This window comes from Tursiops truncatus, chromosome 19 (genome assembly GCF_011762595.2).
Source record: "Tursiops truncatus isolate mTurTru1 chromosome 19, mTurTru1.mat.Y, whole genome shotgun sequence".
In the NCBI taxonomy this organism is placed as follows: Eukaryota; Metazoa; Chordata; class Mammalia; order Artiodactyla; family Delphinidae; genus Tursiops; species Tursiops truncatus.
This window is the reverse complement of record NC_047052.1, coordinates 55401103-55537590: the sequence shown is the minus strand read 5'-3', so window position 1 is coordinate 55537590 and position 136488 is coordinate 55401103. Positions and strand designations below refer to the sequence as shown.

Sequence of the window (136488 nt, the reverse complement as noted above, 5' to 3'; positions counted from 1 at the left end):
AGCCCCCTCCCTGCCCAAGAGTCTGAGCCCTCCTACTCCCGGCCTCTCCCAGACTCTGGCGACTGGGCACCCACACTCCATTTCCGGGGCCTCCCGATTTTGAATCCCACCCCCTCCACTCTGGCACCAAGGGCTGTTTCCCAGCCCCTCCCCATACGTTCCAGTGGGGCCCCTGGAGGAAAAGCAGTTCACTGACTTTGTCTGCCTCTGTCTCTTCTACTGTCTCTGTCTTGTTCTCCCTCCCTCCACCCTGCCATGGTTCCTCTGATCTCTGTGTTTGCACCATCTCTGCCTAAATCTCTTTGTTTTCTCTTCATCTCTGTCTCTGCTGGGTGTCCCCATCTCTCTCTCCTGCTTTCTGCCTCTCACCATCCTTTCTGTTTCTCCTGGTCTCTACCTCTCATCTCGGCCTTTTTCGTCTGTCTCGCCTTCCCTTGCCCGGCTAAATATCTGACCCTCTCTGTGTCTCCTTGTCTGTCTCCTTGTCTCTCTCTGCACCCCCCTGCCTCCCCAAATCTCCACCTCTTCCCTATCTCTTTACAGGCATGGATCCGCAGCCTCCTCCACCAGCCCAGGGCAGCCCACCTCACCGTGGCCGGGGCCGGGGTCGTGGCCGAGGCCGTGGTAGAGGCCGAGGCCGTGGCAGGGGGGGCGCTGGAGCTCCTCGGGCGCCCCTGCCCTGCCCCACCTGTGGCCGCCTCTTCCGCTTCCCCTACTACCTCTCCCGGCACCGGCTGAGCCACTCGGGCCTGCGGCCCCATGCCTGCCCCCTATGCCCCAAGGCCTTCCGCCGGCCTGCCCACCTCTCGCGCCACCTGCGTGGCCACGGGCCGCAGCCCCCGCTGCGCTGCGCCGCCTGCCCCCGCACCTTCCCTGAGCCTGCCCAGCTCAGGCGCCACCTGGCCCAGGAGCACGCGGGCGGCGGGGTCGAGCTGGCCATCGAGAGGGCAGCCAAGGAGGCGGCCGGGTCCGGCTGGAGCCCGCAGGACAAGGGCGCCGAGCAGCCCACCTCTGTAGCAGCGGGCGCCGCGGAGGAGGAGGCGGAGGCGGCGGCGCGGCCCGAGACGTGGTCCGCGGGGGAGCCGGCCACGCTGGCGGCCGCCACGAGCGCGGAGGCCCGCGAGTCGGAGGAGGAGGAGGCCGAGGCCGGGGCGGCGGAGCTGAGGGCCGAGCTGGCGCTGGCGGCCGGACGGCAGGAGGAGAAGCAGGTCCTGCTCCAGGCCGACTGGACGCTGCTGTGCCTCCGCTGCCGTGAAGCTTTCGCCACCAAGGGCGAGCTCAAAGCGCACCCATGCCTGCGCCCCGAGGGCGAACAGGAGGGCGAAGGGGGGCCCCCGCCCCGTCCCAAGCGCCACCAGTGCTCCATCTGCCTCAAGGCCTTCGCCAGGCCCTGGTCGCTGTCCCGCCACCGGCTGGTCCACTCCACCGACCGCCCCTTCGTGTGCACGGACTGTGGTCTGGCCTTCCGCCTCGCCTCCTACCTCCGCCAGCACCGTCGCGTCCACGGCGCGCTCAGCCTCCTGGCCCCGCTGCCCGCGGCGGGCAAGAAGGACGACAAGGTGTCGGGCGGACGGACCTCAGGGAAGGGGCCCGAGGGGGGCGAAGGGGCAGAGTGTGGGGGCGCCTCGGAGGGTGGAGAAGGCGGGCAGAACGGAGGGGATGCTGCCCCGGCCCGGCCCCCCGCCGGGGAGCCCCGATTCTGGTGCCCCGAGTGCGGCAAAGGTTTCCGGCGCCGTGCGCACTTGCGGCAGCACGGGGTAACCCACTCTGGGGCGCGGCCCTTCCAGTGCGTGCGCTGCCAGCGGGAGTTCAAGCGGCTGGCCGACCTGGCCCGCCACGCGCAGGTCCACGCGGGCGGTCCGGCCCCGCACCCGTGCCCGCACTGCTCGCGGCGCTTCTCGCGCGCCTATAGCCTCCTGCGCCACCAACGCTGCCACCGCGCTGAGCTGGAGAGGGCCGCCGCCGCGCAGCAGGCGCTCCAGGCCCAGGCCCCGCCGTCGCCCCCGCCGCCCCCGCCGCCCCCCCGCTGGCCAGGAGGAGGAAGGGCTTCCGCTGCCCATCGCACACATCAAGGAGGAGCCGCCCTCCCCGGGAACCCCACCTCGGCCGCCGCCGGCACCCCCCGTCTTCCTCAGCGCCTCCTGTTTTGACAGCCAAGACCACTCAGCCTTCGAGATGGAGGAAGAAGAGATTGACAGCAAGGCCCACCTGCGCGGATTGGGGGGCCTGGCCTCCTGACCCGCACACCCATCCTCAGCCCCTCCGTTTGGCCTCCCGGTTTGCAATATGAAGGAGGGAAGTTGAAGGAGAGGAACCTCCTCTGTGTACCCACCCCTCCCCTTCTAGCCCTCGACACTAAGGAGGGAGGAGGCTGGGCCGCCCCTCCCTCCCCATCGCCCACCCCCAGACCCCCCTGATGCTGGTTAGAAACTGCTCACCCCACTTCTGAAGGCAGGACGCTGATTCAGGAGGTGGGGGACACTGGCCAGAGGGATGGACACTGAGGCGGGGGCCCCCGGCCTGGCTGTCCCCCGTTACACACACTGGACACCATCACCTCTTTGGAACTGCCAGACCCTATGGGGGGTCCCCAGTGAGCAAAGGTCTGTCCCTGTCCCTTTGTCTGTCTGTGAATAAATGTGAGTTCGTGGAACTGGAGAGAGTGGGGCTGTCTGTGGGAGTGAGGGCTGGCTGAGGGCATCTGGGTGAGCAGGGATGTGTCCACCAGGCTCGGAGCTTGGGTTCAGAGCGGGAAGGATGCAGGATAAGCACGTCAGGGACCATGGGGCTCTCAGCCAAGCAGGCAACGCACAAGAAGCGGGAGTGGAAGAAGGCAAGCTGCCACCTGCCCTGGGCATCTTCAAGGATCCCTACGTGGAATCCATCATTTACCAGACGCAGCGCTAGGCCCCACAGAAACCCGCACTGGGAGGGGCTGGAATTGTAGCTCTGCACAGCCTGATGCGGTTTAGCTGCTGGCCCCTGGCGGCTGCTCCCAGTGGAGAATAATATCAATACATTTACAATAAAATAATTAAAATGAAATAAGATTAAAAGTTCAGTTCTTCGGTCACACTGTTTCAAGTGCCCAGTATCCCCCTGTGGCTGGTGGCTACGCTGTTGGACAGCACAGATCTAGAACATTCCACATCGCAAAAAGTTCCACTGGACCTTGCTGCCCTAGGTAATAAACCAATCTGCAACATAACGTCAGGTATTGGTAAGGGCTTCCAAGAAAACTACAGGGCACTGTGAAAAGGGAGCCCGTGGGGAGGGCGGGGCCTCTGGGGAGATGACATCTGACCTTTGACCTTCAAAGAACCAGGTGGAGGGGCGGGAAGAGCAGGGGCAAAGGCCGTGTGTGAGGTGGTTGGGTGCTACATGTTTGAGAAACCGCAAGGAATTGGTGGTGGGTTGGGGAGCGTCGTTTTCTACATATCCTCCAGGTGTGTGTGTGTGTGTGTGTGTGTGTGTGTGTTTAACCCATTTGTTTAGGTCCTAGTAGTGGGGTGGGGGGGGGGGAAGGATGTCTCCAAGCCAATCCTCCTTAAACTTCTCTTTCCTCCCGTTGACATCCTGCCTTCCCCAGCTCTCCCTTGCTCTATGCAGATAATGACACTACCTACTTAGGTATCCTGACACCTGTAAGGCCAGGCCAGAGAGGGGTGACATCATGCTTGTTTCCCAGGGCAACAAACCAAGTTGTCTTGGAGGCTCAGGAGGGAAGTTTGCTTCCCTGGTGTGATGAAACACAGGCAGAGGGGGGAGGGCCGGCGGGAAGCTGGAAAGAGGGCCGCTGAGAGTCAGGGAGGGGAGATGATGACCACCCAGAGCTTTGCAGAATTCCCTCTGTCCAAGAGGTAATGAGACACATCTTAGCCGAGCCCTTGGAACGGTGCCTGGCACGTAGGAAGCACTCAACACGTGCTAGCCTGTTTGATCAGCCCTGTGTTCACTACCACCCAGTGCTGGATGCTGGGGGCAAAGACCAGCTGAGCACCTGCCCTCACGGAGCTTACAGACCAGTGGGGAAGACGGATAAGAATCAAATATTGGCACAAATAAATTAGGGTTTCCAAATGAGCCTATGCACTAGATCCTACAGGAATCTGTAACTTAACCTTGGGTGTTGGGGAGAAGGGGGGCTGGGCTATGCTTTCTTCACAGGCCAGCCACCTCCCCCCCGCCCAGGAACCTTCAGTGGCTCCCTATTACCACATCCCAATGTGGGCCAGAAAACTTTTCAGCACAATCTCATGGACAGAACTCATTGAGGGAGACGTTTATATAGCCCCATTTATAGAAGGGGCAAACTGAGGATTAAAGCTAAGAAGGCACTTGTCCTACTTCTGTGATCACTAATATGAATTGCGTCCTTCGTATTAAAGGGTTACTTTGGGGAATTCCCTGGCGATCCAGTGGTTAGGACTCCGCACTCTCACTGCCGAGGTCCCAGGTTTGATCTCTGATCTCTGGTCGGGGAACTAAGATCCCACAAGCCGGGCAGCGCGGCCAAAAAAAAAAAAGGTTACTTTGTGGAAAGAGCTGAAGACAATGGTTGGCACCTGGGAGGAAGTCTTTGCTGTTGTTGCTTTGTTATTATTATTCTCCCAGGTTGCTATAAATATGATCTCAGGGAATCCTAGTTCTTGATGGGAAACATCCTCACCATTTTCCAGAGGTGGAAACAGCGCTCAGAGCGGAAGTCTCTTGTCCAAAATCCCATAGCTAGGAACTGGTGGACACAGGATTTGAACCTAGGCTGGACCAGCTCCATGCCCTGAACCCAACATCAGGCCCATGTGACCTTCACAATCAGCTCCCAGCCACACAACCCACCTTTCCAGCTCCCCCCGCACACACACACACATCCTGGTCTCCAAGCCCCAAGGCAACCCCTGCCACTACAGATTTGCCCACCACCTTCCCCCACCCCATACGCTCCCTCAACCTTGACATGCCACATCCGAAGAGAAACACTCCTAGAACAAAATACAGAACTTATGGCAAGAAAAGGGCCTTAGAGATGGAGCCCAGTTCTCCCATTTTGCAGATAAGAAAACTGAGGCCCACGTCTGTGGGACAGGCACAGGAAATGGTAAAATAACCAAGTAGTTTGTATTATTATGAAGCAATAGTAGTGGTGTTCATGAATCTAACCCTATTGCTTGTCTTTCCCTGTGGTGAGCATCTTACACGGACGATCTCAACGCACTTGTTAATAATAATACAAAATACATTTCTTGAGTATTTACCCTACATCTCTTTCTGAGGGGATTTACGTGGATTAGCTCACTTAATCTTCGCCTCATCAGATAGATACTATTATGAGCTCTGTTTTTTTCTTCTTAAGCAGCTTTGTTGAGGTATCATTTACATGCCACAGAACTCACTCATTCTAAGTGTACCATTCAATGATTTTTAGTAAATTCACAGGATTGTGCAGCTATCATCACAATCCAATTTTAGAACATTTCCATCACCCCAGGAAGATCTCTTGTGCTCATTAATCGTCACGTCCCGTTTCCACCTGCAGTTCCAGGCAGCCGCTAAAGTACTTTCTGGAGATTTGCCTTTCTGGACATTTCATAGACATGGATCATACAATATGTGGCCTTTTGTATCTGGCCTCTTTCACTTAATGTCTTCAAGGTCCATCCATGTTGTAAATTGTAACAGCACGTCATTACTTTTACGGCTGAATAATATTCCATTATATGGACAGACCGCATTTTTTTTTTTTATCAGTTCATCGTTGATGGGGGTTTGGGCTGTATCTACTCTTTGGCTGTTATATATAGTGCTGCTATGAACATGTGTGTACAAGTCTTCCCGTAGATGTATGCTTCTGTTTCTCTTGGGCAGATTCCCAGGAGCGGAATTGCCATAGTGTGTGGGAAGTTTACAATGAACTTTTTAAGAAACTGCCAGACTATTTTCCACTTACCATCCCACCAGCATGAGGGCTTCCCAAGGGGGCTCCATTTTCCTGAGAAGGAAACTCAAGTACAGAGATGTGAAATGACTTGCCCAAGGTCACACAGCTAGTAAGTAGCAGATCTGGATAAGACCCCAGGCATTGTGGTCCCAAAGCCTGTGCTCTTCTTTTTTTTTTTTTTATTTTCCAGTTCTTTTTTTATTGAGGTAAAACATAACATAAAATTTACCTTTTTTAACCATTTATGTGTACAGTTCAGTGGCATTAAGGACACTCCTATTGTCCTGTAACCATTACCATCCTCCATCTCCAGAACATTTTCATTGTCCCCAACTGAAACTCTGTCCCCATTAAACAATAATAACTCTCTGTTCCCCCTCCATCTGGCCCCCGGCAACCACCCTTCTACTTTCTGGCCCTATGAATATGACTACTCCAGGTATGCAAAGAAAAACTCTTCTGTTTTTCTTCTCTACTCTCCTGCAACACTACTCATGGAATACTTCACCTCTGACACTTCCGGTCACCAAATGTGTGTGTGACATTTGGTCACACATCAAGCAATTCTGCAGCAAAGCTGGGTGTCTACAGTTCGGTTCAGTTCTGACACTGTCTACCTGCAGATGATGTCAGATCCCACAGATGAAGGGGTCAGTCCTGCAAGACGGCATCTTCCCTCCCCAATTTCAGACACAATCAAAGTCTGGGTTGTTACCCATGCCAAAGCCTGTGCTCTTAACCCCTTATACAAGGATTCACCCTAACCTTGTTCACTCATCATTCATTCATTCATTCATTCATTGAGCAACATGTGCTTACAGGTAGGAGACACATCAGTGGACAAGCAAACAAGGTTACATTCTGGTAGGGGATGCAGCTAAACAAATATACTTAGGACATCAATTCAACAAATACTTACCGAACTCCCACTCTGGGCTGGGCACCGTCCTAGGTGTTGATCGTCCACCGGCTAATGAAACAGACACAAATCCCTCCCCACGTGGGGCATCCATCCTGGTGGGCAGAGACAGACATGAAAACACAGTGAGCAAGTAAGTGATGAAGCATCTTGGGAGGGGATGATGCTGTGGAGCAGGGTGATGCAGGACAAGGTGGGGGTCGGGTGGGAACTGCAGGCCTGTCCAAACAGGAGCCAAAGGGGGGAGCCTCGCAGGTAACTGGGGATGTGTCCCAAAGGAGGTGCACAGTGCATGCACAGGTCCTGAGGTGGGAATGTGACCAGCATGTTCAGGGGGCAGAGAGGCCAGCCTGAGTGGAGGGGGGGATGGGGGTCCAGATCCAGTAGCAACTCGAAAAGACTCTGGTTTCTTCTTAAATGAAATGCAGACAGAGGGACTTCCCTGGTGGTCCAGTGGTTTAAAACTTTGCCTTCTAATGCAGGGGGTGCAAGTTCAATCCCTGGTTGGGGAGCTAAGATCCCACATGTCACACGGCCAAATAAAACAAAACATAAAACAGAAGCAATATTGTAACAGATTCAATAAAGACTTAAAAAATAAATTGTCCACACCAAAAAAATCTTAAAAAAAAAAACAAAACAAAGAAATGCAGACAGAGCCCCAAAGGGATTCATCAAGAGGCTGGCATAATTTGACTTGCCTTTTCCCTTTTTTTTTTTTAATATTTATTTATTTATTGGGTTGTGCCAGGTCTTAGTTGTGGCATGCAAACTCTTTTTTAAATTTAAAAAATTTTTATTTTTGGCTGTGTCGGGTCTCAGTTGCTGTGCATGGGCTTTCTCTAGTTGCGTCGAGTGGGGGATACTCTTCATTGCGGTGCGTGGGCTTCTCATTGCAGTGGCTTCTCTCGTTGCAGAGCACGGGCTCTAGGCGCGCGGGCTTCAGTAGTTGTGGCTCATGGGCTCTAAAGTGCAGGCTCAGTAGTTGTGGCGCACGGGCTTAGTTGCTCCACGGCGTGTGGGATCTTCCTGGACCACGGATCTAACCCGTGTCCCCTGCATTGGCAGGCAGATTCTTAACCACTCTGCCACAAGGGAAGTACTCCATCTTTTTAAAAATAAATAAATTTTACTATCTAGAGCCGTTTTAGGTTCACAGAAAAACTGAGTGGAAATACAGATGGTCCCCATCCATCTATCCTTTAAAAATTCACTTCAAAGCAATTTGCAAACATTAGACCACATCACCCCTAAATACTTCAGCATGAATAACATAACAAGATATCAAATATTTATTGAACCTTCTTGTCCTTGATAAAATTTAAATCTTGTGAAATGCATGCCTGAGACCTTACCATCTGATGAATTCTGAGAGATACAGAACACCTGAGTAGCACAAATTCCTCTCCTGATTTAACAGATTCCCTCTGGCTTCTTTTTGGAGGCCAGACTGGTGGAGAGTGGGAGCAGAGGTCCTCTTATGCCTGCCTGCCTTTCTCCTTCAACAACCTTTTTCTTTTAGAATCGTTTTTAGATTTACAGAGAAGTTGCTACGATGGTCAGAGCCGTCCTGTGTGCCCCTGACCCAGGTTCCCCCAATGTTATCATGTCCCTACCATCCCAAACCAAGAAACCAATACTGGCAGATGCAACCCTTTCCTCAGATTTTATTCACTGTCCCTAATAGCTTTCTGTCCCAGGATCCCACCCAGGACACCACCGTGGCCTTACTTCCTGCCTCCTGAATGTCCACTGGTCTGTGGTCACCCTTCAGGCTTGTCTTGGTCTTTCATGATCCCGACCATTTTGAGGAATCCCTGGAAGAAAGGCCACGCCCACGTGCGCAGCGCTCCCGGGCTGCGCCTTACCCACGTGACTATCACTGAAGATGTTAACCTGCCTCACCTGGTGGTTTCCACGCTGTGCGGTGGCCCCTTCCCCGTTCCAGACTCTTACTCTTTGTAAGCAAGTCGCTGAGCTGCAGCCCACATGGAGGGGAGGGGAAGTATCCAGATACACTTTTGGCGAATTCTGTCCCTTCTCCTTACCCTGTTTGTTTATCTATTCAGTCATTTGTTTGTTTTCTGTGTGTGTTTTGTTTCGTTTTGGCCACGCCACGCATCTTGCGGGACCTTAGTTCCCCAACCAGGGACGGAACCTGTCTCCCCTGCAGGGGAAGCTCGGAGCCCTAACCCCTGGACCGCCAGGGAATTCCCAATCATTTATTTGTATCCGTATGGATCACAGACGTTTCTTTTATACTTTGGGTGATAGTCAACTACAACATGATCTCATATAAATAGTTTATATTGTAGTCCCATGTCACAGTATGTATTTCCTTGAAGCCCACCTGTGTTTGGATGCCAGGTACCATCAAGAGCTAGTGAAGCAAGCACTGGGAGCTCAGTATCTTGTAATAACCTATAAGGGGAAAGAACCTGAGAAAGAATAGATGTGTGTGTGTGTGTGTGTGTGTGTGTGTGTGTGTGTGTGTGTGTGTGTAACTGAAGCACTTTGCTGTACACCTGAAACTAACACAGCATTGTAAATCAACTCTACGTCAGTAAAAAAATAAAATCAAAACTAAAAATAGAGAGAGAGAGAGAAGCAGAGCTGAGCAACAAGCGGGAGTTTCTGGCCGGCGTGTGACGGGAGATGTGACTTCAGCCGGGTGACCGAGGAGGGCTTTTGAGGAGGGTTTGAAGACTCGGTCCGGAGGAGCTAGGGACCTGAGCACATGAGGGGCTCTGAGGCTCCAAGGGGACGGCCACCTGCCCGTGGACATCCAGCCATGCAGAGCCACACCCACCTTTCCCAGGCACCAGCCCCACAGCGGTTTCTACCCCCTGTTCCCGGCCCCCTGGGCGGGCAGTTTGGAATTCAGCCTCCGAGGCCAAGTCCCCACCCTCCACAGCCCCTTATCTCGCCACGCCCGGCACTGTGCCTGGCACCGACCCTCGCTCCATAAATATTTGCTGCCACTCACCCGGCTGCGCAAGCCCCAGCTGCCCTCCTTTGCCCTCCTCCCGAACCAGCTCTTTCGTCTCAAGGAGGGAGCGGGGTGTTGGTGGACCCCGATGTGGAATCAGGGACGTGACCCACCCAAGGTCACCGGGAGAGGGAGGGCCAGAAAGAGAGCGAGCTGGGCGGCCTCCAGACTTCTAATAATGGGATAAGTTAGCTACTATTTATTGCCTCGCCCATTCGCTGGTGTCAGGCACTTCACACGCATTTTCTGGTTTCATCTCCCCAACGACTCTGCTGGTTCCTAGCGCAGATCAGCTACCTCACCTCGTGGCCTGGGACGGGCGAGCCTCTTTGCCTGGGATGACCCCCTCACCCCTCCTCCAGGAGGCCCACCCTACATCCCATGTTTCTCTAGCGATCCCCTGTCATAGGCCCAGGTAAGATGGCCCCAAGATCCCTGCTCCCTGGGTGAATACACACCTCTTCCCAATTATTCAGTCAGACGCTGATTTAGGTGCTGCTATGAAGGGACAGTGCAGCTGGGATTGAGGTTCCAAATCTCAGATAGGAACTGGGTCTTCTGTGGGCCTGCCTCATCAGGTGACCCTCCAAAAGAGATGGGGCTCTTCCTGGAAAAAGAGACTCAGAGCATGAGGGGCGTTCTACAGGAGGGAGATTCTCCGTTGCTGGCTTGGAAGGTGGAGGGGATCCCACGACAAGGAATGCAGACAGCCTCTGAAAACAGAGCGGATTCTGCCCACAGCCAGCAAGGAGGCGGGAACCTCCTTGTCTACCCCAAGCAGAGAACCCAGTCAAGCCAGCCTAAGCTCCTGACTCACAACTGTGAGCTAATAGCAGGTGCTGTGTTTGCATTCAGTCTTCGTTGCTGCGTGCGGGCTTTCTCTAGTTGCGGCGAGCGGGGGCTACTCTTCGTTCCAGTGTGAGGGCTTCTCATTGTGGTGGCTTCTCTTGTTGTGGAGCTCGGGCTCTAGGCGCGTGGGCTTCAGTAGTTGCAGCACGCGGGCTCAGTAGTGGTGGCTCACGGGCTTAGTTGCTCCACAACACGTGGGATCTTCCCGGACCAGGGCTTGAACCCGCGTCCCCTGCATTGGCAGGTGGATTCTTAACCACTTCGCCACCAGGGAAGTCCTGCGGGTGCTGTTTTAAGCTGCTACATTTGTGCTAATTTGTTACCAGCACAGAAAACAAATGCAATCTCTCTGTTTTGTTTCCTTCAGGGCACTCACTGCCAAAGTAAGTTGGTTTCTTTGATTACTTAATTGCTTCAAGTCTATCCATCTGTATTTGGTTTGCTAGGGCTGCCATAACAAAGTACCATGAACCAGGTGGCTTACAACAACAGCAATGGACTGTCTCACAGCCCTGGAGGCTGCAAGTCCAAGATCCTGTGTGGGCGGGGCCGTGCTCCCTCGGAGGCCTGCAGGGGCCTCCTTGCCTCCTTCTGGCTCCTGGTGGTTGACCAACAATCCTTGACTTCCCTGGCTTGTAGATGCACCACTTGGATCGCCGCCTTCCTCGTCACACTGTGTTATTCCATGCGTTGCTGTCTTCACTTGGCCGTCTTACTGAAAGGGCACCAGCAGCAATGGATTAGGGCCCATCTTCTCCAGGACAACCTCCTCTTAACTAATTACATCTGCAATGACCCTGTTTCCAAATAAGGTCATGTTCTGAGGTGTTGGGGGTTAGGGCTTCAACCCATAAACCATCCCTACCTACATGTGTCATCTTCCAGGGTGCAAACTGTGGCTGAGTTTTCCCGCTGGGTTCCTAGAGCCTAGAGCACAGCCTAGCACACAGTAGGTGCTTAACTTTTTGTTGTTGTTGTTAAATCATCTGACGAATTCTTTCTCTGAGCCTCTTTCCATGTCTTTCAAGTGGGGATAGAGATATACAGCAAATAATTGTCCAACACATGAATGAAGGGAGGATTATAACATGCCTCACCCCCACCTGACAGAGGGAGAAACTGAGGCTCAGAAAGACGAAGTGAGTTGCTCAAGGTCAGTGCCGCTGTCACGCTGGCAGCCTGGCCAGGAGGGACCTGCGAGCCCTAACACATGTCCTGCACTCCTTCCACCTCTGGCCGACAGCCTGCTGACACCTTCCAGTGGCTGAACCCAAGAAGAAGTCAGATGCAGCCCAGGTAACGCAGTCAGCAGGAGTGACCCAGACAGAGAGGAGAGAGAGGGACAAACGGAAGGCTACCAGCACAGGGTGTTCACCAGAAGGGGAGTCCTCACACTTGGGAATGTCTTCCCTCTCGCTCCCCAGAAGGACACACCAGTCTACACACACCCCCAGCGCTGCCTAAGGGTCCCCATTTCCCCACTTCCTAATTTCTGCCTATCCACTTGGTGTCAAATGGAATCTCCCCTGAGTGCCATTCCGTGGTGGGGACTGTGGAAGGGTTCTGCCCTAGATGCAGGTAGTAAGGGAATATTGCACCCAGAAGATATAAAAGCAAGAATAAAACCCATTAAAGGTTTGGTCTGCTTTTCACTTTTACCACACACGGGCGATTGCAAACAAGGTCAGTGGTAAAACAAGGTCAGTGCTTCCCTGCAAAATATCTTTTGTTGGTCTAAGTTCTGAGCATTTGCTGCAAATGTTACCATGACGTTTTAAATACATATACTTAGGGCTTCCCTGGTGGCGCAGTGGTTGGGAATCCACCTGCCAATGCAGGGGACGCATTCCCTGGTTCGGGAAGATCCCACATGCTGCGGAGTAACGAAGCCCATGTGCCACAACTACTGAGCCTAAGCTCTAGACCCTGTGAGCCACAACTACTGAGCCCACGAGCCACAACTACTGAGCCCGCGTGCCACGAGCCCGTGCTCCGCAACGAGAAGCCACCGCAATCAGAAGCCCGCACACCTCAATGAAGAGCAGCCCCCACTTGCTGCAACTAGAGAAAGCCCGCGCACACCAACGAAGACCCAACGCAGCCAAAAACAAATTAATTAATTAATTAATTAAAAAACGAAAAAGAAATGAGCTATCAAGTCACGAAAAGACATGGAGGAATCTTGAATGCATACAACTAAGTGAAAAAGGCCAATCTTAAAAAGGCTACGTGCTGTATGATTCCAACTATATGACACTCTGGAAAACACAAAACTATGGAGACTGTAAAAAGATCAGGGGTTGCCAGGAGATGGCAGGGAGCACTGAGGATTTTTAGGGCAGCAAAAATACTCTGTATGATACTGTAGTGGTGGATACATGTCATGATACGTTTGTCCAAACCCACAGAATGTACAACACCAGGAGTGAGCCCTAATGTCAACTATGGGCTTTGGGTGATAATGAGGTGTCAATAGAGGTTCATCGATTGTAACAAATGTACCACTGGTGGGGATGTTGGTAACAGGGAGGCTATGATGGGTGGGGTGAGGGGGTGTATCTCTGTACCTTCCACTCAATTTTTATTTTAAGATTTATTTTTTATTTATTTTATTTATTTTTGGCTGCATTGGGTCTTCGTGGCAGCATGCGGGAACTTCGTTGACGCGCATGGGGTCTTCATGGCAATGCGCCAGCTTCTCTCTAGTTGTGGCGTGAGGGTTTTCTCTTCTCTAGTTGTGGCATGCAGGCTCCAGGGCATGTGGGCTCTGTAGTTGTGGTCCATGGGTTCCAGAGAAGGTGGGCTCTGTAGTTTGCAGCACACGGGCTCTCTAGTTGAGGCGCCCAAGCTCAGTAGTTGTGGCGTGCAGGCTTTGTTGCCCTGCGGCACGTGGGATCTTAGTTCCCTGACCAGGGATCGAACCCATGTCCCCTGCATTGGAAGGCAATTCTTTACCACTGGACCACCAGGGAAGGCCCGTTCCACTCAATTTTGTTGTCAGCCTAAAAGCTCCGAAAAATAAGTTTTATTAATTAAAAAGAGAAATAAAAAACACAAATCAAGAAGGATGCTGATGGTTCTTGCATGGTAATGACTGAAAATCTTTCTGTTCCATATAGGAGGGGGAGGGTGTTAAAATGATCTGGGTGTCCAGTACGTCAGGTCGCTGGGGCCTCTGATTAGAGTGTGTGCTCTGCCGGGACAGGGATTTTTTTAATAGCTTTACTGAGATATAATTCCCAACATGCCCATTTAAAATGTACAACTTGGGGGCTTTTGGTGCCGTCACAGAGGTGTGTGACCATCAGCACGATCACTTTCAGAACATTTCCATCACCCCGAAAAGAAGCACCACACCCTTTAGGCATCGCACTCCCCCTCCCCGCCCCCGCCAGTGACCCATCCCCTGGGCAACAACTCATCCCCTCCCCATCTCTGAGATTTGCCTCTGAGGGTGGGAGTTGTTCCCTTTGCTCTCTGATGTGTCCACAGAACCTGCAACCCTGTTGGATACACCCTAACGGGCAGGTACTCCATAGTTAAATTTAACTAATCTGTTTTTTCTTTTCTTTTCTTTTCCTTTTTCTTTTTTTCTAGCCATCCTGCCTGGCTTGTGGGATCTTAGTTCCCCGACCAGGATCAAACCCCGGGCCCACGGCAGTTGAAAGCACGAGTCTTAACCACTGGACCGCCAGGGAATTCCCTTGACTAATCTGTTTGAGTCCCAGTCACCACTGGCTTCTGCTCAGAAGCTTCTTTCTCCTCCACCCATTGTCCCATCAGGACCTTTCAGAGTTACCTCCGTTAGAGCAGGTAACACCCTGCCTCATAATTGCCTGCATCCCTGTACTCGACACCCTCCAGACTCCTCCCAGATTCCTCCCGGCAAGGACAGAATCTATCTGCTGCTCTTTGCCTCACCTCAGGCCCCAGGAAATGAGTGTTGCATTTGAATGGAAACGAGACCAGTCAGCATACTAGACACACACGTGTCCCCAGCTCCTGGCCGGCAGACACACAGCCCAGCAGAGAGGCCCAGAGTGTGAAGCGTGGAGCCCAACTGTCCCCGTGTGAGTCCCGACTCTGCCGTGACCCCCAGCAGGACACTGGGCAAGAGACTGAATCTCGGCAAGCCTCCCTTTCCCCAATTATAAAACGGAGCTAATAATAGGATCTACCTCTCCCCGCTGCAGCGAGGATTAGCACAGGGTCTGGTAATACACAGAATTCAGTAAGTACTAGCTATAATTATCGCTAAGCACGCGGGATTTATGAAGTCATGACACACGGCCTTCACTCGGCCATCCGTCAACCTCCTCACCCTATGCACATTTCCCAAGGAGAGGGAGAGAGAATCCAGGGTGCCCCCAGGAACTGTGAGGCCTTCCTTGTGACTGGGGTGTTAGGTGAGATGGGTGTAGCAGCAGATAAGATGGGGCCAGTGCCAGCTGCGGGAGAGCTCAGAGGCCAGGCTGGGGAGCTTGGATTCCTTCCCAAAGGCAACGAACAAGGAGCCAGGGGATGCTATTGAGAAGCTGAGGGACAGAGGATATCTCTGAGTGTTAGGAAGATGCCTTCGGAGGTGGGGTGATGGGGGCTCACTCTAGGGGGAGAGACTGGAGTCGGGCAGGAAGCGGGGGTGATGGTCCACATGGGAGAAGATGCAGCCAGGCCCTTGGCCTGCAGCCCAGTGGACATGGAGGATGCCCTGATTCTGAGCCCACTGTCTCTAGATTTCTAGAGAGATCTGGCAGGGACTGTAAACCTGGATGTTGTCTGCTAAATCCTGTTTCCATTTTTACAAAAGTGCAAGAGAAACAAGGTGAAAGTAACTAATATGTTTTAGTTCACTCAGTACAGTATATTCTTTTTACTGGCATCACTCAATATAGTTTATTCTTCTTATTCACGGTAGTGATGGTCTATAACGGCATAGTGAACACTGAATAATTGATCTTGAGCCACGCCCCGGGGGAAATACAGGGTGAGTTGCCTCCCAGACTATGGTCACACTTTCGTTGTTGTTGTTGTTCATTGATTTATACATAACCTTGTTTTATGTCTACTTCTGCTTAAAGGCACCTTGTCTAATATGCATATTGTGGACTCACTGACATTAAGCTCACAGCCAACAGTGGTGTAACTCATGCCCAAAGGAAGCTTATCTAAAATGCATTTTCTCCATAAGCCCCATCCCAGCCTTTAGGACACTAGACAGCACTTGGGCTTCGTGTCTGGGGAGGCGTTTGAAAGTCACCAAGAAATAGCGCAATACTGCAAAAAGGACACTCGTTTACAGGATGCGAGTTTGTTCAACCTCAGCTGGGAACATGTGTCAGAGACTCCCGTTGTTGGCCGCTCTGCGCACGCCCGCGAAAGCACTGTGCTCTAGGTTCAGGGGTCACAGGAGCATTTTTAGTGGGTAGGCAAATTTGCAAATACGGAATCCGCCAATGATGAGCTCGACTGGATATCCAAAACATCATCATGTCATCATGTAATTAATATAAATATCATCAACGGGTAGTTTACATTCTCTTTTTCGTGCTAAGTCTTTGAAATCCGGGGTCTGTTTTGTACTCACAGTACATCTCAGTTTGGACAAGCCACGTTTCAAGTGCGAAAGCGCTCCACACGGCTAGTGGCTTTCGTATCAGACAGTGCACATCTCTATAGCTTTCTTGAGACTCTCCAAGAGACCTGCGGACTCAAAAATGAAAATAAAAAGGCGATGTCAGATACAGCCACCTTGGAGAGCCATGTGGCAATATCTAAGAATTTAGCCGCGCGTTTTTCTTGCGACCCAGGAATTCCACTTTGGGGCCAGTGCCCCATGAAGTGTACCACTCAGCACAAGGCAACACGTATAAGAATATTTTCTGCAGCCCTGCTTGGAAGAGCATGATAGTGGAGAAAAATAAAATGTCCACGCTCGGAATAATGCATCCATAAAATACAACGTGTCCATACACTAGACTATTCAACATCTTTGCAAAAGAAAGAGCCTGAGCTCCGTGTAACCGCACGGATGAAACTCACAGGGGTGAGCTGGTGAGGACGAAAGCAAGCTGCGGAAGGTCAGAGAGGTGATGCTATTTATACAACATTTAACCTTCGTATAGCATCAACATTTAACCTTTGATGCTATTTATACAACAACACCTCCTTAAGGATGGTGATTACTTCTAGGAGGGAAGGGAAGGACTTGGAGAAGGGTAAGTACACAGAGGGTTCCAGTTATATTTGAAAAGTTCTATTTCTTCAGCTGGACGGTGGTGGACATGGAGGTGCTTATTATGGTTATTTGGGATATTTTGTGTGTGTGTGCCTGACATTCTTTTGCATGAGGAACCATAGCAAGGGTTTGTACTGCTGTGTTGACCAGGTCAGACAGACAGGCAGTGAGGGGTCATATGTGGCCTGCGTGTGCCTTGAAAAATATTAGAGCCACTCTGACAGGTAGCTGGTGAGGATTCCGTGAGATTCCTGCACGGGTGAATAAAGCCCCCAGCACAGTGTCTGTCCTGTTGTAACTGCCATCAGCGTATTTGTTGAGAGCAATCGTAACACTGAGCAATCGCTCTGTTCTAGGTGCTATGTCTAGTGTTTTCATCCATTATTTTGTTTAACAGTATTTATTCAGTGCCTGTAGGAACAGAGCCCCCTGCCCGGGTGCAATAGAGAGAAAACAGCATGATTCTTGTGAACATAGAGGGGAGGGCAGCCCAGTCTTCATGACGCACCCCGAAAACTGCTAATGGCCAAGATTTGCCCTACTAGTATGTGATCTTATTCTTTCCGGACAAGACACATCAATGTAACGTTACAGGTTTTTTTTTTTTTTCTTTTTCTTTTTATCTCTTTTTTTGGTCCAAGGATATGGGGGTGGGCAGGTGAATGATCAACTGCGCAACATTTTTTCTTTTTTGGGGGGGGGAGGGTCATGCCATGTGGCCTGCGGGGTCCTAGTTCCCCGACCAGGGATTGAATCCTGGGCCCTTGGCAGTGAAAGCACGGAGTCCTAACCACTGGACCACCAGGGAATTCCCCAACTGCACAACATTTGAAGTGCAGTTTTCTTTTTTTGTTTGTTTGTTTGTTTTTTGTTTCTTGCGGTATGGAACGCGGGCCTCTCACCGCTGTGGCCTACTCCCGTTGCAGAGCACAGGCCCCGGACGCATAGGCCCAGCGGCCAAGGCTCACAGGCCCAGCCGCTCCGTGGCATGTCGGATCCTTCCTGACCGGGGCACAAACCCGCGTGCCCCGCATTGGCAGGCGGACTCCCAACTACTGCGCCACCAGGGAAGCTCTGAAGTGCAGTTAATTCTTGATGTGATCTTTAAGTAAATATTTTATTTGGAAAAATATATAAAGTATATAAATAATATATAAGATATATACCAGACCTCATATATATGACAGTCCATAGTATATATAATTATATATAAGATCATGTATATTGCATTTGTGATTGTATCAGGTACAATCATTACGTATTGTCAGTGTATAATATGTTACAGACTTTAAATGTTTCTTTGACAATAATGCTCTGAGTACGACCAGCAATTGCTCCCATTTCATGAGGAGGAAACTGAGGCACGGAGGTAGCGGGACACTTGGCCAGGGGGACAGAGGCAGGAGACAGTCACAGGAGGAGTCCTTGGGAGCTGGAGAGCAGCAGACACGGGGGCGTGGGGAGGCAGGAGGCCCAGAGCCCAGCTTTAACAGGGGCGTGTGCACCCTGGGGCCTGGGCTGGGCCTCCCCCCGCACCATCACACCTGCCTCTCCCGGTCACTCTGGGTGACCCCACGCGGCAGTGTGGCTAAATGGGGAGGTGTAAAGCTCCCGGATCATCAGTGAGCCTCTGGGGGGGCTGGGGAGGGCCAGAGGCCTGCAGCGGCCCCTCTCACCCTCCCACTGGGGGACCCAGGTGGCCAGCTCTGCAGCCTGACCTTCCAGCTCCAGCCCAGCAGCTGCCCTGCAGGCCCTGCAGCCCCCCAGGGGAGGGACTCAGCTCTAGCCTGAGTGGGGTGGTGGCGTGGTAGAGGGCAGCCTGGGGTCCCCGGACCCTCGCGAATCCTGGCTCTGCCTCTCTCTGGCTGCTGACCAATGCCTCTGTTTCTCCAGGGCTCAATTTCCCCATCAGTAAATTGGAAGCCATCATCCTACTCGTCCAAGCCTTGTCGGGAGGACTCCACAAAGTCTTGAATGAATTTTAAAAAGTTAAAAAATAAAGAGCCAGGGCCTGACACCTTATAAGCATTGAATGAAGGGTCATCATCGCATTATTTAATTTTAGTTTTAGTTTTTGAATAGGTAACATGCTGTGGGGGAAATTCAAATAATACGAAAGGCAGAGTGATCAAAAGTTCCTTCAGGGGCTTCCCTGGTAGCACAGTGGTTAAGAATCCACCTGCCAATGCAGGGGACATGGGTTTGAGCCCTGGTCCGGGAAGATCCCACATGCCGCGGAGCAACTAAGCCCGTGCGCCACAGCTACTGAGCCGGCGCTCTAGAGCCTGCAGGCCACAACTACTGAGCCCGCGTGCCACAACTACTGAAGCCCGCGCACCTAGAGCCCGAGCTCCGCAACAAGAGAAGCCACTGCAATGAGCAACCCGCACACCGCAACGAAGAGTAGCCCCCACTTGCCGCAACTAGAGAAAGCCCGCGTGCAGCAACAAAGACCCAATGCAGCATAAATAAATAAATAAATATATATTTTTAAAAAAAGAATCACTATGCTGTATACCTGAAACTAACACAATATTGTAAGTCAACTATACTTCAAAATAAAAAAAAAAGTTCCTCCAAAGTCACATGTTGACACTGATTACTGACTCAACTGAAGCAGCAATAGAAAATTGGGAAAATTGGGGGACGAAGAATACAGACTGAGTATTAGCTTATGTTAAGGAATTACCGTTACTGCCGTTCGATGTGATTGATAAGAGTTTTGCAGTTGAGCTGGAAATTTTCCTTCCTTTGATGGAAACGTAAACCTGAGCATTGGGGCAGAATTTATCACGATGTCTGTAGTTTATTTAGTGACTTTTAGCTTTTTATGAGGGAAAATTTCTAGCAGAACCCAAAGTAAAGAGTAAAGGAACTTCCATGTGCTCAGCAACACATGTGCTGTTGACTCAAGATCCCCACCCTCACTTGGGCCACGTTTTCCTCCGCTGGAGTATTTGAAACCAAACACCAGGCAGTGTATCATTTTGCCCCAGATGATTTCCCTAGGCTGCAATTTACTTTAAAATACTCCATCCCCACAAAAGAAAAGAGAGAGAAAGAGAGTATGGCAAAAAGTAATGTTTGTGAAGTCTGGTCAATGGAGTGGAGGGTGTTCCCTGTGGCTTTCCTTTTCCACTGTTCTGTGCTTGCAACTTTCCACAAACCTCGAAAAGTCAAAGAACAAAGGAAGTTCTGCCTCTGCACCGCACCCCGCCAGCCCTGCCCAGGTTCCCAGGGCCAACACAGAAGCCAGTTTCCTGGGGATCCTTCCAGGGGCCCAGAGACCTTTCTAGCTGCGTCTTTATTAATAGCAGGTTGTAGTAGTAGTTGAAACCTGATGGGGCAGGCGTCCGGGCTGAGTCACACAGGCCTGTCCCGCGTCACCCCACACCTCCTCCTCTCTGACCCCACGTAAGCCGATTGCCACTCAGAACCTCAGTTTCCTTTTCTGTAAACTGGGGATAAATCACCACCCTTTTGGGTGGCTGGGAGGATGCAGCATGAAGGTCCCAGCGCAGAGCTGGGCTCAGAGCCTCGCTGAGTACATGAAAGAAGACTTTTCCCCAGAGTCTCTCTATTAAGAGCTCCCGGGTCTGATCGGGGAGGGCTGGGGGTGGGGACTCTTGGTATTAGGGGGCTTTGGGAGTGGTCTCCCTGGTCACCAGAGGCCCATGGAGGCAGGTGGATGCACAGAGCCCTGGGTCTCCCAACCCAGGTAAGGTGTATGAAGGGGCTGGGCTCCCCTTTCTCTGCTGCCCTCAGGCCCGGCCCCTGGGGGTTCATAATATGTTTTGTCCCCTCTGTCCTGGGACCAGAGCCCAGAGTCCAAGCTGGTCTAAGTTTGGAAGGGGGAGGGAGGGGTGGGGGGGGTGACAGGATGTCTCTGAGCTGTCACACACACCCCTGTCCCAGGCCCAGAAAAAGGGAGGGACAAAAGGCTTGGAGAGAGTCAGAAAGACGGGAGAGAGACGGAGAGACACTGGGGAGAGCAGGCCAGAGTGGGGGACAGAGTGCGGACATCCTGAAAGACAGACAGACAGACAGCGGCCACAGTGGGAAGAGCGCGGGGACAGGAGCGAGGGGCCGGGGACCAACAGACAGGCGGGGAGACCCACCCTGAGACCCGGGAGCTAGAAAAAGGGCAAGACAGAGACAGGGAGGTGTGGAGAGAGGGGTCCAGACAGGCAGGGAAGTCTCTGGACTCGGACGCAGAGGGGCACGGAGGCAGACCCTTCAGATGAGCTCCAGGCCTTGGCTCTGCTCAGGGGTGCAGTGGAGCTCAGTGGGCGTGCTGCTTTTGGGGAGCCCAGACCAGGGGTGCTTGCCCGAGGGCCAGCTGACATCAGGTCACCCTGAGATGGAGCTCAGGGACCCCGAGAACCAGGAGGATGGGGACCCGGAGGTGAGAGAAAGGAGACGAGGGAGGGAGAGACAGAGAGAGACAGAGAGGGATGCGGGAGATGGAGAGGGCCAGGGGCAGACACACACAGAGAGACACAGAGAGACACGGAAGAGACAGGGAAACAGAAACATCAAAGACCCAGAAGAACTAAACCCGAGGACACACAGCAAGGCCAAGACCCCTGGGGGAAATGTACTCAGAAACAAAGAACAGGAAACCCGGGAAGAGAGGAGGATGGAGAGAGAGAGGGGTAGAGCTGGGGTGGTGTGGGCTGAGGAGGCCCCCAGCGGGGCTGGGGCTTTGGTGGCTCCCACAGATGGCAGGGGGCAGGGGCGCTGAGACAATCACCCATAACCCCGCCAGGACACAAAAACAGGTGGCCTGAGGGCGGGTGAGTCATTGTGACTCATCCCCCTCCCTGGGGACCAACCCCCCACCTCAGCCCTGGGCTGGGCCTCCAGGCCCCCCTGCTGCTCTAGGTGGCCCCCAGACTCACCCCCTCCCCACCTCTGTCCCTCTCCTGCAGGAGGACACAGCCACGGCCCTCCAGAGGCTCGTGGAGCTGACGGCCACCAGGGTGACCCCAGTGAGGAGTCTGCGTGTCCAGTATCACCTCATCCGAAAGCTTGGCTCCGGCTCCTTCGGCCACGTGCTCCTTGCCCGGCCTCGCCAAGGGGGTGAGTTTGGCCACCAAAGGGCACAGTCCTTGATGTCCCCCAGGTTTCCCCCTCTGAAACCACTGAGACAGGGAGCAGCCTTGCGGGGAGCTGATGAGGACACATCTTGATGGGGCTCCAGAAAGTTAAGAGCTCTGTGGTCTTCCAAAAAATGGAACTCACCCAGAGAGGGTGAGACACTTGCCTGAGGTCACACAGCAAGGCGGGAGCACAACTTGGACTGAAATTCAAGTCTCCGCGTCCCCTACTTTATGCGAGAGGAAACTGAGGTCCAGAGAGGGTAAGGCAGTTGTGCAAGACCACAGAGCAACCTGAGGCAGAGCAGAAAGAGTCCTCAGGGAAGGTCTCCTCCAACCTCCACTTCACAGATGGAGAAACTCGAGGCGCAGAGAGGTCAGACACTATGCCCTGCCCCTCTTGTTTTATATGTAAGGCGTCTGAGGCTCAGAGAGGTTGAGTGGCTTGCCTAGGGCCCCACAGCAAGATCAGAGCGCCCTGAGTTCCCTTCTGCCCCCGCCTCCCCAGCAGGTCCGGCTGTGGCTCTGAAGCTCCTACCTCGGGACTCGGTCCTGAGAACCACCTTCCTGAGAGAGTTCTGTGTGGGCCGCTGTGTCTCATCACATCCAGGCCTGCTCCAGACCCTGGCAGGACCCCTGGAGACGCCCCGACACTTCGCCTTGGCCCAGGAGTATGCGCCCTGTGGGGATCTCAGCGGGATGCTGCAGGAACGGGTGAGGCAGGGAGGCAAGGGACAGAGGTTGGGACTGCTCATCCCAGGTCTGACTTTGTCCCTCCCCCAGTCCTGTCTCCAACCCTGACCCCCAAATCTTAACTCCACCCTAAGCCCCCAAACCACCTCCTTATTTCTAATTCTCAGTGCAGTTCCATGACTAACCCCAACCCTAATCCATCCAGGGCGAGGAGTTGGGATTGGGGCTGAGGATGGATCAGGTCGGATGAGGGGGTAGGGAAGGAGACAGAGATGGGCTTTTAATGGGCATTGGCATTGGGAACGGGTGTGGGTGGAGTTGGATGGGTTGAGTTTAGGGTTGATTATAGATTGGTCACGGGTGTGGAGAAGAGCATGGCTGGGGCTGCAGAGTGAAGCAGAGATGCTTGGGAATGTGTATGTAGGTTGAGTTGGAGAAGGGCTGTAATGAAGTTCTCTCTAGAAAGACCAGGTCAGGACTGAATCCATGATATTCTGGGGGTACTTGAGTTTGAAGTTAGGGTGGGGCCATCTTTAGGAATAGACTTTGGATTTGAAATAGGGTTGGGGATAAACAGAAGGAAAAAAGGAAGGAAGGGAGAGAAGGAGGGAAAGAGTAGGATGGACAGATGGATGGAAGGATGGGTGGATGGATGGATGGATGGATGTTTGGATGGATTGAAGGATGGAGGGATGAATGGATGGATGTTGGCTATTAAATAACTGGACAAATTATTGAATTGCTGACTAGCTGGCGGAATGGGTATTGAGTGGAAACCCTGCTGTATAGACCGTTGGATGGATAACTGGTTTGATGGATGGATTGCTGTCTTGCTGCGTGGCTAGCTGGATGGATCGATCTATCAGTTGATTGATGAAATAACCTGTGGGACTTTAGAACTGGGTCTGAGTTAGAGATGGGACCTCCATTAGTACGGGACTCAGATGAGGATTAAGTGTGGGATTTGGGTTTTCACTGGAGATCTTGGTGGTCAGTTTAGAGGAGATAAGAAATATAAGGAATGGGTTTGAGTGTTAGGACAAAGTCTGATGGAAGTTCAAGAAGTTCTCGTTAGATCTGGGGTTCCAGTGAGGAAAACATCTGGGATTTGGTCTACAGGAGTACAGATGTGGGGGCAGCTTGTGGTTGAGGATGACCTGGAGAAGCTGTTGGGGGTATGTTCTGGGGACACTAGAGGTAGCCCCTTGTCTGGGAATTTGGATTCTTGAACCCCAAGAAGCAACGTAAAGAAGGAACCAAGGCAGCCTGACCTTCGTCCTCTCTCTTTGACCCCAGGGCCTCCCAGAGCTGCAGGTGAAGCGGGTGGTGGCCCAGCTAGCTGGAGCCCTGGACTTCCTCCATGGCCGGGGGCTGGTGCATGCGGACGTCAAGCCAGACAACGTGCTGGTCTTCGACCCTGTCTGCAGCCGTGTGGCCCTGGGTGACCTGGGTCTGACCCGGCCTGAGGGCAGTCCAACCTCTGCCCCGCCAGGGCCACTGCCCTCCGCCCCACCCGAGCTCTGCCTCCTGCTGCCCCCTGACACCCTGCCCCTGCAACCAGCAGTGGACTCCTGGGGGCTGGGGGTGCTTCTCTTCTGTGCGGCCATGGCCTGTTTCCCTTGGGATGCGGCGCTAGCCCCTGACCCTGGGTTCGAGGCCTTTGCTGGCTGGATGACCACCAGGCCCCAGCCACTTCAACCACCGCCCCCTTGGGACCAGTTTGCGCCCCCAGCTCTGGCACTGCTCCAGGGGCTTCTGGACCTGAATCAAGAGACTAGGATCCCCCCACTGGCTGTCCTGGGCTTCCTGGGGGATGATTGGGGGTTAAAGGAGAACAAAGAGAGACCTGGGAGCTTGGGGAGTGTGTCCAGTGAAGACGGGGAGGAGGAAGAGGGGGGAGCAAGCCTGGAAGAGTGGTCAGAGGGGGAAGAGAATGACGACAATGATGGTGGGAGGTGCGGACAGATGGGGGACAGCCCTGACCAGCTGACTGGGACAAGCGCCCAGAGCTTGGGCCAAAGGCCTCTCCCCCAGCCCCCATGGCCACCTGGATGGAGAGACAGCTGCTCCCGGGAGGACAGAGATGGAACACATTGCGTCTCTCCCAACTGAAGCCTGGACTTGTATGCACAATTCCCCTCCTAACTGAGGACCCAGGGGTCCGGTAGCCCCGGCCCCTCCTCCCTCAGACCCAGGAGTCCAGGCCCCCAGCCCCTCCTCCCTCAGACCCAGGGGTCCAGGCCCCCAGCCCTCCTCCCTCAGACCCTGGGGTCAGACCCCCACCCCTCCTCCCTCAGACCCAGGGGTCAGACCCCCACCCCTCTTCCCTCAGACCCAGGGGTCAGACCCCCACCCCTCCTCCCTCACACCCAGGGGTCAGACCCCCAGCCCTCCTCCCTCAGACCCAGGGGTCCAGGCCCCCGGCCCCTCCCCCTCAGATCCAGGGGTCCTGACCCCTCCTCCCTCAAGGACCCTTCCTCTCTCTTCTGTCCTGAGCGTGTCTTCTTGAAGGAAGGTGCTGTTTCCCCTGTAGATGCATTTCTGCACGGTGGGGACACGTTGGGTGCTTATGGACTTGTGATGTGGTCAGTCCTCTCCTTTAAGACCTTAGGTGACTCCCGCTGGCCCTGGCACCAAATCTGGGCTTTCCATATCCAACACCATGGAAACCTCGCCTTCCATCTCTCCCACTTCCCTGGGCTCTGGGGGACATTAAGGGGAGGCACTCATCCTTTCTGGACCTAAATGGACACACAGATAGGCACACACACACCCTCTCTTGCTTGCAGACGTTTGGAAACCCTGTGTTCTCCCCCGAGAATGCCTTCTTCCCAACTCCAGGCCTCCAGAAAGTAGACCCCTCCCCGGGGGCCTCTCCGGCTCCTCCGAAACTTGTAGCCCAGCGACCTGCGCCTCCACCTTTTTCATCTCCCCTTGCAGGCTGCCCAGGATAGACTTGGTCTTGTCCCCCTGCACATCCTTTCGGGTTCTGCTCTCACACGGCGAGCCTCCTGCGCCAGCTCCCTGAGAGCACAAGCACCGTGGCGTGTGCTGGTCCCGTCCACGCTGAGGGCCACGGCTGGTTTGCAGGGATCTGTGTTCACCCGGGCCGGCCCGATGCCACCCCCATCCCAGCACACAGACCCCTGACTTGTGAAGCTTCCCGCCTGCAAGGCAGGGGCTGCGTGGATCCCATGCCGCGTGCCCCGCACCCAGCACGGCCACGGGGGCCTGCTTCTTTCTGGGGAATCTGTCCTACGTGCTTTCTAGATTTAAAAACGTGAGTTCACTCCATACGACGGGGTGTCCTGAATTGGACCCTGGGGCAGGTAAAGGCTGTTGATGGACATGGGAAGCATCTAGCGTTTGACTGACGGTTACTGTCTACATTTGGACAAATGCACCGATGGCTGGGTGAGGGACTCACCTGGCAGAGAGCTTGGTGAGGCGACATGGGAGCTCAAAGCAGCTGTCCTGCACATCTAAAAATGATTCTGAAATAAAAAGTAAATTTAAAAAGAATCAAGTGAGTTCACATTGATCATCTCACTCTAAACCTGAGGGGGTGGGTGCAACCCTCCGGGACCCCACCCCTGCCTCCTCCTTCAGCCCTGGGAGTCCCTGCCTGCCCCCCGCCCAACTTTGAAGTCTGCAGACTCATAACTGGGACTCCCCTCCCTTCTTCCCCTCCCTTCAGGGCCTTCACTTCCCAGTTGCTGCACCACCTGCCCCCCCTCTGCTCCGAGTCTGAGGTCATTTCTCACTGCATCATTCTGGAATCTTGTTGTCTCATCCTTTCCCCACACAGGACCCCATGTCTCCTCCCCCGGACGCCCCTTACCAAACACTTGTGTCAGACCTGTCAGTGGGGCACTAATGGGGCAGCTGGCTGGGGTCAAGGCAGGGGCAAGCTGGAGAAATGATTTCATCCTCTACAGGGGACCAGCACTCCTGGATCTGAGGGGGGAGAGGCTGGGGGCCTGGACCCCTGGATCTGAGGGGGGAGGGGCTGGGGCCCGGACCCATGGGTCTGAGGGGAGAGGGGCTGGGGGTCTGGACCCCAGTGTCTGAGGGAGGAGGGGCTGGGGATCTGGACCCCTGGGTCTGAGGGAGGAGGGGCTGGGGGCCTGGACTCCTGGGTCTGAGGGGGGAGGGGCTGGGGGCCCGGACCCCTGGGTCTGGGGGAGGAGGGGCTGGGGGTCTGGACCCCAGGGTCTGAGGGAGGAGGGGTTGGGGGCCTACACCCCAGGGTCTGAGGGAGGAGGGGCTGGGGGCCCGGACTCCTGGGTCTGAGGGGGGAGGGGCTGGGGGTCTGGACCCCTGGGTCTGAGGGAGGAGGGGCTGGGGGCCCGGACCCCTGGGTCTGAGGGAGGAGGGGCTGGGGGTCTGGACCCCAGGGTCTGAGGGAGGAGGGGCTGGGGGCCTGGACCCCTGGGTCTGAGGGAGGAGGGGCTGGGGTCTGGACCCCAGGGTCTGAGGGAGGAGGGGCTGGGGGTCTGGACCCCAGGGTCTGAGGGAGGAGGGGCTGGGGGCCCGGACTCCTGGGTCTGAGGGGGGAGGGGCTGGGGGTCTGGACCCCAGGGTCTGAGGGAGGAGGGGCTGGGGGCCTGGACCCCTGGGTCTGAGGGAGGAGGGGCTGGGGTCTGGACCCCAGGGTCTGAGGGAGGAGGGGCTGGGGGTCTGGACCCCAGGGTCTGAGGGAGGAGGGGCTGGGGGCCCGGACTCCTGGGTCTGAGGGGGGAGGGGCTGGAGTCTGGACCCCAGGGTCTGAGGGAGGAGGGGCTGGGGGTCTGGACCCCAGGGTCTGAGGGAGGAGGGGCTGGGGGCCCGGACTCCTGGGTCTGAGGGAGGAGGGGCTGCGGTCTGGTCTGATGAGGGAGGACTGACTTCCTGGCCTGGGATATCTGTCTGGCCAGAGCCAGTTCTGGGAGACAACGCACGATGTCGCTCTCCCCATGAGGTTCAAGGGGCGAGGCCTGGGGCGGGGCTACGACCCCCTAGGTGGGGGCGGGGTCTTGCTGCAGGGCAGGCCTCTGCTGGCCTGGGCTCTGAGTGCTGGGCACTGACCACAGCGGGCAGCCGAAGGGTCAGGCAAGCCTTGGAGAAGGTGAGGTCCGGAGGTTGGAGCCCGGGTCAGGAGGAGGCAAGGGTCAGACCGCCTGAGGTGGGCCTGAGGGTGAAGCTGTGCAGGTGGTCAGAGTCCTGGGTTCTTTGGGGGATCAGGGGCTAATTACAGACCTTGAGACTGTGGAGTGGTTGAGTGTCAGGGACACAGAGTCTTGGGGGGGGGGTCCCAAGATGTGTGAGTTACATAAGGTCGTGGCAGAGGGGTCGGCTGGGTGTCTGGACCCCTGGGTCTGAGGGAGGAGGACCTGGGGGCCTGGACCCCTGGGTCTGAGTGGGGAGGGGCTGGGGCTATTGAGTTGGAGCCCAGACCACGTAAGGGCTTGGTGATCATCCCCGAGTGCTTGCTCCCACCCAGGCCCCAGGCGTCCCCCAGGCCCTGGTGTGAGCCGCCGGCCCTGCACAGGCCCTGGGGGCAGAGAGCACCTGTTTACTCTTAGGAAGCTGAGGCTGCTCACCCACCCCCAGGGCCCAAGCCTGTTTGCTTTGGAAACAGGTGGGGGGTGTCTCGAGTTATCTGGTTCATCTTTCATCCTCAGGCCATCAGGTGGCGCAGGGATGTGGGGGTGGGGTGAGGGACATCTGTGGCCTCAGACTTGACCTCACCCCAACCCGAGACTTGTCTCCCCACTCCCAAGACGCCTCTAATAAGAAGGGAAAATGAGTCACGATGGCCTGAGACAATCAGCTTCCACCCTCCTCCTCAGATCCAGGAGTCCAGGTCCCCAGCCCCTCCTCCCCTGGCCCCTGGTCTGGCAGGACCTAAGTCCTGGTCACCCTCTCTTCTGCCCTTGCAGAGATGCCTGGGAAGCCATCAGAGGAGAAACAGGTGGAAATGGAGATGGGGGCTGTGGAGAACGGTGCTGGGGAGGACCTGGGGGGCCTCACGGCAGAGGAGCTGCGGCAGGGCCAGGAAGCGGCCCTGGCACTGGAAGACATGATGGCGCTGAGCGCCCAGACCCTGGTCCAGGCCGAGGTGGACGAGCTCTACCAGCACGTGCGTCCCCTGGGCCAGGGTCGCTTTGGCCGGGTCCTGCTGGTCACTCACCGTCAGAAAGGTACAAAGGCCTGGGGACAGAGGCGGGGGCCAGTGGTGTGGGCCCAGGCAGAAGCTAGCCAAGGCTGAGGAGTCTGTAAACCTCAATCAAGTCCTGCCTCTGCTCTTTCCAGGCTGTGTGATCTTAGTAACTCCCCTACCCTCTCCAAACCTCAGCCTCCTCCTTTGAAAACGTGGGTGATGATTCCTTCTCTGAAAGAACTGTGATTCTCTGAGGAAATGTTGGTAGCTCTAGTTGCTGGGGACAATGGGGAGGAAGACAGAGCCCCCTCTCATGGCCCTCACACGTGGCCGGCTTGGTGGTCATCGTGGGAGTGACGCAGAGCCATGCTGTCTGCCAGGCACTTAGCAAGGCCAGCACACGGTGGTTGTGCACCCCAACCCCAATCTGGTCGTCACCTTCCAAGGAGACTGGAGGGCTCAGCCCTGTCCAGGGGGCTACTGGGCCCCCAAGGAGGAATCTGAGCCAGCCCAGCCTTCAGGGAGCTCCCAGCACGAATGGGGAGAGGGTGTGTTAGTTTCCTATGATTGTCATAACGAAGTACCACAGACTGGGGGGGGCTCACAGTTCTGGAGGCGGGAGTCCGAGATCAAGGTGCCAGCACGGTTGGTTTCTCCTGAGGCCTCTCTCTTCGGCTTGCAGACGGCCACCTTCTCCTTGTGTCCTCACACCGTCTCCCCTGTGTGCATGTCTGTGTCCAAATTTCCTCTTCTTATAAGGACACCAGTCATACTGGACTAAGGACCACCCCAACGATCTCATTTTACCTCTTTCAAGACCCTCTCTCCAGGGAATTCCCTGGCGGTCCAGTGGTTAGGATTCTGCGCTTTCACTGCCACGGGCCTGGGTTCAATCCCTGGATGGGGTACTAAGATCCCGCAAGCCGTGTGACGCGGCCAAATACAGTCATATTGTGTGATACTGCAGGGTGAGAACTTTAACATATGAATTTCGCAGTGGGGAGTGGTGGGGGGAGGGACACAAGTCAGCCCATAACAGAGAAAGATGCAAAAAGATGCAGACCTGGGTCGTCACAGAACTTGGAGGCCATAATGGGGAACAGAGGGTTTGTAAGGGGGCCTCTTCCAGGTCCTCAAAATCGAAGGCAGCTTGTGCATGATGGTGGGAATTCAGAGCATTGTCGATAAACAGAAGAGGCACTGCTGCACCCAGTTGGGGAGGGGGAGGGGAATGGTTAGCATTTTAGGTAAGGACGTGACCCTCCCCCATCACACACAGCCTCTTGGGCAAGGTTGGGCCCTGGCAGCTGGTGACTCAAAAATTGAACAAACCATATGCTATTTGTCTTTCTCTGTCTGACTTACCTCACTCAGTATGACAATCTCTAGGTCCATCCATGTTGCTGCACATGGCACGATTTCATTCTTTTTTATGGCTTGAGGAATACTCCATCCTGTGTTCATCCATTCATTTGTCAATGGGCATTTAGGTGGCTTCCATGTCTTGGCTATTGTAAATAGTTCAGCTATGAACATTGGGGTGCATGTATCTGAATGGAGTCTTTACCAGATATATGCCCAGGAGTAGGATTGCAGGATCACATGATAACTCTATTTTCAGTTTTTTAAGGACCGTAATGGAAAAGAAAAAAACAAAAATTGGAGAAACCAGAGTTTCTGCCTCCTGGGAGCTTACATTCTAGGAAGTTGTTTCCATGTGTGGCAAAATTCACAATAATTCCTTAGTGGGGTCTAATACCCAGTTCAGGGTATCTTTTCCCCAGTTGCCTCAAACATGGCTTTTTGGCATGGGTTTGCTGGAACGAGGGGCCCAATAAAATTATTGGAAGTTCTGAGTTTGGTTTTCGTGGTACCATTCTACCTGCTCCAAGACAGCAGAGTAGGAACTCACTAAATACTATTATCATTGTTATTATTATTATCATTACCACTGGTGTTGTTTCAGTGGCCACGCTGTTCTAGGGCAGGCTTGGCAGGGGGCAGGCGGTGGAGGGGGTGAGGGCGGCATATGGGAGAGAGTCCAGGCTGAGGGACAGCAGGGCTGGCCCTAGGCTCTTGCACCTCTCACCTCTGTCCCTGCTCCGTCAGGCACAACCTTTGCCCTGAAGCAGCTCCCGAAGGCCTCCACCACCCTCCGAGGCTTCCTGTATGAGTTTTGTGTGGGCCTCTCCCTGGGCTCGCACTCGGCCATCGTGGCGGCCTACGGCATTGGCGTGGAGTCGGTCGACTCCTACAGCTTCCTGACCGAGCCTGTCCTGCATGGAGACCTCATCGCCTTCATCCAGCCCAAGGTGGGTCAGCCTCCCATGGCTCAGGGGGTGCCACATGGATGCCCCTACCCAACCTGGGCCCCAGGAATCACACTCACTGCATGGTGACTCAGGTAGCCCTGCAGAGGTCTCACTGGGCCCACAGGTCTTGTGGAATTGTGAGGTCTCTAAGGAGTTCATGGCCGCCACAGAACCAACACTGCACCCCACTGAGGTTCACCAGGGCCCACAGGACTCACACCAGGACCCACGGGGCTCACACCAGGCACCGTGGGGCTCACACCAGGCACCGTGGGGCTCACACCAGGGCCCACGGGGCTCACACCAGGGCCCACGTGGCTCACGCCAGGCCCCACGGGGCTCACGCCAGGACCCACGGGGCTCACGCCAGGCCCACGGGGCTCACGCCAGGACCCACGGGGCTCACACGAGGGCCCACGGGGCTCACACCAGGGCCCACGGGGCTCACACCAGGCCTCACGGGGCTCACACCAGGGCCATGGGGCTCACACCAGGCCCCACGGGGCTCACACCAGGGCCCACAGGGCTCACGCCAGGCCCCAGGGGGCTCACACCAGGCACCGTGGGGCTCACACCAGGGCCCACGGGGCTCACACCAGGCCTCACGGGGCTCACACAAGCCCCCACGGGGTTCACACCAGGCCCCACGGGGCTCACACCAGGGCCACGGGGCTCACACCAGGCCCCACGGGGCTCTGCCAGGGCCCACGGGGCTCACACCAGGCACCGTGGGGCTCACACCAGGCCTCACGGGGCTCACACCAGGCCTCACCAGAGCCACCCTCTTTGGGGCCCTCCATCCCCTGGGCCTGGTCCCCGGGGCCGAGGACAAGCGCTATGGCCCCGTTCCCTTCTGGCTGGGGGGCAGGGTGGTGGACCCTGACACCTGTCACCCACAGGTGGGCCTCCTGCAGCCAGCAGCCCAGCGCTGTGCGGCCCAGCTGGCCTCAGCCCTGGAGCACATCCACTCCCGCGGCCTGGTGTACCGGGACCTCAAGCCGGAGAACGTGCTGGTGTGCGACCCAGCCTGCCGGTGGGTCAAGCTTACCGACTTCGGCCACACGCGGCCCCGCGGAACCCTGCTGCGCCTGGTGGGGCCACCCATACCTTACACGGCCCCGGAGCTCTGTGGCCCCCCGCCCCTCCCCGAGGGCCTGCCCATCCAGCCCGCCCTGGACGCTTGGGCACTGGGCGTCCTGCTCTTCTGCCTTCTCACTGGCTACTTCCCCTGGGACCAGCCCCTGGTGGAGGCCGACCCCTTCTATGAGGACTACGTCATCTGGCAGGCCTCAGGCCAGCCCCAGGCCCGTCCTCAGCCCTGGCTTGGCCTGACGCCCGTGGCAGACGCTCTCCTGTGGGGGCTGCTGGACCCTCACCCCCGAAGGAGAAGCCCCGTGAGCTCCATCCGGGACTACCTGGGGCGGCCCTGGAGGCAGCGGGAGGGGGAGGCCGAGGAGGTGCCCCAGGGGGAGAAGGGGGACCCAGAGTGAGAAGCACGGGGGCAGCCCGGGCCCAGCCCGGCCTGGGGAGGCTCCGGAAGGCAACCCCAGCCCCCATCCTGAGGCCTCCTCCGCATTCATGGGTGGCGGCTGGCTGCTCTGCTGTCTGTTGGTCTCTGTCTCATGATTTTCCCCTTTCTGTCCTTAATTCCCACGTCAGGGCATCTGTCTGCTGCCTTGGTCCGGGGGAAGGGGGTCTCCGGGAGCACCCCGTGTCTGTCCACACCTGCCCCATCTTCCCCGGGCCTTGGCACCCGCTGCTCCCTTTGCCTGCGGTGCTCTGGGTGCTTTCCCGCACCTCCTGCCAAGCTGTCTCAGCCAGGCCGCCCCTCACCACCGCGGGACACTACAGCCTGCACTCCCAGCCCCCTACTCTTGCTCCGCTCCCCTTTCCTCTGTGACACTCACTCCCTTCCAGCTGGACAATTTATCTATTCGTAGTGGTTATTCTGTGTGCCCGGCTGGAATGTGGGCTCCCGGGGGCCCAGGATCTCAGCCTGTCCTGCTCTCTGACGGATGCCACGTAGAAGGGGTCATCCTGCCCCGTGTAGGTGGTCCACAGATGCTTATTCAGTAAACGGACCCCCCTGGTTTTGCACAGCCTCCCTCCGTGTATGCCTGTCTTCCTGCCCTTGTCTTTTCTGTTTTGCTGGGTTCCACTCCCTGCCTAACTCCCTCTTCCTCCCCACATGCTGGGCCCACGCCCTCTCAATAATGTGCTTTGTCTCTCTGTCACCCCAACCGCTCTCTGCAAATAAAGTCCATCTGGCACTTAGGTCCCCGTGACGCTGTCGGTCTGGCAGTGTGGGAAAGAGAAGGCCGGCGTGTGCGTGCCTGTGTGCCCTGGAGAGCATGTTGTGGAGGAGAGACAGAGACAGAGAGAAACGGAGAGACAGACAGAGGCAGAAAGAATGGCAGACAGTGGTCCCACCGGGCGCTCCTGCGAGGTGCTGGCTCCGCGTGTGCGTTTGTGGTGTCCCTGGGAGTGTGTCAGCACTGTTTGCACCTACCCTGCACACATATGTGTGAGAAGGAGAGGGATTAGCCACCAGAGCTGGGAAGTGTCCAGCTGTTCTCAGGTGGGTAGGAACTTGAGCGTGTATTTCTGGGTATTTGTGTGTCCATGAGTGTCTGAGCCCACGTGTGTGTGTGAACAATGGTGTGTGTTTGTGTGTGTGGGAGAGAGAGAGACATGAGGGTTTGAACGCAGATGACATGAGTGCGTGGGCTTTGTGTGTCTACAAGCGTCTGAGCCCCCGTGTGCTCATGTAATCGTGTGACTGCCTGGGTGAGGGGAGAAAATAGAGTCTGCGTGCATCTCACTGTGTGCAGTGAGATGCTTGCGTGTCTGTGAGGCCTTGGGCCTGCATGTGTGGGGGGTGTGTGTGTGTGTGTGTGTAGCAGGGGGAAGACAAGTCACAGGCACGGCTGCCAGTTACCAGCTGGGCCCTCCTCTCCTTCACACCCACCCGCCCCCGCCACCCGTCACCCTGGCCCCTTCTTGGCAGCCGCCCTGTTTGCAAACACTCTCTCTTCCTCTCTGTGCCCTCCTTGGCCGCCCGCCTAGAGAATGGCTACAACTCAGGGCTGGATCATATGTCATCCTCTCCCTGGCCCTGCACCCCCCAGGGCCCCTGCTGTGGCCACCAAGGTGTTGCCTGGAGGGGAGGGGTGTGGTGGAGGCAGCCTGTGTGGAGTGACCCCAAGGATCCTTTCAATCTAAGTTCAGTCCAGAGACCTGGGGACATGGGCCCCTGTCCCGGGCAATCCAGGTGAGCTTCCTGGAGTAGGGGGAGAATAAGATGGTGGGTGCAGTAGGGGGAGCACGAGCGGAACCTCCTGCCACCTCACCCGTGAATCTGAAATAACCCAAGCAATTAGGCCAAGAATGTGTCCCAAAAAAGCTGGAGGTGGCTGGGGGGTGGGGTGGGGCTGAGGGGCGGGGGAGTGGAGAGGAGCAGGGTCTGGGGGGCGCACAGAGGGTGCTAATTGGTGGCATCAGCTGGGGATACACCGCGAGGTGATAATGACCCAGCGATGGGCCCCCGCAGGAGGGCTGGAGGAAGAGACAGGAGTGGATGGGGTGGTGCTAATTTAGCGTTACTTAATGACAAGACACATAATACTAATCGTAATACTTTACTCGAATGAAGCCGCTTACCCCTCAAGCAGCTCCCAGCAGGTGGCACGTCCTGAACTCGCTGGAAGGGGTCCCTTAGATCCTCCCCACTTCAGGGGTGGACACAGGTGGTCCAGAGCAGCCGAGGTGCCTGCCTGAGGTCACACAGAACGTTGGGCAGAGGGAGGATTCAAATCCAGGCCAGCTCTTCAACTGTCCAAGGTCCATGCTCGATCTTCATTCCCCGACCAGAGGTCGAACCTGCGCCCCCTGCATTGGAAGTGCAGAGTCTTAACAGCTGGACCGCCAGGGGAGTCCCAAGCTCCATGCTCTTAAACTGGAGGAGTGTCCTGTGGCCGTCAGGACCTGGGGGAGGGGTCGTGAGGGGACTGGGGGCCTGAGCACACATGTGTGAGTGTGGATGTGAGTGTGACAGAGTAAGGATGAGTGTGAGTATGTGGGTGTGTGTTGCTGAGGTGGCTGCCCCTCCCTTGGAGGAGATGTGAGTTGGGACACCTACATGGAAAGAAGGTCGAAAAGCTTTTGGACCCAGGCAAGGGCCGTAGTGGAAAGACAGACAGTAACATGTGCTGGCAAGGAGGTGGAGAAGTTGGAGCCCTCCTATGGGGCTGGTAGAATGTAAAAGATGGGGCAGTTGCTTTGGAAGACCGCCTGGCAGTTCCTCAAAATGTTAATTAACCATGGAGCTACGATATGGCCCGGCAATTCTGCTCCTAGGTAAATGCCCATGAGAACTAAAAACATGCCTCCACACAAATGTTCACGGCAACATTGCTCACAATAGCGAGAGTGGGAACAACCCAAATGTCAAGCCACTAACAAAGGGATAAAAGAAATGTGGTCTAGGGAATTCCCTGGTGGTCCAGTGGTTAGGACTCCACGCTTTCACTGCTGAGGGCCCAGGTTCAATCCCTAGTTGGGGAACTAAGATTTCATAAGTCGCGTGGTGCAGAAAAAAAAAAAGAAATGTGGTCTATCCATCCAGTGGAGTATTACTCAGCCATAAAAAGGAAGGAAGCACTGACACATGCTGCATCACGGATGAACCTCAAAAACCCAGAGCCAGTCACAGAAGATGACCTACTGTAGGATTCTGTGTATCCACAGAGGAAGAAAGATTAGTGATTGCCAGGGGAAATGGGGAGTGACTGACTGCTCATGGGTACAGGCTTGCTTTTTAGGGGTGGCGATAGTGGTGGAAAAGCTCTAAAATTAGATTGTGCTAAATGTTGCACAATTCTCTGAGTGCATTGAAAGTCATTGAATTGTACATGTAAAAAGGGTGAACTTTGGATGGACCTAGAGATTATCATACTAAGCGAAGTCAGAGAAAAACAAATATCATATGATATCACATACATGGACTCTAAAAACATGATAAAATGAACTTATTTACGAAACAGAAATACACTCAGACTTAGAAAACAAACTTACGATTACCAAAGGGGAAAGGGGGAGGGAGGGATAAATTAGGAGTTTGGGGTTAAAATATACACACCACTATATATAAAATAGATAACCAACAAGGTCCTACTGTATAGCACAGTGAACTATACTCAGTATCTTGTAACAACCTATAATGGAAAAGAATCTAAAAAAGAATATATATATATATATATATATATATATACTCTAAGAAAGAATAGATGTATGTATAACTGAATCACTTTGCTGTACACCTGAAATTAACACACTGTAAATTAACCATATTTCAATAAAATTTTTAGAAGGGTGACATTGGCATATAAATTTCATCTCAATGAAGCTGCTTAAAAGAAAAAAACTAAAACAGGCATTTCCAAGGTTCTCATGCTGTGACCTTGATTAGTTTCCTTTCCTTCTCTGAGCCTCTGAGTTCACATTAAAAAGAAAATGAAAAAGGAAAAATCCTGCCCTTTTTCTAATAGTGCTGAATTCAGGACCCACTTTTCACACAGGACCCGTTCACGTCTCTCTCCGTTTTACAGACGAGACTGTCGAGGCCCCTACTTTCCAAAGACCCTAAAGTCAAAAGGTGGCTGAATCTGATTCCAAAGCCTTTGGTCTTGACTCCCCACTCACCCCCGACCCCACAAAGTGTACCTGGGCCCGTGATCACCAAGGAAGCTCTGGCTACACCCCAGCTGGGGAACCCCAAGTATACAAGCAGGACCAGTTACAAAATGTGTGGGTGTCCAGTACAAAATGAAAACGTGGGACTTCCCTGGTGGTCCAGTGGCTAAGACTCCGTGCTCCCAATGCAGGGGGCCCGGGTTGGATCCCTGGTCAGGGAACTAGATCCCGCATGCCACAACCAAGAGTCCACATGCTGCAATGAAGATCCCGCGTGCCGTGACTAAGACCCGGCGCAGCCAACTAGATAAATAACTAGATAAATATTTTAAAAGAGAAAACGTAGGGTTTCTTGTTTTTAAATAAAAGCTTTTGGGCTTCCCTGGTGGCGCAGTGGTTGAGAGTCCGCCTGCCGATGCAGGGGACGCGGGTTCGTGCCCCGGTCCGGGAAGATCCCACGTGCCGCGGAGCGGCTGGGCCCGTGAGCCATGGCCGCTGAGCCTGCGCGTCCGGAGCCTGTGCTCCGCAACGGGAGAGGCCACAACAGCGAGAGGCCCGCGTACGGCAAAAAAAAAAAACAAAAAAACGCTTTTTCCCTCCCCAGCCCCCCCCCTTTGCTACTGAATGTCATGTTCCCTGGGCACCAGGATAATCACTGGCAGACCCTCAAGGGGTAGGGGGTCGTGGAGCCTGCCTGAAGCTGGATAGCCACGGGTCTGGCCACCAGAACCTATAGGGGATGTGGGGCTTTGCATGACTCCCCGCTCCCAGCGCCCAGAGAATGCTTCCTTGTCTCATTGACCTCAAAACACAGAATCATCCATTGCAAACACAAAATCAAAAATCATGATGCACAGGACTTCCCTGGTGGTCCAGTGGTTCCAATGCAGGGGGCCCGGGTTTGATCCCTGGTTAGGGTACTAGGTCCCGCATGCCACAGTGTGGCCCAAAAAACCCAAAAAATCGAAAAAATCGCAATGTGCATCAGATCGACTCATGGCCGCAGAACGTTAAAGCTGTGGGGCTGCAACCAACCCACACCCTCCTTGCAGGAAAGCGTTTACCTGGGACCCAGAAGGGCGCCAGCCTTGTAGGGCCTCAGAGACACTGTTCTCTGCATTCGTTCAGCTCAAGTACAGACATGCAAACGACTTGGGCAGCACCCACGCATCACCACCACCCCACCCTGCACCCCTAACCCCTGACCTTGTTAAAACGCAGATTCTGATCCGGTGGGTCTGGGTGGCACCCGAAATTCTGCTTTTCTAACCAGCTCCCAGGGGTGGCCGACACTTCTGGTCCATGGGTCGCACTTTGAGGTGCAAGGAATTGTGAGAACAGGATTTTAGAGTATTGATCCCACGTCCCAGCTAAACGCTCATTAATGCTAAACACTTGTCCGCTCGATTCTTTGCGGTTTTCTATGTGGTCAGTCGTATCGCCTGTGGGAAATGACAGATCTGTGCCTCCCTTTCCACCCTTTGTCTGATTAAGGATGTTCCCTCTGCTCCTACTTTGCGAAGAGTGCGTGTGTGCGCCTGTTTGTAAACCATGAATGGGTGTTAATTTTGTCAAATGTTTTCTCTGCATCAAGATCGCTAGGCCTCTGAAGCTACTGTTTTGGGCTTGTTGCAAGCTGGCAGGCACAGGATCAGGTTCAGATGTCTTGTGGGAGGTGTCCAGGGTCAGGGCCAGCAGTAGGTGGGGGCTGGCCTCCTATCCTGGCCATGGGCCCCGAGGCCAGATGTTTGGGCTTAGCTGCCTGGCCAAGCAGGGATAGAGTGACCGGATAATTAAGCACCCGCTTCTTTAGGGCTGGCAGGAGGTGGCAGAGGGTGGAGGGACCTCGGGCCCGAGTGCCCAGTAGCTCCCCCAACCCTGGCTTGCAGAGGGCCGCCAGGAGCCTGAATCCCCAGTGGGGCCCTCTGGGGTGACCTGGAGTAGGGGTGCACCTGCTCCTACCTGGGAACGAAAAAGGGGACCTCTTGCTTCCAAGTTGGGGTGCCACACTTGGAGTCCCGACTAGCAGAGGCCCTCCCCAGGTTACTAGTCAGCAGTTATTTAAGTCTTAGGGCTTAATGAGACCCGGGGAACAGGACTCTCAGTGTGCTTCTTCATCTGTTGGCAGGGGCAGACAGTTCATCTATCAAGACCCTCGGACAATATCCTTCCCCGCCCCCAGCAAGTAACTGGACCCTGCTGGCCTTTGCAGGACTGCGGGGGCAGCAGCTCCATGACCTTCCAGGACCTCTGAGCCAGGCTCCAGTCTGGGGAGAGGTGGGGAGGAGGGAATGGTTCCCTGCCTGAGGCTGCAGCAGCCAGAATACAACTTGGGGGGGTCTTCCAAGACAGCCCCCAGTTTACAAGCTGAGGCTGAGAGAGGAGGAGGCCCACCTAAGGACATTCAGCGGGGGCCCATCGTGGAAGCCTAACCTGGAACCCCAGGCCAAGTCTGACGCCGAGGAATTTGCATTGTTATTCTGAGTCCCCGCAGCTCTTCTCTGTGGACTGAGGCAAGGGGCTTGCCCTCTCTGAGCCTCAATGCCCTTTCTGAAACAGGGGTCAAGTTCCTCCCCCCAAGGGCTATAGTGAGGGTGGGATGTAGTGTATTAAGAGTCCACATTGTGTCCGGCACAGAGAAGCACGGTTAGGAGCCGTCATGGTCACTCTTGTTAACTGAGCACGTGTGCTAAGCTGTGTCCTCACCTGCACTAGCTCATCTAATCCTCACAACCACCCCAGGAGGCAGGAACGACCACTATCCCCATTGTACAGGTGGAAAAACTGAGGCTGGAGAAAGGAAATTAACGGCTAGAGTCCCAGAGCCAAGAGGCAGCCTTGAATCGAGGATAATCTGATTTGGGCACGTAATATCTTCTGAGCAAGGGCCCTGGGTCAGACAGGCCTGGGTACCAATCATGACTCTACTACGCACTCCGAGTGACCTGGGGTACACAACCAAATGTCTCTGCGCCTCAGTGCCCTGATCTGTAAAATGGGGATAAATACAATAACACCTATCACATATTGAGCACTTATCAAGAGCCAGGCCCTGTGCTAAGCACTCTCACATAGGTATTAATCTATCAGTTCATCATCACAGCAGCCCCTGAGGTGCGTACTATTATTATTTTCCCTTTTAGAGATGGGGAAACTCAGACCAAGAAGTGAAGTAACTGGCTCAGGGTCATGCCCTCAAAGGCTCAAAACTCAGGCGTTTAGGCTCCAAAGTTCACCCTCCCCCTGCTGAGCTGTGGTAAAGTATCCTCCTCAGTGGGTGTTCATGAAGGTAAAATGACATCATGCACGCAAAGCCCTCAGAACAGAGCCTGACCCATAGGAGGTGCCCAGTGAACACTAGTTATTATTATCACGCACTCGTCATTCAAAAAATATTAATGGAGGGTGCAGTCGGTGTCAGGTTCTGTTCTAGGGGCTGGGCATACATCTGTGAACAAGACAAAAGATTTCTGCCCTCATGGGGCTTCATCATGGCCATTATCACTGCCATCATGATCATCACTGCCATCATCACCCTGATCATCTTCATCACCATCATCTCCATCATCACCATTATCATCACCACCATCATTACAATAGTCATTACCATGATCTTCATGACCATCATCATCACCATCATCTCCACCATCATCTCCATCATCACCATCACCACCATTATTACAATAGTCATTACCATGATCTTCATGACCATCATCATCACCATCATCTCCACCATCATCTCCATCATCACCATCACCATCACAATCATGATCATCACTTTCATCATTACTATCACATTACCATCAGGATAGGCATCACCATGATCTTCATTACCACCACCACCATCATGGTCACCTTCATCACCACCACCATTATCATCATAATCATCCTCACCACAACCATCACCATTCTCATCTTCACCATCATAACCCCCATCATACTCATCACCACTATCACCATCGTCCTCACCATCCTCACCACCTCACATGGTGCCTGTTGTATTCACAAACAGATCTTGTGATTCCACCTCCTCTAGTCCCCCAGAAACATCATTCACATTTTGTTTTTAATTAGATACTTTGGTTTTCCTATTTGGGTTTGGGAGTGTCTTAAGTCCCCCAGACCCCAGATGAGGTCACACATCTCCCCGCAGAGGCCTCTCTTCCTCCTCTGGGGTAGTAGTGGTTGGTGCAGGTGTGCTGGGGGGCCAGGCCACCTCTGCCAGTCTCTTTACAACCTCACCCAGCTGCCCCAGACCCTGGGCGGCCTCCACCAGCTGGGTCAACCCCAGTCCCAGGGCGTGGCGCTCCTGCTGGTCCCGCTCCAGAGCCTGTGTCAGCCTCTGTAGCTGGCTACCCACATCCCTCACAGCGGCCACCAGCTCTACCAGGGCAGGCGGATCACAAGCCATGACCCTTACAGGTGGCACTGGGGCTTCACATGGGCCAAGGGGGCCAGGGCTCTGACCAGGAGTTGGCCCTAGGGTGAGGCGGTCAGGGGCAGATTGATCCAAGGGGCGGGCCATAGGGGACAGGTGGAGGTCAGGGGTCACAGTGGGGTCAGAGGCTGAGTGTGGAGTCTGGGTAGGTGGAGAGGTTACTTTGGGGCTCGGGCTTGTGGGTGGTTTGAAGTTCTCAGTGGACGGTGTGTCTACGCTGGGGGCTGGAGAGGGCCTGCAGGGGCTGGACTCAGTTGCTGGACAGGGCTCTAGGCTCCACATCTGGGACGTGGAGGGGTGAGGGGCCCCCGTGAAGGTCAACGCGGGGTGTGGGCTGGGCTTGACTGTTGGTGCTGAAGAGGGAAAGGGAAGTTCTGTTCCCAAGGAAGTTAGAAGGGACTTGGCAGTGACCATAGGGGTTGAGGTGGGGTGAGGAGTCATGGTGGGGTAAGCAGTGGTGGTGAGGTGAGGGGTCGTGGCAGGGTAAGGGGTTGTGATAGGTTGACCACTGGTGATGGGAGGAGGGGTTGTGGTGGGTTGCGGGGTCGTGGTGGGGTGAGGGGTTGTGGTTGGGTAAGGGGTTGTGATAGGTTGAGCACTGGTGATGGGAGGAGGGGCTGTGGTGGGGTGAGGGGTTGAGGTAGAGTGAGGGGTGGGGGTGGCAGTGGTGTGAGAGGTCATGGTGGGATAAGGGGCTGTGGTGGGGTGAGAGGTCGTGGTGGGGTGAGAGGTCGTGGTGGGATAAGGGGTCGTGGTGGATTGAGGGGCCGTGGTGGGTTGAGGGGTTGTGGTTGAGTAAGGGGTTGTGATAGGTTGAGCAGTGGTGATGGGAGGAGGGGTCATGGTGGGGTGAGAGGTTGTGGTAGAGTGAGGGGTGGGGGTGGGGTAAGGGGTGGCAGTGGGGTGAGAGGTCATGGTGGGATAAGGGGTTGTGGTGGGGTGAGAGGTCGTGGTGGGGTGAGAGGTCTTGGAGTGAGGGGTCGTGGTGGGGTAAAGGGTGGTAGTGGGGTGAGAGGTCGTGGTAGGGTGAGAGGTCATGGTGGAGTGAGGGATGGTAGTGGGGTGAGGACTTGTGGAAGGGTCTGGGAAACTAGAAGGTTCTGGAGTTGTGCTGGGGTATGGAGATGTGTCCCAGACTGGGGTTGTGTCAGACTCTGGTGTCAGCTCTGAGGTAGGGGAAAGGCGGGTCACCACCGCCGGTGCAGAGGGGTCAGAGGTCAGTTCTTTGGGCATGGTGGGTGGTGGAGTGGGTGAAAGCCCAGGGGTCAGCGCTGGAAACACGGTGGCATCAGGCGTGGACAAGGTAAGGCCAGGGGTTGTCAAGGTGCGGTGAGAGTTCATCCAGGAGGCCGGGTCTGGGCTGGGCGGCAAAGTGGCGGGAGGGTCAGAGGTCACCTCCGGCGTTGAAGCTGCTGTGGGGATGGGCTGCGGCGCGGAGTCAGAGGTCAGGACAGGGCCCGGGGGCCCCGGCGAGGCGGAGGGAGCTGGGGAAGTGGTGGGGGGCGCAGTCCTGGCCGCTGTGGGCCGCAGCCGTCGCTCGTGCCACGGTTTCCTCAGTGAACCTGTTGGAGGAAAGACGGCCGGCGGAGGTCAGTCTGCTCCGCCCACCCCGCGGCATGGTCCGCCTCCTAGGGGTGGGCTGACCAATGGGAAGGCAGAAAGCTTTGTGACGTCATGGGTCGCCGGCAGACTTCATCCGCCCTAGTGCCCCACCTCCACGCTTCCTCCATGTCTCCAGGCGCCTCCTGGCGTCCTCCCCTCTGGGAGATGCGGAGATGGGCGGCAGGGGGGAGGTGGGATGTGGAGGGGTACCTGGGATGTAAGAGGGGGCCGAAAGGCAGAGATGGGATGAAGGGAGATAAAGAGGGAGAGGGGAGTGGGAGACGGTGCATAGCATGAGGGGGAATCTGAAGGGTAATCTCAGTAATCAAGACAAATCTCTTTACGCCATATTTTTAAACAATCAAAATTAATACAAAAGATCTACAATGAACAAAAAGTCAAAATTTTAATCCAAGACAGGATCCGACCTACCTCACTGGAATCCCCCCTAAAACTGGCTCTGTCAGATCCTGGTGAGGTAGGTCAGATCCTGACTTTAGTTAAAATTTTATTTAGTTCATCGTGGATTGTTTTTGCATTCATTTGTTTTTTAACCTATGGTATTAAGATCTTATTTATCTTCATTACTAAGTGTTTGGAATACCCCCAAATTTTAGGCCCGAGTAAAATGAGAAGGCTTACCCTCTTCCAGGCCCTGCTTCCAGGTAAATGTGAATTTTAAGCACTTTTTACAGATAAGAGAAATAAGGCCAAGAGGGTAAGTAACTTGCCTGAGGTCACACACAGTTTGAAAGTTCCAGGGACAAGATCTGAACCCAAGTCCTTTACATACAGAGCCTAGGCCATTAAGTATCACTTTCTCAGTCATGGAAATGTTCGGTGCTGTCCAATATGGTAGCCACTGGTCACCTGTGGCTTCTGAGCAGTCGAAATGTAGCTAGTTCAACTAAGGAATGAATGAATGTTTCCTTTTTCAATTTTCTTTTTTTTACCTTTGAATGGGTTTCTTTTTTTAAATTTTTTAAATTGAAGCATAGTTGATTTACAATGTTGTGTTAGTTTCAGGTATACAGCTGAGTGATTCAGATATATATACATACACACACACATATATACATATTCTGTTTCAGACTCTTTTCCCTTATAGATTATTACAAAATATTGAGTATATTCCATGTACTATACAGTAGGTCCTTCCTTTTTCAAATTTTTGATTCAGTTAAATTTAAATAGCCACCTGTGTCAGTAGCTACCATATTGAACAGCACAGCTCAACAGAATTCCACTTTTCTGCAGGGTCTTTGAGGTGCGTCGTGTCCCCCTGCAGGGTCAGAGGAGCAGTTAAGTAAAGGGCTTGGCCTCCAGCCAGGCTGCCTGGATTTAAACCCCAGCTCCATTACTTCCTAGCTGGGTAATCATGGGCAAGTCACTTACCTGCCTTGAATCTCAGTTTCTTCCCCATTTGTAAACCATAGATATCCACATACCTCCCTTGTAGAGTAATCATGAGGATTCAGAGCTCGTGTGTGTGCAGAGCACTTACACAATGCCTAGCACGTGACAAGCATTCTCATGATTATTTATACTGCCATAGTCATTGATGTCTGTGCCTCAATTTCTCTTATCACTGAAATGGGAACAATTATAGCACTTACATCATTCATGAAGGGCTCATGTGGCTGCTACGAGGATTAACACATATAAATATGTTAAAGCATAATACATATAAAGTGCATAAAATAGTGCCTGACACATGGTATATTGCTTGATAAATGTTAACTGTGCCTAGTTATTATTTCAAGAATCTCAGCTTAGTTCGATAGAACAGGGACTCAGTAACCTAGAGTGGTATTGATTTTTAATTTTTCAGACCCAAGGTGCAGAGAGCTAAGCTACTCATACCCCACTGTACGTTGTCATTAATAGTCCCTGCGATGTCTTCTCTTGTTTTATTTTACTTTTTCTCCTCTTTAACCCCAATCTCCATCCCCTCGTCCTCTCCCATAGGTACCTCCACTCTAGTGTGTTTCACATATGGCCTTAAACATATGTGTGATCTTAAACAATACGGAATGCATAGATGTGTTTATGTTAATATATAAGTGTATGTGTATTTCTGTGTTTGTGCTTTTAATTTCTGCAAATAATATGCTGCTGGAAATCTCATTCTGTTTGACCTTCCCCTCAGTATTATGTTTTTCATACCTAACCATGTTGCTGTGTATATAGCTCGTCATTGCTTTAGCTATTGCATAAAATTCCATCACATGTAACCACTGCATTTCTCTTCCTTGTTACCCTGCTGTTGGACACTTAACTTGTCTCCAATTCCCTAATACATCCTCACACATATTCCCTTATAAGCCTGTGCAAGAATTTCTCTGGAATATAGATCTAGGAGCAGGATTGCTGGGTAATAACATATAATCATATTTAATTTCACTAAACACCACTAGGTTGTGTTTATCGAATTGCTACAGCCAGTGGGGATGCCTGTCTCCCCACACCCTCACCTACACTTGGTATTATCTACCTTTCAAATTTTTTTCCATGCTCGTCATTGTTTTAATTTGAATTTTCTGATTCATGATGAATGTGAGCACTTCCAGATATACTCGTTGGGCATTTGGGCTTCCTCTTCTGCAAATCACCTGTTTGTATCTTTTGCCCATTCTCTTATAGGATTTCCTGTCATTTTCTTATTTGTCAGAGTGACTTACATGGTATAGGTTAGGGTTTCTCACCCTTGGCCCTGTTGACATCTGGGGCTGGATGATTCTTTGCTGTGGGTGATACCTTGTGCACCAGAGGATGTGTAACAACATCCCTGGCCTCTACCCACCAGGTACCAGTAGCCTCCCTGCTCCCAGTCATGACAACCCAAAATGTCTTCAGATGTTGCCAGTTGCCCCCAGTTGAAGACCACTGGTATAGATAATAACCCGTTGTCTCAGGATATATTTCTGCCTGGTCTTTCTAGGGTGAGAGTTGGGTCACCATGGGGAAATCTGGAGTCCACCTCTCCATCCCACCACAGAAACACCCTGGCCCCCTCGCCCCAGCCACATGCCTCACCTGTATCCCCACTGACCCTTGGAGCTAGAGAGGGATGGCCTGGGCTCCTGATGGTGCCAGCGGTGCCAGAGGGTCCAGGTATGCCTGCGGTGGGGGTCCCCTTCGCTGGGACCTCTCCTGAAGGTGTATCCCACGTCCAGGAAGGCTCATAACCATCCTCGCCACCTTGAGAGATACGGGGAGAACTGAGTAATAACAGTGTTGTGAAGATTTCTTTCCAAGATGCCGGGTTTTAGGAGGACTCCATCAAGAACACAAACTGAAGCTGTCTTCCTGTTAAAATGTCAGCCCACCAAGTGCAGGCGTACTCCCTGGGTCCGTGTGTACTCAAAATGTGCTCTAAGATATGGCCACATTCTCATTCGTGATCCATTAGTGTGTGATCGATGAGATTTTTTAATTAAAATATACATCGAAAAAAAGGAAGCAGCATTGCAGAGTTACAGCCCTTGCGAGGCCCAATCACATCCCTTCCCTTTGTCAGAGAAGCCTTTAGTTAATAGTTCCCAAGCATGCCTTTACACCTCAGCTATACAGGTGGGACTCCCTAATGCTATATTGTTTCCACATGTGTTAGCTTCCTACAACCAGAAAGACTGCACATATACATATATACAGCAAACACCTTCTCACAGCCTGCTTTTTGGCTGCGTTCCTTCCTAGCTGGCTGAGCAAGTCACTTCACTTCTCCTCGACTCTGTTTCCTCACCTGTACGAAGGGTATCGTAATGGCACCTACTCCATGGGGTCACAGGGCTGGCCAGTGATAAGCTGTCCTTTCAGTTAAATGCATATAACTCTAGTTCCTTCTTTTTCTTAACCTTGTGTAACATTCTATCGTAGGAACACACAACTGCCGATTTATTTATGCCCCTGTGGACGGGCGGTTCGGTTGTGGCCAATGTTTTGCTGCAGTGGATTCTTCATGAGTGGGAATTGCTCAACTCCTAATTGTGGGACTGCCGTGCGGAAGGCATCTCTCTAGATGTTGTCAAACTGCCCACCCTTATCCCTCATCCTTGCCGCTGAGAGACATTTTAAATTTTTGGCAATCTCATGGGGAGCTGGTGGGCAAAGAAGCTGCAGTTTCCCTACAGGTGACCAAACTGAAGCCCAGAGACGGCAAGGAATTTTCCTAAGGCCACACAGCTAAGGAGCAGCACTGGGTTTCAGACCCAGCAGGTCTATCTGCTTCTGAGCGGCAACATCTTCCCTCTGGGGGTAGATCTCCTGGGTCGCACCTCACTCCTTCCCTGTTGAGCTTTTATTTAGAATTTGATTCCAAGGTCACTCCCTGCTTCCCCTTGAGGAAGTTACACCCTGCTCTGTGCTTCCTGGGTTCTTCAGAGCTAATTCTATCACAGGCTTCTTCCCAGTCTCCGTGGCTGGAGTGGTTATGAGTGTGAATTCTGCAGTTTGAATCCAAGCTCTGCCCTACGCTGTCCTGACCTCTCTGGACCTCAATTTCCCTACCTATAAAATGGGGACAAGGATAGTACTCATATCATAATGTTCCACGTGGAGGAGGTGAGTTAAACCATGGTATGCACTTTGGGGACTTCCTTTGGTGGTCTAGTGGTTAGGACTCTGCACTTTCACTGCAGGGGGCCTGGGTCCCATCCCTGGTCAGGGAACTAAGATCCCACAGGCCACACGTTGCGGCCAAAAACAAACAAACACGGGATGCACTTAGATGGTGCCTGGCACACGGAGATTATTCAATGAATATTAGCTATTATTGATGCTCTTATTACCATGCAACCTCTAAATGTAATCTGGCATTTTAATTTTTTTTTTTTTTTCCTGTACGCGGGCCTCTCACTGTTGTGGCCTCTCCAGCTGCGGAGCACAGGCTCCGGATGCGCAGGCTCAGCACCCACGGCTCACGGGCCCAGCCACTCCGCGGCATGTGGGATCTTCCCAGACCGGGGCATGAACCCGTGTCCCCTGCATCGGCAGGCGAACTCTCAACCACTGCGCCACCAGGGAAGCCTGTAATCTGGCATTTAATCTTGGATGCCCTCCCCTCTGCGCAGCCATGACATACAGCGATATCCCGAGTCCATGAGTCATCCCACCTCCCCACTGGGTGTGGAAACTCCATTAGACATGGCTGTCCATCTGCATAGCCTCATCCATTCCCGCAGCTGCAAATTCCCTCCTCCCAGGCACTCCTTGGAGCTCCAGGATTGCATATCTCATATCTCCACTTGGGTGTGTCGAACGCATCACTAATGGAGCTCTTAAGATCCCCACTCTGGATCCTGTGCACCCACCCCGCAGCGTTCCCTGGTCCAGTAAAAGGCGGGTCCCCATCCCCTACCTCACTCGATGGTAGGCATCACTCGAACCTACCAGCTCAACCCCCGGAACGTAGCTTGAACACCTGCACTTCTCTCAGTCTCCACTGCCACCCCTGTTGAGGCCACCGTCATGTCTGCATGGACCTTCTGGTCTCCCTGCATGCACTCTTACACCTACATCCACCCCCCTGCGGCATCCTGAGCAAATGCTTTGAAAATACACATGTGGGGTACTTCCCTGGCGGTCCAGTGGTTAGGACTTTGCTCTTCCACTGCAGGGGGCATGGGTGTGATCCCTGGTCAGAGAACAAAGATCCCACATGCCACAAGGCGCGCCCCCCCGCCCCCCCAAAAAAGAAAGAAAATACACATGTGATCACATCCTCCATAACTTAAAGTGCTTAAAATGCCAAGGGTTTCTGCACATAGAATAAAACCCAGACACGGGCCTCATCCTCGATCACTCTCCCCCTGCCTGGCTCACTCCACTCCTGCCAGGCCAGCATTCTTGCCCGTCTCCCAAGGTCCCACCACAGGGCCTTTGCACATGCTGCTCCCTCTGTCTGGAAGGCTCCTTTAGCTCCCTCCAGGCTCCCCATCACAGCAGATGTCTTTACAATGGACCACAGACCTCACCTCCTGCCATCATCCCCATCAACCACTTCACTTCCGCCCCACTGACCTTACTGCTGTTTCCTGAACCAGCTAAGCACACGCCCATCTCAGGGCCTTTGCATGTGCTGTCCACTCTCTACAGAACACTCTCCAAACAGATATCTGCATGGCTTCCCCCCTCTCCTTCTTGAGGTTGTCACTTAAATGGCACTTTCTTAGTAAGTCATCTCTTGATCATCCTATTTTAAATTATAACACTTAGCCCTCCCTTCCCCCTCCCTTGCTGTGCTCATCACTGCTATGTTCCCAGGGGTTAGTACTCATGCCTGCCACACAGCAAACATTTCAGACATGAATTAATGTCTGCGTCTCCAAATTCCATCATCCAGGAAGCCTCAAGAAATTTTGCTTCAGTGAAATGGAAAGTGAGAATTCAACCTTCATAAGCTTCCAGCTTCATCTCCTGTACACTCTCTCCAGACTTACACAGCGGTCTCTCACTGGTTCATTCATTCATTCATTCATTCAACAAGTATGTAAAAAGTCTCTACTAAGTCTCTACAACATAGATCCCGTGGTAGACAGAATAACGCTCCCCAAAGATGTCCAAGCCCTAATCCCCAGAACCTGTGAATATGTTACCTTTCCTGGCAAAAGGGACTTTGCAGATATGATTATGGCTCCAGAACTTGAAATGAAGAGATTATCCTATGTTAATCCAAGTGGACCCAATCTAATCACACAAATCCTTAAAATGAGAGAATCTAACCCGGCTGTAGTGACAAAGATGTAAAGACAAAAGAAGGACCAGAGAGATAGATGCAGCATTGCTGGCTTTGAAAATGGAGGAAGGGGCCATGCGCTAAGGAATGGAGGGGCCTCTAGAAGCTAGAAAAGGCATGGGAACGATCCTCCCCTCAAGCCTCAGAAGGAACACAGCCCCGCCCTACTGACACTTTGATTCTAGCCAGTGATACCCATGTGGGACTTCTGATCTCCAGACCTGCAAAATAATAAGCGTGTGTTGTCTAAGCCCCTAATGTGTGGCCGTGTTATGGCAACAACAGAAACTGACATAGCCAAATACAAGACAGCTAAAAGTCTAGCAGAGACGACGTGCCCTAAACAGGCAATGCAATTCTCTCAACTCCAGCCTCTGCTCCTCTGAGAATCCCCTTCCTCCTGGTGTCTGCTGGTGAAAATGACGCCATCTCTTCTGCGAGGTCTTTCCCAATTGCTCTACTAGAAATAATCACTCCGTCCCTGGGATCCTGCAGCTGTTGCTCATTTACGGTAAATAACTTTTAACAACCAATGTTTTGCGGTTTTAAATGATTTCACACACATTTTGCTCATTGGATTGGGACCTGAGGTCACCCAGCTCGTTGTTCTAATCCCAGAGCAGCCACAGCTGGAACCCAGCGAGCTGTACTACAGAATTCACTCTTGCAATGACTTCAGTTATTCCAGAATCTTTTCCAGTCCAACAAGCAAACTGTGCGTGAAATCGTTTAAAATGGATCTCAATAATGGCTCCTAAGTTAAAGTTTAATTTCTCTGAGCCTCATGTTCCCCGCACCTGAAACACAGGGGCAACACCAGGACCTATGTCACCCAGTTGGAATCATGCGAGCCTGGCACAGTGAGCTCTCCTTGACTCTTTCCAGGGTCCTTGGAGCTCCGGTTTTCGTTTTTTTCCGGAGGAAGAAACTGAGGTTCAAAGAAGCAGTCATTTTTTTCAAGGCCACCTTGCTAACGAGGATAGGAATTCCTGTCTGTCGTTTCCCCTCTCCCCACGCCACCCCGCACCTCCCTCCAAGTCTTCCCATTACTAAGGTTGTACACGTTACCCCTGAGATTTCCATCGTGCAATTCCTAGTTCTGTATTTATTTGTGCCTCGCGCCCAGCATCGGACCTCTCCGCCACGAGGGGTCGCTACGGGATAAGGGAGGTGGCGCCGGGCTGCAGAGAACAAAGCTCAGAAATCCTGGCCACACTGCCAGGTGAGGAGCATCACCTCTGGAAACTGAGCCCTAACTCACAGCTCAGGTGCCCCCCACCCCAAATCTCCGTACCTCCAATGCCTGCTCCGCGCCCCCCTACCCTCCCCGCCGGAACGAGCCCAGACCGAGGCAGACGCCACTCTGTGAGGTCACCGCCCGCTTCACCCGCTTTTATTGCCGCGGCGTGGGCCAGCCGGCCAATCAGGAGGCGCACCGCGCCTGTGACGTCACAAGGCGCGGGGCGATTGAAGTCTGCCCTGCCCGCCCCTCCATCCGAGGCCCCGCCCCTCTCGCAGAGGCCCTCGGAGTGCGCATGCGTGCTGAGCGTGTGAAAAACGCGGGAAAAGGTGCGAGGGGCGGGGTCCTGCGGACATGGAGCAGAAGCGGCGACACCTGCGGGGAGAGAGCGGTCGTCGCGGGGGGGACGGGGTCGGCAGAGCCGGGGGAAGAAGCCGCCACGCGGGAAATGGTAGGATGGAGAGTCAGCGAGAAGGATGAGGAGACGGAGGAAAAGCTGAGGGGAGAACCGACCCTGGGTGGGGGGGAGGTTGAGTGGGAAACGCAGCGGAGGGCGCGATGGTGAGAGTGAAAGAAAAAGGAAGACTCAAGGGAAAGGAAGAGAAACTGGCCGTGAAAAACAGGGAGAAACAGCGGTGACGGGGAGTGGACTTGGAGAAAAAATGAGAAAGATGGTGAGAGAGGCTGACGAGGCATAGAGACGAGGAGGGGCAGAGAAAGAGAAAGAAAAAAGAGACTCGGAGCTGAAAAGATAAACCGACCGTGAAAAATAGTGAGAAACAGGGCTTCCCTGGTGGTGCAGTGGTTGAGAGTCCGCCTGCCGATGCAGGGGACACGGGTTCGTGCCCCGGTCCGGGAAGATCCCACATGCCGCGGAGCGGCTGGGCCCGTGAGCCATGGTCGCTGAGCCTGCGCGTCCGGAGCCCGTGCTCCGCAACGGGAGAGGCCACAGCAGTGAGAGGCCCGCGTACCGCAAAAAAAAAAAAAAAAAAAAAAGAATTAAAAAAAAAATAGTGAGAAACAGACAATGAGCGTGAGAAACTGAAAATGTAAATAAAAAGAGGAGGACACAGGAGAAGAGATGAAGAGAAACTGGCCATGAAGTACAGTGAGAAATAGATACGGGTTGGGGGTGGGGGAGTGAGAAATGGAAAATGAAAGAAAAAAGAGCCAGACGCAGAGGGGAAAAGATAAAGAGAAGTTGACTGTGGGGAAATAAAGAGAGAAATAGAAATGATGCGAGTATGAACTTGATAAGGAAAGAAAAAAAATTAGAAAGGTGATGAGAAAGAAATGGGCGGTGAAAAAAAAGTGTTTGAGATGACGAGGGTGAGAAATTGAAAGGGAAAAATAAATAAATAAAAATTTTTAAATAAAATTAAAAAGTAAAATAAATTCCTTTGGGACTTCCCTGGCGGGTCTGGTGGTTAAGACTCTGCGCTTCCACTGCAGGGGGCGCGGGTTCATCCCTAGTCAGGGAACTAAGATTGCCTGTGCCACACAGGCCAGGCCAAAAAGAGAGAGAGAGAGAGAGAGAATGTGAGAAACAGGACCAGAGGGTGATCAAGAGAGACCCTGCGCACGGATGGGACAGAGATCTCACACACACACACACACAATGAGGAAGGTAGAGAAATGGGCAACATCTGAGGGGGGTCAAGGCCCCTGGCAGCAGAGATGGAAGGAGGGAAGCAGGTGACAGCGAGACAGAGGCGGAGGGGCAGAGAGGGACAGAGCTGAGGGGCTGGAGGCTGCTCCCACTGGCCAGAGAAAGGGGGTCCGGCTGAGGACAGAGCCCTCGACCTGGATGTCCCCACCCCGCCTCTGAGCCATAGCCCGACCCTGACCAGAGCGTGAGCTGGGAGAAGAGGTTTGAGGGGCTGGGGTGGGGAGACAACGTGGTGACAGGGTGGGCCTCGGCTGTGAGGTCTGGGGGGATTTCCGTCGAGGCTCCGGATCGAGGGGCACGGGCTCCCAAGGCCCCGGCTGGTTTACAGGAGGACTGCGGGCCGGGGCTTTGCTGAGCCTGGTCGGATTCTCCGCAAATCACACCGCAGGGCGTGGGGATGGGTCTCCTTTAGGCTCTGGAGGACAGCGCTACTGCTGAGTCCAGGAAGGGAATGTTCTTAGAGTCTCTGGAGCCCAGGAAAACCTGTCTGGGGTCTCTGAGACCCAGGCCAGCTCATTTAGGAGGATCTTTCTGGAAGCCCGGCAGGGAGGTGCACAGAGGTTTATGGAGGGCCCCTCCCCACCCTGGCCATGCCCCTCACCTGTGCTTGGAAGGCGCCTCGTCGTTGGGGAGGGGGCCCCTGTGCTCCCAGCCGTGCCCCAGGGGAGAGCGTGTGCAGGCACCGCTGCCGCGGTGGTCCCCTTGGCCAGGTCCTCTCCTGAGGTGGGGTCCCAGGTCCAGGGAGGATAGTCTTCCTCATCTGCATAGCCTTGGGAGAAATTGGGGAAGGGGACAGCCCCGACCCGGCTCAGAGGTCCTTGCTGTTGCTCCGAAGTCCCCTTCCCGAATCTCCTGGAGTGACTCTGGGTCCCCACCCCCATGCAACCCTGACTCCTTGGCCACTGAGCCCCCGCCCCCCGCCGTACCAGTGCAGGTGAGCCCCACGTCCTCCTCGTGGTCACAGTTGTGCTGTCCCCACGCCCTAGCGGGGCAGTCGCTCAGCGAGGCCTCACTTCCCTTGCAGCCCACGTCATCCAGCCAGATGGGCCCGGTGCCAGGGCCGTAGTGGGTTTTGCCCACTCGGGGCCTAACCCTTCCGCAGCCCAGCTCCCAGCAGGCCACCATGCCATCCCGCAGGTCCCAGCTGTCATCACACACTGTCCCCCAGCGTCCAGCGTGCCACACCTCCAGCCGTCCGGCGCACCGGTTGGGCCCATCAGCCAGACGAACCCGGAACAGGCCTGCTGGTAGACAGCCCAGATCAGGAGGGGTCAGCAGGGGTTAGGAGGGGTCAGCCTCACCCTCCACGTTCCTTCCTCTCACCTGATGCCCCAGTGGGGGAGGGGGCTGGGTCTTTGGAGGACTCTGGAGTACCTACTCCTGGGATCTCGGCCAATGGCTCCATGGTGGCCTCAGAGGTCAGTTCTCGGGGGCCCTGGGTGGTTGGTGTTGCCAGGGTCTTAGAGGTCCGTTCCCGGGGGACCCGGGGAGTCCGCCTTTCGGTGGTGTGTGAGGTCAGCCTGTGAGGGTCCTCCGTGGTCAGCCTGGTGGTAAACGCGGAGGTCGGTCTTCGGGAGGCCTCAGTGGTCGGAGTGGTGGTGGTCAGTGAGGTCAGTTCTGGGGGACTCTGGGTGCCCGTGGCCCTGGAGTGCTTAGCGGTTGGTATCACGGCGGGCTGAGTGGTCGGTCTCTTTGCGTTTTTGGTCACCCACTTCTTTGTGCTTTTGGGTATCTTCCCTGGGGCCTTGGTGGTGGTTTTCTCAGGAACGCTGGGGGTCCGCCTCGCAGAGGGCTTGGTGGCCAGCTCCCCCGGGAGCCAGGCGTCTGGATCTCTACCCAGGCCAGGGATCCAGCTCCAACTGAAGGGGTCTGAGATGGAGTCCAGGCCGGGGGTCCCTGGCAGACAGGAGGGGAGGACAGGGGAGACAGCAGACACCGTGATTGTCCTCTCTCATCTCCCCCTACAGACAACCACCAAGTTCCCATGCATTCATTCACATCATAGACGTTTACAAAGCATCTCCTACGAGCCAGGCCCTGTGCCAGACCTGGGCATACGGTGGCCAGCCACAGCCGGCACCATCCCACCTCTGGGCACTTACAATCATGATGTGACTGCCCCCCTTCACCCCGTCACACTGACCCATCCTCTCCATCTGCCCAGCCACTGCCTGGCTTCCTGTACCCTCTGACTGGTCTTCCCCCACACCCCGTGTGTGGGGGGAAGCTCTCACCGCCCCACCAGGGTGGTACCAGGCCACTGCCCAGCTCAAAACCCTTCTGTGGCTCCCGTGGCCCTCAGGAGGGGAGGGAAAGGGGAAAGTGCCTTAGCTTCAGGCAGAATGGTTGACTCCATCCTCCCAGCTGCCACGGCTCACCTTACATCTTTCTGATCAGCACAGGGAAGGCGGCAGACACCATGGGCAATGCCAAGGGTTACTGATGCAGGATAAGGGTTAATCTTGTCCAAAGAAAGGTTTGGCCCTTTGCCCCTGGCTGCCGGGGGGAAGGGGGAAGCTCCAAGCCCTTTCAACATCCTGCCTGGTAAGAGTGTGTTGTTTCCCTGTGGGGCCAGGGCCACCTAAATCATCTCTGCTAACACTGTGACTTAACGGGCCACCAGTGGGCCACCAGCCACATCTCATGACTGCGCTCCTATAAACACTCTGACGCCAAGGCTGGGAGATCGTCCCTGGTTGGCAATACTTCACGTGAGTTGTCCTGCGTCGTCACTGGGAGAATTAAGTGAGGAAGCTCCACAAGGGTCTCTCCTGGACCCAGCCCCACATGCCTCTTCCCTCAACTGACTTTTTAAATTTTTGGCTGCGTTGGGTCTTCGTTGCTGCGCTCGGGCTTTCTCTAGTTGCAGCGAGCAGGCGCTACTCTTCGTTGCGGTGCGCGGGCTTCTCATTGCGGTGGCTTCTCTTCTGGCACAGCACGGGCTGTAGGCATGTGGGCTTCAGTAGTTGTGGCTCGCGGGCTCAGCAGTTGTGGAGCGCGGGCTTAGCTGCTCCACAGCATGTGGGATCTTCCCGGACCAGGGATTGAACCCGTGTCCCCTGCATTGGCAGGCAGATTCCTAATCACTGTGCCACCAGGGAAGTCCTGATATGGACCATTTTAAAAGTCTTTTTGCGGTACGCGGGCCTCTCACTGTTGTGGCCTCTCCCGTTGCAGAGAGCACAGGCTCCGGACGCGCAGGCTCAGCGGCCATGGCTCACGGGCCCAGCCGCTCCGCGGCACGTGGGATCTTCCCGGACCGGGGCACGAACCCGTGTCCCCTGCATCGGCAGGCGGACTCTCAACCACTGTGCCACCAGGGAAGCCCAAAAGTCTTTACTGAATTTGTTACAACATTGCTTCTGTCTTATGTTTTGGTTTTTTGCCTGCGAGGCATGTGGGATCTTAGCTCCACAACCAGGGATTGAACCTGCACCCTATGCATTGGAAGGCGAAGTCTTAACCACTGGACCGCGAGACAGCTTTTCTGATTGTGAATCCTTCTAGAAAACTATGGAACCCGAGGGTGGTCTTGGGGACCTCCCAAATGATAATGTGTCACACGGGTTTCCAGCGATTTGTCGGGGCGTCTCTTTCTCACAGTGAACTGTGAGCCTCTCAAAGGCCAGGGTTGCGTTCGTTGCATTCTGAGGACCCAATACCTAGCTCAGTGTCTGGCGCTGGATAAATAACGGCAAATGAATGAACACGGGCCAAGCCTGAGTCTACTTCAAGTGGCCCTCCTGTCACATGGGCTTCTTGCCGTCTCCCGGTGCCCCATGCCTGCTTCCTTTCCTCTTCCTTTTCAGCTTCCCTCTAGGTGGGAGACTTTCTTGATTCTTGGCGGGAAGAAGAGGAGGAAGAATCCCAGCTGTGCCGCTTAGCTGCTGTGTAATCTCTCTGTGCCTCAGCGTCTTCATCAGTAAAATGGGCATAACATCCACCAATTTGGACGCATCGTGAGGTGTGAATACGGCCACGGGCGGGGGCTTAGGAGGTGGGCGCTCAATCGATGTTAGTGCCAATGTTAGTTCCCGTTCCCTCCTCCAGGAAGCCCTCCCGGAGCCAGCGAATGGCCAGGGCCTCCTTACCAGTGCAGGTAACTCCAACGTCCTCGTTGTGAGCACAGTTGTGCTTCCCCCAGGGAGCGGCAGGGCAGTCAGCGAGGGAAGCCTCGGTCCCCACACACCTCACGTCGTCCAGCCAGATGGGGCCAGCGCCCCAGCCAAAGCGGCCAGCAGCAGGGTCTGGCTGCCGAGGTCCACCGCAGCCCAGCTCCCGGCAGACCACAGCCGAGTCCCGCAGGTCCCAGCTGTCGTCACACACGGTCCCCCAGCGCCCACCGTGCCACACCTCCAGCCGGCCTGAGCACCTGCTGGGCCCGGCCACCAGGCGCAGCTGGGGGGACCCTGGGGTGGGAGAGACCCAAAGAATTCGAGTCAGACCTTCCTCCACCTTCGCTCCATCTTCCTTCCATTCATCCACCCTTCCTTCCCAGCAGCAAGTGTTTATCCAGGCCTGTGCTGTGCCATCGTCTGCATCAGGCACAGGAATAAAGAGTCAGGGATAGGGAATTCCCTGGCGGTCCAGTGGTTAGGACTCCGTGCTTTCACTGCCGAGGCCCGGGTTCAATCCCTGGTTGGGGAACTAAGATCCCACCAGCCTCGCGGCACGCCAAAAAAAAAGAAAAAAAAAGTCAGGGGTAAAGGGTGGTTCCTTGGAAAGCTCAACTCAGAATTGCCATATGATCCAGAAATTCCACTCCTAGGGATATATACACCCAAGATAAGGTGAAATGGGCATTCAGTCAGATACCTGTACGCAAACATTCACAGCAGCATTATTCACAAGAGCAATAATGTGGAAACAACCCGAGCGTCCATCAATGGACGAATGGGATGCATAAGCAAAATGTTGTCCATCCATACGATGGAATACGATTCAGCCGTTACAAAGGAAGAAATTCTGACACACTCCACAATACGGATGAACTTGGAGAACATTATGCTCTGTGAAATAAGCCAGACACAAAAGGTCCAATACTATACGATTCCATTTACACGCAGTGCCTGGCTGGCAAATTCACAGAGACAGAAAATCCAATGCTGTGTGCCAGGGGCTGGGGAGATGGAGGGGAGGGCAGTGAGTGTTCAGTGGGTCTGGGCTATCTGTTCGGGATGACGAAGAAGCTCTGGAGATGGTGGTGGCGATGGCTGCACAACATGATGAGTGTATTTTTCACGACTAAACTATATGCTTTAAAATGGTTAAAATGGGACTTCCCTGGCAGTCCGATAGTTAGGACTCTGCGCTTCTGCTGCAGGGGGCGCAGATTTGATCCCGGTCGGGGAAGTAAGATCCGCGTGCCGTGTGGCACAGCCAGAAAAACAAAAAGTTGTTAAAATGGTCAATTTTACGTTGTGTATATTTTACCATGATTTTTAAAAAATAAAGAAAGTGGGCTGTGGAACAAATTGCCCTCATTGGAGTCCTGGCTTTCAGACTTTTTAGCTGCGTGGCCTCGTCTGTAACGTGGAAACCAGACGGTACCTACCCTGCCAGTGGCTGGTCGTTTTACCTGATGAAGGACCAGCACTGGTCATGTGAGCCAGTGACAGCTGAGTCTATGGCGGCTGTTATCATCATTATTATTATTATTCAGAAAAAGGGGAAGCAGGCCTCAGCTAACAGCGATCAAGTCCCCACTTCTTCAGCCTCCGGCAACCTTGAGGAGATGGCTGTATTAATCATGGCTTTTGATTTGCGGTACCTGATGCTTTGACATCTCGGGGCCTTGCTGACACTGGAGGGATTGCTGATTCCCAGAGACAGGAAACCACTGGAGTGTGCCCTTCATATGAAACCAACCCACCCAGAGCCCTCACCCACCACCTCCTGTCAGGCTCACACACTCCAGCCATCATCCACCTGCCCCATCACCCCAGGGCATGTACCCGACAACCAGGAGCAGCGGCTACGCTCCAGAACCCGCCGAAATGATGCAAACCAGCCCATCCGGAGTCATCTCACCCTGCCTTGTCCATTCCTCCCCATGAAGCCACACTCCAGGCTTTGCCCACCGTCGCCCCTCGCTCCCTCTGCCTCCTGCTGGACCCTGGTGCTTCCCGTGTGGCCCTGCGTCATGTGTGGGCTGTGCCCCCTCCTCTTGGGAACTGTGAGAAACCAACTATCTCTGCAGTGACAGTGGTCTCACCTGTTGGCCGCACCACACAGCATGTGAGACCATAGTTCCCCAACCAGGGATCAACCTGTGGCCCCTGAAGTGGAAGCGCAGAGTCTTAACCACTGGACCACCAGGGAAGTCCCTAAAGCCTGTATTTTAAAACAACATCACTGACTAGTTCTTTCGATACTTGCGAGAAGGAGGCGGCCCTGTGAGTTTCAAGACAGCTGGAGCAGAGCATTAGACTAAGCAGGGGCCTTCTGCGTGTGGGCTCCGTCTCCTCCCCTCCACCCTTCCCTCTCCCCGAGACCTCTGAGGCAGTGAAGGAGGCACCTGGGGGCTGTGGGGAGTGGCGGAGGGGCAGGAAACAGAAGCTAAACCCCTACTCGGCGACAAAAAAGAACAAAATAATGCTGTTTGCAGCAACATGGATGGACCTAGAGATTGTCATACTGAGTGAAATAAGTCAGACACAGAAAGACAAATATCAGATGATATCACTTATATGTGGAATCTAAAAAAGGGGGTATAAATGAACTTATTTACAAAACAGGAGTAGAGTCACGGATATAGAAAACAAACATGGCTACCAGGAGATAAGGGGAAGGAGGAATAAATCGGGAGCTTGGGATGGACATATACACGCTACTATACATAAAAGAGGTAATAAGGCCCTACTGTATAGCACAGGGAGCTCTGCTCAGTACTCTGCAATGGCCTACATGGGAAAAGAATCTTAAAAAAAAAGCAGCAGCAGCTAAGCCCCACATTTGGGGTGCGGGGAGCAGGAGGGACTCACCAGCTTCCGGCCCAGGCTCCTGAGGGGCCGCAGGGGAAGCGGGCGGAGGTGAAATGCCTGCTATCCGCGCAGCCTGGCTCACCGTGGGGGGCGGGGGCCTGGATGCAGTTTCCCTGGGCCTGGAGCTGTTGCTGCCCACTGCGGGGGCCGTGGGAGGGACATATCCCAGAGGCATACCTGGGGCGTGAGAGGGAAGAGGTGACCACCACCCACTGCTGTGCTACAGGCAGTGCCCCACACCTGCCACCCCAGGACCCCCGATGGAGACTGAGGTTTCACGATGAGCAAGACATGCGGCAGGTGGGCTGCTGGACGGAGGGAGTGCGGGGCCCTGGGGTACACCTCCGGAAAACACACGAGACGCCCCAGCTCTGGCCTCTCCCCCAGGGCCCCCTCACCGTCACACACGGCCCCAGCGTCCTCCCGGTGATGACAGTCATGCTGGCCCCAGGGCCGCGCAGGGCAGAAGCGCAAGGCCGTCTCGTTTCCCCGACAGCGAAGATCGTCCAGGAGGATGGGTCCAGCCCCCTCCCCGAAGAAGGCGCCTCCAGGGGCAGCCAGCGCGGCCCCGCAGCCCAGCTCGTGGCAGGCCACAGCGGCGTCCCGTAGGTCCCAGGCATCGTCACACACGGACCCCCAGCGCCCGCTGTGCCACACCTCCAGGCGGCCCGCGCACCCGTGGGGGCCGTCTGCCAGACGCAGCCTGGGGGCCGGGCCTGGACGTGGGGAGAGGGAGAACAGAGAGACGGGAAACTGTGACAGATGAGCAGCTTTAGGCCATGCACGCAGGAAACTGGGATGGACGAGCAGGTACCGAGCTATGCACGCAGGTGACTAGGATGGATGTGCAGGTACAGGCCACGTGCTCAGGTGATTAGGATGGATGAGTGGATATAAGCCTCATGCTCAGGTGACTAGGATGGGTGAGCAGGTACAGGCTATGTGTGGTGTCCCGCTTCACGCCCAAGATGGGGCTGGAAAGCAGCCATTCCATCTTCAGTTTGCAAGTGAGGGACAGACTCTGAGCTGGGAAGTCGCTCTCCAAGAGTTCAACTCTGGTCTATCCACTGCCCCCCATGTCCCTGCCTCCCCAGGGATGAGCCCTGGGGACGCTGGCCCTGATGCCCTCCACCCACCTCCCCAGGCAGGTCCCCACTCCCCAGCTGCCTTCCCCAGCCTGTAAAGCAGGGCTTCTCAGCCTTAGCGCCCCTGACACGGGGGTCAGGGCATTCTCTGCTGTGAGGGGCCATCCTGTGCACAGTAGGATGTCCACAGCATCCCTGGGCTCCACCCCCCAGATGCCGGCAGCACCCCCAGTGCCCCACACAGTCATGACAACCAGAAATGTCTCCGTATCACCTGGGGAGTGCGGTTGAGAACCACTAGTCTAGATGTTAACCTCTTGTTGGTTTGGGGGTACATTTCTGTTGGGTCTTTGTGGGGTGAGAGTTGGGTGACCTCTGGGGAGTGTGGAGTCCATCTCTCTAGCCTGCAGTCGGTGTCTAGAGAAAAGGACAGGCCAGAGAGGGAGAGATACTCCTGCCTGCATCACCCAGCTGTGAGTGACACGCTCCCTCATGGGGATGCCCTGAGGAGCAAAGATGTTGGTAAGATACCAAGCCCCCGGGCCCCTCAATGGGGTTCACTTCTTCTCCCCAACAGCTTCTTCTCCCGCTGAAGACTCAACTCACCTCCTGGGAACTGGGCTTCAGAGGCCCCATTTCTGCCCCCATGTGCTTCCCACGGAGGCACCACCATCACTGCCTCTGGTCCACCAATCTGTGCCCCGACCTGTGTCCCCTTGGTCTCCATCCCCACCACACCCTACACGCTAGATACCCAGATCCATCTGTGTAGTGGGACAGACACGGCAGTCAAGTTCTGGGCCATCTGCTTTACATCTCTGAGCTTCTGTCCTGCATCCGTGAAGGGTGGGGCGAGGACATCCACCCAGGAGGCCAGGCAGGTGGGGGTGAGGCCCAGAGCTGGCTCCCAGCTTCCTCTGTAGCTCCCTCTCCCCTTTCCCATCCACCGACTGAAACATTTCCTGCCCCCTGTGCGGGTAGGCGGGCAGGCTCCTCTAGTGGGTGCAGCCCTTGAACTTTCCTACCCCACACCTGTGGGCCACCCCTGCCTCCTAAAAGTCAGGAGAGTGAGAACTGGGTCTGTGCCCGGTGTGGATGGGGCTTAATGAGTGTGAAAAGAAGGAAGGAGGGAGAGAGAGAAGGAAAGGAGGAAGGGAGTAAGGAAGGGAGGGAGGGGGGGAGGGAGGGGGAAGGGAGGGAGGGGGGAGGGAGGGGGAAGGGAGGGAGGGGGGAGGGAGGGGGGAGGGAGGGAAGAAGAGAGGGAGGGGGGAAGGAAGGGGATTAGAGAGCTCCTTAAAGTTGAGACCTCGGTGAGCGGGGAGGGGGCGTGGCCCTGGGGGAGGGGTCTGGAGAGGCGGGCACATACCGGTGCAGACCAGTCCTGCGTCCTCGCTGTGGTCACAGTTGCTCCGGCCCCAGGGGCTTCGGGGACAGTCCCGCAGGGCCTGCTCCCCGCCTCCGCACCCTACGTCGTCCATCCACACGGGCCCTGCGCCCGGGCCGAACCGGGCCCCGCCGGGGGCGGCCAGCGCACCCCCGCAGCCCAGCTCGCGGCAGGCCACGGCGGCGTCCCGCAGGTCCCAGCCATCGTCGCACACCGTGCCCCAGCGCCCGCCGTGCCACACCTCCAGGCGGCCGGCGCACCCGTGGGGGCCGGAGACCAGGCGCAGCCGCTCTGGCGGGCGGGCGGGGAGAGGGGCAGTCAGGGGCCTCGTGCGAGGCAGCTGGGGATACGCGGATTCAAGCCGCGGGGGTGGGGTGGGGGGGTGGTCAGTGGCCTGAGATGGGCCTGCCAGCCGGCTGTTAAGGGGAGAGCCAGGATCTGAGCAGGCCAAGGGCCTGGGTCCCGGGAGTGGACACCCGGGTCTCCTGACCGGGTGGGGAGCCTGGGCCTGACTGTGAATCCCCCGGGGGATGCAGTGCCCCCGCATACCTGGGGGGGGTCCCAGTTTGGTCCAGCGGGGCCTAGCGCCTCACCCCATCCAGATTTGTTGCAGAGGGGAGGCCTGCGCGGACTTACCCTGGCGGGGGGCTCCGGCAGTCAGCAAAGGGGCCCTAGTGGACTTGGCGGGCTTGGGCGGCCGGGGGCTCTTCTTCCGGGAGCCGCTCTGGGGGGTCCCGGCTGGGCGGGGGGCTGGGTGAGGAGACAGCAGGGAGGGAGATCGGCAGCTGCACCTCCTGGGGCCGCAGGTCAGTCCCGAGAGTCCCCAGGGGTCCGAAGGGGGCCTTGGCGGGGGCCCTCGGGATTGTGGAGGAGACGGACCTCTGTCCCTTCTCCCTCACAGCCGAAGCTGGAGACAGGGCACATGTGGGGGGGGCTCACCAGGCATCACCGGGGCCTCCTCAGAGCCGGGGCTCAGCTCCCCAGACAGCCCCGGCCAGGGGTCCCCATCCAGGACTGAAGGTGAGTCGTCCCAATCCCTGGAGTCCGACACACGCTGACCTTCGGGAGAGCAGCGTGTGGCTGGACCGCACTGGCTCTGTTTTGTCAGCCCCATCTCAGGCCTGCGGCCCCGCCCCCTCCCCTCTTTGCCTGGCTGAGCTTTGTCCCACTCACGAGGAACACGCCCAAGCCAGAGAGGTTCCCTATCAACTTTTACCCTTGCCTTCGTCTGATACGAAAACAGGAAGGATGCCTTTTGCTGACATAGAGGATTAATGGTCCATGAGGAATGATGGTCATAAGACCCCCTGGGGGAAGGAAAACATGCTTCTCCCTTGGTACTCAGATTCTGTCTCTAGCCTTGGCCCCTTTAAATCTTCCTGCACCCTTTGCGGTGGTGTGCAGCACAGCTGCAGATAAATGGATCACTGCCCACCAGATCCATCCTGCCTGTATGAGTTCCCCACAGTAAACTTCATAGTTGTTCTTTACTGCTTTCTTTATTGGTCTCAAAGTTCCCCCTCAGTTTGGAAGATATTACTCAATATCCCCGCCATGCGATCCCCAGATGCTATAAAGAGGGCAGGCCCTGAGTGAGGCAGGAACCCTCCAAGGTAGTGGTAAGTCCTGGCTTTGCAGGGGGTGTCAGGGGTGGGGTGTCTGGACTTCTGGATTCTCAGAGTTACTGGACTGAGGACTTGTGTCCCTGGGTCGTCTCTGAAGCAATGTTCCTTGGAGGGGGTCGAGGGCCCCTTACCTGCACAGACGACGCCTGCGTCCTCCTCGTGGGAGCAGATGTGGGCCTTCCAGCCGCGGTGGGGGCAGAGGCCCAGCTGCTGCTCACCGCCCCGGCAGGCCAGCTCGCTCAGCCACACGGGCCCCGCGCCCTCCCCGAAGAAGGCGCCTCCAGGGGCAGCCAGCGCGCCCCCACAGCCCAGCTCGCGGCAGGCCACAGCAGCATCCCTCAGGTCCCAGCCATCGTCGCACACGGTGCCCCAGCGCCCGCCGTGCCACACCTCCAGGCGGCCCGCGCACCCGTGGGGGCCATCGGCCAGACGCAGCCACTCTGGGGAGGACAGAGGAAAGGCTGTGATGTCCTGGAGACCCTGGGGCCAGGGGGAGGGTACGGGCTGGGGGCTGTCCTGCAGGGCATCACCGGGAGGCCAGTGTCCTGGCCGCTAACGGGGAGCCCAACTCCTGGGTACCCAGGGGAGCAGTGGTGCCCCGTAGGAAGCAGGAGGCTGTCGCCCAGGTGGTCCTGGGGGAAGTGGTGCCCGAGGTCACAGGCGGATGGGGGCGAACAGGGTCCCATTGGAGGGTGAGGCTGGGCACGGGGTGGGCCTGCAGCTGAGTGAGGCCAGATGGAAGAAGTGTTTGGGGCCACTTACCAACAGCCTGGATCCCCATCAGAGCCACTGGAAGGGAGGTTGGAGGGGTGGACAGAGTGAGGCCTCATGCCTCTGAACCAGAAACCCCGCCGCTGGGAAGCAGGACTCTGGGTCGAGGGCCTGGGCCTGGCGAGGTTCAGGTCCTTGAGGTGGGCGGGGCCCCAGATGCCTCAGGGCAGGCACCCAGGCCCTTTGCACTCCCCCAGGGGCCTGACTAAAGGTCAAATGATGGGTGACCCCCCACAGGATCAGGGCTGATGGGGCGGGGGTGGGGGGGTAGGAGGTAGGTCTCTGGGGCTCCTAAGAGGGTAGGACGGCGGTGCCAGAGGCTGGGTCCCTGGGGGATCAGGCAAGGGAGGGCCAGATGTCCTGTATCCCCCAAGCAACAGGGATGAGGCCCCGGAAGTCTGAGGCTCTCCAGTGGGTGAGCTCAGGGGTCAGAGGGTGGGGCCCAGGCCCGAGTCCCCGAGGAGAAGGGTCACTCACCGAGGAGGCAGGCCAAGACCCTCATGTCTGCAGAGTCGGGGCAGGGATGGGGTGAATGGGGAGAGGAGCAGGAGAGGGGAGGAGCTAGCGGCCAAGGGAGGGGGGGAGGGAGGGAGAGAGGGAGGCTCCTGCCAGAGGCGCCTGGGACCTGGGGAGGAGCAGGCAGGGGCTGGATGCTCTGCCAGGAGGAGGAGAGGCTGCTGAGGAGGCAGCAGGGGACGGGAGGGGGGGGGCGGGGAGGGGGCTGGCCGGCGGCTGAGGCCTGGGGAGGAGGGCGGTGGCAGGCAGCAGGGAGGGTGTCCAACTGCAAACACCCACTGGGGAGCCGGCCTGGGGGCAGCAGGCTGCAGGGAAGCATCCAGGCAGGGGCGTACGCTGGGGGACAGGGGTGCACGGGTGGGGTGCCCACCCATCTGCCTCCTCTCTTGTCCAGCCAGGGAAGCGTGCTGGGACCAGAGAGCATCAAGGATGGATTCACATCAGATGCCGGGGTTGGGGACCTGGCACAAGTGGGGCTCCCGGTGTAGCAAGAGGGCTTGCAGCCAGACACCAGGAAGAACTTCCTGGATTGGGAAAAGAGACAGAGAAACTCCCCTCTCCATCCCCCCCGGTGGATCTGCACGCAAAAGTCCCCAACCTCCTGTCTGAGGGAGCCGTGGTTGAACTTGCGTGTCTCCCGAGGAAACTGGGGTCAGGGGTTGGGGAACCAAGGGTCAAGGCTTGGGTAGGGGAGGGCGACTACACACACGCACGCACACACACACACACACACACTCTCTCTCTCTCTCTCTCTCTCTCTCTCTCTCTCTGCACTAAGCAGCTGTGAGGCGGAAAAACTTCGGTAATGGGGAGCCTGAGTCAGAGGGCTGGCAGGGAGCAGGGCTGCCTTGAGCTCATTGCCTCCCCTGCCCCCAGTCCAGCACCCCCGCTGCCAACAATTAATGTCAACCTCGGGGAAGGAGGAGCCAGACGGAAGGGGGGCCTCGGAGACAGACTGGAAAAGGCATCAGAGAGAGGGAGACAGGCGCACAGCAGTTTCAGGCTTTATTAACAAACGGGTGTTAAAAACCAGATGGGTCTGCCTGCCCCTCTGGGCTCTCACCTTCCCGGGGAGGGGCTGGCCGGGAGGGCAGCACTGTGCCCACCACCCCCCTCCCTCCCTTGGGGCTCTCCAGGCAGACGACCCTCCCCTGCAGAGGCGCCCCTCACCCTCTCTGCCTCTGCAGCCTCACCCACTCCAAGCACAGCATCAAGCCCCACCCCATTCCCTGGGGGCCTTGTCCCGGTTTGGGGTGCCCCTGCTTAAGTCCTAACCCTGGTCGGGGTGGGGGGCAGGCTTGCTCGGCCTCCTCTCCTCCTGCCCCACGTCTCTCCCAGGCTCATAGCACAAACGGCACAGGCTTGACAGACAGGCAGATGGGGAGACTTCTCAGTGCAGACAGAATCTGAGGCAGGGGTTAGATGGGCCGACCTCTCTGAGAAGTTCAAACATTACAGACAGACGTCAGGCTGTGGTGGGGTCTCTTGCCCTCTGCAGGCCTCAGTTTCTGGGCCCTGGGTGGGCTGGGGATTCATGGAAAGACGGTGTGAAAGTGTCTGCACACCGTAGGTGCTCACTAAGCGCTGGTTTTCCTTCCTCCAGCGTCTGGCGTCATAGTTCCTTGCTGAACTCCCTCACCAGCGTGTAGCCCATGCAACCCCAGCTCCCCTCGGCCTGGTAGCCACAGCCTTCAAGCATCCCGGCCACGCCCCACGCTGCCACGGCCACCGGGACCACTAGCCGGGCCCGGGGCTCCCCCATGCCGCCCGCCCAGGCTCGAGCCCGGGATTCGGCAAAGGCCAGCAGCCGCCTGCCCACGCCTCGGCGGCGGTGCCAGCGAGACACAGAGAGGCGGGTGACCCGGGCCCCGTCTCCAGCGCTGGAGCCTGGGGCCAGGGCCAGGACCCCGCACACATCCCCTGAGCCCCGCACTGCCACCCAGGGCCCCCCCAGCCCGCCCGGCGGGGGCAGCGAGCCCCACCGGGCCCGCAGGCCCAGCTTCATGGCCGCCACGGCCAGGAACACGGGCAGGAGGAGGGCCAGGGCGAAAGAGGCCAGGACGAAGCGCAGGCCGCTGCTGGCTGCCGCCAGGAGGAGCAGGGCCGGTGGCCGCGTCAGGGCGTGGAGGGCCACGCGGTTCTCTGTGTCCTTCACACCAGCCTGCAGGCAGGAGGAGCAGTCAGAGTGGGGGGGCTCCCGTGGGCAGCAGGAACGGGGCAGGGAGGAGGCAGGCCCTGCCCAGGAGGGATCCGGGGCCAGGGTTGCCGGAGGAGAAAGGAAGGCAGTGAGCTGAGGCCTGTGGCGGAGGGTCCAGGACCACACGGCTGGCACACTGGGCTCTGAATGAGTGAGCTAGTGAATTAGGAACTGTGAGGGCTCCCACTTCAGTGGAGAGGCAGGCATCAGGGGAGGCTGGATGGAGGAGCTGACCCAAGCAAGAGAGAAAGCTGGAGGGGCGCCTGGGGCGTCCTCGAGTGCCAGGCTGAGGCCCAAGGGCTCTACTTTGAAAAGCAGGAGGCTGGGGCGTAGGGAAGACTGGAAGTGCGGAGGATAGGGAAGGAGTTGGTGTGTCAGCCCTACAGCGGTGAAAACGCTTTTTGATCCGCAGGGTAGGGAGAAAGAACTAGAGAGAGGAGGGCCCAAGGGCCCTCTTAGGAGCAGCAAAAGACTGCTCGCCGGGGGGTCACGGCTGGCTCAGGAAGGTGACTGAAGCCACTCAAAATGCCGCCCCTGCCCCCTCCCAGGCTCCGTGGTGTGTCCCCGCCCCACCCCCATGTTCATTGGTGCCCCCTCATTCTGTCCCCGCCCCCTCCCAGGCTCACTGGTGTCCAGGCCCCCCCTCCCTGGTACCCTCCCCCAGACTCACTGGTGTCCCCGCCCCACCAGGCTCATTGGTATCCCCTCATTCTGTCCCCGCCCCCTCCCAGGCTCACAGGTGTCCCCGTCCCCTCCCAGGTTCACTGGTGTCCCGGCCCCCCCTCACTGGTACCCTCCACCCCACCCTCCCAGGCTCACTGGCGCCCCTGCCCGCTCTCACCTTCAGCATCTCCAGCACTAAGGGTTTCTCATCTTCCCTCATCTCCCGCACCGACAGGTGGCTGGGGGCCATGGCAGCCCCCAGGCTCCCGCGCCCCCAAGGGAGCAGGCGTGCACCTGGCGAAAACAAGCCGGTCAGCGTCAGGAGGGCACCTCTCGTCCCCAAAGCGCCCCAGAGCTGCGGATCACGCAACAGTATGTCCCAGGTCAGGTCCCAAGAGAGCTCCGAGACAGGACAAGCTTCCCCGTCAACCCATCGACCTTTCTAAAGTCTCTCGGGGTGCCCCCCCGGCCCCCAGTGGTGTCCAGCGATCTACGCCTAAATGCCCGGTGCACGCCAACACCTGCCAACACCGGGCTCCCTTCCAGGTTCCGGGGCGGCCCTGGGGGTGAGCGAAACTACCCCCACGGGCAGAAAATGGACCCCGCTCCCCACCCCCCAGTGCCCAGAGCCTCTCTGCCCCAATCGCCCCCGAACGGCGTCTGTCGCAGGAACAAGGACTTGCAAGCACCTCTGTGGGTCGCTTCGCTTTTGACAAGGTGCGGGGGGAGCAGGGTTGAGAAGGGGGTCGTCGGCGGAAGTGACGTCAGACTAGCGCACTCGGGGCGGGGCGGTGCCTGCTCTCGGCCTTAGCAACTGTTGCCAACCTTCTGGCAGCGGGTGGGGGGGAGAGTTTGGGCGTGGGCTGGGAATGGACTAAGGCGGGGAGCGGCAACCCTGCAAGGGGAGGAGCAACAGAGAAAGGGGGCCTGTAGGACGCTGGCAGGGGAAGGGGCTGGGGATGGCAGCGGGGGACCCGGCGGGGTGGGGGCGGGGAGCGGTACTTACCGGTCGCGCGCTGAACGCACGCTTGCTTCCCGACGTCCCGTGGTTCCTAAGCAACCTGAGCGCAGGGGGTGGGGGCGGGGCGGTGAACTCAGTGGTTCTCTTAGGTTCCAGGGCCTTCGCGGGAGGGGCCGCGTCAGCATCTTGAGCCCACTGGCTCCCAAACTGCCCCACCCCAAACCAACCCACCCCGGCTCTCAGTGACATTCGGAATGGGCATTCCCACCCACCCATTTTTCCGTGAGAGGAAGGGTGGGGTGACTTACAGAGAACAAGTGGCAGAACCAGGATTCTAGATTCCAACGCCTCCCCCATATAGTGACCGTTGCATCCCTTTTTTAAAAAGGATAAACAGAGCCCACATAGGAGAAGTGGCTGGCCCCAAGACGCAAAGCAAGTCACCTGCGAACCAGGAAGCAAGACATGAGACTCCAAGTTCCCAAGTGGTGGCTATGGCCATGACAGTGATCTCCCAAACCACAAATAAAACAGAACACAGGAGCGGAGATTCTGGTCTTTATTAGCAAGCCCAGCCTGCAGTTCCCCTCCCCCCAGCTCAGCCCAGCCCAGGCTGACAGTGAGTCGGGGTCTCTGTGTGGGGCGGGAAGGGGTACCAGTGGTTCTACTCAAAACGTGTGCACCAGCTGGACTGCGGGCAGAGTCTGGACAAACTGGATGGAGGGTAGGCCCTGTGGGGTCATGCCCCCAGGTGCAGCTCCTGCAGGGACCACTTGTACCATCTGGGAGGCAGGAGCCGCAGGGACGCCCGCGGGAGCAGAGCCTGGGCCAGGTGGTGGTGGGGCCAGCAGCTGCAGCGCAGCGGCGCCTCCCCCAACGCTGCCATTCTCCAGCAGCTCGGTGGCCGGGGCACTGCGGATAATGAGCAGTTTCTGTCCCGTTGGGCCAGGGGTTGGCGGCTCAGCCAGCCCCGAGGGTAAGGTCTCTACCTCCTGCACACACAGCTGGGTCTGCTCCCCATCAGCCCCGCTCAGCACCAGGACACTCTGCAGCCCCTCCTCCGTCTGCAGCGTCTCAAAAAGCACATCCTGGACCACACCAGTGCTGGCCTCACCGTCACCGGGCTCCCCCGGGCCGGGGTCCGCCAGCAACTCCTCCGCTGCCCCACTCTGAACCACCAGCAGATTAGGCGCCTCAGTGGTGACGGCTCCCCCACTGGAATTGGACAGCTGACCCGTTACAGGCTGGAGCTGTACCGTGGTCACCTCCTGGGCCGGCTGGAGCTGTACCGTGGTCACCTCTGGGGCCGGCTGGAGCTGGACCGTGGTCACCTCCGGGGCCGGCTGGAGCTGGACCGTGGTCAGTTCCGGGGCTGGCCGAAGGGGTTGGAGCTGGACCCCGCTCACTTCCTGTGGCCCTGCCTCCCCAGCCCCCACATTCTGCAGAACTATGAGGCTCTGCGCTCCCGCGCTGGCCCCGGTGTTGCTCCCTCCCTGCACCCCTAGCCCCCCAGGGCCTGGCAGCCAGACTACTCCAGCCCCCTGCCCAGCTTTCCCCACTGCCCGTGGGCCCTGCCTTGCACCGCTGCCCCCACCACCAGTACTGGAGGAGGGCAGCAAGATGAGCTTGGGGGGGGCGGGGGGAGGCGGGGGTGTGGGGGGCTGGACGCTGCTGGGGATCAGCTGGAGGCCCTGAGCAGTCTGCACCAGGAGAAACGTCTGGGAGTTGGGGGCTGCTGGGCCAGGGGGCGGGGCCTGGGCCGTGACTCCTGCCACCTCTAGGGAGAGCGTGGCCTGGAGGTGGGGTAGAACGTGGACATCTTGGGTGGCGGACGGGGCTGGGGCGGCAGCCAGTGGGGCCGGGGGCTGGGGGCCGGCGCCGGGGGCTGCGGGGCCAGAAGCGGCATTGGCCGGGGCATGCGTCCTCAGGTGCCGCTGCAGGTAGGCGGCCATGACAAAGCTGCGGCCGCAGATGGGGCAGGCAAAGGGGCGCTCGGCCGAGTGCGTGCGCTGGTGCAGCAGCAGGTTGGACGAGTGTGTGAAGGTCTTGGGGCAGAGCGGGCAGCGGAAGGGCCGCTCGCCCGTGTGCACGCGCTGATGCTGCCGCAGGTTGGAGGTCTGGGCGAAACTCTTGCCGCACACGCCGCAGGAGTGGGGCCGCTCGCCCGTGTGCACGTGCCGGTGGCGCCGCAAGCACGACGTGTTGCGGAAGGCTTTGCCGCACTCCCCGCAAGCGTAGGGCCGCTCGCCCGAGTGCAGCCGCAGGTGGTACTGGTAGTGCGACGACCACTTGAAGGTAAGGCCGCACTGGCCGCAGGTGAAGGCCCGTAGGCCGGTGTGCACGCGCTGGTGGATGGCCAGCAGCGACGAGCGCTTGAAGGCCTTGCCACACTCGCCGCACTGGTAGGGCCGTTCGCCCGTGTGGTCCCGCAGGTGGTAGCGCAGCCCCGATGAGCCCTTGAAGGCCTTGCCGCACTCGCCGCATTTGTAGGGTCGCTCCGCGGAAGCCGGGGCGGGCGCGGGAGCGGGCGGGGCGGGGACGGGGGCGAGCGGCTCCTGGGGACAGGTGACTTCGGCAGCCTCGGCCTGGGGGGGCGGGCGCCCGGCCGCTGCCTCCTCCACGTGGCACTGCTGGTGCGCCAGGAGGCTGGCCAGCTGCGGGAAGGCGCCGTCACAGCTGCCGCAGCGGAACGCCTGCCCGCCGGCCGCCCCGTGGCTGTGCTGGTGGCGGGAGAGGCCGGCCACCGTCCGGAAGGACTTCCCGCAGGGGAGGCAGGCGAAGCCAGGGGCAGAGGCGGCGGGAGGGGGCTGCGGCAGGGGGGACGGCGGGGACAGTGAGGGCGGCGGGGGAGGGTCGGCCTTCCGCGGCTCCGAGGGCGCGTCCGCGGGCGGGGGCGGCGCCTCCGGCCCGGGACAGGGCTGGTGCTCCAAGAGCAACTCCTCGCTACCGAAGCCTAGCTCGCAGCCGTCGCAGCGGTACACCAGCTCCACCGTGGTCTCGGCCGCGGCCAGAAAGAGCTCGGGCACCACGGGCGGGGGCGCGGGCGGCGGGGGCGCCGGCGGGCTGGGGGGTTGGAGGGGCCGCTGTAGGTAGGCCTCTGAGACCAAGACCTTGCCGCCGGGCTCCCGCGGCGGAGGGGCGGGGGCGGCGCCCGCGGCGGGGGCGGCGGCGCTGCCGTGGGTGCGCTGGTGCAGCAGCAGGTTGGACGAGTGTGTGAAGGTCTTGGGGCAGAGCGGGCAGCGGAAGGGCCGCTCGCCCGTGTGCACGCGCTGGTGCTGCCGCAGGTTGGTGCTCTGCGTGAAGCTCTTGCCGCACACGCCGCAGGTGTAGGGCCGCTCACCCGTGTGCACATGCCGGTGGCGCCGCAGGCTGGACGAGTTCTTGAAGGCCTTGGGGCAGTCTGGGCAGGGGTAGGGCCGCTCGCCCGTGTGCTGGCGCAGGTGGTACTGGTAGTGGGACGACCACTTGAAGGCCAGGCCGCACTGGCCGCAGGTGAAGGCCCGCAGGCCAGTGTGCACACTGCGGTGGATCTGCAACAGCGACGAGCGCTTGAAGGCCTTGGGGCAGTCGGGGCACTGGTAGGGCCGCTCGCCCGTGTGGCCCCGCTGGTGGTAAAGCAGGGCCGAGGAGCCCTTGAAGGCCTTGGGGCAGTCGGGGCACTTGTAGGGACGCTCGCCCGTGTGCGTGCGCTGGTGGTGCAGGAGCCGGGACGACCACCGGAAGGACTTGCCGCACTCCCCACACTCATACTGGGCCGTGGGGGCAGGAGCTGCGGGGCCCGGCTTTTCCCCGGCCCCCTCTGCGGTAGAGGCCGGCGCCATGTCCGCGTGGGAGCCGACCATCACACCTGAGGAGGGATTCTGGGTCAGGCGAGGGCGGGTGGTCCCCCCACCTCCGCCCACACACCGGGTTATCTCAACCCCAAACCCATGGGCTGGCCCTGTAAGAGGCACGGGACACATCCCTTAGGATTACGGCTTCCTAGAGTCCAGGTCAGCTCTGGCTGGAGAGGCTTCCCACGATGGAAGGCTTTGGGTGCTAAAAGGGAAACTTATGGCAAATTGGGAAGAGCTGCTTACCCCCCACCACCACCATGCCAGCCATCTCCTCCAGGAGGCTGGACCACTGGACGTGGCCTTTATGAGGCCAGGTGCTGCCTTTCCGGCTATGTTCAGCCCCTCTAGAGACAGGCAGTGTCTTTGAAGAAGGCTGGGGTCTCTAGCACGCGCTTTGGATCCTCTGGTCCCTCTAAAGACCTCCTCCCCATCCTGCCTCAATACCCGCTTCCGCTGCCATCCCCCAAACCTTTCACTACAGACAAAGCCTCTGTGAGCATCCGCTCTCCACCGCCACTCATCCTGCTCCGCCACTCCCTCTTGGGACCCTAACCCAGAACCCCTAGGTTCAACCATATCTACCACCCATTGATCCTGTGGGCTCTGCATCCTCCGCCCCCTCATCCACACCCTCACTGCCCCCCTTATACAGCACAGATGCTGCTGGTGACTGGAAACTGGCTGGCCTCAGCCTCCTTTTGCATTCATGCCCAAGGATCTCAAAGCTCCTTCCCCAACACCCTGCACTGCTCATGCTGCATTTCTCTGGTCCACTCACCCACCCCACCAGGTGATACTTGCCTCAAATCTCTCTCCTATCCCCTCTTGCTCTTAGCAGGTGACCCTGCCATTGATCTTGTCGCTGAGAAAATAAAAGCAACCAGAAGAGAACATTCCCATCTTCCAACAACTACACTGGTGGCTCTCAATGGGGCAGTGGAAGCTCCCTCGACCACCACCACCACGCCCTCCACCCCAGCAGACATGTGGCAATGCCTGGAGACTGTTCTGGTTATCTGGCTGTCGACTGGAGGAGCAGGTGCCCCTGGCATCTAGTGGGCAGAGGCCAGGGATGCTGCTCAACGTCCTACGATGCACACTACAGCACCACCCCCAACCCCAACCAGCAAAGAACAATCAGTTCAAAATGCCAGTGGTGCTGAGGTTGAGAAACCCTGCACTACCCCCTCCCACCTGCCTACTTCTGGGCCTAAAGGCTCTGACTTCCCACCTACAGTGATTCTCCTCATCTCCTGGACCGTTCCCATCAGTGTACCCACAAGCCAGGTCTCCCATCTTTGTAACTTTTAAAAACATTTTTTTGGCTGCGTTAGGTCTTCATTGCTGTGCACGGGCTTTCTCTAGTTGTGGCGAGCAGGGGCTACTCTTCGTTGCGGTGTGCGGTACTCTCATTGCGGTGCCTTCTCTTGTTGTGGAGCACGGGCTCTAGGCGCGTGGGCTTCAGTAGTTGTGGCACGTAGGCTCAGTAGTTGTGGCTCGCAGGCCCTAGAGCACAGGCTCAGTAGTTGTGGCACATGGGCTTAGTTGCTCCGCAGCATGTGGGATCTTCCTGGACCAGGGCTCGAACCCATGTCCCTTGCATTGGCAGGCGGATTCTTAACCACTGCACCACCAGGGAAGCCCTCCCATCTTTAAAAAAACAAAAACCCTTCGCCCCACTTCCTCCTCCAGCTATGGCCTCATTTCTCTCTGTCTCCTTGCAGCAAAGCAACTTAAAAGTGCCATCAATACATGCTCTTTCCCATCTCAAACCCTGTCAATCAGATCCTCCCCCAGCCCCCTCCACTCATGGCCTCCTAGTTGCTAAATCCAGTGGTCTCTGCTCAGTGGTCAATGGACGCCTTATTCTCTCTCTCCTTAAACCAGTCCCCTTGGCTTCTGGGATACCGCACTCCTCACCTGCCACCCTTCTCAGTTTCGGGTGCTAGTCCTACTTGTGAATGTAGGAGAGTCCAGGGCTCTGTCAACCCTCCTATTCTGTATCCACACTCTCCCTGGAAGCCCTCACCCACTCCTGGGACTTCACAATCTATAAATTGGACAATTCCAAAATTGATCTCCACTTGATACCTGTCCTTTGAAACCTACACCCCTGCTAGACTATGCCATTTGGATGCCTAATGGACAACTCAAACTTAACATGCCCAAAACCTAAGTCCAGTTTTTGTTCCTGCTCTCTCCCCTCTCTGTCCCCCACAAATATCTCTTTCACTCCCAGTCTGCTCCATCTCCAAAAACACCTTTATTCTTGCTCAGGCCAAAAGTCCCAGGGCATCCTCACCTCCTCTTTTTCTCTCACTCTCTATGACCAGTCTGTCAGCCGATTCCCCTATTCGAGCAGGAGCATCCTTGGATTCTGGCCACTTCCCACCAAGTCCCCCATTACCACCTTTTCCTAGGGCACCAACATCTCCCTCCTGGGCAACTGCAACAGCCTCTGACAGCTCTCCTAGTTTCCACCCTTACTCTTCCTAACCCCAGTCTGTTCCCAACACAGAGGCTGAATGGAAACTGCCAACACAGACAGACCATTTCATTCCTCTGTGCTAAAGCCTTCCACTGCTCCCATTTGAGAGCAGAAAACGAACCCCTTACAAGAACCTTCAGACTTCCCACGGCTTATGGCTTCCTTCCCTCCCTGACTGTCCTGCTAGCCTCTCCAACCCTCAGAGCACCATGGTCACAGGGCCGGGTCAGGCATGCCCACTCCCACCTGGGGGCCCACACAGGCCCCTGCCTAGTACCCTCTTTCCTCCAATATCCAGTAAGCTCCCTCCCTCACCTCCAAGTCTTTGCTGAAATGTCATCTTGGGGAATTATTCCCTGACCACCCTACCTAACTCTGCAACCCCTCCCAGCATGCCGCATTCTCTTTCCTTGACTTATTTTTTCTCTTCATAGGGCTTATCACCTTCTAACCTACTTTATAATCAGAGTTTCCCAGCATCAGCACTGTTGATATTGGAGCTGGACAGGGGGCTGTTTCCTGCATTGCAAGTTGGTTAGCAGTATCCCCGGCCCCGGTCCACTAGATGCTAGTGGCATCTTGTTCACTGTTGCATCCCAGCGCCTAGAATAATATCTGGCACAGAGTGAGTACTCAGTGAACATATCTTGAATGAAAGAAAGCTGGGCATCCCTTTGCACAAGCCGTAAAGATTCCCTTTAAAAAGATGAGCGTCCCCTTTAAAATATAAGCAAATCCTTTTAAGAGGCTATCCCAGGAAGCTGCACGTGTCTTTCAGAAGGCCGGCATTCCTTAAACAGGAGACATCCGTGCTCTGAAAGAGCCGGGACCCATCTTATCTGGTAAAGAGCACACTCTTCAAAAGGCCGGGCCACACCCTTCCAATCAGGCCCGACTTCCCCTTTAAGAGGATCCTGCTCCTGCACAACCATCTTCACCTTCTCTGAGCTAAACTAGGGACTGCTTTGAAGCCACTAGGATTCAGAAGCTTTTCTTTCAGTACCTGGGACACTGTCACCGACCTTTAAAGAGACAATTTATTCTCGGGGGGTGGGAGGCGGGGGGTGATGGAAGCGGGAAGCTCTTTATAAACTGCACAACCTGCCCCGCCCCTTTAAAAAGCAGCCCCTTGCCCTTTAAAGAGTCGAAGCCGGCCCGGCGGACAAAAGTCGGAGGTGAAGTAGCGCCCTTCCCTTTAAGGCATCCTTTCCGGTTTCACGTTCGCCGTTTCCCCAACGTCTCCGCCCTCCGGTCCCTCCCCCACCCCCTCCCCTCCGGTCTCTCACCTGCGGCCCCGACCGGGGAATGAGCTGGGGAGACCCAGGGCCTTCCCGCGGGGATCGATGGGAAGGCGGGGCCCCTGCAGCGGCGGTGTAGGAGTGGGGGCCGGGGAGGGGGCGGGGGCACGCTCCCTCCCAACGGCCCCCGGCGCGAGGCACCCAACCTTTATCGGCGGCCTCTCGCGCACACAAACCCCGACGTCGCCGTCAGTGCGTCAGAACGCCACGTGCGCAGAGGCCCCGCCTCCGTACCCCCCATTGGCCGCCGGCTGTGGCGGCCCTTCCTGGCGTAGGCGGCGCGAGGCATCTTGGGAGTTGTAGTACTGTCGGGACCCCGACCACTCGGGCCTTGCGGCGGTCGCGGGAGTCGGCCTAAGGCCGGGGAAAGCTGGGTTGGGACGCAGGGTCGCACGTTCCCCTTTATTAGCATCGACTCCCTCTCGTCTGTGGTAGAATCCTCTCCCGCGGCGCGGTTCCCGAGCAGGCGTCGCCCACCAGGGATGTGGTCACTCCTGGCCTGGCCCCACGACCAGGCCCTCGGGGCTCCCATTTTTTCCCCCGTTGGGGAAACTGAGGCCCGCAGTGCTTCCTGCCCCGCAAAGGTACCACGTGCTTGCGGTTCCCGGGCGTCTGTTGCATTCTCGCTAGTGCGGCTGTTGGGGAAACTGGGCCCTGCTATGCAGGGGGCTGCCCAGGGCACCAGGGACCCCTGCCTCCTTCGCAGCCTGGGGGCTTAGGGGAAAACGGGGCTGTCCTGAATCCCCTCTCCCTCCTTCCATGTTCAGCTCTCACCAGCCTCGGCCTCTAAGTCAAACTGACTTTTCTGCGAGTCATCCAACTAGTTTCTCAACCATGGCACTGGTGACATTTGGGCGGGTCTTTCTTTACTGTGGGGGCTGTCTTGTGCCTTGTAGGGTGGCTAGCAGCATAGTGGCCTAACCCTAACCCACTAGAGGCCAACAGCTCTCCTCGCCACCCGGCTCCCCTCCACCACACGTTATGACAGCCGTCTCCAGACCTGGCTGCAGGTCCCCTGGTTGAGAACCACTATTCCAAGGCAACCCTCTTCAGCCTGACAGCTACCCTTACCGCGTCCCTTCTCAACTACCGGAAAGCCCCTATGCTAGGTGGGGTCCCATTATATGCTCAGCGGCACTCATCTCTGTTCTAGGACAGACGGATGGGGTCTGACTTTGCCACCCAGGTGTCCCCAACAACCAACAAGGGGCTTAATCAGAAGCAGACGGCACTCTGTTGAATGAGCGAATTTTTACAGCCTCCCATACAGTTTCCCAAGGCCCCCAGGCAGGCTGGGACTCAGGCGTGATCTGAGTTGTTGGACCTGTCCCTGCCCGGCAGGGTCTTTATGAAATCTGCAGTGAATTCATGCATATAAAACCCTTGGCTTCCAGCTCAGCCCAAACGTTCCTCTCACTTCAGCTTTCACCTCCCCTGCCAGAAACGAAGCTGCCAGAGGCACTGGGGGCGGCGGGGCGGGGGTGGGGTGGGGGAGGGACACCTGAGGAGAGTTCTGAGCTGTTAAGGAGTAAAGAGGGGAAAGCTAGGAAGAGGAGAGACCTGCAGGCCCTGCCCCCTGGGGTCTGTATCCAAGGCTCCGCAACACATCAGGCTCTGGTCGCTAACAGAGGCTTGGGGATGGAGGGAGGATCCCTTATGAGCAACTGGCTCCCACTCTCGGGGCCTGGTGCCTCTTTGGGGAGGAAAAAAAAAGTGCAGATTTGACAGGCTCATTTTCAAGACAGCAGTGACAGTCCTGTGGTGTGAGTGATGGGACGCTAACACCGTGTCTGGCTCTCCAGGGACACGGCCGGGAAGAGGAGTTGTCCCCCCATCCATCCCTGAGCTGGACCTCTCATGGAGCCTTGTATGTGGAGTCCTCTGCAGCTGACACAGATATCATAGAAAGTTATCAGAGGCACCCAGTCCAGATTCTGTAGTGTCCAGACTCTCAGTCCTTACCCAGGACCCTCCCCAGATCTTGCCCTAGGAGCTGGGATATAGCAACGGGGGCTTGGGAGGGGGCAACAAAAGTTCGGTCCCAGTGAGTTTACAAAATCTACAGGGGGTGAAGGGTGGCAATAAACAAGACATAATAAATAACACGCATCCCATGCTATGCGCACACAAACAGAGAGATAGATCAATGGAACAGGATAGAAAGCCCAGAGATAAACCCACGCACATATGGACACCATATCTTTGATAAAGGTAGCAGGAATGTACAGTGGAGAAAGGACAGCCTCTTCAATAAGTGGTGCTGGGAAAACTGGACAGATACATGTAAAAGTATGAGATTAGATCACTCCCTAACACCATACACAAAAATAAGCTCAAAATGGATTAAAGACCTAAATGTAAGGCCAGAAACTATCAAACTCTTAGAGGAAAACACAGGCAGAACACTCTATGACATAAATCACAGCAAGATCCTTTCTGACCCACCTCCTAGAGTAATGGAAATAAAAACAAAAATAAATGGGACCTAATGAAACTTCAAAGCTTTTGCACAGCAAAGGAAACCATAAACAAGACCAAAAGACAACCCTCAGAATGGGAGAAAATATTTGCAAATGAAGCAACTGACAAAGGATTAATCTCCAAAATATACAAGCAGCTCATACAGCTCAATAACAAAAAAACAAACAACCCAATCCAAAAATGGGCAGAAGACCTAAATAGACATTTCTCCAAAGAAGATATACAGACTGCCAACAAACACATGAAAGAATGCTCAACATCGTTAATCATTACAGAAATGCAAATCAAAACTACAATGAAAAAACAACAACAACAACAACAACAAAAAACTACAATGAGATATCATCTCACACCAGTCAGAATGGCCATCATCAAAAAATCTAGAAACAATAAATGCTGGAGAGGATGTGGAGAAAAGGGAACACTCTTGCACTGCTGGTGGGAATGTGAATTGGTTCAGCCACTATGGAGAACAGTATGGAGGTTCCTTAAAAAACTACAAATAGAACTACCATATGACCCAGCAATCCCATTACTGGGCATATACCCTGAGAAGAGCAAAATTCAAAAAGAGTCATGTACCAAAATGTTCATTGCAGCTCTATTTACAATAGCCCGGAGATGGAAACAACCTAAGTGCCCATCATCGGATGAATGGATAAAGAAGATGTGGCACATATATACAATGGAATATTACTCAGCCATAAAAAGAAACGAAATTGAGCTATTTGTAATGAGGTGGATAGACCTAGAGTCTGTCATACAGAGTGAAGTAAGTCAGAAAGAAAAAGACAAATACCGTATGCTAACACATATGTATGGAATTTAAGAAGAAAAAAAAATGTCATGAAGAACCTAGGGGTAAGACAGGAATAAAGACACAGACCTACTGGAGAACGGACTTGAGGATATGGGGAGGGGGAAGGGTGAGCTGTGACAGGGCGAGAGAGGGTCATGGACATATACACACTAACAAACGTAAGGTAGATAGCTAGTGGGAAGCAGCCGCATGGCACAGGGATATCGGCTCAGTGCTATGTGACCGCCTGGGCGGGTGGGATAGGGAGGGTGGGAGGGAGGGAGAAGCAAGAGGGAAGAGATATGGGATCATATGTATATGTATAGCTGATTCACTTTGTTATAAAGCAGAAACTAACACACCATTGTAAAGCAATTATACCCCAATAAAGATGTTAAAAATAAATTAAATAAATAAATAAATAAATAACACGTATCCCATGCTATGTGCTGCTAAGCGTCTCAGAGAAAAAATACAGCAGGAGAGATGGGCGTGGGGGCATGTCTAGAGCTGGGGCAGTGGGTGAAGGCTTGATGTGGGACTAAGCAAACATCTGGACATACGCCTGTCCAGTCCCCAGGCATCCTTTCTTTTTGGCCGCGCCACACAGCACGCGGGATCTTAGTTCCCTGATCGGGGATCAAACACCAGGGATTGAACCCACGCCCCCAGCAGTGGAAGCGCAGAGTCTTAACCACTGGACTGGCAGGGAAGTCCCCCCAGGCATTCTTATTTCTGGCCAACAACACCCCGCCCCAGGTACTTTTCCCAACCCCTCCCACTAGATCAGGCATCCCATCCAGCCCCAGTCCCTCTGAGCCCCCTGCCTTGCCAGCCAGGTGAACCATTCTTCCCATGGGGGACAGGGATGGGAGTGGGCACTGCAGTCTTTGAAGGTGGCCAAGACTACCTACCCAGCACTTCCCTGGGCCCAAGGTTGTCACTCACGTCCCACAAGCCCTGTGTGCACGTGGGGGTGTCTCTGCATTTACCCCCATCCCAGCCAAAAGGATTGGCAAGGTCTGCACCCCCATCCCAAGGAAGTAGTCGAAGGAGAGGAGAAACCCTGGTAGGAATTGGGGAGCCTGGCCCTTCCCTCTTCTCCACTCTCCCTCACCCATCCCTACCAGCCACACTCCAGGTAGTGGGGGACGTGTGCCAGGCTTCTGGGGCACTCCAGCTCCAAAGTGGCTCATCCAGGACCAGAGTCTGGGCCCTGCCCACTCTGATTACAGAGTGTGGAGGGGGCTCAGGTCCCACTCACCGTGCCCCCACCAGTGCTCCTGGACCCCAGACACCTGAGCCTTTCGGCCAGCCTCCCTTCCCTCTAGAAGTGGGGGTTGTCCTGCTGTGTGGACATTCGATTCTGGTTTTGGCCACTCAGTCCAACACCTTGGTGACAGCACAGCCTGCACTCACTGGAGAAGAGAGGATTGGGGTTGGGGACACCTCTCCCTGGAGCAGCCCTCACCCAACCCCCCAGAGGAGGTGGCTGGGGCAAAGACAGGACTCCCAAGGCCAGAGACTAAAAATAAAATATCCTACAGACGTAGAGAACAAACGTATGGATAACAAGGGGGAAAGTGGGGTGTGGTGGTGGGATGAACTGGGAGACTGGGACTGACATATACACACTACTATGTATAAAATAGAGAACTAATGAGAACCTACTGTAGAGCACAGGGAACTGTACTCAGTGCTCTGTGGTGACCTAAATGGGAAGGAAATCCAGAAAAGAGGGGATATATGTATACGTCTGGCTGATTCACTGTGCTGTACAGCAGCAACTGACACAGCAGTGTAAAGCAACTCTACTCCAATAAAAAAATAAATAAAAAATAAAATAAAATATCCTTTTTCACATAAGTGGAGTAAAAAGAGCAGAGATACACTTTAAGTGTGGGGGAGGGTAGGGGGCAGGCAAGAGAAGTCCCCAAGTCACAGCTGTCAGCTGTCCCAGGAAGAAGGAAACAAGGGGCCAGGCTGTGCCTCCCACAGACTGAGGATGCTCCTTTCCAGCATCTCTAGGGGTTCTCATGGGGTGCCCGAGCCTGCCCTGCCCTGCCAGGCCTCTCCACATGGAAGGGGCATCATCCTCAGTTCACTGGGGTTGGCGGGGCAGTAAATAAAGGCTCTCTGAAGGTTCTTGGCCAGGCACAGAGCTGGAAGTGATTCCTGCAACCAGGAAGGGACTTAACTGGGGGCAAGGCCGGGGTCTCCAGCCCCAGGGTCCAGCTCCAACCAAGGCCTATCTAGCGAGTCTCACATGCACGTCAGAAGCCCATGGAGGCTGCCCAGGGCATGGGAGCCAGAGGAGACCCCTCACCCAGCCTGGGGGGAAACTAGGGCAGACTCCCTGGAGGAGGACAGTTCACAGGGTCCCATCTGTGTGGGGAAAACAGACCCCTCTGTTTGTTTTTTGTTTTTTTGGCTGCGTGGCAGGCGGGATCTTAATTCCCCAACCAGGAATGGAACCCAGGCCCTCAGCAGTGAAAGCGCGGAGTCCTAACCACTGGACCACCAGGGAATTTCCTAGATTTCTTTCTATATGTAATATATATAATCTCTCTAGATAGACTGATAGATAAATAGATAGATAAAGATAGAGCCTATTGGTTCTGTTTCTCTGGAGAACCCTGACTAATACAAGAAGATTTTCCTGGGTGGGCCTGATCAAATCAGGCAAGATCTTTAAAGCTGGGTCTAGAGGTCAGAGCAGTGGAATATCAGTGATTCTCCTGCTGGCCTTGAAGACACCAGCCTCCAAGGGTTCTACAGATGCAAGGAAATGAATTCTGCCATGCGAGCTTGGAAGAGGACCCTGACCTCAGCCTGCACCTTGATTGCAGCCTTGTGAAACCCTGAGCTAAGGACCCAGCTCAGCTGTGGTGCCTGGACTCCTGACCCACGGGGACTGTGAGAAAATTAATGCACGTTGTTTTACACCACTGTGTTTGTGGCAATTTGTTATGCAGCACAGATAACAAATACACTTCTTGTGTTGGTTTGCTTGGGCTGCCATAACAAAGTGCCACAGGCTGGGTGGCTTAAACAACGTAAAGTTATTTTCTCACTATTCTGGAGGCTGGAAGTCCAAGATCAAGGTGTTAGCAGGGTTGTTTTCTCCTGAGGCCTCTCTTCTTGGCTTGCAGATGGCCACCTTCTCCCTGTGTCCTCACATGGTCTCCCCTCTGCATCTGTCTGTGTCCAAATTTCCTCTTCTTGTAGGGACACTAGTCATATAGGAGTAGGGCTCACTCTACTGACCTCATTGTAATTTAATTACCTCTTTAAAGACCTTATCTGTGAATACAGTCACATTCTGAGGTATGGTGGTTAGGACTTCAACACATGAGTTTGGGAAGACACAATTCAGTCCATCACTCTTCTCAGAAGAAAAGATGTAAGACAAATACGACAGTGTTGGCCCCTCTGAGTTATGGGCTGGGGACACCAGGAACCTGCCACCTGTACATTTTTACAATAAATTTTATGGGGAACAAAGTCCCTCTTGGACTGGGTGAAGAGAGTGCTGCAGCATAGCAGGGTGGAGGCAAGGAGGGACAAGCCTTGTTTGGGCTCCCAGCCTGGCCCTGTCACCTCAGTTTCCCCCACACACACACTGGAGAGGGATGTAGGGGCAGGGTCAGCGAGGCCTGCAAAGGAGGTTTGGGGCAGGGCCCTGAGCTCCGGGAACTACCTCTGTCCCAAACCCTCCATGGCTCCCCATCACTCTTGCCCTCATAACCCAACTTCTGCCTAGCCTACAAAGCCCCGCGGGTCTGGCCCCCATCCACTGCTCTGACTTCACCTCCTCTCATCGCTCTCCCTCTCTCACTCCCTTCAAGCTTGCTCCTGCCTCAGGGCCGTTGCACCTGCTGTGCCCTCTGACTGGGAAGCTCCTGGCTGCTAGCTCTTCCATTAAGGTTGCAAGACAATTATAACCTTCTCAAAGTGGGCCTCTCCAACTGAAGTAGCACCCCTGCCCCATCCGGCCTCCAACTTACTGTCCAGTCTCAGCATCCTCACAGCACATCCAGAACCATAATTTCTTGTTTACAGACGTCTCCCTCCCAGACTCCTACAGGGACAGACGGTGCTTGTCTTGCTCACCACTGCATCCGCAGCTTCTGCACACAGCAGGTGCTCCATAAATGCTTTTTTTAAAAAAAAAATTATTCATTTGGCTGCACTGGGCCTTAGTTGCGGCACGCAGGATCTTCCTTGAGCGAGCGGGATCTTTCGTTGCGGCATGTAGGATCTCTTTTTTTTTTTTTAGTTGTGGCATGCGGCATCTTTTAGTTGTGGCACGCGGGCTCTAAGTTGCAGCATGCGGGATCTAGTTCCTTGACCAGGGATCTAACCCCGACCCCCTGCATTGGGAGCGCAGAGTTGTAACCGCTGGACCACCAGGGAAGTCCCCATAAATGTTTGTTGAATGATTACATGCGCCCCACCTACCCCCAATTCCAAGGGCTGGGATCGGAGAAAGGAGCCTGTGAATACCTTCTCATACCTGCAAGTGCAGGTCCTCAACAAACATCAGATGAAGCCAGCCCCGAGCTGTGAGCAACTCTTATCAAGATCGAAAACAGGGGGAGGAGGGCTCAAAAGTGGGGGCCACACCTTGAGGACACTCCAGCGGGGAGTCCCAGCACCAGCCTGGGACGTTGGCGCCCCCTGGTGGAACATCCCCAGGCCAGACCCTGCCGGCCGGCCGGTGGCCCCCAGTGTATTCCAGGCTGGTCTGGCGGTGGGACAGAGCTGGCCAGCAGATGTTGCCCTTGGCTTCTGATGGCTTGGATGAGCCCACTCCTGGAGCTGGGTTAGCAAAGGTCATGCCCCAGCCATGCAGGGGTGGCCCCCTGCCTGTCCTGACCTCCAATCCTCCAGAGACCTCCCTCCTAGCCTCTTGCCAAGGGACCCTGGGCCCTCCCCTCTGGGCCTGAGAGCAACAGGACAGGAAACCTTCCATGCCAACCCACAACACTACACGTATGTCCAGGGGACACACGGTCACACACACACACACACACACACACACACACACACACACACACACACACGAGTCTGCCCAGACCAAGACAGAGAGGCAGTCAAAGTCTGAGAGACACTCGAGAGGTGGTGAAAGGGACAGAGACGGTGAGAGAAGCCAGAAGCACACGAGTGGTGGGAGGCGTCATCAGAGACACAGTGAAGAGGAGAGGGCTGCAGACAACCCAGCGAGGGGCAGGAGAGCCAGGGGGCAGAGGAGGAGAGAGCAAGGGGGACGGAGAGACAACACCAGAGCTGGTGAGAGTCACAGACAGACGGAGAGTCACAGGGGGCGGAGCACAGGGGGCCCGTCACGTCCCCACACCTGTGTCCACGCTGCCCTGTCCTCAGCTGTGGTGAGGCGCATGGGTGGTCCTTGACGTCTGGTCCACCCGCTGCTACTGGCCTCACTGATTGCAGCTCACAATACACTCCCAAGGGACTGGACCTCTGGCAACCTCTGCCTGGTGGTCCCCACCCTGAGCCCTGCACCTGGCTGGGCCTCTGCCACGGCCACTGCCCACCGGGATGCCACCGCTGTGCCGATGCTGCCTTTGGCATTGCTGGATGGTGCGCGGGCCTGGGAAGCAAAGGCCTGATCTCGGGCCTATGCTATCTCAAGTTCAGACCCCGGCCTTGCCACTTCCTCGCTGTGTGAGCTTGGAGAATTTCCCCTCTGCGCTACCTTCTTATCCCAGTTTTACCAGTGAGGTAATGGAAGATGGAATCAGGACACAGGATCTCCCAAGTGGTGGCAAGGAGTTTTGTTTTGTTTTTTTAAAAATTATTCCCTAACATTACACTATATCACATTTGATAGCTTTCATTTCAAAAGGACTCCTTGGGACTTCCCTGGTGGAAGTGGCTAAATATCTGCGCTCCCAATGAAGGGGGCCCGGGTTCGATCCCTGGTCAAGGACCTAGATGCCGCATGCCGCAACTAAGACCTGGTGCAGCCAAACAAACAAACAAACAAAATATATATATATATATATATATATATATATATATATATATATATATATAAACAAAAGGACTCCTATGTTGGGAATTCCCTGGCGGTCCAGTGATTAAGACTTCGCGCTTTCACTGCTGAGGGTGCAGGTTCAATCCCTGGTCAGGGAACTAAGATCCCACAAGCTGCCTGGCTGGGGGTGGGAGGAAGGACTCCTATGTATATTCTCTTCTTGAGCCAGAGTCTTTTATAATTTGCTGCTGATAATTTTATCAAGGTCATTTGGAGGACAAAAAGGTTATTTATAATAGATCTTAGAAATAATATACTTTAGTATTTAACAACTATGAGAGCTTTTACAAAGTTCTTAGTTTCCCTCCTAAGGGTTTTTTCCCCCATGTGGGTTAAATCCCCCAGCACAGCTGCCTGTGACTTTGGGTGACTGTGTGCCCGGACCTCAGTTTCTCCTTCGGGAAATAGGGACACTGATGCCTTCCTGTGAGTGCCCAGGGGCAGGCGGCCTCACCGAGGTGCAGCGTGTCAGGCACTGGGGAACCCTGGGGGAAGCTCTCGCTGTTCTGTGTCTCTCTCCCTGCCTGCGTGCTGGGGGCGCCGGAGGCAGCCCCAGGCTCAGCCTCAGTGGCTGCAACCACTGGCCCAGTTAACGTGGCCTTGAGGGGAGCCCGGGAGGAGCCATCACTGGGGCCAAGCCTCTCCCTCTGTGCCCCGCCTCAAAGACGCCGACGTCCTAACCTGCAGAACCTGCAACTGTGCGACTTGGGGCGAAAGGGACTTTGTAGGTGTGGTGGAGTTAAGGATCTTCAGAGGGGGAGATGATCCTGGATTATGCAGTGAGTCCTTATAAGAGGGAGACAGGAGGGTCGGGGCCAGAAGGAGATGGGGCAATAGAGGCAGAGGGCAGGGCGATGCACTTTAAAGACGGAGGAGGGGGCCACAAGGCAAGGAATTTGGGAGACCTCTAGAAGCCAGAAAAGGCATGGGAACAGATTCCCTCTAGAGCTGCCAGAAGCAACACCTTGACTTTAGCCTGTGGGACCCATCTTGGACTTCTGATCCCCAGAACTGCGAGAGAGTCCCTGTGCATGGTTTTGGGGTTTTTAAAAATTTATTTATTTATTTATTTATGGCTGCGCTGGGTCTTTGTTGCCGTGCGCAGGTTTTCTCTAGTTGCGGCGAGCAGGGGCTACACTTCATTGTGGTGCACAGGCTTCTCATTGCGGTGGCTTCTCTTTGCAGCGCATGGGCTCTAGGCGTGTGGGCTTCAGTAGTTGTGGCTCGTGGGCTCTAGAGCGCAGGCTCAGTAGTTGTGGCGCACAGGCAAGTGGGATCTTCCCGGACCAGGGCTCGAACCTGTTTCCCCTGCACTGGCAGCTGGATTCTTAAACACTGTGCCACCAGGGAAGACCCTGTGCATGGTTTTAAGCCACTAGGTTTGCGACAATGTGTTAGGGCATCCGCAGGACGCTCATATACTTCCCGACACAAACCCCCAATGCAGTCTTCTCAGAGCAAACACTGAGACACTCCCTCCTTCCCGCACCAGCGGAGACCAGGTTCCCCCACTCTGGCCAACACCCTCCAGAGGCAAGAGGACCCCACTCCCAGCCCCAGGAGCCAGCCCCTCCTCCCTGCCACATCCCAGCCCCCCGGAAACACAAGGGCCCCCAAGTCCCCCAGTGAAATGCCTTGGGGGGAACCATGCCCATGTTTTCTTTTCCGCTCCTGCCACAGCCTGGCTGTCACCCATGTCACCCACCTGAGCAGCGAGGCCCATACCACAGGTGTCCCCCCCCTCCCCTGCTCACTCAGAAGCTCGGGTATGAGATGAAACGCAGGGTTTGGGGGTCAACCCTCCCCCCCGAAGCCAGCCCCTCCTGCAGGCTGGAAGACCTCGGGCACTGGCAAGCTGCTCTCTGAGGCTGTTTCCCCGGGACGCCAGGCCTGGAACAGAGGGAGGCAAGGAGGCACGGGCAAGTGGGTCTGGAGGTGGGTGGATGGATGTGGGATGTCTGCCCACAGCGGGGGCTCCCGGCATGCCCCCTGGGGGCCACCTCCCCTCCTTCCCAGCCGGCACCCAAGCCTCCCACCGCCCCTCCACTAGCCTGCAATCATGGCTCCTCCACGCTAATCACTGCTATTGCTGCGGTTGACTCTGCTCCTGGCCTGCTTCCCTAATGAGGGCTTTGTCCCCTTAATTGGCCATCTCCAGGAGCTTTTCTCTGGCCCCCCACCTACACTGCACTGTCCCAGATCGCAGGTCCAACTATGTGCTAATTGGGCCCTTGGGGGACACACAGAAAGACCCCTCCCCTCCCTGCCCCCTTGCCTTCCTATATCAGACCCCCACCTACAGGTGCCTCAAACCTCAGGGATGTTCTAATTGCCCAGGCCCTGCCTCTGCCAGCCCGGGGAGGGCCTTTCCCTGCAGAGCCCACCCACCCTCCCAAAGCCCATCTCTCTTCCTGTCCCCCACCCCCAGCCCTGAACCTACAGCCCTGGCTGCTCCTTGCCCCTCAAAGATTTGGGGGGAGCTACTCCAGATCACCCTGGCCATGCACCCCGGGGCCCGTCAGCCTCTGGAATCTCCGAGCCCGGCCCCCGGGAGCTGTATGCCTTCGTGACTGGGGCAGCCGCCTATGTGCTGCGCACCCTGCACCCCCGGCAGACCCAGCCCCCCAAAAGGAGGCCCAACCATAGGAGGTTCCTTCACAACCAGATCTGCAGGGGAGGGGAGCGGGGTGGGAGGGGAGCCGTTGGTGTTGGGGAGACCAGGCCCAGACCGAACAGAGAGAAGTGGACCCCGGAGCTGGATGCAATCAACACCAGTATGCATTTACTGAGTGCCAACTGTGCGCCAGGCCCCAGAGACCCATCAGTACAAAGCAGACAAAATTCTCTGTCTTCATGGAGCTCGTGTTCCAGTGGGCAGGCCAAAATAAAGAGACGAATGATACGGTATGATGCTACCAAGTGGAGGAGCCTTGAAGACACAGTGCTGAGTGACAGGAGCCAGACACAAAAGGCAACCTGTGGTATCATTCCATTGCTGTGACATATCCAGAACGGGCAAATGCACGGAGCCAGAAGGCAGATTAGTGGGCGCCAGGGGCTGGCGGGGGCGATGGGGAGAGACTGCTAATAGGTACCGGGTTTCCTTCCAGGGTGATGAAAAGTTCTGGAACTAATTAGAGGTGGTGGTTGCACGACATCATGAATGTACTGAATGCCAGTGAATTGCACACTTTAAAATGGTTCATTTTAAGTGATATGAATTTTATCCCGATTTTTACAAACAATATGGTGTGTTCGAAGGTGATAAGTGCTGCGGAGGGCATGCTGGGGGAGGGTTGGTATTTTAGGTAAGGTGTCAGGGAAGGCCTCACTGAGGAGGTGACATTTGAGCAGAGACCTGAGAGAGGTGAGGGAAGGAGCCCTGTGGATGTCTGAGGAAGAGCATACCAGGAAAGGGACAGCACGTGCGAAGGCCCTGAGGCAGGAACATCCCTGGTGTGTTCCAGGGCAAGTAAGAAGGCTGGGGTGGCTGGAACAGAGTGAAAGGGGAAGGGAATTAGGTTCAAAAGAAACAGGGCCCTGATCGTGGAGACCTCATGGGCCTCTGGAGGGACTTGGGCTCTGGGCTGGGATGTGGTACAATCTGAAATGATCCCTCTGGGTGTTGAGCGGAGATCAGATTGTGTAGGAGGCTACTGCAGTGATCCAGGCAAGGGATGATGGTGGCTCAGATGATGGGTGGGGGACTGGGCTGTGGAGATGGGGTCCGACTCTGGGGCTTTTTGAAGGTAGCGCCTTTCTAACCCACACACCACACTTGGCCCCTCTCCCATGGCTCCCCATCGCCCTCAGGACAAAGGCTCTGCCCTAGTAGCCCCTGTTCCCCTTGCCAGCCTCAGCTCCCCATCTAGCACTTCACCATTCAGCCTCTGGGCCTTTGCACATGCTCTTCCCTTTGTGGTACAATGCAGTTCCCTGTCTCCAGGAATGTGGATGGAGACCTCTGTTCCTTCAGGTCTCTGCTCAGCCTGTCCCCACTCTCACACCCACCCAGCACCATCCCACCTTGCCCTGTGCTCTCCCCTCACCCTCTGACAGTAACCATTTTTTGAGGTTGCTGTGTGCCAGGTACAGTGTACTAAGGCCTTGCCATACACTACATCACTTAATGCTCCCAACAAACTCACACTGTAGGTTCTGTCTTTCCCCTATATTACAGCCAAGGAAGCTCAGAGAGGTTCAATGACTTGTCCAAGGCTACACAGCTAGACAGTTGATACAACCCTAGGCAGTCTGAATCCAGAGCCCATGCTCTGGACCACTTTATAGTTCTGCCTGGATATAGCATCTCAGGGACTTGATGATGATGGTGATGAGGAGGAGGATGGTGGTGATGGTGATGGTGACAGTGATGGTGATGATGGTAGTAAGGATGATAATGGTAATGATGACAGTGATGGTGATGATAATGAGGATGATGGTGATAGTGGTGATGGTGATGGTGAGGATGAAGAGGATGATGGTGATGGTGATGGCGATGATGGTGATGATGGTGATGGTGGTGATGATGGTGAGGATGATGATGGTGATGATAGTGATGGTGATGCTGATGATGATGGTGATGGCAATGATGGTGATGGTGGTGATAATGGTGATGATGATGGTGATGGTGACGGTGATGATGATGATGGTGATGGTGATGATGATGGTGACGGTGATGATAGTGATGGTGATGGTGATGATGATGGTGATGGCGATGATGGTGATGGTGGTGATAATGGTGATGATGATGGTGATGGTGAGGATGATGGTGACGGTGATGATGATGATGATGATGATGGTGATGGTGATGATGATAGTGATGGTGATGGTGATGATGATGATAAGGATGATGGTGATAGTGGTGATGGTGATGGTGAGGATGATGATGGTGATGATAGTGATGGTGATGGTGATGATGATGGTGATGATGGTAGCTAAAATTTATCTGATACTTAGTATGTGCCGAGCACTGTTCTAAGTACTTCAGTTTTAACTCCCCGTACTCACTTACAGTGAGTATGAACTCATTAATCTCTGACAGTAACCCCAGGAGGTAGGTGCTTTTATAATCCTCCTTTTTCAGATGAGGAAACTGAGGCACAGAGAGGTAAACTGACTTGCCAAAGGACCTGCTTTTCTGTAAGTACGTGGCTCCCCCCAGCCAGCCCAGGACCGTGCCTCAGGAGGTCGTGGAACCAAATTTGAGTAAATGGGAGCCCGGTTCAGCCTAAACACTGCCCCCATACTGCAGGCCACCTTCCACCAGGATGCCCAGCTGTGGCCACACCCAGAATGCTCACCCCGCATACACACATACACCACTGAAGAGGAAAACACTCATGTCCCCAAACAGGGTCCAGCCCTGTGTTCCTGAGCTGGCCTCCCAACTCCTCTTCAGCCTCCTCTGCTCAAGGACCCCTCCCCATCTTCAGCCCTCCCCCCAATCTGGACCCTGTGATAATGCCAGCCTCTGGCCTCCCAGGCTCCCTGTCTGTCCTCCCTGCTCCCCAGGGCCAGCTTCTCTGCTAGAGCATCCCAACCTCCCCACCCCCATGCCCGGTTCTACCACGTGCTCCCCAGGGACACAGGCTGCCCACCAGTGGCCTTGAGGGCAGCCCAGGTAGCTCTGAAGCACAGTCCCCTCAGCACTCAAGCTCAGCCTAGGAAGATCCAGGTCAGAGACAAGCTCTCCTCAGCATCTTCCCACCCACGCCCTCCTCCTCCCTCCAGGTCCGCTCAGGCCCTGCTCCCTCAGGAACCCCCTCCCACCCACGCTATGAAATTTTAACTTTTTGTGAACATTTTTCAAACCCACAGAAAAGTCAAGACAGTTGTCTGATGCAGCAGTTCTAAAAAGGTGGTCCCCTAGGCTTCCCTGGTGGCGCAGTGGTTGAGAGTCCGCCTGCTGATGCAGAGGACACGGGTTCGTGCCCAGGTCCGGGAAGATCCCACATGCCGCGGAGCCGCTGGGCCCGTGAGCCATGGCCGCTGAGCCTGCGCGTCGGAGCCTGTGCTCCGCAACAGTGAGAGGCCCGCGTACCGAAAAAAAAAAAAAAAAAAAAAAAAAGGTGGTCCCCAGATCAGCACCACTAGCACCTAAGCATCACTTAGGAGTGTGTTAGCAATGCAAATTCTTGGACCCCACCCCAGAAACTCGGGGGCCCAGGAACCAGCATTCCCACAAGCCCTCCAGGTGTCCTTCCTGTTGTGCACTGAAGTTTAAGAGCCACTGGCCTATTGATCTCTCATGTAACATCACTTAGATTTTACTGTCCATAACATCTTAGCCTATTTCTTTCATCTATATGTTTTTAAATAAGTTTAAAAGTAAATCACAAATGTCACGACTCTTCAGCCCTAAACACCATTTATCCTTACTTTGTTCAGGTCAGGGACCATACGTGGCATGTAGTTGTTATGAAACTTAAATCAGTCCCCCGCCCCCACCCCCGCACCCCCTCTGTCATTTAACCTGACCTCTCATTACTGAAAACTTTCCCTGGGGCACTCAGAGCATAACTATCCTCCTTGGCATCAAAGACAGTGTTACAGTGGCAGCTCTCACTAAATATAGGAAAATATATATAACATTGGGCTTCCCTGGTGACGCAGTGGTTAAGGATCCGCCTGCCAAGGCGGGGGACACGGGTTCGAGCCCTAGTCCGGAAGACACCACATGCTGCGGAGCAACTAAGCCCGTGCACCACAACTACTGAACCTGTGCTCTAGAGCCCGCGAGCCACAACTACTGAGCCCATGCGCCACAACTACTGAAGCCCGCGCGCCTATATCCCGTGCTCTGCAACAAGAGAAGCCACCACAATGAGAAGCACGCGCACCGCAAGGAAGAGTAGCCCCCACTCGCTGCAACTGGAGAAAGCCCGCGTGCAGCAACGAAAACCCAATGCAGCCAAAAATAAATAAATTAAATAAATAAATATAAATGTAAATATATATATATATAATTCATCATTTTGAACATTTTAAAGTGTACAATTCAGAGGCATTTTGTATATTCATAATGTTTTGCAACCATCACCTCCACCTAGTTCTGGAACATTTTCATCAACTCCAAAGGAGAACCGGTACCCATTAGTATTCCCTCCCCATCCTCCCCTCCCCGCCAGCACCTGGTAACCACCAATCTACTCTATGTTTCCAGGGATTTGCCTATTCTGGACATTTCACATAAACAGAGTCATACAATATCAGATACTTTTTTTTTTTTTTTTTTTTTTTTGCGGTACGCGGGCCTCTCACTGTTGTGGCCTCTCCCGTTGCGGAGCACAAGCTCCGGACGCGCAGGCTCAGCGGCCATGGCTCACGGGCCCAGTCGCTCTGCGGCACGTGGGATCTTCCTGGACCGGGGCATGAACCCCTGTCCACTGCATCGGCAGGCGGACTCCCAACCACTGCCCCACCAGGGAAGCCCTCAGATACATTTTTAAATAAACTGTTTCCTGGAAGTTTACCATAGTACAAAAAAATGAACACATCAACCGTGTGGAGTTTAATGAATTTTCCCAAAGGGGCCCCACTGACGTAACCAACACTCAGATCCAGGAACAGGGCATTCCTTGTCCCAGAGACCCTGGTAGTACCTCCTTCCCATGAACCACACATCCTGATTTCTCTCACTGTCGATTGAGTTAGCCTGTTTTTGAACTTTATTTAAATGGTGTCACGTATCCACTTATTTTAACTCACCGCTTTTGTTCAACATTATGTTTTTGCATTAACCTGCTAGAACTTCCATAATCAAACACTACAGACTGGTGCAACAGAAATGTATTGACACTTTCTCATGATTCTGGAGGCTGAAGTCCAAGATCAAGGTGTCGGCAGGGAGAGGCCTCTCTCTTTGGCTTCACACGTGGTCATCCCTCTGTGCGTCCTAATCTCCTCTTGCTGGATTAGGGACCATACTGATGATGTCATTTTAATGTAATCACCTCTCTAACGACCCTGTCTCCAAATACAGTCACATTCTGAGGTCCTGGGGGTTAAAACTTCAACATATGAATTTTAGGGGGACACAGTTCAGCCCCTAACAGTTTGTGAGATCCGTCTGCATTGTTACTGAGGGGTTAGGAATACTGGGGGGAGACCCGTGCAATGGCTATTACAATCATCCAGGTGGGGGAAGCTGGGGACTCCAACCAGGGGTTAGTGGAGATACTGAGAGGGTTGGTGGAGATGCAGATTCATAACTACTTAGGCAGTAGAATCCACAGGGCATCATGTTATAGTCACATTGCCAGCCCACAGTGCACCTTTGTGTGAAAATTTTGTTAAAGGCACCCCTTCCTTAAGACATTTTTTACTTTTACATGTTGGAATATAGTCATATTAAATCTAAATGTCAAAAATGTGCGTAGTGTTGGACGAGATGTGCTGCCTTGTGCAGTGCACAAACCCCACAGCTGTTCAGAGCTTCCCTATGAATGGGGTTAAAAAGATTACATTGTCAGACTCATGAAAATGGACCCAGGGGCAGAGATATTAGCACAGAGAAGAAAAATGTGGAGGGAGAGAAGGGACAAATCACTCCTGGGATGGCAGATAGGAGGGGAGTCCTTCGTGGTCACCCAGCTAATGCCTGGCTCTCTCTGCAGGCAGTTTGCCAAGATCGAAGCTGCCACCCAGCGCCTGGCCATATCCATCCTGTCCCAGGAGGCACCTCCCCAGAGACCGCCACCCCAAAGGCCACCTCCACCACCTCCATCCCCCTTCCTGGGGGTGGCCTGTGATGTGGCCCCCACTGGCCCCAGCCTAAGTCTCGCTGCCCTGGACGCCTCCACCCACGACCTCTTTGAGGACATTGTGGTCCCCCCAGAGTGTCCCTCAGCGTCATCTGACCTGTCCCACTGTGTGCTGGGCCAGGCGGACCTGAGGCAGGACCCACACTTCTATGACCCCCTGCTCCCTACCCTGCATGCCCTGGGGGGATGGGAGGGAATGAGCTCTCAGCTCCTGAGGGAGGTTGGGTGGGCAGGTGAGAGGTGTCTTGTGCCTGCCATTCTCAGAGGATCCCTGAAGGCTGGGGGACCCGCTCCCCATGACACCCAATCACAACCCAGCCCAGGCTCCCAGACAAACCAGTCTGCGCCTCCCTCCGTGACAGTTCTTCAGCCACCGCCCCCCCAGGAGCCCCTTGTCCCATCCACTACCCTCCTGGCAGCCTGTGGGAATATGAACCAAGCCCAGACTCCCACCTCTGACCACAGCCTCATGGGTCTTCTTCCAGGTCCAGTGCCCCCATCACAGCCCCTTCGGGGGGGGGGGGGTTCACGCTTTCCCTCCCCCACCTTCTCCCTTCTTTCTTCCCAACCCCACCTCCTTGGCAACTGTCCCTTCAGTTCCCTCTTACCCTGGTTCACCTCTGCCTAGTGTCTGGTGTCATCTTATTTATTCCCAAAGATTTGTTGAGTGCCTACTATGTGCCAGGCCCAGGTTTGGGTGCTGAGGATTCAGCAGTGAATAAAACAGATAACATCTCTGCCCTCGAGGAGTTCTCATGGCGGGGGGTAAAGTCGGGGGTACTGAAAATAAATGAGTACATCCATACATTTTTTTAAACACAAGATAAATTTCCAATTTCAGATTGGCATTAGTGCTGTGAAGAAAATAGAACAGCGACCTGATCAGGTGACTACTTGATGTAGGGTGGTCAGGGAGGGCCTTGAATGACAAGAAGGAGCTGGTACTGCAAAAGTCTGGGATTCCAGGCAGAGGAACCAGCTCGTGCAAAGGCCCTGAGGTGGGACGTTGGGGGAACAGTAAAGGAGGCCAGCATGGCTGGAGTGGAGTGAGACGAGGGAGAGTGGTAAGAGGTGAGGTTGAGAGACTGACAAAGGCACACCATGAATTGGGGGTAGCTTAGATTTTATTCCAAGCCTGATGGCAAGTTCACTCTCCATCTCTTTCAACCCCATTTCCAAACACAGTCTAAATATTACGAACACCACCGTAGGAGGCAGGTGCTGTGAGATGGGGAAACTGAGGCACAGAGAACGAACGTGCGGGGAGAGGGAGGGATTTCTTGGCTTCCTCGCGCCTTTAACCCTTTCCAGGAAAACGCTTGGGTGTCTTTGCTAAGTTTGTCTCTAAACAGAAGGGCAAGGGTTCGAACCCCAGGCCTTCCCCTGCCCTGGGCACAGCCCCTCCCTCTCTCTCTCCTTCTCTCCCTCTCGGCCCTGGGGTTCTGAACTTCACAGCCGGGCAGGTAGCGACCCACCCACTTCTCCAGCTGGAGTCCGCGTTCTCGGTACCCACCGCGCCACTCCGCCTTAAGCCCGCCACTCACACCTGTCACGACTCCCCATTGGTCAGACTGGCTGCTTTCCCGCCCCCTGAAGGGCCAATCACGCTCTCAGGAAGGACAGTTGGCCCACACGCAGCCCCCCCCCCGCCAGGGAGAAGTAGCGGCGCTTGCGGATTGGATGGGAGCGGGGGGTGGGGCTGAGCAGAGCTAGACGAGTGCCTATTGGGCGGCTCAGCCCTGGTGGGCGGGACGCGGGCGGAGCCGGGGGCGGGCCAAGTGTCTGGGCTTTGGGAAACATCTACCAGGCCTGCGACCCCGCGGGTGGGCCTGAGCGGCGGAAGTCCGGCTGCGGGAGGTAAGTGACTACAGGCCTCACCTGCGGCGGACGGGCCGGGCCGCGTCCCGGCCCCTTCCTGATAAGGCCCTTCTGGCGCTGCGGGGGGACAGACCTCCCCCACTTGCTGGTGGAGGACAGCCGGGGAAGGACTCCTGCCTGGGCCCTCCAGAATTGGCTAGCCAGGGGCTCGAATTCTCCACGGGCCGCTTCCGCCCTCGCTACCAAGTTTCCGCGTCACCCCTGCGTGGTGGGTGGGTTTGGCTCCCATTTCCTCAATAAGGAAACTGAGGCTCAGACAGAGCTGAAACTTGCCTAAGGTCACACCGCCAGCTAGTCTCGGCTGCAGAACCGGGTTCCCCAGGCCATGGGGATCTGAACAGCCCCATTCGCTCCTCAGGTTGCCGCCCACCTCGGGCCGCTCCTCCTCCTCCGGCCTCGGGCTCCCTCCACCCCGAGCTGCGTTCTGAATTTTCATCACTTACCCAGAGTACCGGCAACTCTGTCTCCAGCCGAGACCCCCTCCCCACATTCACCCCCCCCACACACACACATTTTCATCTTCTCCCCCAAATCAGTTCCCCTCTCCAGGTCCCCAGTTAGTCCCTGGAACCTGCCACCCTTGGACCACTGGCAACCTGAGGATCTTCCTTCTTCCCCCTCCGACCACAGCCAGGCCCAGCTGCCCCCTCCCCGCTCTGTCCCCGCTGCCTGAACTGGAGCCCAGGCCTCACCCTTGGCCACCTGGACCGCAGTCCCCACTTTCACCCTGGCCTCCACCTCCAGTCCAGCCCCACCGCAGCCAGCGAGGCCTCCCTATTTTATTGTATATTTTGAAAACTTTTTATGGAAGTATATCACATATGTAGGAAAACAGAAATCACAGATACACAGCTCAAATAACTTCACAAAGAGAGCGCTCTGGTGTCAACAGCATCCAAATCCAGAAGCCGAACGTCCCCCACACCCCAGAAACCCCCCTTGCACCCCTCCTTCAACACTGCCGCCCAAGGATAACTGTTATCATAACTTTAATGCCACAGGTTGGTTTTGCTGGGTTCTTGCCTTATGTAAATCTTTTACTGTATTGTATTTATTCCTGACTAGACAACTTGTTACACATTGTCCAAAATTCAAAAGGAACAGACTAGTACACAGTGAAAATCAAATGTCCTTCAGTCCTTCACACTCTGCCCCTCAGAGGCCTGTCCCTGCAGAAAGAGCCTGTTCCTCATGTGCCTTCCAGAGAGAGCAGATACAGATTGGAACAGTACCTACACTTTTTTCTTCTTGCGTTTTGGCACAAATGGGAGCATTGTTATACACACTATTATGCTTTTTTTTTTTTCTTCACTGTTAACATCTCTTGGACACTTTTCCACGTTGTTACTTAAAGATCTCCCTTGTGATTCTTCCTGGCTGCAAAGAATTCCATAGTATGGATATACCATAACTTATCTAACCAGTACCCTAACCGTGGATGTTGGATTTATTTCTATTCTTTTGCTCTGGGCAGAGGCCCATAATGAATAACCTTGTCCTGTAATGAATAACTTTGTGTCATTTCACAGGTATGTCTGCAGGATAAATACTTAGGATAGTTAGGAGTGAGTTCTCTGGGTCACAGGGTTTGTGCATCTGTAATTCTGAGAAATGTGGGCACATGGTTCTCCCTAGGGGTTCTTGCAGTCCCCGCTCCTACAGCCCAAAGGGAAGCTCCACCTCACTCTAGACTCCTGTCACTGTCACAGGCTTCCGGACATTCCAGCGCCCCCGCCCCCACCTGACCCTGTCCCTCCTGTCCCGTGGAGAGCTAAGCCGGGAATGGGAGTGAGGAGAGCACTCCAGGTGGAGGGAGCTGCCTGGGCAAAGGCCCTGAAGTGGGACTTGGTCACCAAGGCTGGAAGGTCTGGGTCCAGCGCCTTGTGGGAGGAGGGTACATCGTAGTCCTGAGGACAGAGAGAAGCCATGGGGCCCTGGGGAGAGCTGAGAAATAGGGTCAGCTCTGTGTTTTCAAAAAGGTTGTTTTCTTTCCCTCTCTCTTCACTTCCTCAGAGAGAACTCTGCCAAGATGGATTAGATTCCCTAGCAATCCTAGCACTGGTCACAGTTGTAATTATGCAATTAATTAATTCAGTGTGGTTTTGTTTTTGAGGGAGTTTCCATTCCATTTGTTTTTTGAGACAAAATTCACACAGCATAAAATTCACCATTTTAGCCATCCACTAGTTTTTAAACTTTAGATATGTCACACATAGAAAACATTTTCAGTGGTAGATGTGTTCCGTTTAAAGAATAATCATAGACACCTGTGGGGACTCACCAGCCAGCAACTGAAACTTCCCCCGAGTGAGTGTCAGCCGGCTTGCCCGCCACTGGGTCCGCTGGGTCCGCAGGGTCTCCGTTTCCTAAATAAATCAACAAATAAGTGAGTAACATGCAGAGAGAGAGGGAGCTGCAGACAAAAGCCAGGACTCCCATTTGTTTAGCAACTAAGGCACCCAGGGACACAAGCCTCTGGGTACATGGGCTGGGACATGTGAGACTTGGGGTGTCCAGGGCCCAGATGCTCACTCTGACGGGGGCAGGGAGGGGCAGTCCCCCCTCTAGTCCCCACAGGACCTTGGCCGTCATGGACTCCCGTGGGCTTCAGTGTCCTCCCCTTTAAAAGGGCTGCTGGCCAGGTGGCTCTACCAGTCCCCGACCTCTTAATTTTTATATTTCTCTCTTTTTTTTTTTGGCCATACCTCGCAGCATGCGGGATCTTAGTTCCCCAACCAGGGATTGAACCCATGCCCCCTGCAGTGGAAGCACAGATTCTTAACCACTGGACTGCCAGGGAAGCCCCTTTCTTTCTTTTTCTTAAAATTGTGGTAAAATACACATAACCTAAACTTTACCATCTCGACCATTTCAAAGTGTACAATTAAGAGGCACTTAGTATATTCATGATATTGGGCAACCATCACTACTGTCTAATTCCAGAACACTTCCATCTCCCCAGACGGAAACTCTGTACCCCTTTTCAGTCACTCCTCACACCCCCGCACCCCACCCCACCCCCGCTGCCCTGAGGTGGAAGCACCACCAACCCTCTCCCTGTCTCTGGACGAAGCCGCTTTGGGTTTGGGGCATTCCGTGTAAATGGACTCCTGCACGTGGCCTTCTGTGACTGGCCTCTCTCACTGAGCATCGCGGTGAGGGGCCTCCGCGCTGTGGCCTGTGTCGTTGCTTCATTCCTTTTTATGGCTGGGTAATATTCCACTCCACAGGTACCCCAGCCTTTCTTTCTAAGACCTGGAAGGGGGTTCAGCTGGTGAGTTTTCCACACGGGTAAACTGCTTTTCAGAGGAGGCAGTCAGACTTGAGGGACCCCAGGCCATGAAGGAGGGAGGTGGTGCAGCTGGGAGAATGCAGCTCTTTTTGCCTCGGGGCTCAAGTCCTGCTCCCTCTGCTATGGGCAGTGGGCCCTCAGTCAGGACACTTCACTACTTAGACCTCGGTTTCCTCCTGGGGGTCGGGGGAGGATCACAGTTGGAGCCTAGGGTGTAAGCATGTGGACCCTGGACATGCAGAGAAGCCTCTCCCTGCCTGATGCCACTCCCTCAGCCCCTCTGCCCACCCCAGGACATGGCAGCTGTGAGGCCCGGCCTGGGACGCATCATCCCTGGATCATCCATCCTCTTCCTGTGCGACATGCAGGAGAAGTTCCGCCATGTCTCGTTCTTCCCCCAGATCGTCTCTGTGGCTGCCCGCATGCTCAAGGTACAGCCCCTCCTCCCGCAGACCCACCAGTCCAGGGCCCCAGCCCCTCCTCCCTCAGACCTAGGAGTTGGGCCTCCGGCCCCTTCCTTGGGCTCAGACCTTTGCTCCTCACCCCAACCCAGGTGGCCCAGCTCCTGGATGTGCCAGTTGTGCTGACTGAGCAGTACCCACAAGGCCTGGGCCCCACAGTGCCCGAGCTGGGAGCTGAGGGTCTGCAGCCATGGTCCAAGACTTGCTTCAGCATGGTGCCCGCGGTGCAGCAGGAGCTGGACGCGCGGCCCCAGCTGCGCTCTGTGCTCCTCTGTGGCTTGGAGACACAAGCCTGCATCTTGGTGAGACCGCAACTGAACCTTGGGGACCTCCATTCACACCTGGGACCTCCCCAACTTAAAAAGGGTGTCTTTCCTGACCCAGAACTCTCTATCCTCCCCTTCCTGACCCATGACTCCCCTCCTGACCTGGGACTTTCACCTTCACTAAGGACCCCTCTCTTTACCTGGGGCTCCCATCCTGCCTAGGATCCCGTTGTAATCTGGGGACCTCCTGCCCTGATCCGAGCCTCCCTCATCCCATCCTGGTTCCCCAATCACTCACCCAGGATCCCTTTTCTTGTCTGGGGGTAGCCCTTACCTCTTTCTGCCCCTAGCACACAGCCCTGGACCTCCTGGACCAAGGGCTGCAGGTCCACGTGGTGGTGGACGCCTGCACCTCCCGCAGGTGAGAGGGTCCCTTCAGGGGTGGGGTGCATGTGGGATGGGTTTGGAGCACCCAGGAAGAACCAGGGGGTGGGATCCCTGCCGAGTTTGCCAGGTGTCTGGGTGTCCAGACCAAGGCACTGACACCGCATGCACACATGCACCCCCCGCCCCCCCGCAGCCAGGTGGACCGGCTGGTGGCGCTGTCCCGGATGCGCCAGAGCGGCGCCTTCCTCTCCACCAGCGAAGGGCTTATTCTGCAGCTCGTGGGTGATGCCACCCACCCCCGGTTCAAGGAGGTACTGACCCCCACGCCCCACACTCTGACCTCCCCCATCTCCTGTGCAAACGGGAAATATCTTTTCAGCACCCACCACATATTCACAGGATACATCCGGGAACACAGAAGGCTGCCGCCTCCAGGGGCGCTAAGTTCTAGTGGGGGGAAACGGCGGGTCAACACCATAAATCAATGAAAGGAGAAGCTGTCTGGCCACGAGGACTGGATAGAGAGATAAAGCAGGAGAGGGGGCCAGGTGTGCAGAGGAGGGGTTGCCTAAGGTGGTCCAGAGGCCTCCCGGAAGAAGGTGATTTTAGAGTGAGGTAGAGATGGGAGGGAGCCAGGCAGACGGGAGAGAACAGTCCAGCAGGGGCCCTGTAGATGGGAGCCCCTTGACCCTTTCCTGCCACCCTCTCCTCCAGTCTATGGCACTGAGGTCCAGCCTCCACACCCACCACCCGAGTGGCCTTCCTAGTACCCAGGTCTGACCAGGTAGTCCCCACTGCTTCACACCACTAAGGGCCACTGCTTGGCCCTTAGGATAACGGGACATGCCCGAACTTGAGATTCCCAGCCCTCTGAGGTCTGCCCTTTCCCCTCCTCTTAGTTCTGTTGAGCATTTATTGAGCACCTACTATGTGCCAGCCACTGTGGCAGGTCCAGGGGCAATAGCAAAAGACAGTCTGTATTCAATTTCGCGTTGTGGCCTGGAGCTGGGGAGGGAACATGTAGAATGTGTGAGAAATAAGATGGGGGCTGGCAGCTGGGAGGCCCCTCCTGGGGGGTGGCCTTACAGTGGAGACCTGAAAGTGCAGGAGCAGCCAGTCATCCAGAAAGTGGTCCTGGCGGAGGGGACAGCTAGGGCAAAGGCCTGGACGTGGGGCTGAACGTGACTTATTCAAGGAACGGTAGCAGGGCACGGTGAGTGCAGGCTGAGTGTGGGAGGAGGGGAGGCAGGGAGGAGCCAGAGCCTTCCCAAAGATTTTGGTGGGGGTTGGGAGGGGGAGCCATGGGGGTTTGCACAGGGGGGCTGGACACTGTCAGATCTATGTGTAGTGCCAGGTGGCTAATGGATATGTGGTAGGAAGGGGGGAAACCAGGGTGGAGGCAGCGGCGGGGATACAGGCTTTGCTTATTTTCATTTTTTAATCTCTGCAGGTTAGCATGACAGGGATTGCTGATGGGTGCAAGGTGTGAAGAGGCAGCACAGAGAGAGGATCTGGCTTGAGCGCAGTTGCTCAAGCTCTCTACTGATGGGGGTGGCGGTGGCGGCAATGAGGTTGAGAGGTCAGGTGACCACCAGCATCTAAGAGGCAGCTGGATAAGTGAGTCCAGAGTTGAGGGGCAAGGCGCGGGCTGGATTTGAGAGTTGAGGGATAAGAGAGGTGAGATTACTTAAGAAGAAGCATGTGTAGACAAGGAGCCCCAGGACAGAGTCAGTCACGCTTAGTGGTCCAAGTCAGCAAGGTGGACCGAGATGGCAGATGATCAGGTGCTAACCCTGGTGGCTATGGTGAAAGGGAGGCCCCAAGAAAAGTTTTGAGAAGAGGCAATGGTGGGTTTGGCCAGTTGCTACTAAGGGGGCAAGGGAGATGAAAATGGAGAAGTATCCCTTGGATCTGTCATGGGGATGAGAACCCTTGACGCTTCCTGACTCCCTACCCCTACCCTACAGATCCAGAAGATCATCAAGGAGCCCGCCCCAGACAGCGGGCTGCTGGGCCTCTTCCATGGCCAGAACCCCCTCTTCCGCTGAACTCCCTACCCTGCCTTGAGGGGAGACCGACCACCTTCTCGTCCCTGGGACCTTGGAAGCGCTTTCCCCCCCATTCTTGGATCCCAAGAGTGGTGCAGTCCACTGGGGGTACCGCCCCCTCAGCAGGGGATGTGGGTGCCGCTTTTCCATTGGACGGCAGCTCCCGGAAATGCAAATGAGACTCCTGGAAGCTGGGCGGGGGTTGGCTGAGCCGAGCTGGAGGTGGGGCTCGGCCCCCCCTCCCCGGGCCACTTCAAGGGGCGACAAGGGGAGGGGGAGGGAGTGTCACAGGCTGTGTGGGACCCGGTCTCAGAGAATAAACATTGATGTGACTGTGGACTGAACCATTCTTGGGTTTGGGGGGTATCCCGGGGGCGACTGGGGGCTGCGGGCGGTGGCGGAAGAGGGGTCCCCAGCAGGTGGGGAGGGGGAGGTGCCTCTTCTCAACTCCAAGCCGGCGCGAGGCAAAGGCGAGGGCTGGCCACTGTCACATCTGCACCGGAGCCGGCGCGCATCTGCACGGAAAAGAACTGCCGGCCCGGGGTCGCCCAACTCGCTGCCGGTTGCCCCCCCTATCAGCGCGCGCACGCCCAGCCGGGTTGGCTCGCAGACACGCGCTGGCTCTGCCTCCCCTGGCCGGCCCCCCACGTCGCCACCACCCCCGACTCCCCCAGGGTCCCGCATCCGGAAAGTGAGGTGAGCGTGACCGCACCCCGGTGCGGAGGGGGAAACTGAGGCACGAGGGACTTGGGGACGGGGAGGAAGGAAGAGACAGGCATGCGGATGAATGGATGGGAAGGACAGACAGCTTCAGCTGAGTGGTCCCTGCTCCCCTAAGACGCAGGAGCCCGGGGATCCACATAGGGGCTCCCAGAATTCTGCAGCCCCCTTGGAAATCTGGGAGTTGGGACTCTACGGACCCCCCAGTCAGGGCCCCTCAGCCCCTTCAGAGTCTTAGTCCTCCCCCCGCCCCCACCACATCCTTGGGTGCCCAAGAAGGCAATCTGAGTCCCCCAGGGACCCAGGCATCAGAGCTCTCAGCCAGACCGCCCCCCATTGGGGAAACAGAGCCCCCCCCGCCCCTGGATCCCAGACCCCTCCCAGAAGTCCCGGTCACCGGACCCCGCGATCAGAGCGCCCAGCACCCCCTCTCTCCGCAGGGATCTAGGAGTCCTTGCCTCCCCCCTCCTCCAGGAGCCCCTGGGACCGGGCGCCGGCGCCCCCGGCCCCCGCCTTTCGGATCCAGGTGTCCCCCCCTCCTCACCCCCCAGCCTGAAGCTTCGCGTCTCGGAGGCCGCGCTCGCGTCGCCATGGCAACAGGAGTCTATTTTGCGCTGGGAACACACAGCTCCCGCCGCAGCGCCCCCCCCACCCCGCCCCTCCAACCTGAGCCTGAGCGAGAGTGGGGGGCCCGGGGAGGGAGACTGGTGGTCCGGGGTCGGGGGGAGACACAGAGACACTCAGAGGGACAGAGATTTGTAGACAGCAAACCTAGGAAAGAGACAGAGACACGGAGTCAAAGAGGTAGCGAGAGATGGGGATGTGGAAACGGGGAAGACACAGGATGTATAGAGACAGAGACTGGGCAGAGGGAAGGAGAAAATGTTGGCACACAGAGGAGACTTGGGACAGAGACTGAAAGATGCAGAGATGCGATGAGACACGTAGAGAGAGACAGGCTCAGAGAGGCCGCGCGACCCAGGGCACCTCCCGATAGAGATGAGAGATCCGCCGGCAGGCTGAGGGAGAGGCGGTGGGAGGCGACGTCCCGGGAGGAGGTAAGGACACGGAGACGCAGAGACTCCCAGAGACAGAGACAAAAGAGACAGGAAGGCCTAGGGACCTGGGCGGGCCGCTGGGAGTGCGTGGGGAGGGTCCGCATCTCTCCCTCAATCCCACCTCCCACCTCCCAGGTGGCGAGCCGGAGGCGGCGCTGGATCCCTCCACCCTGCCTCCCCCTCCCGGAACTGGGATCCCCGCCCCCGCATCCAGACCCCTCCCCTTCTCCCTCCGCTTTTCCCCTCCAGCCGGGTCCGCCTCCTCCGGAACCCAGATGCCGCCTTCTTCCACATGCCTAACTCAAACCCACCCTCAACCCCAGATATTCCTAGGAGGCCGTCCCTTTGCACTCGGACACCGCCCACCCTCAGCCCCCACCCCGCTGCCACCTGCGGACCCCTCTCCAGCACCCAGTTGCTTGAGGTCAGGGCTTCTGGCTTTTTCTGGGTCTCCTCCCCTCTGCGGGTCTCTATCCTCCTCTGGTTCTCTCTTTCGAGCTCTTTCTCTCTCTCTCTCTGTCCTTCAATCTCTGATCCCCAGTCCTCTGGGTCTTTGCCCCACCCCCACCCCGTCACTGCTCGCCCTATGGGTCTCTGCCCTCCCAGGGCTCTGTCCTCTTTTCTTTGGCTATCTGTACTCCCTTCTCGTCATCTCTGTTCCTCTCTCTCTGGGCCTCTGTCCCCCTTTTTCGCCGGGTCTCTGTCCCTCTCTCTCTGGGTCTCTGTCTCCCTCTCCCTGAGTCTCTGTTCCCCTCTCCCTGGGTCTCTGTTCTTCTCTCTGGGCCTCTACCCCCAACCCCGAGGGCTCTCTCCCCCTGCCCCCCGCGCCCTGTTCTAGCTCTCATTCTCTGCTGCCAGGCACCTCAGAAGGCAGTCCTTGCCCCCAGAGCCCAGCTGGCAGGGTCAGGAGAGGGGGGGGTGGGGGGGCTGTGAGGCACAGCGCTTGCAGGGGAGCGGGTGGGGGAGGGGCTTCTCTGGGAGCCCAGGACCGAGTGGGGCCTGCTCTGGGACCCCTCCTCACACTGGCTCCCCTGATCTCTGTCCTCACATCTCTGTCTCTCAGGTCCTGGGCTGGGGTGCTGGGTTCTGGCCCTGAGCTGCTAGGTGTGTGTGGTGCGGGGAGGGAGATCAGGGTTTGGGGGGCATTCCTCTCCAGCTGTGAAGCAGGAGTGTGCCTTCCGGTGTGTGCTGGGGGGCTGCCTGGGTGTGTCTGATGGAGGGCCACATGCCTGCTTCCAGACTCTCCACCACTGGGTTCTCACTGGTGTGTGTGCCTATGAGGTTGCGTGACTGTGGGTTGTGATGTGTGCCACTGCGTGCCCACGTGCAGCTGGCTGGGGCAGGTCCCTGGCCATGGTCTGGAGCTGTGTGTGGTCCCAGTGTGTCAAGGTGTCTGAGATTGTGTCTGACTCTTGTGCGCTGTGGGTGGGAATGCCCCGAAATGCTGGTTGTGTGTCCACATGGAGCTGTATTGTGTGTTTGGGGAGGAGAGAGGCTCAGGTGTGCCGCCAGGATGACATTGGGTGTCCTTGCGTGTTGTGTCTGGGACACTGGGTGTCCTGTGCTCTGTGTCACTGTGTGTATATAAGCTCTGTTGTGTGTCTGTGTATAGTTTTGTGTGAGGTAGAGGAAGAACTGGTCCTCTGTATCCTTGTGTGTGGACCAGCTGCTGTGTCTGCAGTGTGTCTCCTCCCCACCTGGAGGTGCTGCCCTGCATCAGGAGGTGTGAGGCAGGGACAGGAGACTACAGGACGCCCACTGGTCGAGGGGCTGTGCGTGTGTGTGTGTGTGTGTGTGTGTGTGTGTGTGTGTGTATTGCTGGGTTGGAGGGGATGTAGGCTTCTGCTCCTCCTGCCTCACTCCCCAGAGTTGTCAATGGCCAAGAGTTTCGTTTCCCTGGCTCTGTGCATGTGTGCGAAGTTGGAAGGGACAATGGGACTCAGTTAGCAGAGGGAGAAATTCTGTCCATGGAGCCCAGCCAGAGGCTTGGCACAGCACAGGGACTAAGAGGGCAAACTGCTACCCCTGCGGGGCAGATGAGACAAAGGTTCCCCCAGCCCAATGCAGCTCCCTAGCATCTATGATTTAGCAGACAGATGGTACCCTTGCATGTGTTTGAAAAGGTACCCCTTCCCACAGATGGATGCAGCCCCACCAGCTGCATTCTTAGGAAGGAGAGCGCGGCTGGATTCCAGCCTCTCAGCCAGACCCTCTTGTGCAGTACACAACCTGCCCAACCATATGTGGCAGCCCTCGTATGAATGAAGGAATCCACATCGCCACACACGTGTCACTCTCAGAAGTGGTGTGTCTGTGTGCATGACAACCTATGTTTCTCTGTGTGGGATAATGCATCCATGTTCTGTGGGTGGTGGTGCCCTGAGTTCAAAGCCTAGCACCATTGCTTGGGCACTGCGACATCACCTGACCTTTGTTGGTTGGTTTTTGTTTCTTAACTGTGGTAAAATACACATAACATAAAATTTAGCATTTTAACCATTTTAAGTGTACAGTTCAATGGCATTTAATATATTCACAGTGTTGTGCGACTACCACCACTATTTAGTTCCAGAATATTTTCTTCACCCTGAAAGGAAGCCCTGCCCCCATTCAGCAGTCACTCCCCATTCCCTCCTGCCCCCAGCTCCAGGCGACCACTTATCGGCTTTTGTCTACATGGATTTGACTATTGCAGACATTTCATATAAATGGAATCATACGATATGTGACTTTTTGTGTCTGGCTTTTCTCTCTTAATGTTTTTGAGGCTCTTCATGATGTAGAATGTATTGGTGCTTCATCCCTTTTTATGGCTGAATAGTATTCCATTGAATGGACAGACTACATTTTGTTTACCCATTCATCAACCGATGGGCATTTGGGTGGTCTCCAGTCTGGGGCTGCTGTAAATCATGCTGCTAAGGACATTTGTGTTTTTGTGTTAACATGTTTTTCAATTCTTTGGGGCATATGCCTAGGAGTGGAACTGCTGGGTCATGTGGTAACCCTATGTTTAACTTTTAAGGAACTGCCAATCTGCTTTCCAGAGTGTGGGCCAAGGCACTTCTAAGATGCCCGTTAAACACCAAGTGGAGGCATCCAGCAGGCAGTCTGGAGGCGAGCTCAGGGGAGGGGCCGGAGCAGAGCTAAAAGGGAACGTTGAGGCCCCAGGTGCAGCCTCCCATAGCCCTCTCCCCATCCCAGGCCCCAGCAGTTTTCATAATGGTGTGGTCCCTAGATACATGTGCACTCAATGGGAAGGAATAAAGGATAAAAATAATACCAAACGACATTTATTAAACTAGTCCCACCCACCCACCCTCTCTCCCACTTCCTTGCACTGCTTTTATTTCTTCATGGCCTCCATAATTTCTTAGTGTTTCTTCATAACAGTTTCAACGTGCATCCCATTAATTTGTGTCTGCATACTGGCTTTTTCCCCTCACCAGAAGGCAAACCCCATAAAGACAGAGGAGGAACCCTGTGGTTCATCTACTGCTGCATCCCCAGCCTCAGTAAACACTGCTGAAGGAACCCCTCCTGCCAGCCTGTTGCCATACAAAACAGCTGGGCGCACCTGTCCCATCTGGCCCCTCCCATCCTGTTCACCCTCCTATAAGTATAGCACCTGCGCTAGGCCAGGCACTGCCCTAAACTCTCTACACATATGAAATCGGTTCGTCTTTCCAACCACCCAGTGATAGCCATCCTTACCCCTGGTTTACAGATGGGGAAACTGAGGCACATGGGGACTTAGGTGTATCCAGTATCAGGCACCTGGCACATGGTGGAGTTGGGGGATGAACCACTACTACCCTGACTCTCCAGCTGTGCAAGGAGACACGTCAGACCTGAAACTGTGAGCATGGGTGTGTGTGTGTGCGTGAAAGAGAGACAGACCACAGAGAGAGACAGAGACAGAGAGAGAGACTGAGGCTCAAGATCCCTTGATTATCGGACGTAAATACAAGAGAGAAATAAGCACTGGGGAAACTGAGGGCCACGTGGGTCTAAGGCAGCAGTTCTAACTGGGGGCAAACGTGCCCCCCGGGGGGATATTTGGCAATGCCTGGAGGCATCTTATGTTAACACGATGTGGGGGAATGTGAATGCTCCTGGCGTCCAGCAGATACTGCTGAACACCCTACAATGCACAGGATGGGCCCCCACAAGCAAGTACATTCTGTGCCCAGATGACAGTAGCGCCCAGGGTGAGAAACCCTGCACTCCCTCTTTCCACCTCCTGGTCTATAAACTCAGGTTCTCAACTCCAATCTCTCTCTCTCCTTCTCTCCTCCCCATCTGCTCTTCTTTCTCTCTCCTTCCCCATCTACCCGACTCCTCCCATCTCGCCCACCCCACCATGTGTCTCCCTTCATTGCCTCCCTTGGTCCCCCACTGACCCATCCCAACCTCCTCCCCACTCTGCCCACCTCTCACTCTGCCCACCTCTGCCCTCCCTCACCTGCATCTCACCTCTGGCTTTCCCCTCTGCCCTCTCTCCCTCACCTGCCTCCATGGTTTCTTCTCCCTCCATCACATCTTTCCTCTGGTTTCTGTCCACCTCTCTTATTTCTTCGCACCCCCGATGCCACTGTCGACTTTCCCATTCTTTCCTCCACCACTCATCACTCACTCTGATCTTTCTCTGCCATTATCATTTCCGTTCTCCTTCCGCGGTGTCTGGACATCCTCCTGTTGCTCCCCCATCACCGTGCACTGTCCCGTGGGACTGCCAACTTTGGGTCCATACATGTCCCCTCCATCTTTTCTGTTTCTTGGTTTGTGCCTCTCCGTCCTTCTACCTTCCCTTGGCCCTGCCTTCCTCATCATCTCCGGCCCCCATCTCCACATTTCTCCACCTCTGGCCACCTTTCTCCCGCCCGCCGTTCCAGCCTCGGTTCTCCCCCCAGCCTGGCTGCCCCATGCCGGCCCTCCTGCTCCTCGGGACCCTCCTGCTCCTGGCCTCGACTACCGGCCAAGCTGGGGCGCGCCCGTCCAACGCCACAAGCACCGAACCCCCGGGCCCGCTGCCCGCCCTGCTGGCGCACCTGCGGCGCCTGACCGGGGCGCTGACCGGCGGCGGGGGCGCGGCGGGCCCAGGGGCCAACGGAACCAGGACCAGCACCCCGAGTTCGGCCGGCGCGGCGGCACGGGCGCCCCCTCCTGCCGAGCTCTGCCACGGCTACTACGATGTCATGGGCCAGTACGACGCCACCTTCAACTGCAGCACTGGCTCCTACCGCTTCTGCTGCGGCACCTGCCACTACCGCTTCTGCTGCGAGCACCGCCACATGCGCCTGGCGCAGGCCTCCTGCTCCAACTACGACACGCCGCGCTGGGCCACCACGCCGCCGCCACTGGCCGGGGGCGCCGGGGGCGCCGGGGGTGCGGGCGGGGGACTCGGGCCCGGCCAGGCCGGGTGGATGGAAGGGGGCCGGGCGGGTGGCGCCGGGGGGCGTGGGGGCGAGGGCCCAGGGGGCAGCACGGCCTACGTGGTGTGCGGGGTCATCAGCTTCGCCCTGGCCGTGGGCGTCGGCGCCAAAGTGGCCTTCAGCAAGGCGTCCCGTGCGCCCAGGGCGCACCGGGAGATCAATGTACCCAGGTGTGTGTGCTCTGGGGCCGGAGGGTGGGAAACCTGGGGGCGGGGGCGGGGCCACGGGAGGCGGAGCCATCAGGGAGTGGGGCCGGTGGAGCGGGGGGGCCGGCAGGGTGCAGGGAGTATGGCCAGAGACTGAGGCAGCCACCAGGAGCGCAGAAGCCAATGCCTTGGAGAGATGGGCGGGACATGAGAATATATGTGACTTAAGTGGCAGTCTATGGAGTGACCGGTAGGCTCGGGCCTTCATTCATTCAAACAAATATTTCTTGAGCACTTTCTGTGAGCCAGGAGCTGGGAACACAGCACTGAACAAAACAAAGTCCCTGCACTGAGGAGTAAACCTGGTTTCCAATCCCAGGTCAGCTGCCTGCAGGCTGTGTGACCCTGGGGGATTTGCTTAAACCTCTCTATGCCTCAGTTTCCTCGTCTGTACAATGGGCCTAATAATTGTTCCCCACCTATTCAGACTGTAATGAAGATTACCTGGGTTAATTCCTGTTGAGTCCTGGTACCTGGTAAGCCCTCAGTAAATGCTGGCTACCGTTATCATTAAGACAGTAAGCAAGGAAACACATGTGCAATATACTTTTAGATCCTGATAACTGCTGTGAAGAAAATAAAGTAGCATAACGAGTTGTGAATGGGAGGGACAGTGTTGTTTTACACGAAGTGGTCAGGAAAGGCCTCTCTGAGCAGAGACTTGAAGGAAAAGAGAGAACCAAGCAGATATCTGTGGGAAGGGCATTCCAGGCAGAGAGGAAGCCATAAGTGCAATGGCCCTGAGGTGGAGTGTTTGCAGGACAGCGAAGCGGCCCATGCAGCTGGAGTGCAGTGGGTGAGGAGGAGGTGGACAGAAGTAGGCAGAGGCCAGGTTTATCCTAAGTGTGATGGGGGAGCCCTGAGCTCCGTGTGTCACCATCTGATCCCTGGGCTGTGCGTGTGAAACTGCAAGGGATAAGGGCAGAAATGGGGAGACCAATTGGAGACTGTGGCAATAATGGTGAGAGATGGGGCTGGTAGAAGCAGAGGTGGTGACAAGTGCTCCGAGTTGGGATACATTTTGGAGGGCGAATCCACAGGATTGCTAAGGGCCGTGCAGGAAAGAAAAAGAAGAGTCAAGGGTGATTCTAGGGTTTGGGGTCCACATAGCACCCTTTATTGCCATGGGGAAGGCAGCAAAAGGAACAGGAGTGAGGTCCCAGGTTCAGGGTGGGGCAGGGCCACAGAGAGGACGATGTGGGAGGGACCGCAGAAGGGGTAGGGTCCAAATACATAGGGGAAGGGGCGCTTCAAGCAGGAAGTGTGGTCCGAGGGACCTTGGGGCAGGCGGTGCTCAGATTGATATTAGCAAGGGGCGTGGCCAAAGGCTAGAAGCCGAGCTGAGCTAATGGATACACCCAAAGGTGAGAACGGAGAGGGGAAAGAGGCCTGCGCCCTCCCTCTCCCCACCCCCAGCCCCAGTCCCCAGGCCACTGACCATCCCTCTGCCACTTCTAGGGCTCTGGTGGACATTCTGAGGCATCAGGCGGGGCCTGGGACCCGCCCGGACCGGGCACGAAGCAGCTCCCTAACCCCGGGGGTCGGGGGTCCCGACAGCATGCCCCCGAGGACGCCCAAGAACCTCTACAACACCGTGAAGCCCACCAATCTCGGTGAGTGAGAAGTGGGGCTTCGGCTGCCGCCTCTGCTGCCTCTGCATCTGCCCCCACCCCTCATCCCTGTAGCTCCGCCCTCCACGGATGGCTCCATCTCCCATTGCCCAGGCCCTGCCCCTAGCCACAGCCTGCTGTCTCTGCCTTCCCTGAACCATTATGGCCGACACCTGTTTTGGGCAATGCACTGGACTTTGCAGTGAGCCAGACCTCCTCCCTGACCTCCTGTGGGCACCCTGGGTGGGAACCCTGGGTGCTACGATGGATGATTTAGATTTAGACATTCTCAACCCCTGCACTTGAGAAACTCATGTCAGACCACCCAACAGCCAGTGACACACAAGGACTCACTTGGTAACTGAATTAGAATTTGTTGGGAGCCAGACGCCTGGATTCAAATCCTGGCTCTACCACTGTGACCTACGGCAAGTGACTTCGCTTCTCTGGGCCTCAGTTTGCTCATCCATAAAATGAGAATCATAACAGTACTCACTTCATATTATTGTTATTCTTATAGTTTATGATGAGTGCATCAGTGGAGAAGTCCAGGTAGCTGGAAGAGGTTTGAAAAGGGTCTCATTTGGTGTGAGGGGGAGGAGTTCCCTCAGAACATGATGTTTGAGCAGTGGCCAGGAGGGTGAGGGGCGTTTCTTGGGCAGGGGGATCTCTGAGTGGCTGGAGCACAGCTTGTGAGGTGGCCAGAGCTGAGGCTGAGGAGAGGGTGGGCAGATACCTCAGGAAGGGCCTTGAGTACCAGGCTGAGCTGAGTGGCTCTGCCTTTGTCCTGAGGGCAATGGGGAGCCATGGAGGAGTTTAGAGCAAGGGAGAAGCAAAGTCAGAAGTGGGTGGAAGAACTATGTCTCTGGAACCCATATGAAGGAAGATCGATGAGAGGAAGAAGGCTCCAGAGGAGGCTTGCATGATGATCCAGGCAGTAAAGGACAAGGCTTGATCTGGGATCAGGAACGGAGGGGAGGAGATGGGTTTGAATAGTAGTGATAAGGAAGAAACATTTGACCTGGATCTTGAGGGGTGAGTAGGAGGTCTTCAGGCAAAGAAGGAGAGGAAGGGATTCAAGGCCGAGAGAACAGCATGACAGCATGTGCAAAGGCCCTGTGGCAGAACTGAGCTGGACCATTTGGGCATCAGAGAGAAGTATGGCTTGAGGGGAGGGATGGGAGATGAGGCTGCAGATGTCTGTTGGGGACAAGTCACACAGGCCTCAAATGCCATCCCCAGCTTAGACTGTGTCCCATGGGTGATGGTGAGACATGGGAAGAGTTTCGAGCAGCAGAGGGACAGGGGCAGGTGTACATGTCAGAAGTACTGCAGTGGGGCTGATCTTGGAGATGGGCTGGCCATTTCGCCAGAAGGCTGGTTTGATGATCCAGGAGGGAGAAGCAAGTCAGGGCAAAGATTCAGTAAGCAGGAGGGACCAGAGCTGGGGACCAAGTGGACATGGGTGGGGATCCTTCCACAAGACCAGGACAGCGGTGCCAGCTGGGAGCAGGCAATGGCAGTGATGCCACCTCCCCTCTTGGTCCCCACAGATAATCTGCACCACAACTACCTGCACCTCAACGTCAACAGCCCCAAACACCACGCTGCCACTCTGGGTATGGACCAGGGCGGGGCTGCGGGGAGGGCAGGGCTCCTTCCCTTCCCACCCTTGTATTGAGCCGGAGCCAGGTGCCCAGCATAGGGCAGGTGTGAGACCCTGGGAGCCTGTCCGCACAGTCCAGCCAGGTAACCCAGTGAGGCTCAGTTTCCTCATTTCTATGCCAGAAGTGGTCTGCGGGAAGCTGCATGGAGTGCGTCCCTTCTAGCCTGGGGCGGGGCACACAACGAGTGCTGAGCAAACGCCAGTTGCCCCTCCTCCTCCTCCTTCCCCAGCAAAGAGCACCCGAGGGTTGGGGGGAGTGAGCACAGGGAGCTTGGACTGCTGCAGCTCTGAGGGGCTGGGATTCCAGATTTCTAATGCTCTAAGGGGGCTGGGGGCCAGAACTGCTGGGTCTGAGGGAGGAGGGCCTGGACTGACCCCAGCCATGCCCCTCTGCCCCAGACTGGCGGGCCATTCCGCCGCCCAGCCCCTCCTTGCACTACTCCACGCTGTCCTGCTCTCGGTCCTTCCACAACCTCTCGCATCTGCCCCCGTCCTACGAGGCCGCTGTGAAATCTGAACTCAACCGCTACTCCTCCCTCAAGAGGCTGGGTGAGTCCCGGGAAGGGGAGCTACCTGGGCGATGGGGCGGGGTCAGGGCCTGGGTTCAGGACAATGGACAGTGACCCGATAGCCTTCTAAAGCTTTAGATACCCCGCCCCCGCCTTAGATTTTTCTCCAAGTTTGTTCCAGAATTACCTGAGGTAATTTTGTATCACAATTACTTGGGGTGCTTTTTGAAAATGCAAACCCATGGTCCTCTCCCCAAGATCTGTTGCATTCATCAGGACTTGTATTTGCAATGAACAGAAATACAACTTAAAAAAAAAAAAAGGTGACTATGCTGGCTTGATAACAGAAAGTCTATGTGCCACAAGCTTCAGGTGTGGCTGAACCCAGGTGCTCAAAAGCTGTCTCCAGGATTCTACATCTCTCAGCTCTGCTGAACAGTGGGCTGGCTTCATTTTCAGATAGAATCTCCCCTTGTGATGGCAAAGACTGTCCTGAGAATTTTCAGGGCACTTCTACCAGAAGAGTCTCTCCCAATGATTCCAGCAAAATTCCCAAGCCTGGATCCCACTGGCCAAAAAGGGTCACATGCTTGTCCCAAAACCAATCACTGTGACTCTGATTGGACATTTCTGGGTCAGTGGCCGATCCCTGGTAGTGGAGTAGCCTTCAAACATTTTAAACGGAGATCCACAGTAAGAAAGGATTTTTATATTGTGTCCCATGAGACCCACATACACTGGCACATTTCTAAATTACAGTAAAGTTTTGAAACTTGTTATTATGGACATTTTCAAACACACTCGAGAGTAGAGGAATTGTAAAATGAGCCCCATGTTCCTTTCACCCAGCTTTAACAATGGGCAACATTTTGTTAATCTCTCCTCCCTCCACCCCATCTTTTGGTGGATTATTTCAAAACAAATCCCAGATATCATGTCACTTTATCCGTTAATATATCAATAACACACACAACTGAAATAAAAATTTTGTGAATGGTATTCACCCTTATTCTCTTATTATGGGACACTTTCTGATAATTTTCTATTCTATTTCATTTTGCCAAATGCTGGTCCCTACCCACAAAATTGACTTTTCAACCCATGAATGGGTCGAATCTCCAAGTTTGAAAAATACGTGCTACAGGATGAAAGGGAAGGGAAAGTGGTTCCTCAAAAGCAAGGGTTGGGTTCTACTCCCAAAAGAAGGGATGTTCCCAGGCAATTAAAAAAAAAAAAAGGTCCCCCCTCATCTATGATCGCAGCATTGCAAGCTGGGCCTGGGAATCTGCATTCTGCTAGCTTGACTGTTCTGACTGGTTAAAATTGTGCCCCTGCCCAGGCTAATGACCAGGAAGTTCCAGGTAATGTCTGGGGTCTTCCTGGGGTGGGGGGTGCCCTAGGGAAGGGAGCACGTTCTGGGCTGGCTGAGGACCCACCTCTGTGGTTTCTTCCCTTCTCCCCCAGCCGAGAAGGATCTGGACGAGGCCTATCTGAAGCGCCGGCACCTGGCAGAGATGCCCCGCGGGACGCTGCCCCTGCATGCGCTGCGGCGACCTGGCACAGGGGGCGGCTATCGCATGGAAGGCTGGGGTGGCCCCGAGGAGCTGGGCCTGGCGCCCGCGCCCAACCCACGGCGCGTCATGTCCCAGGAGCACCTGCTGGGCGACGGGGGCCGGGCACGCTATGAGTTCACACTGCCACGCGCGCGCCTCGTGTCACAGGAGCACCTGCTCCTGTCGTCCCCCGAGGCCCTGCGCCAGAGCCGCGAGCACTTGCTGTCACCCCCCCGCAGCCCCGTGCTGCCCCCCGAGCCCGCCACCCGCGCCAGCCTGGCCGCCTCCCACTCCAACCTGCTGCTGGGGCCCGGGGGGCCCCCTACACCGCTGCACGGGCTGCCCCCGCCGCCCGGCCTGCATGCGCACCACCACCACCACGGCCTGCACGGCTCGCCGCAGCCCGCCTGGATGTCAGACACCGGCGGAGGTGGGGGCACGCTGTCTCGCAGGCCGCCCTTCCAGCGCCAGGGCACGCTGGAGCAGCTGCAGTTCATCCCCGGCCATCACCTGCCCCAACACCTCCGCACTGCCAGCAAGAATGAGGTGACTGTCTGACTGTCTGAGGTCGGGCCAGGGGCTTGGGGGCTGCAGCCTGGGGCCCCCATCCCGGCCTGCATCCCCCAACACACGCCAGGGGCCTGGGACCAGATCTGCGGTGGCCGGGAGGACTGCCTCCAAGGACACTGTTTTGGATGAAATCATCACCTGACACAAAGCTTCCTTCTGCGATGTCACGGCAGATGAGACCCCTCCTCCTATGTCACAGTTTGAGGCAGGACCTCCTTCCCATGACGTCATCACAGAGGAAGAGGCCTGTATGTGAGGTCATCACTAGCGAAAATGTCTTTGTTCACCACAGGGACAAAACCTCCTTCCCATGAGGTCATCACAGAGGAAAAGGCCCACCCTTAAGGTCATCACTAGAGGCATCTATGCTCCATGGTGTCATCACAAAGACTTCCCTCCTGTGATGTCATAAGAGGAACAATGCCTTGTCCTATGACATCATCCCTAGAGACAGAGTCCTTCCTATGATGTCACTGCATAGATAAATCTCATCCTTATGATGTCATCTCTGGCACCAAAAGGCCTCTTTTGACATCATCATCACCAGGAAAATATTTTCTTCCAAAGAAGATGCCTTTGTCACCACTACAGACAAAGCCATCTTCCTGGGACACATCACAGGGGAAAGAGCCTCACCAGCTGTGTCCTCACTAGACATAAGGCCTCCTTTCTACGACATCATCACAGGGACTCTGCTTCCTTCCTGTGATGCCATTGCCAGAGAAGGTGCCTTGCCCTATGATGTCATCAGAGGGACTGTGCCTTTTCCGTGATGTCATCAGCAGAGATGGCAGCCCACTCTGGGGACATCTCCAAGACGAGGCCCCTTCTGCAATGTCACAACCAGACTCTGCCTGCTCCGAGATTACATACGCCATGAGACACTTCCACTGCTGCTGCCAAGTCCCGGAACGGCAGGGCACACTCAGAGTCCATGACTATCCTGGGGGGGGTCACCAGAGAAAGTGCCCTGTCCTGAGGTGTCATCTAGGGGTGTCCTCACTGGGGAGGCTGCCCCGGCGGAGAGGTCTCTGCCACAGATGACAGTCCATCTGTGGATTGTTGGCAGTGGCCCTGCCCCAGCTGAGGCTCTGCCCCACTGCTGTGATGTCATCACCAGAGACACTGCCTGCTCTGGAAGGCCATTACTTGTAATGGTATCACCAGAGTTTCTGCCTTGTCCCACCATGACTTGGCTTGGTCACTCCTTCCCCTGACCCTAGAGACATGCCCTGCGGGATTTCCACCAGAACCTCACCTAAAGGGTGGTTGGGCCACGGGTCCTGTGTGACTCCTGGAGGATAGCACTCCCAGACTGGCTTCTGCTCCCACGGAGGCCACTCTGGCCCACCAGGCTCCTGGAGTCCTGGGACTCACAGGTGGCGCTACTTCTCTCTGCCGTAACTACAGACATCACCACCTCTGTAAACAAAGTCCTGGCCTCCTGTTGGGGGGTGGGGAGAGGTGGGAGTATGCCTGCTATTTATCTAGCTGATGACATCATCAGCACCACAAGACTTCCACCACTCCTGGTGGTAAGTTGCACCTGGGGTCCAGTGTTAACCATGCCTGATGATGACATCATTTCCCAGGATTCCCTTTGACCTATGGTGTATTCATCTCCCAGGATCCACCATAACTAGGATATCATTCTCTTCCAGGATTTACCATAACTATAGTGTCACCTTCTCCCAAGGTTCCCTATAGCCAATGGTGTCATCATCTCCCATGATTCTGCACAACCATGATGTCATCATCTCCCATGATTCTCCACAACCATGGTGTCATCATCTCCCAAGATTCACCACAGCTGATGACGTCATCATCTCCCAGAACCCGCCATGACCAACGGTGTCATTACCTTCCAGAATCCACTAGAGCTGATGGTAACATCTTCTACCAGGATCCACTAAAACTGATGATGCCACAATCTCCCATAGTCCCCCATAATTGTGGTGTCATCATCTCCCAGGATCCACTTCAACCATGGTATCACCATCTACTGGAATCCACCATAACCATGGCATCATCATCTCCCAGGATCCAGGACACCCAATGATGTCATTTAGCAGGATCCACTTCAACCATGTATCATCACCTTCCAGGATCCATCATCTTGGGAGCCAAGTATTACGACAGCTGTATTTCAATTGTCTTCTGGGGTCACCTACAGTTGTTCCCTTAAGAGGAACCAGCACAATACACATCATTTTCCCGTTCCCTCAAAAATGGAGTGGGATGGGGTCCCCTCTGATGACATCATCATACTCTGGCCCATCCTGATGATGTCACTGCCATGCTCCTGACTTAGGCTGACGCCTGCCTGCATCAACCACACCACAGACTTGGCCTTGGTCAGTCCTCCATCTCCCCCTGATGAGGGTATCCAGGTCCCTCCTGATAACTGCCCTTCACCCAGCCATCTGATCGGTGACAGGGTCAACAAAGAGACCTCTTATCATCACCAGAGGAGGGGCTTTCCAGTCCTCAGGTGATATCACTGTCCCTTGCCCAATCCCTGTTACCTGGATCCCCACCCAGAGCTGCACTCCATTGGCTTGGGCCAAACTCTCCTTAGAGACCCCCCTGGGCTGGGCCAACACCTGCCGACCTCCCTGAGGCCTTCAATGGTTTTCTCTGCTGCCCTGGTCGTGGGGCAGGCACATCTGGAGAGCCACGGCCACTGCCAGTGCCACCTGTAGGGGTGGGAGGTGGTGCTCTGCATCATCCCAAGATGGCAGAGAAGCAGCATTCTCTCCTTCATCTCCCCCTCACACACTGGGGAGCCTCTGGGGTTTCGGGGATTCCCCAACACCCTACGCACAATTTGCCCCCAATTCTCTCTGTATATAGCCATGTTCTGGGGCGGCCATTCCCCCACTCTTAAAGGGCTACATGCCCCCTCTCCCAGCCCCCAGGGCGAGGTGAGGGGGCCTCTTCTCCCTCCCCTGGGCCGTCCCCCTCCCTTTCCTCTCTCCCCACAAATCCTGGCACCTCAGCTCATCCCTTTTCATCAGGAGCCTGGGGCAGATAACTGACCCTCAGCTCCCACCACACTGAGGAAACTGAGGGGTTACCCCCAATCTACCAGGGCCCCAGTGCCAGTTTGCCAGTTTTTCAACTCCACGCTTACAGCTGCTCCTTTGGGTTCCTCCAATCCCCTTGAGGGCCTCACCACACCCAGTATCCCTATGGCAGACTGTGACTTCCCCCAAAAGGAGCCAGCTTGGGCACCTGCCCCTCCCAGACCCCTCCCCTCTGCTCACCACCCTCAAGGAGCCCTCAGCTTTCTCCAGCCCCCAGAATTGGGGGATTCGGGCCTTTCAGCTTTTGTATGCCCCCCTCAACTTGCTCTTTCCCGGCCTGGATTCCAGGTATCTTGCCCCCTCCCCACACTCACTTGACACAGGCTGCCTGACCCTGGGGCCTTGACCTCTTATCTCAAATAAGCCATAGTAGGGAGAGGTCTCGAGGTGGGTGAGGAAGTGGGCATGTCCTGCCAGATCCCCTTGATGCTTCCAGAGATGGGACCTCGCCATCTGAGTCTTCCCTCACCAGCCCCCACCACCTCATAAATGCATACACAGGCTTGTGCGTACACACACACACACACACACACACACACACACACACACACACACACACTCCCATTCCAGTGAGGGGGCAGTGGAGGGCGGTACAGAAAGAAGATCAATTCTGGACCAAAAGAACTTCCAAAGCTCTGCCTGCTTCCTTATCCCTACCCACCCTATTCCTCCCCCCAACACCTGACTCTTGCCCCAGTTCCCTGGTGAGGACAGCCAGCCGAGCTGCAACTTGGTATTTTTTTGAATAAACAGATGTTTTCCTGATCCCTGGTCTCAAGTATACTGTCGGGAAAGGATGGGTTTCCATCTCCGCATTTGCAGGTCACTGGGGAGTCCCCTTTGTGGCCAAGGAAGGCGGGCATCTAAGTGTCTTTACAGGTAGGTGGTCAGGGCTGCTCCAGCTGTCACCAAGAGAGGAGTCAGGCATGGGGAGATGCACTGTAAGATGCCTTCAAATCCTTAGTTTCTTCCTAAGAAAGCTTCTTCCCTCTAAGCAGGTAAGCATTTGTTTGCAGATTCTATTTGTTTGCGCCTCCTTATATTTGAATTCTTTGCCTGAACATCATTGAAGTGTGTGTGTGTGGGGGGGGTGCATCTGCATTAGTTTCCTGGGGCTGCAGTAACAAAGTACCATACAACTGGCAGCTTAAACAGAAATGTATTCTCTCTCAGTGCTGGAGGCTGAGAGTCTGAGACGGAGGTGTGGGCAGGGCTGAGTCCTTCTGAGGCTGTGTGGGAGAATCTGTCTGTGCCTCCCTCCTAGCTTCTGGTGGCTTGCTGGCAATGCTGGCATTCCTCGACACATCATCTTCCCTCTGTATGCGTGTCTCCTTGGCAAAATGTCTCATTTTATAAGAACACCAGTCATCATGGATTAGGGCCCACCCCAATGATTTCATCTGCAAAGACCCTGTTTCCAAACAAGGTCACATTCACAAGTCCTGGAGTTTAGGACTTCAACATCTTTGTGGGCAGGGAGCAAAATTCAACCCATAACGGGGTGTGACAGAATAGTCTAAATGTCAGTTTTTATGATAACTGGGAATCATTTTCCACACCTCTCTCCTCCCACCCAGTGCACTAAAATATTTCCATAGTGATGACTAGAATTGCCCCCTCCTTCTGTCTCAAGAAGTGCCTCTAAGGCTTGGTTTTATGAACTTTAGGACAGCTCACCTCTAGGAGCATCTAAGTGTTTGTTTACTAATATCAGTCTCATATTACATCAAAGCATTAGTTTGCTCGTACCTCTGGGTTGTGTGTGCAGGGCATTTCAGCATTGATTTTATCATTAAGAAAACCCCTTCCTCTCTAGTGTATTTAAGTGTTTGCTTCTCAGATATTAGACTTTATTCCATATCAGTCAGGGTTCTCCAGAGAAACAGAACCAATGTGTGTGTGTGTGTGTGTGTGTGTGTGTGTGTGTGTGTGTGTGTGTGTGTGTGTGTGTATTCCTGTTAAGGAACTGGCTCATGTGACCGTGGGGGTTGGCAAATCCAAAGTCTGTAAGGCAGCTGGAAACTCGGGCAGGCTTTCGAGGCTGCAGTCTTGAGGCAGGATTCGTTCTTTTCCAGGAAACCTCAGTTTCCGCTCTAAGGCCTTCGAATGATTGAACGTGGCCCACCATATGATCTAGGATAATCTCCTTTACTCAAAGTCAACTGACTGTAGGTGTTCATCTTGTCTACAAAATACCATCACAGCAACACCTGGGCTGTGTTTGAACCAACAGCTGGGCACTGTAGCCGACCAAGTGGACACATGAAACCAAACCATCCTCACAGGATAGTGCTTGCTGGAAGGAGTGTGATCTGTGGTTGAGAAAGCCTGCCCCCCTTCGGTGCAGTTAAGTGTTCACCACCGGCTAGATTTCACCAGCTGAGGTCCATCTGTTTGACCGTAGGTTAGTGGGGTGGGAGGGGGTGATGCCTTCAAGTACTGGTATTGGATCCCTGGTGAAATGCCCCACGTGGTGCGTGTAAGGGTTGTTCGACCGTTCTTAGAAATCGCCTCTTTGTGCTGGCGATTTGTCTATAGAAAATTGGGGGTGGGGGTGGGGAGGGAGAGTGGTGATGTAGTGTGTCGAAGTATGGGGTCACTGAGCACTCAGAGAGTCTCCTCCTGGGCACAGACTAGGACCGTACTTCCCTGCCTCCCAGATGTTAGATGTGCCAGATACAAACCCTTGTTGCTTTAACAACTGGGGCTTTGGGGCTGCTTGTTACTGCAGGGCAGTGCAGCCTACTCCGGCCAATGTGCCTTGCCTGTGGAGAGGGGAACTGGGTGGCTTTTTTGCTGTACACTCTTGCACTTCTGAATTTTTTGTAGGTGCATTACCTACTTTTAAAAAAATAAAGTCTAAATGTAAACGTCAATGGTGCCGGCTTTGACTGCCATTCCCCTAACTGAGCAGATGCCCAGGGCGAGCTTAACACAGGAGACTAGAGTCTCATTCCCCTCCCATGCAAGTGATTAGCTTCCACTCTGAGTTGTAACGCCAAGGCTTAAACGTATGTATTTTTCATTCAACATGGCCTCTATGTGCCTGTCAACTACTTCATTTCTGTTCAGCCAAGAAGAAAGCAATCTGATCCACATGTACCGTGCTTTAGTTGAGCAAGTCAACGATAAGATCTGGCATAAGCATTTTCGCCTTTGTAACCTAACATTTGCTCAATTTGCAACTCCACTGTGTTGATAAATACAGCCTCTGAGCAGCTATTCTTAACCGGCATTTGAGGGGGCGGGCTTGCAAACTTCTGAAATCTATACCAGATGTTGTGTGCATGTGCCTTTCTTTTTTCTTTTCATTTCTTTTCAACTTTATATTTTGAAACAGTTTCAAACGTGCAGAAGTTACAAGAATAAGTCCAAGAACTCATGTACAGCTTTTGTCAATTCACTAATTGCTAACATTTCATCACACTGCTTTATGGTTTTCCTCCCATATAAATATTTTTTTTTCGGAGACACTTGAGAGTAAGTTGCCCCCTAAGGGACATTTCTGAAGGACAAGGACATTCTCTTACACAGCCACAGTATAGTTATCAAAAGCAAGGACTTAACACTGATGAAGTCCATGTTCCAGTTTCACCAACTGTCCCAGTATTGTCCTTTGGAGCAGTTCTCTTTTCAGTCCCTGGTACCCCGGGATTAGGTGTCGAATCTGGTTATTGTGTCTCTCGAGGCTCCTTGGACTTGAACAGTTCTTCAGTCTCTTTCATGACACACGTTTCTGGAGTCCAGGCAGCAGCATAATTTTTATTCCAGTCCCTACCACCAGACATTTAGGGTTTTCCCATTTCTCAATACTATGAACAATACTTTGAGGAATATCTTTTTGCACACCATGGGGAGCATTCACTTGCTTTTCCCTGGGAAGACCTCCCAGGAGGGTGAACTTCTGGGTCGGAGGGAGGTGCGTTTTTAAGACTTTTGCTGCACAACGCCAAGATGCAGTTCCGAGAGCCTTGCCAAGTCCACGTATGTGAGAACGTCCATTTGCTCCCACCCTTGCCGGCATCAGGCATTATTCTGTTTAATCTTGATGTGCATCAGAGGTGTCTGTTTTACGGCCGTTATAGGAAGCCCCTAGTTACTATTGTGTTTTTTTGGTTTTGTTTTGTGTTTTTTTTTGCGGTACACGGGCCTCTCACTGTCGTGGCCTCTCCCGTTGCGGAGCACACGCTCCGGACGCGCAGGCTCAGCGGCCATGGCTCACGGGCCCAGCCACTCCGCGTTATGTGGGACCCTTCCGGACCGGGGCACGTACCCGTGTCCCCTGCATCGGCAGGCGGACTCCCAACCACTGCGCCACCAGGGAAACCCCTAAAGTTTGTTTTTGTCCAACATGAAAGTCTGTGCTCTGCCGTCTAGGGTTTTTGGAGCGGGATAAGAGCAACGCGTTTCATTGCTGCTGTCTGTCACTAGAGGGAGCACCTGATCCACTGCAGGCATATTTAGCAATTAATGCGGGCCCCTCCCACTGGCGTAGAGCTCTAACCTCTGTTCAGGGGCACAAAGGAAAGTGGTTCTTGCTAATTACCTACCACAGCCTTACAGTCAACTTGGTTAAAAATATTAAGGCCACTAAGGGGCAGAGAACACATCAGCAACCACAGACTGTGAACTCAGAAATAAAGATGGAGGCATTTACTCATGAAAAGATGCTCAGCCTCACTGGGAAGAAAGGAAATGCCGATGAAAGATGAGGCACATTTGACCATGACTGGCACATATTTTGAAGCCTGCTAATACTCGGGCTCATTTCTGCATCAAAACATTGACATCGGCTGCTTCCTCTGCCTGGAACAGTCCTTCTCCTCTGGATAAGCACAAACCTTGCTCCCTCGCTTCCTTTAAATATTTGTTTCCTTCTCGATGAAGATCTACCCTGACTCCCCGCATCTAAAATTCTCCCCCCTCCCCCCAGTGTTCCCAAACCTCCTTACCTTAACTGCTCTAATTTTTATAGTAATATTTTTTTATACTACCAGCTTTTCTTACCCACTAGCCCAGGACTTTCCCAGTGCTGGCACTCAATGAAAGTCCAGCATCTTGGGCAACCCCGTACAGTTGGCCACCCTGGGTTTAGTGCTTACTGTTTATCTGTCTCCCCACCAGAATGGAAGCCCCAGGAAGGTGGTGTCTTGCTTCCTGTCTTGGTCACTGATGTATCCCAAGCACACAGAAACACAGCCTGGCAAATAGTTGGTTCTAAATGAATTACTGAATGAATGGATCAGAGCCTAATGGTGAGGATCTAAATAAGTAGAACCCTGCCAAGGGCTACTTGGCAGAATTGCAAACACATGCTCTTTTGATCCTGAGATTCCACTTCTAGGAATTTCTCCTTCAGGAAAGCTCACACCTTTTTTTTTTTTTTTTTTTTTTTTTTTTTTGGTGGTACGCGGGCCTCTCACTGTTGTGGCCTCTCCCGTTGCGGAGCACAGGCTCCGGACGTGCCGTGGCTCACGGGCCCAGCTGCTCCGCGCCATGTGGGATCTTCCCAGACCGGGGCACGAACCCGTGTCCCCTGCATTGGCAGGCGGACTCTCAACCACTGCACTACCAGGGAAGCCTGAAAGCTCACACCTTTGCCCAAAGATAAACGTTTGAGGATGCTCACTGCAGCTTCTAGCCACAGACTGGACCAGCATAAACACCCTGGAGAATGCTAGAAACTCCCGTGTTCTTATCAAGGACCGCTGTGCATGCTGCCGAGGGAGGATGTGTGGGAATGTAAACGTCCAAGTAGTGTGGGTAAGAAGACACCCAGATATTAACAGCGGGTACCTGAGGGGGTGGGATTGCGAATGTGGGAGTGGAAGGAGAGCTGGAGAGCTGCACCTCCTACTTTTACCTCTTGCACTGCAGTAACTGTGTGAATTTCCCTCCAAGCATGTATTTCTTTAGTGATTTAATACAGATGAACAGAAGAAATGAAGATTAATTTCTGAAGCTAGAATTCAAGCCGAAGGGACAATTTGGGTTTCACTGAGCAAAAGTAAGTTTCCAGGTCTCCAATATTTAAGAAAGTAAGGACAGCCCTCCCCTAGCCCATCCCCTGCAGATTCCAGTCTCCCAAACTAACACAAAAGGCCCATCACTAGGCCATCTCCTGAGTCATTCTCAGATCCGCCCACTTCTCGGCCATAGCCACCACACTAGCCCAACCCATGACCAGCTCCCTGCTGGAGTTCCTGCTTCCACTCTGGGTCCTCCAATCTAGTCTCTACCCAGCAGCCCTGAGCCAGAATCTCAACATCAGTACCAAATCCACTCACACGTCCCGGTGAGAATTCCTCATTGGCTCCCTAGGGCTCTACCAAGCCTAGCCCCTCCATACCTACCTCTACTGGCTCAGAACATTCTTCCTTCAGACCTCTCTCTCCCTCTTTCTCCACCCCTCTGGCCTTCTTTCAGTTCCTCCCATCTCAGTATTTTTTAAAAATTCTTTTTAGAAAAATAACATCTTTATTCTGACATATAACTCACATGCCATACATAAAACCCACCAATTTAAAGTGTTCTGGTATATTCATAGAGCTGTGCATCTATACCATCACAATTTTAGAATATTTTCATTGCCCCAAGAAGAAAATCTACCCATTAGCTGTCAACTCTCCATCCCCCAGTCCTAGGCAATCACTAATCCACTTTCTGTCTGCATGCATTTGACTGTTCTTGACATTTCATATAAATGGAATCACACAACAAGTAGTCCTTTGTGACTGGCTTCTTTCCCTTAGCGTAGCGCTTTGGAGGTTCATCCATTTTGTAGCAGATAACAGTACTTCACTCCTTTCTATGGTTGTATAATATTTCATTGTAAGTAAATACCAGTTAGTTTATCCATTCACCAGTTGCTGAACATGTGGGTTGTTCCCACTTTTGGCTATTAGAAATAACGCTGCTATGAATATCTGTGTATGCCTTTTCACGTGGACATGTTTCCATTTCTCTGGTATATACCTAGCAGTGGAATTGCTGGGTCATATGGTAACTCTAGATTTAATCATCTGAGGAACTGCCTGACTGTTTTCCAAATCAGCTGCACCATTTTTCATTCCCACCAGCTGTGTGAGGGTTCCTATCTTCCACATCCTCCCTGACACTTATTATCTCACTTTTTGATTATAGCCACCCTGGTGGTGTAATGCGGTAGCTCACTGTGGTTTTGATGTGCATTTCCCTGATGGCTGATGATGCTGAGCATCTTGTCATGTGCTTATTGGCCATTTATATATCTTCTTTGATGACCAGCACCATCTCTTCTCAGGGTTATTGCAACAGCCTCCTCCCCGGCCTCCCTGCTTCCGCCCTCATCCCCCTTCATTCTCTTCTCCATCCAGCAGTCAGAGTGAGACCCCAGCATTCCGCTGCTCAAAACCCTGCCATTGCTCCCTGTTCCCCCGGAGACAAGACCAGAGTCCTAGCCACGGCCTTCAAGGCCCTGAATGATACCGGCTCCCCAACTCCATCCACACATACATCTCTCTAACCTCAGCTCCCCACACCCTCCCCCTTGCCCACTCTGTTCCAACCAAACCAGCCTCCTTGCAGTTCCTTGCACATGCTAGGCCTTTGTTCCAGCTGTTCCCACTGGCTGGAATGCTCTTCCCTGATAAGCACATAGCTCACTTCCTCCCTTCCTTCAAACTTGTGTTCACATGATACCTGCTTGGTAAGGCCTCCCTGGCCACCTGGCTTAAAATTCACAACCTGGCACACCCTGGGCCCCTCCCTTGCTCTACTTTTCTCTTTTTCCGCAGCACTTGCTCCCTTCTAACATACCATGTATTTTATTTATTTATTACATTTCACTTCTGTGTCTGTCTTCTCTCACCACAGTAAGCCCCACAAGGGCAAAGATCTTTGTTTGCCTACATATCCCAATCACCCAGAACAGTGCCTGGCACACAGTAGGTGCTCAATAAATACTTGCTGAACAAACACCTTGATCTGTCAGGCACTCTGCTAGAGTCTAAGAACAGGGTCCCTGTGCTCCTGGGGCTGTACTCATCGGGGGACAGAGACAAACACGTAAGCAAACAAATAATAAATTCTTATGGACCAGGAAGATCAAAGAGGGTGAAGTAAACAGAGCATGGGAGTGGAGGTGAGGAAGCTGCTCTGAGAGGTGACTTTTTTTTTTCCAGCCGTGCTGCACAGGTTGTGGGATCTTAGTTCCCCGACCAGGGACTGACCTCAGTTCCTTGGCAGTGAGAGCGAGGAGTCCTAACCACTGGACTGCCAGGGAAGTCCCATGAGAGGTGACATTTTAAGGTGAGCCTAGGCCATGAGGAGGACAGAGGAGGAGGAAAGCTCTCCTGGCACAGGGGACTCCCGTGTAAACTTCTTCAGGTCAGGCAGAGATTGGCTTATAGCAGGGAGACAGACAGAAAGAGGCCAAGGGGGCCTCAGGGAGAGTGTACTTACGGATCTCATGGGAGTTTGGGATTTACTTGAAACGCAGTGTGTTGAGGGCTCTTGAAAAGTTCTTAGCAGGGGTGGGGCCTGTTGGGATTTCAGGGGTCAGTAAAGAGCAGCCTCCCTGAGGTCCAACCCCTGCCACTGCCTGTTTCTGTAAACAAAGGCTGATGGGAACACAGCCAGCCCCTACATCTGCACATGGGCTTGGCTACTCTGGGGCTATAGCAGCAGAACTGGGTACGCTGGGACAGAGACTGATGGCCCGCAAAATCAAAAACCTTTACTGAGGTTTGCTGACCCCAATTTTAAGATGCAGGGGATTCCTTCCTTCTCCCTCAGGTCCTGTCGACGTCACCGATCCCCATCACGTCTCCCATCCCCACTGCCACCATCCTCTCGCCTCCCTCTCTATTAGCGCCCACGGCCCTGTCAAAGCCTCCAATGGCTCCCTAGGGCTTGAAGACAACACACCGCCCACCCGGCAGAGGCGAGAGACGTAACCGCTGCCCCCCCTTACCTCTCGGACTTAAGCACCTCCCTCCGACCTACCCTCACTGGCTTCCTGGTGGCGCCCCAAACACACCAAGCGCGATCCCCTCGCCTCGCCTTTGCATGGGCTGTTCCCTTTTCTGGAATGCTTTTCCCCTAGACCTTCCCGCATGGAGCCCAAGTGATCCTTCCTCAGGTCAAAGAGCAACCCCCACCCCTCCCTTTGTAGGCCCTTAGCCCTGATTGTTCCTCTACGTCTTTATCACTCGCTGACATCATAGGATATACTTACTTTACTGTCTGGCTTCCCCACGAAGACGTCAGCTCCCTGAGTGCGCAGGGATTTTGTCCCTTTTATGCTCAGCCATATCCCCAGAGTATCCTGCCTACCACATGATAGGTGCTCAAAAATAAAAGCGTACTGAACGACTGAGAGTGTCCCGAGGGGAATCGTAACATCCACCTGACAGGGCTGTGGCAAGGATTCAATGAGATGAAGCATGCAAAGAAACCCAGCGAGCACCGGATCGATCACCACCACTCTCGTGACCATCATCAGTTACGTCTGTCGAGTGGACTTCTGAGATACAGCTCAGTCTGACCACCACCTCCGCCATGTCCCAAGTGGGGGCAGGGGGGGCCCTGGGCAAGTCACTTGACCCCTCTCTTCCTTCAGGGTTCTTCGGTGTTAACTGGGCCGCACTCCTCTGCACCCGGTGGGATAACACCCAAGGCGAGGCGCGTGGGATGCCCGCGTGCGGCCAATCCGCCACAAACTAGTCATGGCTACGGCGGTGGGCGTCTCTGCACGTTCCTGGCCCCTGTTCCAGAGGCTGGGGCCCCCCGAGGAGTCTTTTCGGGACCAGGGCAGAGAGGGCCTGACGGGGGCGCCGCGGCCGCACCGCACAGGAGCCGAGGAGGCGGGTCAGCTCCCGGGCCTCCCGCTCTCAGGGCGCCGACACTGGGCCGCCCGGGGCGCTCTGCGCCGGTTCACAGGACAGGGAAAGGGAGACCTGGCGAGGCCTGGCTGGCAGGAGACCGCTGTCAGTCACAGGCAGGGCCAGGCCCTCAACAAGGCCTGGGGGCTCTTCCTTCTTTCTCGGGCACAGTCCTCACAGGAGGAGACTGAAGCCTGGCTGGGGCCAGAGGTCACACACTGGACGGCCAGGCGTCTAAGCCTTCAGCGCCCGGTTGACACACCACGCAGGTCACAGGTCATTCTCAGCACAAAATGGCGCCTCGGAGAAAAACGTACAACGATTCCCAGCGCCCACCCCCACTCCCGGCTGAGGAAGGGGCGCGGGCATCCGCGCACACTCATTTGCATACACAAAAATCAACGAACCTCATTGGCTGCAAGCGCCTGGGTCCGCGCTAGGCAAGGCTCCCATTGGTCGCTCTCCATTTCCCTCGCCCCCCCAACCCCCGTGCTGCCTTCTCCGTCAAGGATTGGCCCGCGCGCGTCTCGTGACGCCACTCCACGACTGCGCGCCCCTATTGGCCGGCGCGCCTTCTATCGTCCTTTTAAACCGCCAGAGTCCCACCTCCCTTCGCCCTGCCCAGGCTCCACGGCCGACCGTTAGTCGCGTGAGTGATCTCCTGGGCGTCGGGGCACGCGCGTGCGCCAGCGTCTCATTCAAATGGACCAATCAGCGGTCGCGTCGCCCTTCACGTCCTCTCCCGCTCTACTTCCCTTTCTCCGCCACTCCATCCTCCCGGATCCCTCCCCGACCACCGCGTACCCCCATTGGCCGGCCCGCCGAGCGCCCCCTCCCCAACTTCGGCCTGCAGCTTGCTGGAAGGGAGCGAGCTCGTCGAACGCCGAGGGCCGTGCGCGCTGACGTCACGGGTCGAGGCACGGCGAGAGGGGCCCGCGAGGGGGCGCGGCCTGTGGGCGGATATAAAAGGGCGGCGGTGCGCGCGCGACAGGCTTAGTGCGGCCGGGCACTGGGGGCGGGTGGAGGTGCGGTGCGGTTCGCGGCGGGCGTCGGAGGCAGCGGGGAGCAGAGCGGGGCCGCCGGGGCCTCGCTAGGGCCGCAGCGGCAGCAGTTGGGCCCCCCGCCCCGGCCGGCGGCCGGAGAGCGCAGGAAGGGGGCCGGGGGGACCCGCCCCCGGCCGGCAGCAGTCATGGTGAGCTAGGCGTCCAGGCCCGGGAGGGGTGGTTGGGCCTCCCCCCCCCAGAGGAGGAGGCGGGGTCTCAGGAGCCTCTCGCGGGCGGCTTGGGGGATTGGAGGGCCCACCTGGGTATCCCGGGCCTGAGATGGGCCCAGGGGCCTTCCTGTAGGCGGGGCGGGGCGGGAGGGGAGGGCCCGGCCGAGCTCCGGGCTTTTTGGCCCGCCCGTGGGTGTTTCGGGAACAACGACGCTCCGCCACCGTCTCCAGGCTCGAGTTGGGGTTTCCAGGGTGGTCTTAACCAAGATTAGGTGGGGAAGGGGGACCGGCATAGGCCTCGGGCCTGCCCGGAATCATTCGGGGACCTTGCGGAGCTACGAGCGGGCTTTGGGGTCTTCTGGGGAAGGTGGAGTCATCCGCAAGCCCTCGGCAATCCGCCCTATTTCTAGTGGGAGATCAGCTTGGGGCGGTCGCCTGAAGCATCCTGGGTTGGGGGTTCTGGGAGCTCGGGGTGATCGACAGCCTGGGACTGCAGGAGTAAGACTAGGGTGCCACTGCATCCTAGATCCTGCAGGAGGCACCAGGCCCTGGCTCTGCCCGTGGCTCACCCCCTTGTCTCCATACCTAGAACTCCAACGTGGAGAACCTGCCCCCCCATATCATCCGCCTGGTGTACAAGGAGGTGACGACACTGACAGCTGACCCACCTGATGGTATCAAGGTCTTTCCCAATGAGGAGGACCTCACTGACCTGCAGGTCACCATCGAGGGCCCTGGTGAGTGTGGGAATGAGAGGGAGGGGTGCCCTTCCTAGATCTCCGTCAATCTTAGAGCAAGGATAGGAGGCTCCCACTGTAAGGTGGACTGCCAGACCCTGAGGACGCAAGGGTAGACATGACAGGCACACCTGTTACACATGGTGCTCACAGTATGCAGGGCAGGACACTAGAAATGACAAGTAATTGTATATACTTTCCCCGTAAGTGTTGTGAGAAAAATTCTGGGGGCCAGGAGAGCATATAATGGGGCCTTACCTGGGTTTGGGTGTTTCCTCCATCCTGAAGTATGGGTAGGAATTAAGTGGGATTGGGAAGAGGATGCCAGGTGGGGAGAAGTGTCAGCAAAGGCCTGGAGGGGAGGCTGGATCATCTCAAACTCCTTCCTGCCGCCAGTGTTAGGCTCTCTGGGGACCAAGCAGAGAACAAATGCAGGCTTTCAGGGAGATAACAGTAATAACCAAATAACTACAGGGGACCGTTTGATCTTGCATAGTGGCTTAGCAGGTTGTTTCACGTGCACTACATTTAAGTTATTAGTTGAATTTTTATAAGTGAAGAGTGTGATGAAGGACCTAGTCTGGAGTTGAACTTGTGGGGAGGGGGTCAGGGAAGACTTCCTGAGGAACAGAAGAAAAAAGACTTGTGAAGCTTATAGGGAACAGACCTTTTAGGGCTTGTAGATCTCTTTTAAAGGAGTTTGGAAAGGAAGCCTTTGGAAGGTTTAAAGCCGGGCCAGTGGGTCGCTTCAGACTTCACTTTGACTTCAGTGAGGGTGGGGATACAATCTGGAGGCCGGTCAGGAAGCCGCTGACCATGGGCATCCATCAGGTGAGAGAAGTGGTTCCGCTGGACTTGGAGGTGGGCTCAGATTCAGGAGTGGACCTGGAGGTCAGCTGCCCAGGCTATGATGGGTGGGACGTGGGGGCTGGGGCATGAGGAACAGCCATGGGTCTGGAACAACTCCCAGTGTTTGCTGCGGCAGGGAAGACCACGGAGTGGACAGAACTGTCCTGACATTTGCCTGAGAAGCTTCCAAATAGATGTTTTTCCTAGGAGCTGAGTGGGCACGTGTGTCTGTGCCTCTTGGGAAGGGTGTGCTGTGCCTTCACTTGGGAGTGAAGAGGGATCCGTGGGTGGGGACCACCAGTCAGGGGGTTTACTCTGAGCTGGGGGTGGTGCCTGTGGCCCCCTGGGAACCTGGGCCTGTCTTCCTCTCGAGAACCCCCCGTCTGGTGGAGGAGGCGGTGGGGCACTTGCCTCACAGCCAGACCGTGGAGACTGGTTTTGGGGGTGCCTGGAAGGCCTGCGCCTCCTGACACTGTCCCCCTCCCTGCATTCCAGAGGGGACCCCATACGCCGGAGGCCTCTTCCGCATGAAACTCCTGCTGGGGAAGGACTTTCCTGCCTCCCCGCCCAAGGGCTACTTCCTGACCAAGATCTTCCACCCAAATGTGGGCGCCAATGGTGAGATCTGCGTCAACGTGCTCAAGAGGGACTGGACAGCTGAGCTGGGCATCCGGCACGTGCTGCTGGTGAGTTCTGCCTGGGCCTGGGCCTCCCTCCTGGACGCATCCCAGTGATGTCCAAGCCACGGAGCCTTGTTTCTCTTCTAAAGTCAACACTGAACTGGTTGGGGCTTCTACATAAGAATCCAGATTTCCAGGTTTTCTGGAAGGGTTGGCAGTGCCCAGCTACCTTTGCTGTGGAACAAGTGATGGTTTGTGTAGCAGGACGGTGTTCTGACAGGTACAAGTCAAGCGTCTGGTTAGGGCGAAGATAGACTGTCCAGTATCCTACAGCGTACAGTTCATTGGTGTTTCAGTAGTCACAGCTTGTACAACCATCACCATTGTCATTCCATCGTTCCTCAACCAGGGGTGGTTTTGTTCCACTGGGGACATTTTTAATTGTCACACCTGGGGGTGCTACCAGCACCTACTGGGTGGAGACAGGGAAGCTGCTGCACATCGTGCAGCAGGGACCACCCCGCGGAGAACCATCCAGGCCCACCTCAGCCAAGCTGAGGTGGAGACAGCCAGACTACTCTGGTGCTCCAGGGTCCCCATAGGCCACTTAAAGCATGTAGGTCACCTGATGCCTCTCCACCCCTCCCACAAGGTGAAATTTAAAAAAACAAACACTGAATTTCTAATGAGCCCCTGGGGCAGTTGGTAGGGAGGACTGGGAATTGGGGTTTCCTGCAGGGCCTGGGGGAGGATTGAGCACCAAGGTAAACAGACCCCAAACCTTTTCCTCCTCTCCCTGGAGTGTCAGTGGTGGCTGCCAGCAACACCAGAGATGAGCTCACAGAATAACTCCCAAGTGTCCCCAACAATCCCTAGGGCCTGCAGTGCGGGGCCCAGGCCAGGCTCAGCCATGGGAGGGCAGCTGTGGGAAAGGCGGGCAGTCAGGCCTCTGGTTGTGGGGTGCAGTTGTCAGAATTAGGGTGTGATGCTGGTCCCTCATGATTATCAGTGATGTGTGTTGGGCCAGGTGCTTTGGGGAGTACTTGTTACTGCCCCCATTTACACGTGAGAGCATTTCACCTGCTCAAGGCCAGACAAGTTCTGGGTTCCTGGGGTGCTCTGCGTTCCCTTTTAGAATCAAAGTGGAGGTAAAACAAACACGGCTTAGGGGCCACAGCTGTCTGGGTAGACTCCTCTTAGAACGGTCCATTGGGGGCTGGCTGGTCACACCTTTCGGCCTCGATTTACTCTGCAGTTAAAATGGGCAGATTAAGGAATATTGAAGACTCACTTCCTTCCTGGACCACTCTCGACTGTCCTCGGGCATCAGTCTCTGTTTATGCCCTGGTGCCTTTCTCTTGGGTATTAACAGCTTGCCCAGCCAGGATTTGTGCCTCTGCCCTTGAGATTCCTGTTAAAGCGGCGATAGCTGTAGCTTTAAGCATCTTCCTGTAGTGTAATGTAGAGCTAGTTGTCTAGTTGCTAGTTTCTAAGTTGTCCCCCTCGCTTCCTTTTTTTTTTTTTTTTTTGGCTGCATTGCGTCTTCGTTGCTGTGCACGGGCTTTTGTCTAGTTGCAGCCAGCAGGTGCTACTCTTCGTTGTGGTGCGCAGGCTTCTCATTGCAGTGGCTTCTCTTGTTGCAGAGCACGGGCTCTACAGCGCAGGCTCAGTAGTTGTGGCGCACGGGCTTAGTTGCTCCACGGCATATGGGATCTTCCCGGACCAGGGCTCGAACCCATGTCCCCTGCATTGGCAGGTGGATTCTTAATGACTGTGCCACCAGGGAAGTCCCCCCTCACTTCCTGAATGACCTGGGGCGAGTCACTGATCACGGTGCCTGCACACATGTGCCATCTGGGGGAGCGGTGTTGGGAGTTGAGGCCACAAGGCCGGACGTGTGAGGCTTGGGGGACCGGCCCCCCCTGACCCTGGCGCTCTCCCCACAGACCATCAAGTGCCTGCTGATCCACCCTAACCCCGAGTCTGCCCTCAACGAGGAGGCGGGCCGCCTGCTCTTGGAGAACTACGAGGAGTACGCCGCCCGCGCACGCCTGCTCACAGAGATCCACGGGGGCGCAGGTGGGCCCAGCAGCGGCAGGGCCGAGGCCAGCCGGTCCCTGGCCAGCGGGGCTGTGGCCTCCACCGCTGACCCCATGGCCCCTGGGGGCCCAGGAGGGGTCGAGGGGCCCATGGCCAAGAAGCACGCGGGTGAGCGTGATAAGAAGCTGGCAGCCAAGAAAAAGACGGACAAGAAGCGGGCGCTGCGGCGGCTGTAGTGGGCTCTCCTCCCTCCCTCTCCCACCCGCCACCCACCTGCCCCCAACTCTGTCTCTAAGTTATTTAAGTTATGGCTGGGGTGGGGGAGGGCACGGGGGCACTCGGACCTGGATTTGTTTTTCTAAATAAAGTTGGAAAAGCAGCTGTTGTTGCCTCCACCACCCTGGCTTTGAGCAGTGGGCGCCCCAGCCCGAGACTTCACGTGGGCTGAGCACAGGTCTCTCAGCTCAGCGGGCCTCCTGTTGGAGTCAGAGACGCCCTCTGTCTGAGGGGTGCAGTGCCAGGCACGGGCCTGCTGCTGATCTCTCCTGCCCTTGTTCTCCTGAAATGGGCATAGTGGCCTGGCAGTGGGTGTGGGAGCTCCGTCTGTCTGCCGTGCGCTGGGGCACTTGATCCCGCTCTAGCCAACAGAACATGTTCCTGTGGATTTCTGTATCATATATCACAAATCCCAGGCCTGAGGAGACACCTGTCTTACAATTTGTGTTGGTTGGAAGTTGGTGTGACGGGCTGGTCGCTGCTCGGGTTTCAGAAGTGAAGTTGAGGATCCACTGGGCACGTTCCTTTCTCGGGTCCTCTTCAAACTCAAAGCTGGCGGGATTCAGTTTCTTGGGGTCATAGGGCCTGGGGCTATCCTCAGCTCCTAGAAGCTGCCAGGGTTCTCACCCCACAGCCCCCTTTTGTGGGACCCAGTTGATTAGATGAAGCTGATGAGCCCCGGGTGATAACTTGACTGCAGGAACATGTCCCAGCGTGGTCACAGGTTCTGCCCTCACTCCAGGGGTGGGGGCGGGAGACCCGGCGGCGCAGGTGAGCTTCCTGCATGCACCCCTGCGGCATGGCCCTTCTCCCTGCCCTGTTCCTTCATCTGCAGGAGGGCAGACCTGCTGGTCGTCGTACCTCTTGGACTGTTATGGAGGGTCAGGTAAGGGCCGCAGACCCGGACAAGTGTCGGGGTTCTCGGCTGGTGGGAGAGTAGGGAGTGGTCGGCCTTGGCAGAAACCAGCAAAGGCACAGATGGGGAGGCCAAAGATTTTGTCGCCCTCTGTCAGGCTCTGTGCCGGGCCTTAGGACACAGTGTCAAAAATGATCATAAAATACAGAGAAAGGAAAGCCTGGTATGCCAGTTTTCACAGTTGCTTCCTTTGTAATCAGCAAAGCCTGGAAATATAACCCACATGTTCACCAATGGATGAATGAGTAAAGGAATTGTGAATTCACACAGTGGAATACTACTTAGCTAAACACTGATACACAAAATAACATGCTGAGTGAAGCCATATACGCAAGAGTACAAAATACTTGATTCCATTTCTATGAAATCCTAGAACAGGCAAAGTTAGTCACTAAGGGCCAAAAGCAGATCACTGGCTGTCTGAGATAAGTAGGATAAAGTGTACAGGGGTGTGGGAAGGCTTTGGGTGTGATGAGTACATTCCAGATCCCAATTATGGTGGGGGTCACATGGGTGCATAATTATGTCAAAACTTATAAAGTATATACTTAAAATAGGTGTATTTTACTTTGTGTAAAGTATATCTAAGAGAAGTTGAATTAACTTTTTAAATCAAGGACTTCTGTTTATCTAAAGGAGAATGAAAGACAAGTCAGTGGGACAAGTCAGTGGGGTTGTATGCAATCGAAATGGACAAATCCAAACATGTATAAAGAGCTCCTACAAATCAGTAAGAAACAACACAAAAGTTGGCAAAAGCATTT

The 136488-nt window shown here is 55.5% G+C and overlaps 9 protein-coding genes across 27 annotated transcripts in view; 6 read left to right on the top strand and 3 right to left on the bottom strand.

Moving 5' to 3' along the window:
- ZNF579 (zinc finger protein 579) overlaps positions 1-2658 on the top strand; it is a 3227-nt gene extending 569 nt beyond the window's left edge. The window contains 2 exon segments of the mRNA XM_033845073.2: positions 544-2020; positions 2022-2658. Of these exon segments, the coding sequence (XP_033700964.1) occupies positions 546-2020; positions 2022-2238 (1692 nt within the window). The 5' untranslated portion in view covers positions 544-545 and the 3' untranslated portion in view covers positions 2239-2658.
- Positions 2659-21290: 18632 nt separating this feature from the next.
- SBK3 (SH3 domain binding kinase family member 3) lies at positions 21291-25676 on the top strand. The gene is made up of 5 exons (XM_033844058.1): positions 21291-21335; positions 21862-22012; positions 22541-22743; positions 24019-24670; positions 25663-25676. Exons 1-5 carry the CDS (start codon positions 21291-21293, stop codon positions 25674-25676), a joined length of 1065 nt encoding a protein of 354 aa, XP_033699949.1.
- A 2114-nt stretch (positions 25677-27790) lies between these two features.
- Positions 27791-32941, top strand: SBK2 (SH3 domain binding kinase family member 2). Its single transcript, XM_033844057.2, has 4 exons — positions 27791-27829; positions 28644-28904; positions 30974-31176; positions 32076-32941. The coding sequence occupies exons 2-4, from the start codon at positions 28646-28648 to the stop codon at positions 32664-32666; spliced, it is 1053 nt and encodes a 350-aa protein (XP_033699948.1). The 5' UTR covers positions 27791-27829; positions 28644-28645; the 3' UTR covers positions 32667-32941.
- Positions 32942-40543: 7602 nt separating this feature from the next.
- SSC5D (scavenger receptor cysteine rich family member with 5 domains) lies at positions 40544-65766 on the bottom strand. 4 transcript variants are annotated; one of them, XM_073796213.1, is made up of 14 exons: positions 64878-65766; positions 64392-64418; positions 63761-64069; positions 62944-63063; positions 62641-62754; positions 61987-62295; positions 59934-60251; positions 59536-59712; positions 56644-56961; positions 53876-54448; positions 53479-53796; positions 53154-53321; positions 45944-46108; positions 40544-42867 (listed from the first exon to the last, which is right to left on the bottom strand). In XM_073796213.1, the coding sequence occupies exons 1-14, from the start codon at positions 65338-65340 to the stop codon at positions 41003-41005; spliced, it is 5244 nt and encodes a 1747-aa protein (XP_073652314.1). In that variant the 5' UTR covers positions 65341-65766; the 3' UTR covers positions 40544-41002. The 4 variants fall into 4 exon arrangements, with proteins under 4 accessions (XP_073652314.1, XP_073652315.1, XP_073652317.1 ...); XM_073796214.1 differs by having other exon boundaries at positions 40545-42867; positions 53479-53793; XM_073796216.1 differs by having other exon boundaries at positions 40545-42867; positions 65287-65766.
- A 138-nt stretch (positions 65767-65904) lies between these two features.
- On the bottom strand, positions 65905-69153 carry NAT14 (N-acetyltransferase 14 (putative)). 2 transcript variants are annotated; one of them, XM_033846004.2, is made up of 3 exons: positions 68783-69153; positions 67955-68070; positions 65905-67077 (listed from the first exon to the last, which is right to left on the bottom strand). In XM_033846004.2, exons 2-3 carry the CDS (start codon positions 68024-68026, stop codon positions 66529-66531), a joined length of 621 nt encoding a protein of 206 aa, XP_033701895.1. In that variant the 5' UTR covers positions 68027-68070; positions 68783-69153; the 3' UTR covers positions 65905-66528. The 2 variants fall into 2 exon arrangements, with proteins under 2 accessions (XP_033701895.1, XP_033701894.1); XM_033846003.2 differs by lacking the exon at positions 68783-69153 and adding an exon at positions 68466-68746.
- Positions 69154-69282: 129 nt separating this feature from the next.
- ZNF628 (zinc finger protein 628) lies at positions 69283-131928 on the bottom strand. 10 transcript variants are annotated; one of them, XM_073796221.1, is made up of 5 exons: positions 128428-128558; positions 127653-127730; positions 98625-98709; positions 73375-73435; positions 69283-72584 (listed from the first exon to the last, which is right to left on the bottom strand). In XM_073796221.1, exon 5 carries the CDS (start codon positions 72577-72579, stop codon positions 69406-69408), a length of 3174 nt encoding a protein of 1057 aa, XP_073652322.1. In that variant the 5' UTR covers positions 72580-72584; positions 73375-73435; positions 98625-98709; positions 127653-127730; positions 128428-128558; the 3' UTR covers positions 69283-69405. The 10 variants fall into 10 exon arrangements, 9 of the variants coding, with proteins under 9 accessions (XP_073652322.1, XP_073652320.1, XP_073652323.1 ...); XM_073796219.1 differs by lacking the exons at positions 73375-73435; positions 128428-128558 and adding an exon at positions 131282-131928; XM_073796222.1 differs by lacking the exons at positions 127653-127730; positions 128428-128558 and adding an exon at positions 131282-131927.
- Positions 96216-103134, top strand: ISOC2 (isochorismatase domain containing 2). 6 transcript variants are annotated; one of them, XR_004523501.2, is made up of 8 exons: positions 96216-96322; positions 99574-99617; positions 99929-100066; positions 100189-100398; positions 100713-100783; positions 100943-101060; positions 102200-102366; positions 102717-103134. XR_004523501.2 is itself a non-coding variant. In XM_033845999.2 (7 exons), the coding sequence occupies exons 3-7, from the start codon at positions 99932-99934 to the stop codon at positions 102795-102797; spliced, it is 615 nt and encodes a 204-aa protein (XP_033701890.1). In that variant the 5' UTR covers positions 96216-96322; positions 99574-99617; positions 99929-99931; the 3' UTR covers positions 102798-103134. The 6 variants fall into 6 exon arrangements, 5 of the variants coding, with proteins under 5 accessions (XP_033701890.1, XP_033701888.1, XP_033701892.1 ...); XM_033845999.2 differs by lacking the exon at positions 102200-102366; XM_033845997.2 differs by lacking the exon at positions 102200-102366 and having other exon boundaries at positions 100690-100783.
- Positions 109501-116302, top strand: SHISA7 (shisa family member 7). The gene is made up of 4 exons (XM_033846005.2): positions 109501-110180; positions 111675-111829; positions 113892-114041; positions 115466-116302. Exons 1-4 carry the CDS (start codon positions 109501-109503, stop codon positions 116110-116112), a joined length of 1632 nt encoding a protein of 543 aa, XP_033701896.1. The 3' UTR covers positions 116113-116302.
- UBE2S (ubiquitin conjugating enzyme E2 S) lies at positions 130060-134913 on the top strand. The gene is made up of 4 exons (XM_033845996.2): positions 130060-130265; positions 130876-131023; positions 132368-132558; positions 134439-134913. The coding sequence occupies exons 1-4, from the start codon at positions 130263-130265 to the stop codon at positions 134766-134768; spliced, it is 672 nt and encodes a 223-aa protein (XP_033701887.1). The 5' UTR covers positions 130060-130262; the 3' UTR covers positions 134769-134913.
- The last annotated feature ends 1575 nt before the right edge of the window (positions 134914-136488 follow it).

What these genes read in the sequence shown, in the direction of transcription:
- SBK3 (XM_033844058.1), top strand. Translation starts at nt 21,291, where the DNA reads ATGGAGCTCAGGGACCCCGAGAACCAGGAGGATGGGGACCCGGAG. An exon ending in AGGAGGATGGGGACCCGGAG is followed by an intron (nt 21,336 to 21,861) that starts GTGAGAGAAAGG and finishes CCTCTCCTGCAG; the next exon opens with GAGGACACAGCCACGGCCCT. An exon ending in GCGGGATGCTGCAGGAACGG is followed by an intron (nt 22,744 to 24,018) that starts GTGAGGCAGGGA and finishes CTTTGACCCCAG; the next exon opens with GGCCTCCCAGAGCTGCAGGT.
- SBK2 (XM_033844057.2), top strand. Translation starts at nt 28,646, where the DNA reads ATGCCTGGGAAGCCATCAGAGGAGAAACAGGTGGAAATGGAGATGGGG. An exon ending in GGTCACTCACCGTCAGAAAG is followed by an intron (nt 28,905 to 30,973) that starts GTACAAAGGCCT and finishes CTGCTCCGTCAG; the next exon opens with GCACAACCTTTGCCCTGAAG. An exon ending in TCGCCTTCATCCAGCCCAAG is followed by an intron (nt 31,177 to 32,075) that starts GTGGGTCAGCCT and finishes TGTCACCCACAG; the next exon opens with GTGGGCCTCCTGCAGCCAGC.
- SSC5D (XM_073796213.1), bottom strand. Translation starts at nt 65,340, where the DNA reads ATGCTCTCTGGTCCCAGCACGCTTCCCTGGCTGGACAAGAGAGGAGGC. An exon ending in GGTCTTGGCCTGCCTCCTCG is followed by an intron (nt 64,419 to 64,877) that starts GTGAGTGACCCT and finishes CCTCCCTTCCAG; the next exon opens with TGGCTCTGATGGGGATCCAG. An exon ending in GGAGCCTGGGCCGGAAGCTG is followed by an intron (nt 56,962 to 59,535) that starts GTGAGTCCCTCC and finishes CTCCCACCCCAG; the next exon opens with GGTCCCCCCAGCTGCGCCTG.
- NAT14 (XM_033846004.2), bottom strand. Translation starts at nt 68,026, where the DNA reads ATGGCCCCCAGCCACCTGTCGGTGCGGGAGATGAGGGAAGATGAGAAA. An exon ending in TAGTGCTGGAGATGCTGAAG is followed by an intron (nt 67,078 to 67,954) that starts GTGAGAGCGGGC and finishes TCCTGCCTGCAG; the next exon opens with GCTGGTGTGAAGGACACAGA.
- ISOC2 (XM_033845997.2), top strand. Translation starts at nt 99,932, where the DNA reads ATGGCAGCTGTGAGGCCCGGCCTGGGACGCATCATCCCTGGATCATCC. An exon ending in AGACACAAGCCTGCATCTTG is followed by an intron (nt 100,399 to 100,689) that starts GTGAGACCGCAA and finishes GTCTGGGGGTAG; the next exon opens with CCCTTACCTCTTTCTGCCCC. An exon ending in CCCACCCCCGGTTCAAGGAG is followed by an intron (nt 101,061 to 102,716) that starts GTACTGACCCCC and finishes CCTACCCTACAG; the next exon opens with ATCCAGAAGATCATCAAGGA.
- SHISA7 (XM_033846005.2), top strand. Translation starts at nt 109,501, where the DNA reads ATGCCGGCCCTCCTGCTCCTCGGGACCCTCCTGCTCCTGGCCTCGACT. An exon ending in CGTGAAGCCCACCAATCTCG is followed by an intron (nt 111,830 to 113,891) that starts GTGAGTGAGAAG and finishes CCTCTGCCCCAG; the next exon opens with ACTGGCGGGCCATTCCGCCG. An exon ending in CTCCTCCCTCAAGAGGCTGG is followed by an intron (nt 114,042 to 115,465) that starts GTGAGTCCCGGG and finishes CTTCTCCCCCAG; the next exon opens with CCGAGAAGGATCTGGACGAG.
- ZNF628 (XM_033845989.2), bottom strand. Translation starts at nt 128,691, where the DNA reads ATGATGGTCACGAGAGTGGTGGTGATCGATCCGGTGCTCGCTGGGTTT. An exon ending in TGGGGAAGCCAGACAGTAAA is followed by an intron (nt 127,731 to 128,427) that starts GTAAGTATATCC and finishes AAATCCCAACAG; the next exon opens with GCCCCACCCCTGCTAAGAAC. An exon ending in CCCAAACTCCCATGAGATCC is followed by an intron (nt 98,710 to 127,652) that starts GTAAGTACACTC and finishes TGATTTATTTAG; the next exon opens with GAAACGGAGACCCTGCGGAC.
- UBE2S (XM_033845996.2), top strand. An exon ending in GGTCACCATCGAGGGCCCTG is followed by an intron (nt 131,024 to 132,367) that starts GTGAGTGTGGGA and finishes CCTGCATTCCAG; the next exon opens with AGGGGACCCCATACGCCGGA. An exon ending in GCATCCGGCACGTGCTGCTG is followed by an intron (nt 132,559 to 134,438) that starts GTGAGTTCTGCC and finishes CTCTCCCCACAG; the next exon opens with ACCATCAAGTGCCTGCTGAT.